The sequence below is a fragment of the Bos indicus x Bos taurus genome, chromosome 3, assembly GCF_003369695.1.
Source record: "Bos indicus x Bos taurus breed Angus x Brahman F1 hybrid chromosome 3, Bos_hybrid_MaternalHap_v2.0, whole genome shotgun sequence".
NCBI classification, from domain to species: Eukaryota; Metazoa; Chordata; class Mammalia; order Artiodactyla; family Bovidae; genus Bos; species Bos indicus x Bos taurus.
Window position 1 is genome coordinate 99880673 of NC_040078.1, and position 121301 is coordinate 100001973.

Below are 121301 nucleotides of genomic sequence, written 5' to 3' on the forward strand. Positions count from 1 at the left end.
CTGCTGTTCATCCAGTTCTATCTTTACCTCTGAATCCATGCTTTTTCCTTAAAAAGGAGGAATGCCTATAATGTAAGATTGTTAGGAGGAGTCTGTGAGATCCTGGCTGTGAACTGGGGAACTTGAGGACGTACCAGATCTTCAGTCCGGCCTCAGGGAGCTCAAGATCTGGTTGAGAAGGAAAAAAACATGCATAGAAACAACAAAAGCCATGCTTTAGTGGAAATGCAGAAATCATGTGACATGAATCCAAACAGCAGTAAATGCTGGGCCCTTGGACTGAATAGTCTTTGGGAAAGCCAGATAGCACAGTGATTTAAAGTTTGCCTCTGGAGCTGGAGTGTCTGGTAACCCATCCTTGTTGCATGACTATCCCCGTTTCCTTACCTGTAAAATGAGGATAATAGTACTCCCTCCACTGGCCAATTCTCTAGTACCATTGTAAGACTCAAATGAGCTAATACTTGAAATGCAGCCAGAACAAGGCCTAGCCTACAGTAAGCAATCCATGCATATTAATTATTACTGTTGTTGTTATTATTAGAATAGAGCCCAGTGCACTGGAGTCCATGGGGCCTGCAAAGAGTTGGACACTACTTAGCAAATGAACAACAACAAACAGAGACCTACAGAGAGGGTTTTTCTGGCCTGAGAAGCCCAAGTTCAGGAACCAGACTATCTGAGTTTAAATCCTAACTTTGACACTGTGGAACTTTCAGTAAGTCACTCTAACCTCTTGTGCCTCAGTTTCCTTATCTGCAAAATGGGAGCTAATAATAGTGACTCCTTCATAGAATTGTGAAGATTAAATGAGTTAATTCAAGAGAAGAGCTTAGAACACTACCTGGCCCGTTGTAAGGGCTCAATAAATGTTGATTCATTGTTATTTTAAGCAGAGTCATGATGCAAGTGTTTTGGAAAGGCAATATGGAGGAGGACTGGGAGAGGCAAGCTGGAGGCAGAGATGTGGAATGGGAGAGCGGGGAGACTTGAGAACACAGCAGGGAAAGGTTTCCAGGGCTCCACCTGTATTATTAGAAAAGCATCTGTAACTCAACACCACACCATTCCAGGAGCCAAAACAGCATGTCCCTGCACTCAGATGTGTGTTCATATTTGCAGTCACTCAAGCAGGCCCTGATGGGTTTCCTGAGCAGGATCTGGGTCTTCACCCACTAACTGGTGACCTTGAGCAAGTCATCCTTCTGTATCCTCAGTTGTTGAGTGGGAAGACAGGTGAGTATCCTGCCAAGTGCAGTTGGAGGTGGGGGCAGGGCAGAAAGGATGAGGGGGAGAGCTTGCTGAAGGCAAGGAAGCTTCTCAGATTCCAGAGGGTTTGAAGCCTGTCTTTGTTCTAGGGTGAGAAGAGGGAGTGTGGTCTGGTTCTCAGCAACTGCTCCGCTTTGTTTCCCTTCATTTCTGTGAGGCTTTCCTCAATACAGAAGGGGCAGACAGGAGTAGGGCACGGCTTGCTCTCAGGAGCTCACAGGCCCACAGGTGACACAAGATTACCACACTCAGAAGCACTACCTGTGGAGCATTTTATAATTTTTAAAGCACGGCCAGGTCTTTGGCCTCAGTTGCCTGAGCCCCTCACCACCTCAGAGGTGGTTCTATTATACTATTATACTCTCCTCAGAGGTAGGGGAGAGTTTGTCTTCTCTGGTAAATTCCTTCAATCCCACACCTTTCTGTATCTCTGCTCTGTGCAAAGGGCTCCTCCGTCCCTTCAGAAGGGAGCTATTTCCCCACCCCTGCAAATCTGAGCTGAACTTTGTGACTTGTTTTAACGAACAGAATGCAGTGCACAGGATGTTGTGCTAGTTCTGAGCCTAGGCTATGTCAGCTACAAATTGGCACTTGCCTTTGGCACTTGCCATCTGTCTCTACAAAGATTAAATTGTGAGCCACTGCAGCTGCAGACTTTCAACACCCCTTGAAAGGAATTCAGAGGGGAGAGCAGAACTGAGGTGCTCCGGGGAAAACTGGCAGAACAGGTCTTCAGATAGTTATTTTCAGGAGCCAACTTTATGAGCCCAATTCTTGTATTTCCTCACATCTGTTCTTTTTCAATCACTAAGTCATGTCCAACTCTTTGCGACCCCATGGATTAACAGCATGCCAAGCTTGAGTCGATGATGTCATCCAACCATCTCAACCTCTGTCACTCCCTTCATCTCCTGCCCTCAATCTTTCCCAGCATCAGAGTCTTTTCCAGTGAGTTGACTCTCCGCATCAGGTGGCCAAAGGATTGGAGCTAGTTTCAGCATCAGTCCTTCCAATGAACATTCAGGCCTGATTTCCTTTAGGATTGACTGGTTTGATCTCCTTGCTGTCCAAGGGACTCTCAAGAGTCTTCTCCATCACCTCAAAAGTATCAATCCTTTGGCACTCAGTTGTGTTTATGATCCAACTTTCAAATCTGTACATGACTACTAGAAAAACCATAGCTGTGACCATATGGACCTTTGTTGGCAAAGTGATATCTCTGTTTTTTGATATGCTGTCTAGGTTTGTCATAGCTTTCCTTCCAAGGAGCAAGCGTCTTCTAATTTCATGGCTGCAGTCACTGTCTGCAGTGATTTTGGAGCACAAGAAAATAAAAGATGTCACTGCTTCCACTTTTCCCCCTTCTATTTGCCAAGAAGTGATGGGACCAGATGCCATGATCTTAGATTCTTTAATGTTGTTCCAAGCCAGCTTTTTCACTCTCCTCTTTCACCTTCATCAAAAAGCTCTTTAGTTCCTCTTCAGTTTCTTCTCATATCTAGAAAAGCACTAAAATTCTTCACGGTGACTGCTCCCTGTGACTAGCAGAAACTTTATGCAAAAATAATATGTACCTGATTGCATATACTCCCCCTTCACTAAAATCACATATATACTGACCTTCCCCCTCTGCCTCTTTGGAGCAGTTTTTCAGAGCTATCTGAAATGCTGTTTCCTGGGCTATAATCTTCATTTTGCCCCAAAGAAAACTTAGCTCACAAAAATCTCCCACTGTGCTATTTTTCAGGCCAGCCGCTGCAAGAGAACTGTTACCTTTCTCTCTCCTGGAACCCTACCACTGCCATAAGCAGCAGCCCAAGCTTGCCTTCCAGAAGATAAAGCCATGTAGCATAGAGCTTGCTCAGCCCAGTGTTCCTGCTCAGGCCCTTACACAGGTTCCAAGCATAAGAACAGCCAGCCACTTGAATGCAGATACGTAAGTGAGCCTAGCCAACCAACAGACTCAGAATCATAAATAGTTGCTTAACTTGCCAGTTTGGGGATTGGTTTATTACAAAGCAATAGCTAACTAATCTACCTTCCAATCTCCTTTGCCCAGATGAGTAACTGAGCCCCACAGACAAGCAGGGACTTGCTCAATACTCCATAGTAAATGGGAGCCCACTGAAAAGTCAAAACTGGATCTTTGAGACTCACTGCTGCCTCTGTAATAGGGATACAGACACCTAGACTCCAAAACTGTTATCAGACTTCCCTGGTAGTCCAGTGGTTAAGAAAACACCTTTCAGTGCAGGGGACAAGAGTTCAATCCCTGGTCAGGGAACTAAGATCCCACATGCCACAGGCAACTAAGCCCATGTGCCACAACTAGAGAAACCTACGAACTTCAATGAAGAGCCGATGCAGCCAAAACAAAAACAAAAATCTGTTATCAAAAGTTCCTAGTCGTTAACCTAGAAACACACCAACCATGTCTTACCCTTCATCTGTTTTCCTCAACCTGTTTTAACCCATGCCATCCTTCAAATATACACAAAATGCTTTCTCCCTCCTAAATTTATTTGAAACTGGGAGGTAAGTTTCTTTGCCATTCTGCCCCTGAGTTTCTTCATCTGTAAAATGGAGGTACTGTACTACCTCATTGGTTATTGAGAATTAAATGAGTTCATTTTAGTAAAGTGTTTAGAACAGTGCCCAAAGTATAGCAAGGGCTAAAAAATAAAATAGAGTAAAATAATGTGACTAAACATGAGCTATAGCAATAGCAATTTTATTAGAGAAATGTTTTATTTTGATCCTGAGAGCTACATATTTTTCACTTGGCTCTGGGGACATCAGTATGAGTATTGAGTCAGCTTGTATGCCCTAAGTTTGTATCCAAGACAGTGTGGAAGAAAACATCTCATGGGTGGCAAACCAATTTTTGAAAACCAGACATGGAGAAAAGCACATGCCTCCCTTCTTGAGAAGCATCAGTAGGACATAATATATTTACCTCATATTTCACAGAGGGCTTATTCTTGATAGGTTGTATATAAATCAAATCTTAACACATAAATCTATCTTAAAGAACTTACCTGGGGAATCATTCTACAAAGTGAGGATGGCTTTTTATAAAATCAGTATACCTTTGAGGGACATTCAGAATTTTGACCAGAGATGGGCAGAATTTTTGCCTAAAACAAACCTGCGCACCCAAGGTTCCCCCAAGTGACTCCGGTCTTTCTCTCTAGGGCTGCCTGTTACTAAACCCTGGTACAACCCAAAGAGGGCTCTTGCCCTTGGTTCTCTTGGGCTGGAATCTTGGCAATTCCTGGCTCTACCAAGGTGAATCCCTTTGAAACCAGAAGGTGTGGGGCTGTTGTCCTCAGTGACTCTGATGTCACTGTAGTGAAAGTCTGGATATTCAGCTACCAAGCTCTTTGGCTTCTGCTCAAGCTGGCGACAACCTGCTTACAACTTCCGTCACAAATGGGGTCCCCTAAGAGAGACAGAGCCCACAGTTCCAGCTGGTGCCCTCATCTGCTTCTGTGAGTTGGGTAAACATACTGGTAGAGTTAAAACTCGGTATCCAATGACTGGCAGGCTGTCAGGATGGTAACAGGTACAAAGAACTGTACTCATTTCTCAGCCTTCCTCAAACACTTTAGGAAGTGTTTTTCTCCTTTGAATACCCTTCCTTTGATCTCTAATGACCGATGTTGCCCCATAATTTTCACCCCCATCCTGCAGCACACACTGCCTGGCAAACTTCTATTCATTCTTTAAGACCCAATTTAGGGGCCTTTAGGTTCCAGATGGCAGATGAAGTACATGCATTTACCTTCTTCATTAAAATAACAGAAAAGCATATTTTTAAAATAATAACAGAAGTATTACTGGTAAGCAAACAAAAAGAAGTAAAATTTTTAAAAGATAGAAAGCAAGCAGGTGATATCAAACTGAAGGAAAAGGAAACAGTCTAAGACACCAGAGGGAGCCAGGGTCATCCCCCCAAGAAAGACCTGGGGAAGGTCCAAGCAGGAACGGACCATGAGGACAGTCTTGGAATATACAGAGTACTGTTTGGGACTGCTGTGACTTTGGGGATGTTCCCTGCCCCCTTCAATAAATAAACAATCCAGGTTCAAGTCTGAAGAAATACTCTCTAAACGAAGTGCCCCTGTCTGAGAAGAGCAGCCACTAAGGGCATCAGGGCTTGTGAGGAACAAAACAAAGAGGAACTAAGTGACTCTGTCCCCTAGAACAGACAAAGCAGGGAAAAAGGGAAAGGGACAGTGATTTTGTAGGAGTCTCAGTCAACCTGCCCACTTCTTGGTCACATTCCCTCTCCTGATCAGTCAGCCCTCTGGGTCAGGGAAAAAGCCTCCTGGGAGGTAAGAATGAAACAACTCAGGAAGAAAGGCATACAACCAGTCACTTTCCTAATAGTTCATTCATCCATTCATCTCATCAGGTGCAGAGGGCTGAGTTCATTTCTGTTCACAGGACAATATCATCATTGATGCATCCAAGTCCCTCTTATATCTTATCTATTTACTCTTTTTGTTCCCCAATCTTATCTTCCCTCCACCCATAAAGCAACTCTTATAATTTAATGCCTATTTTTTGATTGTATATGATATTTTAAAATTTTGTTTTGGGTGCATATATTTAATAGCTTTATTGAGATATAATTGGTGTACAATAAACTGCACATATTTAAAGTATACAGTTTTATGACTTTTTTACATATGTATAGACTTGTATACATTACTACTGGCCACTCCTTCAGAGTTAGCCAGCATTCATGCCTTGGAGGTGTACTATCTTTTGTTTACCAAATAAAATTCTGAGCCATAACTGATATCTTTACACTATAAAGATAGCCATCACCCCCAAGTTTCCTCATGATCCTGTGTAATCTAGCTTTCTCCAGGCAACCACTGTCTGTTGTCACTATAGATTGGCTTGTGTCTGATATTTTCTATTCTTTTGTTAAAAATATACATAAAATAGATAAGTAACAAAGATTTACTGTATACTATAGGAAACTATATTCAATATTTCAGTATCTTGTAATAACCTATAATGGAAAATAATTTTTTCAAGTATCATATATATGTGTATATATGTTTCTGAATCATTTTTTGCTGCACACCTGAATCTAACATGATATCGTAAATCAACTATACTTCGATTTTTAAAATATCAGTGAGAAAATAAGGAGCTGGTCCATGCCTGCTCTATCAGTGAAAAAAGACCACGTTAGGGGCTTCCCTGGTGGTCCAGTGGTTAGGACTCCATGCTTTCACTGTTAAAGGCCCAGGTTCAATCCTAAGTCAGGGAACTAAGATCTTGCAAGCTACACAGCCAGAAGAAGAAAAAAGGAGACCAAGTTATACTTCAGTAACCACACAAACTCTCAGAGGCTGAACACAGCATTTCTCACTCTCACTACATGTCTAATGCAGGTCCACAGGGGGTTCTGCTCAACAGTCACTTAAGTACTCAAGTTGATGTAGGTTCCATCGTAACATATGTTTCCATGATCACTGTGGTGGGAATGACAAGGCAAACCCAAGGTTCACTCCCAACGCTTCCATCCAGAAATATAGAAGACAATGCTTCCACTAATACTTCATAAACCAAGTCACATAGCTAACCACAGAGGTAGAGGAGAGGCAACCCTTCTGAGGAAGAGGAGTAACCTTTCCTTCAGGAAGAGGAGTAACTATTTATGAAAAGTCCTCGTGCCTCCCATACCCACAAAATTAACTCCAAGACCACAAATAAATCATGGTTGTGAACCACAGTTCAGAAAGCACTAGCTTAAAGGGAGACTGGTGGCTCAGCTGGTAAAGCATCTGCTTGCAATGCAGGAGACCCAGGTTCGATCCCTGGGTCGGGAAGATCCCCTGGAGAAGGAAATGGCAACCCACTCCAGTATTCTTGCCTGAAAAATTCCATGGACAGAGGAGCCGGGGGCGGGGGGGCTACACCCCATGGGGTCACAGAGTCGGGAAGGACTGAGCAATTTTACTTAACTTTCACTTTCTTCCCCCCAGTGGCAGAGACATCCTTGACTCAACGGATAGAGGGAGTTTACACGCCTCAAGCAAGATCCTGGAGCAATACTCCACCACGGTCGTCCAGGACTTGACTGCAGTCTTTGCTGCCAGGGGTGTGTGCTCAGCCGCTCAGTCATGTCTCACTCTTTGCGACCGCATGGAGCCAGGCTCCTCTGTCCATGGGATTTTCCAGGCAAGAATACTAGAGTGGGTTGCTATTTCAAGGAGAATCGAAGTGAGTCTGGCTCACTGATTACAGGGAAACTAGCAGAAGGGCAGGCTCCTCAGCACCCCTTTGATAAGCTGTCACAGGGTCTAAAGTTAGAATATGGCCTGGGGCAAGTATGTAGGAAGGTCAGGTGAGTAGGGTGCAGGTGAAGCAGGTACGGGTCAAGCAGGGGAGGTACAAAGAGCAAGAGAACAGCCATCTCCTGGCTTAATGCTCCAGTTGTTCTTTCCAGGATGACACCTTCAGTTGCCTCTCCGTCCTGGTCACCCTTCTGGGTACATCTGACTTTGCCAGCGTGCCTCCTGGTGTGGCACCTCAAACTTCAGTACGAGCAGCAGGGAGTTCCACAGCTCTGTTTACTCACAGAGGGGAGGGCTAAGGAAGCTTAAGTACTGGACTGACCTTCAGAAACATTTTCTGTTATGTCATTATTTAACTTCCTCATTCAGCAACTACTATTGATAATTATATTCCCAGTGGGAGGCCCTTGGAAATCTGATCAGGTCACTTCCCAGCTTAAAACTCCTACAATGGCTTTCAATTACTCCAAGTATTCACTGCTTCAGAGCCCACTGGCTTCTGCCTGTTCTCTAACCTCATATTTCACAAGCATCCCCTTCTCTCCATGTTGCAACACACTAGACCTTTCAGGTTCCAGAATGTAGTCTCCTGTTTCAGAAGCTTCAGTCACATGGCCCCTTATCTCTGCTGGAAGGTACCTCTCATATACACACATCCCTCTCCTCCTCACCCCCAGGTCTGTCTGAACACATCTTCCTCCCGGCCACCCAGGTGGCTCAGTGGTAAAAGAATCCATCTGCCACCCTCCCTCCTGTGAGGGAGACACAGGAGACGTGCGTTTGATCCCTGGGTCGGGAAGATCCCCTGGAGTAGCAAATGGCAACCCGCTCCAGTATTCTTGCCTGGAAAATTCTATGGACAGAGAAGCCTGGTGGGCTACAATCCATGAGGTCACAGAGTTGGATACGACTGAGCACGCACGCACTCCACCACACTACATTAGGTCTCCCAGGTAATAAGCACTCTATACTTCTCTCAATACTTTGCTCCCTTGTAATTTACTTGTAATTCACTTGCAATTTCTTTTCCATCTTGCCCACTAGGTTGTACATCCCTTGAGAAAAACGACTTGTCTGTTCTGTTCACCCCTCTCTCTAGTATCTAGGATTAGGTCTACCACATGATAGTCTGTACTTATACCTTATATGTACCAAACATATTGGTGTTGGGCGATTAGAGATACAAAAATGAATACACGCTTCCTGCCCTGAATAACTCTCAGTTCAGGGTTGTGGTGAGGAGAGAAACCACACAAGGGAAGCGTTATATTCATAACATATACAAAGGGCAGGGGAAGCACAGAAAAAGAACAACTTAGTCTTCTTTAAAGGAATCAGAGAAGGCTTCCTGGAGGAGATGGAAATCTGGGCTAGCAAGAACAGAGAAAAGGGCATTTAGACAGAAAAGACAATGTATCATGACACAGAGGTCATAGGGGATAGGTTACACTTGGGATACACAAATGACTAGTGAGAGAAGGGTGCATTGGGGGATAGGGAGATGCAACACCATCAACAACCAGGGGCCAGGGCAGAGTTTGAACTTGCCCCTGCAGGCAATGCAGAAAGAACAAAGAATTAGAAGCAGGTAAGTAAACGACAGATCTGGGTTTTCCACGTGTCAATCTTTGCTGCTGTGTAACAAATCATCCCCAAACTCAGTGGTTTACAAACAACCATTTTGTTTGCTAATGATTCTAAGCATCAGCAAGTTATATTGGTCTTGACTGGGTTCACTCATGCGGTTTGGGTTATTTAACCACTTAGCTGAGGTTAGAAGGTCTTAGCTTAGTGTCCATCACGTGTCACCTGCCGCTGGCCTGGGCTTCTTCACATAGCAGTAAAAAAGAGCCAAGGTAACAGTGAAAGCTGCAAGGTCTCTTGAGGCCTAAACTTAGAACTTACACAGCATTCATTCCACCAAGCTTAACTGGTCCAAGCAAATCATACAGTTAGCCCAGATTAAAGGGGTGAGGAAACAGACTGTGTCTTAGGGAAGGAAATGGCAAAGTCATATTGCATTGGGATAGTATGTGACATTTAAAACTTAAAATACCAAGTATTAGCAAGGCTGTGAAGCAAAGTACTCTGTATTTGGATTGAATCACCATGATCTATGTGAAGAATCTCGGCTGTGAGAGAGCTCAAAACAGTTCTTAGCAGTTCTTAACAAGTTCCAGTCATGTAGTCAAGTCACATGTATATAACCAGTTATACCAGTTGTAAACAGTCAGTAAATAAAATAACCCTAGGAGTCACCAGGGGAAGTTCAGATTTAAATAGCACAACAGAAATACCAATGCCTTTATCTGGGCCAACAGTGAAAAACCAGACATCCAGATAGATAGACAGAGCTTTTCCAATCCAGCTGTAAATCAACTCTTTTCCATAATGTGAAATTCTAAAATAGGCAAAACTACAGTGACAAAAAGCAGATCAGTGATTACCTGGAACCAGGGATTAGGGAAAGGAATTAAGTGCAAAGGAGCACAAGAAAACATTTTAGGAGATGGAATTGTTTTCTATATTTTTATGGTGATGATGGTTATACTATTATAAGGAATTATCAAACACATTTAAATGGTACATTTAGTACTGATAAATTATACTCTGTGTAAATAATAACAAAAAAAGAAATTTTTTTTAAGTATCATGCTACATTTAATCTTTGGGACTAAACATTTAATATTTTATTGCTAAGAATCATTCATATTGTTATGTGTCACTGTAGTTCACTTGTTTCGAAACCAGTATAATATTCCACTGTGTGAACATTCCAGTTTATTTGTCCACTCTCTTGCTCATGGTATTTGGGTTTGCTTTTGTGACCAGGGCTGCTACGAAAACATTCTTGTATGTATCTCCTGATGTACATGTAAGAGTTTCTCTTGGATTTATCCCTAATATTGGAATAAGTGAGTTGTAGGTAAACGTTCAATTATAGGAGATAAACTATTTTCCAAAGCAGATCTCTGCTTTTCTTATCTGCGTCTCTCTGTCCCCAAATAGACTTCGACCCCAAGTGCAGGAGATGCTATCCCCTTGAATTATCACTGCTTAGCATTTAATTAGCACCAGACTGGCTACCCAGGAGGCCAAGGGAAGAAACCCAGGCACCTAAGGCCTCCAAGCCTCAGCAAGTACTGAATGTTGAGTAAACAGCAGGCAGGAACCAAACAGCACACATGGAAGCTAATTAGAGTCCTACTTCCTGGAGCTCCATCTTCCTAGCTTTACTTGATTCTGAGTCTGAAAGATCTTTCAGGGCCCTCAGTTACGATGCAAATTCCAAGAAGGGAGAAGGCTTAACCTCATCTAAAATCCTTCTCAGCTGACACCTCTAATACCCAAACAAGGATTAGCAGGAAAGGCTTAAAGAACAAAAGGAGAGACAGAAAGAGGAAGAGAAGGGTTAAGGAAAGTAGGAAGAATCCTCTTCCATGCAAGAATCAGTTTTTCAGAAAAAAAATTTAATAAAAAAAGTAGTATCTGCAAGTGACCATAAGCAATTTTTAATATCCCTACCTTTAAAGAACTGCCTTCTTTTGCTAAAGTTACAAAAACAACACAACTAACAGTCAGGCATTACATGATGTAATATTGCTCCAAACACACACTGTGTGAGGTGAGAGCCTGTGATGCTGGGAGAATAGCTCTGAGGGATTTGGGGTTAGCCAGAGAACTAGCACCAGAGCTCAGTCGTGGACCAGGAACAACAACAGCAAAAAAAACCTGAAGATAACAAAATAAGACATTAGGCAATTCCTAGGTGCTCAGAGAGCTGCCATTCTGAAGAATGAAGGGGCCTCATTTTCTCCCACAGTCCCAAGCATACATCCCCAGCAGTTCCCTGGCCACCTGTCATACAGGAGCTCAAGGAATACTTACTAGAGGAGTGAACAAGGGAAGAAACACACAAGAGAGTATCACAGCCTGAGGCAGAAGCAGCTTCCCAGCCAGATTTGGGCAACAGTGCTGTTGATAGTAGGAGGATGCCTGAATTATTCGGCTCTGGAGAGCCTTCTTGATGTTAAGTAAGCAGATTATAATGCACTGGCTTAACATTTTCAGTTACTTGTTCCTGAAATCAGATCATGGGCCATATGGAGAAACTTGGCAGGCTTGTGTAGGTACTTCAACTGCTCAAGACTTATCATGCAAAACTCATCTCAAGTGTGAGAGGGGTTCTGTAACCAGAGGCCTATAACCAGGCTGAGGTCCTGGACTCTGGGTACCTGAGAGCTAGTGCTCAGTAGCAGCACCTGGTACAAGAGGTACTAACAAAACTTGGACTGACATGAGACCCCCCCAACTTTAGCCCCAGCTCGATGGAGCTTCAACAATTTTATTGGCTAAATGCTTCTTCCCAAGTTTACAACATACTGGTTCCTCCTCCGAAACCCCTAATGGGGCAGGAACCTTTAGTACAGGCTCAAAGATGGGGCGTAGGGATTGGAAGTGGGTTGTAATAAGTGAGTTAGAAACCTGCTGATGCTCCACAATTGGACAGCAGGACAGAAAAACTCCTCCTTCCTACTGCTGAAAACCATCTATAGAAAGACTTGAATGGGATGGAGATTTACCACTGGTCTCCACAAGAGTACACCCAGTCTTCCTACACCAGGACTTCAGGAACAGGGCGATGCTAAGTCATTCTACACATTTTGCAAAAGTACATAGGCCCAAAATTGGCCATGAGGTTTGGGATTACCAGCTCCCCAACCTGGCAGGATGGGAAGAAAGAAAACGTGTTCATGAAAAGCTTTCGGAAGTGAGTCAAGTCTTCCACCTGAACCTTGATGCTGTATTGATTGTCCAGGAGCTCGATGGCGCCTTGCACCACATACTCATTCTGTAAATGTGAAAGTGAGCAGGTAGAATAGACAATGTGGCCTCCTGGTTTGGTGGCAAGGAGTCCAGCCCTGTAAAAAGAGAGAGAGAGAGTGGCAGTGACTAATGAGCTTTCCAGAAGCAGAAGGGCAACAGAAGATGGAAGGATGGGGAGCCAGCTGTGGGATGGGTGACTGTGTTAGCCTCTGTGTGCCTTCCACAATGACATTATCTGAAAAGCTGTTCTCAAAGCAGAGAGTAACCTAACCTTACTCCATGGGCTCTCCTCCAAAAGCTGTCTTCAAACAGTCACCTGATCTTTGACTCCAGTTATAGACCAAACTCTGATACTGGCTATGAACCAAGTTCTTATCCCAGCTGTACAGAGCCTTGACCTCAGTACATATTTCAAAATTGTGTTAATCATTGACATGGGGTTAGGGGTTAGCCTGGAGGTAAAAGTCAATCTGTGCAGTCCATCCTGCTATGTATTTCTACCACATAGAGTTTTTATGTCCCAGAGGAAGACCATCCTGTGATGCTTGTCTCCTTCAGGCAGATTCCCAAACAGAAAACCCTTCTATGGGTGATGGTCTTGGCAACAGCTTCCAGCACCCCAGACTCCCAGATCACTCTTTCCCAAAGCTCCGGGTTTTTGTAAATCTGTTACTCACGCAAGAAGCTGCACCTGCAACACAGGCAACATCTGCCGCTCCTTCTTCCTCGAACGCTGGAAGATGCTGTTTTCCTCCTCATGAAGGGAGTGGCGATCTGTGGTACAGGGCACATCCACTAGCACCTGCCCAGGAGTGTAAAAGGGCGAGAATTAGAGCTCCTTACAGGCTCCTCTTCCTTAGGTCAGGGCTAGTTTAGTCCCTTGACCTGGAGGATTCAGCAGAGTGCTCCCCTGGCCCATCCCCCAACTGCAGAGTATCTGACAAAGCTTCTCACTTTAACCTGGTGGACAACTCTGAAATAAAGAGTGGGGAAATAGTACATCTAGGTATACTTATGGCTGGTCAAAAAACCAAAACCAACATATAAATAATTGTAATTAAATAATTGATATCAACCTAAAAAGAAGTCTTCCGTGTTTCAGAGCTCTGTCCTTAACTCTGTCCCTAGCTATTTGAATAAAAACATCCAACTTACAGATGATATAATGCCCAAAGGGTACCTAATACACTGAGTAACAGGATCAGGATTCAAAATTATCTTATTCTAAAACAATGTCATATTCAACATGGAAAAGTTTTAAAGTGAGAGATGCAAAGTCATTCACTTATTGGGGAATTCTCCAGCGGTCCAGTGGTTAGGACTCCCCACTTTCTCTGCTCAGGGCCTGGGTTTGATCCCCAGTCAGGGAACCAAGACCCCACAAGTCACACAGCACAGCCAAAAATAAACAAAGTCATGCATTTATTTATTAAAAGCCTACTCTGATGGGCAGCAAAACAAAACAAAAAGAGCCCCTGACCTCCCCCCAAAAACTAGTCCTATATTTACATTTCAAAAAAGTAAAAATCATCTATGGAAAAGATCTGTAAATTTTCAGTTAAGCAGAAATTCCATGTAAATTAGTAATGACCCAGAGTTCAATATTCTGATGCATTCTTTGGCTACATGAATTGATATAGCACACACAGAGTAAGATAAATGATTACCTTGTACTCTGGTCAGGTCATATCTCAAGAAATGTGATGGGACTAGCGTTTAGAAAAAGAGATGTTAATTAAATAAGAATGCTCAGAGAAGGGATAGGAAAGCTCAGAGAAGGGTCACTGGGATGTTTAGAAACCACATGACAATACCCTCTGTTTCCTGAAACCCTTGTAATACAAAATACCTAAAAAGGATAGATAAAATAATTTTAAAAAGTCAATATTTTTAAATGCATAGCTCAAAGAAAATTAGAGAAATCCGTAGAAGCCAAAGAAAAACCAGGAGTACAAATCCAAGGAGGCATTCCAGAGCTGAAGCTGATGGCTTCTTTTTTTTTTTTCCAATTTGAAGTATAGTTGACCTATGACGTTGTGTTAGTTTCTGGTATACAGCAAAGAGATTCAGTAAAAAAACCAAACAAACACATATATATTATTTTTCAGATTCTTTTCTATTATAAGATATTGAATATAGTTCCCTGTGCTATGCAGTAGGACCTTGTTCCTTTTTCTTTTGGCTGTGCTGTGTGGCTTGTGGGCACTCAGTTCCCTGACCAGGGATTCAACCCAGGCCACAGCAGTGAAAGCCCGGAATTCTAACTGTTAGGCCACCAGGGAACTCCCAGGACCCTGTTTATCTATTCCACATACAGTAGTTTGCATCCACTAATCCAAAACCCCTAACTTATCCCATCCCTCTTTCTCCTTTGGTAACCATAACTTTGTTTTCTATTCCTGTGAATCTGTTTCCATCTTGTAAATAAGCTCATTTGTATCTTTTTTTTAAGATTCTACTTACAAGTGATTTGTGTTTCTCTGAGTTACTTCACTTAGTATGATAATCTCTAGATTCATCCATGTTGCTGCAAATGGCACTATTTCATTCTTTTTTATGGCTGAGGCATATTCCATTTAATATATGTATCACATCATCTTTATCCACTCATCTGTCAATAGACATTTAGGTTGCTTCCAAGTCTTCGCTCTTGTAAATAATGCTGCTAATTATAGTTTTGTCTGGACATATGTCCAGGAGTGGGATAGCTGGATCCCATGGCAACTCTACTTTTAGTTTTTTAAGGAACCTCCATACTGTTTTCTATAATGGCTGCACCAATTTATATTCCCACCAACCATGTAAGAAGGTTCTCTTCTCCACAACCTCTCCAGCATTTATTATTTGTAGACAATTTTTTTTTTTAATCTTTTTGGCCATGCCACACAGCATGTGGGATCTTAGTTCCCTGATCAGGGATCAAATCTGCACTCCGTGCATTGGCAGCATGGAGTCTTAACCACTGGACCACCAGGAAAGTCTCAATTATTTGTAGACTTTTTGATAATGGCCATTCTGACCAGTGTGAAGTCACACTGTATTTTTGATTTGCATTTTCTAAAAATTAGCAATGTTGAGCATTTTTTCACATGCCCGTTGGCAGGATTAAAAAGACTGTGTGGATCATAATAAACTGTGGAAAATTCTGAAAGAGATGGGAATACCAGACCACCTGACCTGCCTCTTGAGAAATCTGTATGCAGGTCAGGAAGCAACAGTTAGAACTGGACAGGGAACAACAGACTGGTTCCAAATAGGAAAAGGAGTACGTCAAGGCTGTATATTGTCACCCTGCTAATTTAACTTATATGCAGCGTACATCATGAGAAACGCTGGACTGGATGAAGCACAAGCTGGAATCAAGATTGCTGGGAGAAATATCAATAACCTCAGATATGCAGATGACACCACCCTTATGGCAGAAAGTGAAAAGGAACTAAAAAGCCTCTTGATGAAAGTGAAAGTGGAGAGTAAAAAAGTTGGCTTAAAGCTCAACATTCAGAAAACGAAGATCATGGCATCCGGTCCTATCACTTCATGGGAAATAGATGGGGAAACAGTAGAAACAGTGTCAGACTTAATTTTTTGGGCTCCAAAATCACTGCAGATGGTGACTGCAGCCATGAAATTAAAAGACGCTTACTCCTGGGAAGGAAAGTTATGACCAACCTAGATAGCATATTCAAAAGCAGAGACATTACTTTGCCAACAAAGGTCTGTCTAGTCAAGGCTATGGTTTTTCCTGTGGTCATGTATGGATGTGAGAGTTGGACTGTGAAGAAGACTGAGCACTGATGAATCGATGTTTTTGAAGTGTGGTGTTGGAGAAGACTCTTGAGAGTCCCTTGGACTGCAAGGAGATCCAACCAGTCCATTCTGAAGGAGATCAGCCCTGGGATTTCTTTGGAAGGAATGATGCTAAAGCTGAAACTCCAGTACTTTGGCCACCTCATGCAAAGAGTTGACTCATTGGAAAAGACTCTGATGCTGGGAGGGATTGGGGGCAGGAGGAGAAGGGGACGACAGAGGATGAGATGGCTGGATGGCATCACTGACTCAATGGATGTGAGTCTGAGTGAACTCCAGGAGTTGGTGATGGACAGGGAAGCCTGGCGTGCTGCGATTCATGGGGTCACAAAGAGTCGGACACGACTGAGCAACTGAACTGAACTGAACTGAACTGAACTGAATGTAGAATTAAAATATAAACCTTCCTAAATAAAAAAAAAATTTAAGAGATTACACAGTGAAAGAAACAGTAAGTAAAACAAACTCAGTAAATACTTTGACAGAGCCAAAACCAAATATATCAGGGACATTAATTGTTTTGAAAGAGAAAAATTTTCAGATTGGTTCAAAAAGCAAAACCCAATTCTAGGGAGTATATGAGAGACATATCTAAAGGGTAGTTATTTAATAAGGCTAAATATAAAGAGATTGGAAAAGGTATAAATGCGGCATATATAAAAGGGAAGCTGTTAAGTGGGAAGACAGGTAGGTCTATCTTGCCATGAAAATAAGGAGCTCTGGCACTCCAGCTGATGGCCAGGTAGAGCTGGGGTAGAAACGAAATTACCAAGAGTGTATGGAGTCCTGAGATAGTATTCTTCTTTGAATCTGAAGTGCTTAACACTTGCCTAACACAGTATGTGGTACACAACTATTTGTTCAATGAATAAATTAACAAAGACATCTTCAGGACATTAAAGCTGTTTTCAAACATCTGAAATGCTTCAGACAAACATCTGAAATGTTTGTCTGAAATGTTCCATTTCACATGAAATGGGAGGCAGCGCATTGTTACAGAAGGCATAGCTAGAATTAATGAATGGAAATAATAAAAATAAAAGGGACTGTGATGATGACAATATTATTAAATGCTTTCTATATGCCAGGAGCATTCTACATGCATTCTATTTAATCTCCACCTATGGGATAGGCATTAATATTATCCTTACTTTACAGAGGAAGAAACTGAAGTTTAAACTGAAAGGTTAACTTCTCTGGCTGGTAAGTGATGGAGCCAGGATTCCAAACCAAGCAGTCTGACTCTAGAATCCTTGAACTCAGCCATATACCATAAAATCTAGAGATTTTAATTCAGTAAGAGAAAGAATTTTTCTAATAGCAGAGGTGTTCAACACAAAACCTGAGTGAGCCCCTGTCACCAAAAGTATGCAAACACAAGCTGAATAATGATGATGGCTACTACCTGTTTAATCTTCATAGCCAGTTGATGTACTGAGCACTTTCCCTGGATATGCTCATTATTAATCCTCATAATAATCATTTTCTATTTTATAAACAAAGAGGCTGAAGTTCACGGAGATCAAGCAGCTGTCTCAAAGTCAATAAGTGGCACCTCTGTGATACAAAAACAAGTTAGGTCGACAGCAGAGGTCATGCTCCCTCTACTCTGCTGCCTGTATGCCAAAAAGGTTGAATAGGGGATTCCTACACAGATGGGAAGCAGGTCTCTCAAGCTATCCAAGATTCTATAAGCCTTGGTCTTTCTTTCCATGTCTTAGAGTGGCTGAGGCAAGATGGTAAGAACTGAACAGAAGGGAAAAATGCGTCAGATGACAACACAGAGGCAATAGCTGTATACATATATTTTATATTTTTAGAAGTATATATTTTAAATAAATAATTTTAGAATGTGCCGATTAGAAAATACAGGGAACTCTCCTCCACTGTTAGTGGGAATGTAAATTGGTGCAGCCACTATGGAGGATAGTATAGAGGTTCATCAAAAAACTAAAAACAGAACTACTCTGTGTGTGTGTGTGTGTACTCAGTCGCATCCGACTCTTTGTGACCCCATGGATTGTAGCCTGCCAGGCTCCACTATCCATGAGATTTTCCAGGCTAGAATACTGGAGTGGGTTGCCATTTCCTTCTCCAGGGGAACTTCCCGACCCAGGGATTGAACCCACCTCTCCTGTATCTCCGACACTGGCAGGCAGATTATTTACCACTGAGCCACCTGGGAAGCAGAACTACCATATGACCCAGCAATCCCATTCCTGGGCATATAACCAGAGAAAACCATAATTCAAAAGACACATGCATCCCAATATTCATTTAGCACTATTTACAATAGGCAAGACACTGAAGCAACCTAAATGTCTATCAACGAAGGAATAAAGATGTTGTACATATATACTGTTATTGTTGTTTAATTGCTAAGTCATGTCAGATTCTCTTGCAACCCCATGGACTATGGCCTGCCAGGCTCCTCTGTCCATGGGATTTCCCAGACAACACTACTGGAGTGGGTTGCCATTTCCTTCTCCAGGGGATCTTCCCTACCCAGGGATCAAACCCTCCTCTCCTGCAGTGGCAGGCAGATTCTTTACTACTGAGCCACCTGGGAAGCCTACAGGAAAACTAGAGTGGGTTGCCATGCCCTTCTCCAGGGGAATCTTCCCATATATATATTCATACAATGGAACATCATTCAGCCATAAAAAGGAACAAAACTGTGCCATTTGCAGAGGCAAGGATAGACCTAGAGACTGTCATATAGAGTGTCGTAAGTCAGAAAGAGAAAAACAAATAAAATATCACTTACATGTAGAATCTAGAAAAATTATATGGATGAACTTACCTGCAAAGCAGAGAGACACAGGTGCAGAGAATAAACTTACGGATACCAAGGAGGGAAGGGAAAGTGAAAGTGAAAGTTGCTCAGTCATGTCTGACTCTTTGCAACCCCATATACAGTCCATGGAATTCTCTAGGCTAGAATACTGGAGTGGGTAGCCTTTCCCTTCTCCAGGAGGTCTTCCCAACCTAAGAAAAGAACTGAGGTCTCCCGCATTGCAGGCAGACTCTTTACCAGCTGAGCCACAAGGGATGCCCAAGAATACTGAAGTGGGTAGCCTATCCTTTCTCCAGTGGATCTTCCCGACCCAGGATTCGAACTGGGGTCTCCTGCATTGCAGGCAGATTCTTTACCAACTGACTATCAGGGAGGCCCAGGAGGGAAGAGGGGGTGGGATAAACTGGGAGACTGGGATTGACATATATATACTACTATGTATAAAACACATAACTAATAAGAACCTGCTGTAGAGCACATGAAACTCTACTTAATGGTATGTGGTGACCTAAATGGGAAGGAAATCTAAAAAAAGAGGGGATACATACAACTGATTCACCATGCTATAATTGATTCACCATGCTATAAAGCAGAAGCTAACACAATACTGTAAAGCAACTATACTCTAATAAAAATAAGAATTTAAAAAATAATAAATAAAAGAAAATATAAATAACTTAAAGATGTAAAATGACTTTCCGCAAAAACCAAAAAGTTGGATAACTCCAATGGTGGCAGGATATGAGGAAATAGTGCCCTTATTCATTACCAGTAGAAGTGAAACTGATTTAGCCTTCACAGGGAGTGATTCAGTAACCTCTGTCAATATCCTAAGTACATATAAACTGTTATCCAGCAATCATACTCCAAAAACAAAACCAAAAGTTTGACTTCAGGGCATATTATTAACTAAAAAAAAATACAAAGTTCAGAATAGTAAGCATGATACACTACCATTCCTATTATTTTTTATATACACATTTATATTTGTATATACACAAAGAAAATATTTTAAGGGGATACAGAAGAAAATACAGACAATATGTAGGGAGAGGAAATAGACAGCTGTGAGACAGGATTAAGAAGAAAACACACTTTTCTCCAGATACCATATTGAGCCTTCTGCATTTTACATCATGTACTGTATAAATATTCAAAACTAAATAAAATGAGCTTAATCATACTTACTTTAATGAGGGTTACTGTGCAGCCAAGTGAGTAGTGAAATAAAATAAGCCTAATTAATTTTTTTCCAGCCAGACAGGTTCAAACTCTTTTTGTTCCCTCTAATCAAGATAGCAGGCAGTCATCTAAGCTGAACTGACAGTTCTGCAGATGGCTGTTTTCATCACATCACCTAAGGAGAGAGTTGGCCAGGTCCACAATCAGCCCTACATCTTCCAATACATATGGCTAGATCCTACCCGATCAGGGCCTAGCACCAGGAGGGAATGCCAGGTTTGGCTAGCTGGATGTCCCAGGTAAGGAATCACTCACCCGGTCATAGGTGTCCCCCTCCAATTCTCCCCATTTCCTGCCATCCCATGATGTGACTCGAACTCGATTCTTATCCCTGACATCTTGAGGCACATAGCTGTGAAGGACCCTCTGTAGCCTGCTCGTTCGTGACGTGGAGAGATCATTGGCAGCGAGATTGCCTGTGGGAGTATAAATTTTAGGATTGTTTTTTTCTACCTCTGTAAAAAAACGCCCTTGGACTCTTAACAGGAATTGCACTGCATCTATAAACATTCTGGGTAGTAGGAACATCTTATGCCTGCAGGTATAAAGAAACTTCAGAGGCCATTGCACAACAAAGCATCCCACCAGCAACGGTGCCGATGGAGAGTCAGACAAATTCTCAGGCACAGCCAATCAACGCAGACCCCCAAGGCAGGGGCAAGTGGAGGAGAAACATTTATTATATGCAAAGCACAGTACTAGACACTCTGGAGTGGGGGCTGCAAAGGCAAACACCAACTTAGTCCAGAAAGGTTATATAAATAAACAAAGCAGACTAGGCTAAAACATTTATTTCTTTAAAAAATATGCTCTCTCACCTTTCTTGAAATATACATTTCTCTTCATCTTTGGTAGATACTACATATTATTTACCCGCAATTTAAATTCTACTCTTATTCCTTAGTATGGGCTTCCCCAGCGGCTCAGCTGTAAAGAATCCACCTGCAATCCAGGACACGTAGAGACATGGGTTCAATCCTTGGGTCAGGAAGATCCCTTGGAGAAAAAAATGGCAACCTACTTCAGTATTCTGGCCTCGAAAATTCCATGGACAGAGGAGCCTGAAGGGCTATAGTCCATGAGGAAAAAAAGAGTCAGACATGACTGAGCAACTAAACAACAATTCCTTAGTTTCAGAACTCCAATTTTATTTGAGAGAGAGGGGAGCAATATCCCCCAAAAGACTACATTTCCCAGCCTCCTTTTACAACTAAGTAAAACTATAAGACTAAGTTCTGGTCAGTGAGTTGTAGGCAGAATTACTGTGTGGGACTTCTGGTAAGATGTTTAAAAGAAGCTGATACAGGGCTTCCCTTGTGGCTCAGTGGTAAAGAATCCACCTGCCATGCAGGAGACATGGGTTTAATCCCTGGTCCAGGAAGATCCCACATGCCATGGAGAAGCTAAGCCCCAGCTCCACAACTACTGAACCTATGCTCTAGAGTCCAGAAGCCGCAACTACTAATACCACAGGTTGCACCTACTGACGCTTGTGTGCCCTAGAGCCCGTGCTGTGCAACAGGAGAAGCCACCGCAATGAGAAGCCCACGTACCACAACTGGACAGTAGCCCCTGCTCATTGCAATTAGAGAAAAGCCCACGCAGCAACAAAGACCCAGCACAGCCAAAAATAAATAAAAATTATATATAAAAAACACAAGCTGATACAGGGACTTTCCTGGTGATCCAGTAGTTAGGATTCTACCCGCCAATGCAGGGGACACGGGTTTGATCCCTCATCTGAGAGGATTCCACATGCCAAGGGGCAACTAAGCCCATGTGCCACAATTACCGAAGCTCATACGCCCCAGAGCCTGTGCTCAACGAGAGAAGCCACTGCAGTAAGAAGCCCGTGCACCACAACTAGGGAGTAGCCCCCTGCTTGTGGCAATGAGAGAAAACCCACCAAGCAACAAAGACCCAGTACAGTCAAAATTAAATTTAAAAAATTAAAAATAAATAAATAAAAAGAAGCTGATACAATCAGGAGATGTGCCCCTTTTGTCCAGACTTTTCTTCCTGCCTGGAATTTGAATGTAATGATTGGAATTCCAGTAGTCAAGCAGTCATGTTGGAGGCATGAGGCAATCCTGAGGATGGAAGACAGCAATAAAATAGGTTGCAAAAAGAAAGAAGAAACCCTGATAACTGTGGAGCCTCCATGCCAGTCCTGGACTGCCTATATTCCAGCTCTCATACGTAAGAGAAGAATAAACATTTCTTCTTTAAGTCAGTTAGTTGAGTTTTCTATTGTATACAACCAAGCCTAAACCTGAATGATTCACCATCTACCTTTCACTTTCCCTTCTGTGATAGACACGAGTTTGAGAAATATTTCACTTCACTCTTGGCTCTAAGAAAAATATTACTGTGAGCTTAATAATAAATGGCAATTGATACCTGGCCTCGGAGTCAAGGAATGAAAGAGAGCAGTGGGTACTGTGGTGAAGAACTAGAGAGTACATACTTTTATCTAGTGAGTGAACCACTTTAGTCTCCCCACAAAGAAATATGTCCTAATTTTTGAGGGCACTCAAAGAAGTCAAAATTGGATTCTCTGCTCAAGAAGAATTTGCAGCAGGATATCAATTGAGAAGAGAAAATCTGGGTTCCAGTTCTGGGCCTATCTCTAACTCCTTTAGAAAAGCAACTCTAAATTACTTCTTTGGCCCTTCTTCCTCTTCTGAGTTCTAGTTCCTCCTCATCCAAGAAACTCCACCTTATCCATTCCCCCTTCTGATGAATTTTCACAGCAGTCAGTCAGATCAGCATAGCCCAGCCTAGGGTGATTGGACCCATTAAGCCATATCAACATTTCTTCATTCCCTCTGGACTTCCAGAATGTGGAAATCAAATGTAGTACCTCTCTGAATCACCTGTAGGGCCTACCTTGAGGCTGGAAGCTAATTCAAACTGTGCAAGTTGGCTGATAAGAACTGGAAAAGAAGGGTCCAGGCCCAATAAAAAAGGCTATGGCAAGAGAAGCCTGGCTGAGCTCCAGGATCAGTGTCACAGCCATCTCCTCCCTTCTGGCTTCCCTGGTGGTCCAGTGGTTAAGAATGTGCCTGCCAACGCAGGGGTCATGGGGTGAAGATTCCAATGCCACGGGGCAACTATGCCCGTGTACCATAACTACTGAGCCCATGAACCCAAGAGCCTATGCTCTGTGACCAGAAAAGTCACGGCAACGAAAATCTTGAGCACAGCAGCTAGACAGTAGACCCCAACTGCCACAACTGGAAAAAGTCCATGCACAGCAACAAAGACCCAGCACAGCCAAGAAATGAATGAATGAATAAATAAAAATCACAGCCTCCTTGTGAATCTTTCTCAAGATAAAAGTACTGTTTATATTAAGGCAGGATGTCAGCAAATGGATGGCTGAAATGAACATTTACAATGAACAAGGCCCAGGCTGAGCTATACTACTGAGTAAGTCTTAGACCTGTCCTCAAGGAACTCCTTATCTTGGGGAGAAAGAACATGTACACCCATTATCCTCTGATGCAAGGCTAATGTACTGTTTCAAGGGTGATGCCCAGAGTGTGAGAGCACAGGAGACAGAGGACACACTTCGCAGCTGGCCAGCAGAGATCATGAGAGAAGACTTCCTGGAGATGGCACACTTGAGCTGAGGCTTGAGAGTTAAGAGGGTGATAGGATGGGGCTATTCCACAGAGAATCTGTAACATGAGCAAAGGTAGAGCCTTATTCAGGCAACAAAGAGTAGCAGGATATGGCTGAAGCACATAAAGCCTGGGGAATAATGACATATTAAAGCTCTAAAGGACTGCTGTGGCCAGATCTTATCATTTTAGCTGTCAGGCTAAGAAAATGGAACTTATAGACAAAGGGAAAAGATGCAGAGGGGTGAAAAGTGTCATGTGGTAGATTAATCAGGGCTTTGCTTTAATCTGCTTTCAAAGACCTTGCTCTGCTTGGCAGTCTTCCTTGGCCACCTGACAGAGAAAGAGAGGAAGTCACTGCAAACAGAAAAAACAAACCAGCTTAGCAAGTACTCCCCTACCTCTGACCTGGACCAGAGAGCTCATCATATTCAATGAGCCCCTGACTGGGGGAGGGAGGGGAGGGGAGCCCTCCCTGCTCAAGACACAGCCCTCTAACTTACGGCAACAGCCAGTCTGAAGCAATGCTAGTGTCTTCCCCCCAGGGGCTGCACACAGGTCAAGCACGGTGTCACCAGGTTGCAGGCCAAGGGCTAGGACAGGCAGCAAGGATGCAGCATCCATCAGGTAGTAGTCCATGAGACCCAGGCTGCCAAGCCTAGAAGAGAAGAGACCACCTTAGAATGAAAGGCCAAGTCAGGAGACCCACTGGAAGCCAAGGTCTCAAGTCCATACCCTCAGGGATTACTGAGCTCTATGCAGCAAAAACTCATTTCTCCAACCCACCCTCAGTTGTGTACTCACTCACTCATTCATCTACATAGCAGCCAGCCTTTTAAAACAGAAATCAACTCACCCAATTCCAGCCACACTACTCATCTTGCTATTCCTTAATTAAGCTACGCATACTCCTGTTTTGTAGTTGTTCTGCTTTCTGCACGCAGCATATTTCCTCCAAACATACCTCATTTGCTTCCTCACTTCTTTCAGGTCCTCCGCGAAAGTTACCTCACCAAAAAAGCACTGGTATGCCCTAACCACTCTATCTGAAAATAGCAGCCCCTAATAGTTGGGGAAACAGTGTCAGACTTTATTTTTGGGGGCTCCAAAATCACTGCAGATGATGACTGCAGCCATGAAATTAAAAGACGCTTACTCCTTGGAAGGAAAGTTATGACCAACCTAGACAGCATATTCAAAAGCAGAGATATTACTTTGCCAACAAAGGTCTGTCTAGTCAAGGCTATGGTTTTTCCTGTGGTCATGTATGGATGTGAGAGTTGGACTGTGAAGAAAGCTGAGTGCTGAAGAACTGATGCTTTTGAACTGTGGTGTTGGAAAAGACTCTTGAGAGTCCCTTGGACTGCAAGGAGATCCAACCAGTCCATCCTAAAGGAGATCAGCCCTGGGTGTTCTTTGGAAGGAATGATGCTAAAGCTGAAACTCCAATACTTTGGCCACCTCATGCAAAGAGTTGACTCACTGGAAAAGACCCTGATCCTGGGAGGGATTGGGGGCAGGGGGAAAAGGGGACAACAGAGGATGAGATGGCTGGATGGCATCACCGACTCGATGGATGTGAGTTTGAGTGAACTCCGGGAGTTGGTGTTGGACAGAGAGGCCTGGCATGCTGTGATTCATGGGGTCGCAGAGTCGGACACGACTGAGCGACTGAACTGAACTCCCATCTATCTTTAAAGTATTTATTATTCACTTTGTAAGTATAGGGGTGTGTGTGTGTGTGTGTGTGTGTGTGTGTGTGTGTGTATTTTTCTCCTTCTCTCTCTCCGTATTAGAGTGAAGGTAGAGACTTCGTCTTGTTTTGTTCATTATAACATCTCCAACACCTGAAACAGTGAATGGCGTGTGGTAGGAACTCAGTTTTATTAGGTTACATATTGAGATACAAAGTTCTTTCTGGGTTCAGAAAAGAATGCCATCCATTGTGCCTGTCAGAGTTAAAATTATCTGACTTAAGTTTGGACGAAGCAATGGACTTTCATTAGGTTAAAAAAAGGGAGTCGGGTGGGGAAGAGGTGCATTCTAAGCAGAAGAAAACAAAAAAACCAAAGGCACAGAACCAAACTCATAGCTTCTTTCAGACACGGTGAGAAATGTGGTGTGTAGATATACAAGGAGATCCAACTGGTCCATCCTAAAGGAGATCAGTCCTGGGTGTTCATTGGAAGGACTGGGGTTGAAGCTGAAACTCCAATACTTCGGCCACCTGATGCGAAGAGCTGACTCACTGGAAAAGACCCTGATGCTGGGAAAGATTGAGGGCAGGAGGAGAAGAGGACGACAGAGGATGAGATGGTTAGATGGCATCACCAACTCAATGGACATGAACTTGGGTAAACTCCGGGAGTTGGTGATGGACAGGGAGGCCTGGCGTGCTGCGGTTCACGGGGTCGCAAAGAATTGGACACGACTGAGCGACTGAACTGAACTGAGAAATACAAGGTACATGAGATTGAAGTTGGAAAGCAAATAGAGGCCAAGGTTGTAACAGATATTAAGTTTGGACTATAACCTGTAGGCAGTTACCAAAGTTTTTTAAAGAAAATCACACGATCGGCTAGTGAGAGTTTTAGAAAGCTAGGTAGGCTAGAAAGAACAAATTAGAAACAGAGACACCAGTGAGAAGGCTGTTAGGAGAGTCCAAGTGAGAGCTAATGACACACAGATAGAGGCAGCAATCATTAGGGTAGAGGGGATGACAACAACATGATAGTCACAGAAGGACTCCTCACCCACAGTTGTCATAAGGGCAACTGCGGTGCAGTCATTCAGCCTGAGACACAGTTCAGCATGGACAGCCTTTGGGGACAGTCTCAAGGAGACAGAAAACTTGGTCCTTGCTGCCCTGACAGGAAAGCTCTGGGAGAAAGATGTGACAACACACGAGACAGTACCACTAAGGATCAGCTACAAGAGCTACAATCCTTTCACACTTGAATTGTCTGTGAAACTGTGTGTCTTGTACCTCACAAAGGAGAAAGACAAGAAATCAGAGAAAAATATAGAATTGCTATCATAGCTGTACTGGCTCACAAAACCCATTCTTATCAAGTTCCTTCCTTTTATTAATTTATTTTAATTCCTTTCTTTAAGAAGCATTACTCAACCTTTTTTTTGGGGGGGGGGTGGTTCATAGTTTTAAGAATCGGTTAAAAGCTACAATATCTGTTTTCAAAAAAAAGGCACAGTATACTTATGGCTGATTCACATTGTTGTATGACAGCAACCAACACAACATCGTAAAGCGATTATCCTGCAATTAAAATTTTAAAAAGAAAAGCAAAAAAACTTTTCAATTTCAGGAGGTTCCTGGACTCCATGAATACATTTTTGAACTTCCCAGAAGTTAAGATCCCCTTGATTTACAGGGAATCCATCAAGACAAGAAGGAAAAAATTCAAATACAGAGATCTGCTTTCCCCCTGTTCTCAGAGTGTCCTCAGGCAACTTAGAAAACAACATGGTCTTACTCCATGGATCTGCCTAAAGCCAGGGCCTTCAAATCGGCCTCTAACCCTGCTCCAATCTATGCCCTCCTCACTGTGACTAAAACAATTTCCTGAAACACAACTTTGATGGCAATAACATCAATAGTAAGAGATACTATGTATAAGTGTTATATTGCAGGGACTATACTTGGTTTTTAATACACATCATTTGATTTAATTCTTACCACAACCCTATGAGGCAGGAGAACTCAGATTCTAGAGCCAGACTACCTGGATCTCAAATGCAGCCCACCTGCTCATCAGTTGTGTGACCTTCAGCAAATCAGTCAACTTCTCTGTACCTCAGTTTCCTCATCTGTAATGAGTATGTACCAGATAGGATTAGTGTGAGGATGAAATAATTAACAGAAGTCAAATGCTTATTACAGTATCTGGCACATAGTGAGCTATACTTGTCAGCTATTACTATCATTACTTTCCAAGTTATCTTCCTGATAAGGAAACCAAGGCTCAGGTATCCAATGCCACATGTCTTATTTTTTTTTTTGGTTGCACTTCGTGGCATGAGAAACTTCTCCAACCAGGGATCCAAGGATCAACATGGTGGCCCCTGCAATGCAAGCTTGGAGCCTTAACAATTGGACCAACAGCGAAGCCCTGTATATCTAATATCAGTAAGTGGTGAAGACAGGATTCAAACCTAGGTTTTCTTAACTCCAAAGCCCATGCTTATAATCACTCTATGTTATTCCTTTCCTCTGCTCTGAACCCCTCTTTAGTGGTTCTCTAGAACACATATTGGCCATTTACAGCAATAAATAATAAAAGGCACACGGTATAAAGCTACCCAGCTCTGGTAGCTGGGTCATTTATAAGCAACCATTTATAAGCAACCAGTCATTTATAAGCAACCACCAAGAAACTCCCCTTTCCCCAACCTGCAAGCTCCTGGAATTCAAGATTCCCATACATGGCTTCCCATGTACTTTTCCAGCCTCATCTCTTACTTCTCTTAAGCATACAGCCTTCCTTCAAACCAGCCGCTAAGACTACTGCAAAGACTCCTAATTTACAATCCCATTTCTGCCTTGCCTCTCTCCAACCTATTTTCCACACAGCAGCCAGAATGATATTTTTAAAATTCAAAGCTGATTACATCATTCTCCAGCTTAAAACCTTTATGGCTGGGACTTCCCTGGTGGCCAGTGGTTAAGACTCTGTACTTCCACTGCAGGGGGCACGAGTTCAATCTCTGGTCAAGGAACTAAGATCCCAGATGCCAAATAAAAACAACAACAAAACAAACAAACAAAAAACCCTTTCATGCCTCTCTCTTCCTTTTAGAGAAAAAGTCCATAATCCCATATAGCCTGTAAAACCTTCCTTATTTGGTTCAGATGGTAAAGAACCTGCCTGCAAGGTGGGAGACCTGGCTTTGATCCCTGGGTTGGCAAGATCCCACTCCAGTATTCTTGCTTGGAGACTCCCCATGGATAGAGGAACCTGGCAACCTACAGTCACTGGGGTCGCAAAGAGCCGGACATGACTGAACGACTAAGCAGAGCACAGACTTCTTCTGTAGCCTCACACTCCCATCCCCAACCCCATGCCACCTATTAATTCCTATTCATTTTCAGGTCTTAGCTTAAATTTCACTTCCTCAGCACTAGATCTTCTAACTATAAGACTTCATGGAAAAAAAAAAAAGACTTCATGGCATCTTGTACTTTTCTTCTGTAGCACTTATCACAACCATAAATAGTCAACAGTTATCTCCCTCACTACACTGCAAGTTCCATGGTGACTTGTGCAATTTAGCGTGCCTGGCATTTGGTAGACAATATTTGCTGAATGAAAGAAACACTCCTTCAAATATCAACTCCCACATCCTACAACTACCACTGAGCTCTCCTTTTCTCAATTTCTAAAACACAATTTAGCATTACAGAATCTTTTTTCATTCAAATTCATATACATCTGAGCATTGGATAAGATGTCTGGAAGGTCTCCTTTCTTTTCCCCAGTCTAGTACTAACTTTGTGTTCCTAAGCAAGCCCTATTTCCTAGACAAGGCCCACTTCTTTGGTATCATGAGGTTACCTGTCCTACTCTCTCTGATGGGGGCAAAATAAGAAAGCAATTGTAAATAACACATTTTAACTAGAGAGGGTGCAGTAAGTGCTCATATAAGAAGTGTAAGTTTTTTTCCTTTCTTAGGCAGTAGCACAGACCAGGCTCAAAGTGAAGGTACTTTGACCCCTCAAAGTGCAGGGGTCAGACTGCCTCGGTCTAAATACTAGCTATACCACTTACTACCTAAAGGACCTACAGAAGTAAGAACCTTAACTTCTCTGCACCTCAGTTTCCTCAAAGATGAAAGAAAAACAGTAATATTACCCACCTCAGAGGACTGCTGACAGAACAAAAGGAGGTAAGGCCCAACATGTATAAGCACTTAGTAAATATTAGCAATATTAGGATTCCTATTAAACAGGACAAGAGCTGCATCTCTTCCTGTATACTTCTGGCAGACACTCAGCACAGCCCCAGCCTCGATCCAGATCCTACCTGGCAGGAGGGAAACGGCTGACATCCCCTCTGGTGAAAGTAAAACAACGAAGATTTGGACTGCAAGCCCAGGACGCAGGGGATGGAGCAGCAGTTTGGCTATTCTCAGGCTCTGGTTCCCTGTGGAAGACAGCTTCATTCACAAAGTCCCTGGCCTTCAGCTGCTCCAGCTCAGCACTCACACGATCCCCAGCAGCGAAGTTATTCACCAGTGCACCATACTTCTGCTCTGAGAGGAGACTGACCCGGATTGATGGCCAGAGATCTCCAAATTGCACACTGTAGGTCATGTCAAAATTCTGCAGAGCCAGTCGAGTAGCAGGAAATTTGGGCTCTGTGGAAGCCTGGAAGAAAGAGAACAGGCCTGTAAGTCTTCTAGGCCTCACTATCCCATTACTGCCTGAGCCCACCACCACCTTAGAGTGCTGGGGCAAACATGGGTCCAGCTAAGTGCCCACTCCTGCCTTTGCATCGTGCCTCTGCCTGCCAGAGCAAAAGCGTATGAGAAAAGTAGTGGGAAACCGGCCTTTCTAACTCCATGTTGTGAAAGTAAACTTTAGCTCTCACAATAGCATGTGGGGTTCACCAAAAATGAGGGCATTCCTTGAGACCTAGGAGAGGACTCTTGAGTAGAGTCTATAGAACGTTGGTAGCAACTATAGAGGCCCTGGGCAAAGAACAGATTTAAAGATGGGAGACATTTTTTTTCTTTCTGAACAGTCCTTCCATTTTCTAAAGCACTTTCACATCTCCTAGATTAGATGAGCACCACAAGAGACAGTGCAGTGGGATACAAAAAATATCAACCTTCTACATTTGGTGGAGAGGTGAGGGTAACTTACCTAAAGGTCATGCAGTGACTGACACCACAATGTTCAGTATCACAGGGCTGAGGGTCATCTGGGGAAAGTCCCCAGATTCCAGGAAGGTGGGATGAGAAGAGCTCACAGAAACCTTGAAGTGTGAATCAAAGTGGGGACTTACAGAACGACTGCTACGGGGGCCGCAGAGAGGGGCGTGAGTCAGGCTTGAAGAGTACAGAAATAGGTCGAAAGAGGAAAAAGATCTCAGCTGAGGAGTCCACAAGTTGGCCCTGGATGCCACAGCTGGAATATACTTACTATGGCTGGCAGCCCTGTTACCGTCTATGAGTTTTGTGTTGGCTTAGATTTTTGGGTTGCTTGGAACTCCTTCTCTGCCCTCATTTCTTGTTACGGCGGGGGCTCTTGCTGCGACCCTGACCTCTGCTACGGTGGGGACTCTTGCTCCGCCCCGGACTTTTGCCACAGTGGGGACGAGTCTTGCTCCGGCTCCTGCTGTGGCCCTGCCTTCTGCTACGGTGAGGACTCTTGCTTGGGCTCCGACTTCTGTTACGAAGGGCACTCTTGATTGGGCCCTGACTTTTGCTAGGTCTGGTACTTTCACTCTGGCACTGATCTTCAAAACGTAGAGGACTCTCTCTCCGGTTTTTATTTGTGCTTTCTTGGGTACTATTGCTCCCACTCCGACTTCTGCTAAGATGGAAAGTCTTTCTTTGAGTCCAAGTTGTGCTAGGGCAATGGGCACTCTCACTCTGGCTCCCACTTGCGCTTTGGTGGATGTTCTTGCTGTCACTACTTTGGCATTCACTAATAACCAAAAGTGAACTACAGCTGGCACTAGTGCTACAGCTGGAACTCTTGGTTGAAGGCACAGGACAGCTGTAGGGAATCTGGGAGGACTCCTTGTGGGAGTCTCGAGAAGCCATGGAGTAGACGTGGAGGCCACATGGCATAGCATCAAGGTGACCCCGGGCTCTGGGGGCAATGGGTAAATTTTGGGGGTCAAAGGGTGTTCTCAAAGGGATAAAAGAATAGATGTGGGTAGAACAAGGAGGCACCACAGGCTGGCGATGAGGTTGGAGTGGGCCCCGGGGAGTGCCGTAAGTGCCACCAGGGGGCACCACAGGCTGGTTATGACACTGAAGGGGACCTGTGCATTGATTGAGGGGACCAGAGAGTAGGCCGGGATCGAGAGTGGGGGTAACCATGGAATATACATGGGTACTACAGGGGGGTCCTCGGGGGCTGGTCTGAGCATAACTACTGGGTAAGATAGGATCACAAGGAAGGCGAAGGGGAAGGGAAGCAGGGATAACTGTTTTGAGGGTTCTAGGAACCACAGCAGGTGCAGTAGTCCCTTGGGGAAGTTCTTTGGGGCAGGAATTTGAGCAAGTTGTGATGGTTGTCACCATACAAGAAGGACCAGAGACGCCAGAAGGGCGGGAGGGAGGTGGAGGAGAGGAGCTGGGCTTGGGGGCGCTGAGCTGGTCAGGACTGTGCTCGGTGACCAGGGAGTGACATCTGTGGGGAGAATGTGGTTGTTTTACCTCTGAGGATTTGGGAGACTTTGCTTGGGGACAAATGGGCACAGGGAGAGGGGATTCCTTACAGCTTCTGCAGGGGGGTGACTGGGGTGGATTCATAAACTGGTTGCCTGGAGGTGAAGGGAAGAAGGCAGAACAAGGACAGTGGGAGGACAGGGGAAGAGGTGGTTCCTGGGGACAGGTGGGACCAGAAATCATAGCACCTGGGGTTATTCGGAGGTAAGAGCTCCCACCAGTCTCCCAGGAATAAATGGACTCAAAGCAAGACTTACTGGAATCCTGTAACTGGGGGTTGCCAGTACTCCCAGGGGATAGGTGGATGGCATAGTAAGGGTTCCCAGGGGCAGGTATGTGGGCCTCTGGGGGAAGATGGGAATAGTGATAAGAGCCCTCCTGAGGTGAGCTGGGACAACTAGATGTGCCTGGTTGGGAGGAAAGTGGGGAGCCACAATAATTTCTCCCAAAAGTCGGGTCAAGCTGTGGTTTAGGTTCATGAGAGTCTGGACGCTTAACATGGCCATGGTAAAAGTTGTCAGTGGGTGGGGAAGATGCTGAGGAAAGAGGAGGATCATTGTAACTTCTCCCTGAGGACCAGGAAGAAAGCAGAGTAGAGGTCATGGGCCCAGTATCCAAAATCCTCTGAGGAGGTGGAGAAATTATAGGTCTAGTTTCCATGTGCCGATGGGCAAGGGGAGGTGAAATTACAAGCCCAGTTCCCAAGGACCTGTGAGTAAGAGGCGGTGAAATCACGGGGCCAGTTTCCAAAGGCACATGAGTAAGGGGTGGGGAGGTCACCGGGTTGGCTACCAGGGCTGGAGGGTATCCACCATAGTAATAGAGGTAACTGTGCTGGTCTATGTAAGGGCCTCGGGGACAGGGACGTGGTGTTCTCGGAGGGCTGATCCAGCTGCAATGAGGGCTCCGCTGACGGGCAGGAGGTGATCCCACAAGGCGGAACCGCTCAACACAAGGACTTGGAGGGGACGAACCCGACAGGATAGGCTCCCGGCAGGAGGGCCTTCCTAGGTGTGGAGAACTGGGTTCAAAACATCCCCCTGGGCGCGGAAGAGCCTGCGGGGTTGGGGAGGAGGGCGGTGGCGGCCGGGAAAGAATCGGTCGGGGCAGGGAGGAGGGCTGGCCGGTTAGGGAAGAAATTTCAGGGCTACAAGTGAGGCCAGAGAAAGGGGCTCTGGACAAGTGGGGAGAGCCCATAAGGTGGGAGGAGTCGCTGAACCTTTTGCCTGGTTTGGGGGAAAGGTCTGGAGGTGGTCGCTATAACCTTTCCTGGGAGCCAGAGGCAGCTCGAGGGTGAGGAATGGGGTTGAATCCTCTCCCGGAGGGCAGCAGAAACCCGGGAGGGAAAGGTAAGTCACTACGTCACTTTCCTAGCGGAGAGGACGGCGGGGCAGGAAGGTCTAGGAGGAAAGGAAGAGAAGAAGTCATGGGGGGAGGGGGAAGGGGAGGTAGGGTGGGAAAAAAGGGGAGGGAGGGGGAAAGGGAGGAAGGGAAGTGGAAAGGTTAGTGGGGGTCCAGGGGAAGGTAACCAAGTGCCGGAAACAAGAGGCGTGACAGAACTGAAAAAATGAGGGCGGAGGTGATGACGTAACTTAGAGGGGCGGAGTCTGGAGTCCGCAGACCTAACTAGAGGGGCAGCCGAAGACTTGTGACGAAATAAAAAGGCGGCGAGAGGCGAAGACTACAGAGGTGAGAAGGCACCTAGTCACGCCGCCTGAAGGGTGGGGGAAAGGTGACCCAAAGCGTTCCAGCGGCGCTGGAGTAGCGAACGAACTGAGGGTGCGAGATGTGACAGGGCTGGATAAGTTTCCCGAGGGGCGGCGGTAAAAGGCTGCCGTCACTGGACCTTACCCATTTCTTCTTATGTCGTTGTCTCCGCGGGACCGTCGCGAAGTCCGCACGCTTCAGCATGTCCCGAACACCTCTCACTACCAGCGCAGCCATGTCGTCGTGCGCCGCTTTGTAATTCCGACCGGAACCTCAAAAGCAGACGCTCAGGTTCCGGAGAGGTGGTGTGCCCCACTGTGGACGAAAAGGGGAGAGCGTTACGGCTGACTCTCTTGGGGCTCCGCCCTCCGATACGACGCGAGTGCAAACCCCGCCCAGCTAGGGATCTTTTGTTGTTCTTGCTGTTGTTGTTTTTAGTCGCTCAGTCATGTTCGACTCTTTGCGACCCTCTAAACTGTAGCCCTTGACGTACTCCTTTTCCTATTTGGAACCAGTCTGTTGTTCCATGTCCAGTTCTAACTGTTGCTTCCTGACCTGCATACAGGTTTCTCAAGAGGCAGGTCAAGTGGTCTGGCATGCCCATCTCTTTCAGAATTTTCCACAGTTTATTGTGATCCACACAGTAAAAGGCTTTGGCATGGTCAATAAAGCAGAAATAGATGTTTTTCTGGAACTCTCTTGCTTTTTCCATAATCCAGCAGATGTTGGCAATTTGATCTCTGGTTCCTCTGCCTTTTCTAAAACCAGCTTGAACATCTGGAAGTTCACGGTTCACGTATTGCTGAAGCCTGGCTTGAGAATTTTGAGCATTACTCTACTAGCGTGTGAGATGAGTACAATTAAGACTCCGAGCTGCCAATGCAGGGGATATGTGTTTGATGCCTGGTTTCGGAACTAACATTCCCAACATGCTGCACTCAGTTCAGTTCAGTTGCTCAGTCGTGTCCAACTCTTTGCGACCCCATGAATCACAGCACGCCAGGCCTCCCTGTCCATCACCAACTCCCGGAGTTCACTCAGACTCATGTCCATCAAGTCAGTGATGCCATCCAGCCATCTCATACTCTATCGTCCCCTTCACCTCCTGCCCCCAATCCCTCCCAGCATCATTCTTTTCCAATGAGTCAACTCTTCGCATGAAGTGGCCAAAGTACTGGAGTTTCAGCTTTAGCATCATTCCTTCCAAACAACACCCAGGGCTGATCTCCTTTAGAATGGACTGGTTGGATCTCCTTGCAGTCCAAGGGACTCTCAAGAGTCTTTTCCAACACCACAGTTCAAAAGCATCAATTCTTCGGTGCTCAGCCTTCTTCACAGTCGAACTCTCACATCCATACATGACCACAGGAACACCCATAGCCCTGACTAGACGGACCTTTGTTGGCAAAGTAATGTCTCTGCATGGCCAAAAAAGAAAAAAAAAAAAAATGTAACAATGTATACTTAAAAGAGACTGCTCAAACCCTGAGATGCAGAGAACAAAGGTAGAGATATTGAAATAAATTATAAATTTTTAATTAATTACCTTAACCGAAATATCTAGCCTGCCATAATTCATCTGAGCGTCCCCCATTTAAAGCCTGCCTGCATGTGTATCGGAAAGCATCCTTGGATTGAGTCCAAACTAGATAGATCCCCCACCATTTATCATAAAATTTGAGTCCTCCCTCTAGCATTTCCTGCTCTGATCCATATATACACGTATGACTATGAAACTTTTCTAAATTGGAGAATGGCCATATGAACTCCCACAAAAAACTCTCCAGTGACTTCCTTTTCCCTGTGGAAAAGCCACAGTCTTTACTTTGGCATATGTATGAGTTCCCTTGGGCTTCCATAACAAAGTTCCATAAACTTAGTGGCTTAAACAACAGAAGTTTACAGTCTCACATATGGGGAGTCTAGAAACCCTTAATCAAGGTTGGTTCCATCTGACAGCTCTGAGGGAAAACCTGTTCTGTGCCCCCTCCTAACTTCTGGTAGCTTGAGCATCCTTAGCTTGTGAATGGGAGAAGGCAATGGCAACCCACTCCAGTACTCGTGCCTGGAATATCCCATGGACGGAGGTGCCTGGTAGGCTACAGTCCCTGGGATCCCGAAGAGTCAAATGCAACTGAGCAACTTCACTTTCACTTTTCACTTTCATGCACTGGAGAAGGAAATGGCAACCCACTCCAGTATTCTTGCCTGGAGAATCCCAGGGATGGAGGAGCCTGGTGGGCTGCCATCTGTGGGGTCGCACAGAGTCAGAAACGACTGACACAACTTAGCAGCAGTTAGCGGCAGTAGTGCTAAGTGCTAAGTAGTTTGTTTGAGCATTCTTCGGCATTGCCTTTCTTTGGGATTGGAATGAAAACTGACCTTTTCCAGTCCTGTGGCCACTGCTGAGTTTTCCAAATTTGCTGGCATATTTAGTGCAGCACTTTCACAGCATCATCTTTCAGGATTTGAAATAGCTCAACTGGAATTCCATCACCTCCACTAGTTTTGTTCGTAGTGATGCTTCCTAAGGCCCACTTGACTTCACATTCCAGGATGTCTGGCTCTAGGTCAGTGATCACACCATCGTGATTAGCTGGGTCATGAAGCTCTCTTTTGTACAGTTCTTCTGTGTATTCTTGCCACCTCTTCTTAGTATCTTCTGCTTCTGTTAGGTCCCTACCATTTCTGTCCTTTATCGAGCCCATCTTTGCATGAAATGTTCCCTTGGTATCTCTACTTTTCTTGAAGAGATCCCTAGTCTTTCCCATTCTGTTGTTTTCCTCTATTTCTTTGCACTGATTGCTGAGGAAGGCTTTCTTATCTCTCCTTGCTATTCTTAGGAACTCTGCATTCAGATGCTTATATCTTTCCTTTGCTTTTCGCTTCTCTTCTTTTCACAGCCATTTGTAAGGCCTCCTCAGACAGCCATTTTGCTTTTTTGCATTTCTTTTCCATGGAGATGGTCTTGATCCCTGTCTCCTGTACAATGTCACAAACCTCTGTCCATAGTTCATCAGGTACTCACTCTATCAGATCTAGTCCCTTAAATCTATTTCTCACTTCCACTGTATAATCATAAGGGAGTTGATTTAGGTCATATCTGAATGGTCTAGTGGTTTTCCCTACTTTCATCAATTTAAGTCTGAATTTGGCAATAAGGAGTTCAGGATCTGAGCCACAGTCAGCTCCCGGTCTTGTTTTTGCTGACTATATAGAGCTACAAGGCTGTATATTGTCACCCTGCTTATTTAACTTATATGCAGAGTACATCTTCCAGATGGGCTGGAAGAAGCACAAGCTGGAATCAAGATTGCCGGGAGAAATATCAATAACCTCAGATATGCAGATGACACCACCCTTATGGCAGAAAGTGAAGAGGAACTAAAAAGCCTCTTGATGAAAGTGAAAGAGGAGAGTGGGGAAGTTGACGTAAAGCTCAGCATTCTGAAAACTAAGATCATGGCATCTGTTCCCATCACTTCATGGGAAATAGATGGGGAAACAGTGGAAACAGTGTCAGACTTAATTTTTTGGGCTCCAAAATCACTGCAGATGGTGATTGCAGCCATGACATTAAAAGACGCTTACTTCTTGGAAGGAAAGTTATGACCAACCTAGATAGCATATTCAAAAGCAGAGACATTACTTTGCCAACAAAGGTCTGTCTAGTCAAGGCTATGGTTTTTCCAGTGGTCATGTATGGATGTGAGAGTTGGACTGTGAAGAAAGCTGAGCACCGAAGAATCGATGCTTTTGAACTGTGGTGTTGGAGAAGACTCTTGAGAGTCCCTTGGACTGCAAGGAGATCCAACCAGTCCATTCTAAAGGAGATCAGTCCTGGGTGTTCATTGGAAGGACTGATACTGAAGCTGAAACTCCAATACTTTGGCCACCTCATGCGAAGAGTTGACTCATTGGAAAAGACCCTGATGCTGGGAGGGATTGGGGGCAGGAGGAGAAGGGGACGACAGAGGATGAGATGGCTGGATGGCATCACCGACTCGATGGACATGGGTTTGGGTGAACTCTGGGAGTTGGTGATGGACAGGGAGGCCTGGCGTGCTGCAATTCATGGGGTCACAAAGAGTCGTACATGACTGAGCTACTGTACTGAAACTGTAGCTCACCAGGCACCTCAGTCCACAGGAATCTCCAGGCCAAAATACTGGAGTTGGTTGCCATTTCCTTCTCCAGGGATCTTTTGAGAGTCTGAAAAAAGAGCAATCATTTGTGGAGAATGGTGGCTCCGTCTGAATGCTTGTAGCTTTAGGAGAGACTCTGTAAATTCCCCTAACCCAGTTGAGGGATAAAGGAGGACTACGAACTGATTGTTGAGTACAGAAAGAGTTAGGTAGGCAAAATGAAGCAAGAAGAGCCTTCTAGGAAGAACTTGTATGGAGAGAGATCCAGAGGTAGTGAAAAACGAGGCTACTGAGGTTTTGCAATGAAGCTGAAGCTTCAGGACATGTCATTTGTACTCCCCCGTTCAAGGCGTGTACCTAATTTTTGTATTTTTTTAAAAGACGGTCTCCCGAATTTTGTAAGCTTCAGGCCACGTTACTTTTCCAACAAAGGTCCGTCTAGTCAAGGCTATGGTTTTTCCAGTAGTCATGTATGGATGTGAGAGTTGGACTATAAAGAAAGCTGAGCGCCTAAAAATTGATGCTTTTGAACTGTGGTGCTGGAGAAGACTCTGAGAGTCCCTTGGACTGCAAGGAGATCCAACCAATCCATCCTAAAAGAAATCAGTCCTGAATATTCATTGGAAGGGCTGATGCTGAAGCTAAAACTTCAATACTTTGGCCACCTGATGCAAAGAACTGACTCCTTGGAAAAGACCCTGATGCTGGGAAAGATGGAAGGCAGGAGGAGAAGGGGACAACAGAGGATGAGATGGTTGGATGGCATCACCAATTTGATGGACATAAGTTTGAGCAAGCTCTGGGAGTTGGTGATGGACAGGGAAGCCTGGCGTGCTGCAGTCCATGGGGTCGCAAAGAGTCCGACATGACTGAGCCACTGAACTGAGACCCCACAGAACTTGACTCCACCATAGGAGCCAGTGAAAAGGAGGGACATGATCAGATAATTGTTTTTAAAAATGATTATCTGATAGCCAATGTTCAGAGTAGATGGGAGGAAGGTAGAGAGATCAGATGAGAGAAGACCATGGTCTGGATTGTGTGGTGGCTGTGAAGATAGAGAGAAGAGGATGAATTCCACTTACAGTGGAGAGAGAAGTACAGAACTTATTGACTGATTGGCCGTATCTAAAATAGTACAGATGACACCACCAGTTAATAGCCTTCCTCTTACCCTGGTTTTATTCTTATGACTTGTCATCTGATATATATTTATTTTCTTACAGTCTGCTAAATAATTTTCAAAAGGTTAAAAACATAACTTATAAAAATATAAAATGAACACATGCCAAAGATTTTATTCATCATCATAAACTGCTTAACCATTATTATCTTAAATAATGAGGGAACCAGTGAGATGGTAAGACTTGTTCAAATGAGAATTTGAGTTTCAGAGATTTGTATTATCAGCCAGAGGAATACTGAAATGAATTTGCTAATAGTTGCAGAAACACTAATATTCCTATTAAGCAATAAACTATAATGTTAGAGATTATCTCTTTTACCAGAGGGAATTAAATTCCATCTCTACTGGACAAAAATTCATTTCCATTTCTACATATAGGAATTATTTGCATTGCTTGCAGACAAGATTTGCATTGCCATCAGTTTTTTACAAGTTAACCTCTATTAGTACAAAGTTGTAAGATTACTTAGTAATGTGAAATCAATCAAGGTATGCATGCATGCTAAGTTGCTTCAGTCGTGTCCAACTCTTTGCGATCCTATGGACCTGTAGCCTGCCAGGTTCCTCTGTCCGTGGGATTCTCCAGGCAAGAATATTGGAGTGGTTTGCCATGCCCTTCTCCAGATCTCAAGCCAGGGATTGAACCCACATCTCTTATGTCTCCTGCATTGGCAGGTGGGTTCTTTTCCACTAGCGCCACCTGGAAAGTCCCTTAATCAAAGGTAAACCACAGCACTACAATAAAATATCACCCAGTAATCTTCTTCTGGGATTTACAAGCCCATTTACAAGCTCTGGACAATTTTTATGGATGTCTCCCATCAATAGGATGTATATTTTTAAAAGCAAGGATTTTGTTTAATTCATTGTTGAATTATCAGCCCCCAGTACTGTATATGGTACATAGTTAGCTCTCAAATATTTATTGAATGAGTGAGTGAAAAATGAGAAACAGGGATGTGAGAGTAAACAATTTCCCCAAGAAGTCTGTTACAGGGACCTAGCAATCATAAAGTAGAGGGAGGTATGTGTATAGAGAAAGACCTTTTTTTAAAAGCTCATAGTAATACCCTATATGGGAAAAGAATCTGCAAAATAATGGATATATGTATATCTGTAACTGAATCACTTTGCTATATACCTTAAACCAAATATGGAGTGTCAGGACCACAGCCACAATCTCCCTGGGAAGGGACCCTTCCCACTCCAAACTGGGGGAGGGTCTTCCTTCCTGTCTAGAAACTGGGGGAACAAGGGGAGAGGGTTGGACTAGATCAGTGATTCTCAAACATTTTGGTCTCGGGACCCCTTTAAAATGTTAATGAGTATTGAGCATTATTGAGATTTTGTTTACTTTGTCTATCAATATTTGCCAGCTTAGAAATTAAAACAAATTTTTGAAAATATTCATTAAAAAAATAATAAGCCCATTACATGTTAACATAAATATTTATATGAAAAATAACTATATTTTCCTAAAAGAAATTTAGTCAAAATATTGGCATTGTTTTAAAAATCTCTTGCAAAGGGACTTCTCTGGTGGTCCAGTGGCTAAAACTCTGCATTTGCAGTCCAAGGGGCCCAGGTTTGATCCTTGGTCAGGAAACTAGATCCCACATGCTACAACTAAGACCCAGTGCAGCCAAATAAATTTTTTAAATATATTAAAAAACAAATCTCTTGCAAATTAATGTCTGGCTTAGTAAAGCTGGATTCTTAGATATTCTTCCTCAGTTCAGTTCAGTTCAGTCACTCAGTCATGTCCGACTCTCTGCAACCCCATGGACTGCAGCATACCAGGCTTCCCTGTCCATCACCAACTCCCGGAGTTTATTCAAACTCACTGCCCACTGAGTCAGTGATGCCATCCAACCATCTCATCCTCTGTCGTCCCCTTCTTCTCCCACCTTCAGTCTTTCCCAGCATCAGGGTCTTTTCAAATGAGTCAGCTCTTCACATCAGGTGGCCAAAATTCTTCCTTGGTGTGTTGTAATATGTTGTTTTAGTTGAAGTATACATTAAAAAATCCAGTCTCACACAAATATGTAGTTAGAAAAGAGAGGTACATTTTTATAGCCTTTCAAGATAACTATGAATATTCTTTGATACTATACCAAAATTTGACAAGTGGTAGTTTTCTTTAAGGTCAGTAGCAATGTGAAATCTGAAACCATATCAACGAACTTTTCATAGTCAGTTACATTAAAATTTGTTTAGTTCAGTCGCTCAGTCGTGTCTTACTCTTTGTGACCCCATGAACCACAGCACGCCACGCCTCCCTGTCCATCACCAACTCCCAGAGTTCACCCAAACCCATGTCCAGGTAGGTGATGCCATCCAACCATCTCATCCTCTGTCATCCCCTTCTCCTCCTGCCCTCAATCTTTCCCAGCATCAGGGTCTTTTCCAATGAGCCAGCACTTCGCATCAAGTAGCCAAAGTATTGGAGTTTCAGCTTCAACATCAGTCCTTCCAATGAACACCCAAGACTGATCTCCTTTAGGATGGACTGGTTGGATCTCCTTGCAGTCTAAGGGACTCTCAAGAGTCTTCTCCAACACCACAGTTCAAAAGCATCAATTCTTCAGTGCTCAGCATTCTTCACAGTCCAACTCACATCCATACATGACCACTGGAAAAACCGTAGCCTTGACTAGACAGACCTTTGTTGGCAAAGTAATATCTCTGCTTTTCAATATGCTATCTAGGTTGGTCATAACTTTCCTTCCAAGGAGTAAGCATCTTTTAATTTCATGGCTGCAATCACCATCTGCAGTGATTTTGGAGCCCAAAAAATAAAGTCTGACACTGTTTCCACTGTTGCCCCATCTATTTCCCATGAAGTGATGGGAACAGATGCCATGATCTTAGTGTTCTGAATGTTGAGCTTTACGCCAACTTTCCCACTCTCCTCTTTCACTTTCATCAAGAGGCTTTTTAGTTCTTCACTTTCTGCCATACGGGTGGTGTCATCTGCATATCTGAGGTTATTGATATTTCTCCCGGCAATCTTGATGTTGCTGCAAATGGCATTATTTCATTCTTTGTTTTGTGGCTGAGTAATATTGTGTTGTGTATACATACCACATCTTTATCCATTTATCTGTAGATGGACATTTAGGTTGCTCCCATGTTTTGGGTATTGAAAATAGTGCTGCAATGGGCATCGAGGTATATGTATCTTTTTGAATTATAGTTTTCTCCAGATACATGCTCAAGAATCTGTTTACTATTTTTCTCCTGGTCACATTTACCTGCTTCTTTGTATGTCTGTCTGGCAGTTTTTAATTTTTTTTACTGAGCACTTGGTATTGTGAAATTTACATTGCTGAAGGCTGGATTTAGCTGTCTTCTTTAAAATGTCTTAGAATTTGTTCTGGCAGGCACTCAGGGTTTTTGTGTGTTTGTGAATCAGCTTGATCCTTTCAAGGTTCCTTTTTTAAAGATTTGTTATAGCCTATCTTGTGTAGCTTCTCTCTATGGCTAGTTTTAGCCCTGGAGAGGTATCCCTTTCTGGAGTTCAAGTTGAATGGGAATTCTCCACAATAGCTGGTCAAAACTCAAACATCTCCTAGCCCTCTGCATACAGCTTTGGGAATTACTTAGTTTACAGTTACCCAGTAGTTCTTTGTCTGGGTATGTGAAGTTTCATTCTACTCTTTTGCAGCTTAGTATTCAGCAACACACTTAAGCATCCTCAGAGGCAGAGGAACTAGAGATCAAATTGCCAACATCTGCTGGATTATGGAAAAAGCAAGAGAGTTCCAGAAAAACATCTATTTCTGCTTTATTGACTATGCCAAAGCCTTTGACTGTGTGGATCACAATAAACTGTGGAAAATTCTGAAAGAGATGGGAATACCAGACCACCTGATCTGCCTCTTGAGAAACCTATATGCAGGTTCAGGAAGCAACAGTTAGAACTGGACATGGAACAACAGACTGGTTCCAAATAGGAAACGGAGTACGTCAAGGCTGTATATTGTCACCCTGTTTATTTAACTTATATGCAGAGTACATCATGAGAAACGCTGGACTGGAAGAAACACAAGCTGGAATCAAGATTGCCGGGAGAAATATCAATAACCTCAGATATGCAGATGACACCACCCTTATGGCAGAAAGTGAAGAAGAACTAAAAATCGTCTTGATGAAAGTGAAAGAGGAGAGTGGGAAAGTTGGTGTAAAGCTCAACATTCAGAACACTAAGATCATGGCATCTGTTCCCATCACTTCATGGGAAATAGATGGGGAAACAGTGGAAACAGTGTCAGACTTTATTTTTGGGGCTCCAAAATCACTGCAGATGGTGACTGCAGCCATGAAATTAAAAGACGCTTACTCCTTGGAAGGAAAGTTATGACCAACCTAGATAGCATATTGAAAAGCAGAGACATTACTTTGCCAACAAAGGTTTGTCTAGTCAAGGCTATGGTTTTTCCAGTGGTCATGTATGTATGTGAGAGTTGGACTGTGAAGAAGGCTGAGCGCCAAAGAATTGATGCTTTTGAACTGTGGTGTTGGAGAAGACTCTTGAGAGTCCCTTGGACTGCAAGGAGATTCAACCAGTCCATTCTAAAGGAGATCAGCCCTGGGATTTCTTTGGAAGGAATGATGCTAAAGCTGAAACTCCAGTACTTTGGCCACCTCATGCAAAGAGTTGACTCATTGGAAAAGACTCTGATGCTGGGAGGGATTGGGGGTAAGAGGAGAAGGGGACGACAGAGGATGAGATGGCTGGATGGCATCACTGACTCGATGGACATGAGTCTGAGTGAACTCCGGGAGTTGGTGATGGACAGGGAGGCCTGGCGTGCTGCGATTCATGGGGTCGCAAAGAGTCGGACACAACTGAGCGACTGATCTGATCTGAAGCTGAATTCAGAGCTCTCTCTCTCTGGTTAACTCCTTCCTTTTTATGATAAAACAAGTATAGTAACACTGCTAAATATTCACTAAAATCTGAGTAATGAGTTTAGGGCTGTTCACTGTAAAATTTCAGCTTTGTTGTTTGTTTGAAAACTTAATAAATGTTTGAAAATGATTGGATTACATACAAAAAATATAATACTACCATGTACAGTAAGTCCTCTACATATGAACAAGTTCTGTTCCATGAGCACATGCAAAAGTCCAATTTGTAAGTTCAACAAAGTTAGCCTAGGCAACCAACTAACACAATCGGCTATATAGTACTATACTAATAGGGTTAGAATAGTTTATATACAAATAATATATTAAAAAACAAAAAATAAAACAGTTTTAATCTTACAGTATAGTATCTTGAAAAGTATAGTAGTACAGTACATATATACAGGGGCATACATGGGCTGGCATCAAGTGAACAGACAAAAAGTTACTGACTGGACGAGGGAGAGGAGATAGCAGAGCTGAAGGACCATCAGCAACAGGAGGAAATGAAATGGAGGGCAAGCTGCAATTTCATTCACGCATGATGTTGATGGCACAAGTTCTGGTTCTTTGCTGGATTCAATTCTATCTGCCGTCTTGAAAAAATGATCCAGTGATGTCTGGGTAGTAGCTCTTTTTTCTTATCATAGATGACACCGTGGCACTAGACTGCATTCTGAACAGCTATTGTAGGCTTCATGTACTGTTCTATGTTTGGGCCAAAAATTCACCTCAAAAACTAACAGTGCCTCAAAGAAAATCCCCCCCCCCCCATTTCCTGTGTCATAATTCTCTTCAGTTCTTCACTTAGTTCTTTTAACTCTTTCCTGTCTTTGTCCATTCTCTGGGCCTCCAATTCTATCAGATTTCCTTCTTGTGTTGCACAAGAGCTTAATGAAATCATCCCCTTACAGATCTAGCTCCAGCTTCTCACTCAGGGTCACTGAGTTGCTGAAGACCTCTTTGGACTCTTCATCCACCTTCTCAAATCCATGAAAATCATGAACAAACTGTGGGCAAAGGTTCTTCCAAACCCCATTCATGGTGACAGCAGTAACTTCATACCAAGCCAAGTCAGTTTTTGTTTTTTTTTTAATGTCCTTGTAGATGTTATAGTCCTTTAAAAATTAACACAAGGTTGTTCCTGATTCATCATTCACCTTTATATCTGATGAAAAATGTGATGGAAAGTCACTCTAACTCCCTTGTCCATGGGTTGGATGAGCAATGTAGTATTTGGTGGCAGGTGCACTGCTTTGACGTTGGGATGAGAGCCATCCATGAATGGGGTGACCCAGGGTATTGTCAAGCAGCAGAAGACTATTGAATGGGACATACCTTCCAAGCAAGATTTCTCTACCTCTGGGATAAAGTGGTGGAAAAATCAGTTCTGAAAAATGGTCTGTGAAACCCAGGCTTTGGAGTTACTATTTCACACAAGGAGAGTCTTTGGCCATGTTTTTAAGGGCTTTTGGGTTCTCTGAATGATAAACGAGGAGAAGCTTCAGCTTCAAATCACTGGAAACATTGCCACTAAACAACGGAGTTAGCCTGTCCTTTGCTGCTTTATAGCCTGGCATCAACTTTTCCTCCTTACTGATGTAACTTTGATCTGGAATCCTCTTCCAGTACAGTCCTGTCTCATCCACATTAAAAACCTCCTCAGGTAAATAAGTGACTTCACCAGTAATTTCTTGAAGCATTTCAGTAAATTCCCAGGCAGCTACCATATCTGCACTTGCTGCCTCACCACGTACGTTTACATTGTAAAGACTGGTTCTAGCCTTGGACCGATGAAACCTGCCACATATAGTATTAAAAGATGTGCCTTCTGATTCTTCGCTGTGTTTCTTCTTCAAGTCTTTATAAAGGCTTTTAGCTTTCTCTTAAATCAGCATTAAGCTAAGCAGAACTTGACAGTGTTGTTGATCCTGCATCCACACACCGAAAAGTTTCTTTATCACTTTTCTACATTTCTTTGATATTATTGTTGGCATCATTAAAACAGCAGGGAGAAGGCAATGGCACCCCACTCCAGTACTCTTGCCTGGAGAATCCCATGGATGGAGGAGCCTGGTGGGCTGCAGTCCATGGGGTCGATAGAGTCGGACACGACTGAGTGACTTCACTTTCACTTTTCACTTTCATGCATTGGAGAAGGAAATGGCAACCCACTCCAGTGTTCTTGCCTGGAGAATCCCAGGGACAGGGGAGTCTGGTGGGCTGCCATCTATGGTGTCACACAGAGTCGGACACGACTGAAGCGACTTAGCAGCAGCAGCACAGCAGACTTCACATGTTCCATGATCTTGTTCTTTCAGTTCAGTTCAGTCGTTCAGTTGTGTCCAGCTCTTTGCAACCCCATGAATTGCAGCACGCCAGGCCTCCTTGTCCATCACCAACTCCTGGAGTTCGCCCAAATTCATGTCCGTTGAGTCAGTGATACCATCCAGCCATCTCATCCTCTGTCGTCCCCTTCTCCTCCTGCCCCCAATCCCTCCCAGCATCAGAGTCTTTTCCAATGAGTCAACTCTTCACATGAGGGGGCCAAAGTATTGGAGTTTCAGCTTCAACATTAGTCCTTCCAAAGAACACCCAGGACTGATCTCCTTCAGAATGGACTGGTTGGATCTCCTTGCAGTCCAAGGGACTCTCAAGAGTCTTCTCCAACACCACAGTTCAAAAGCATCAATTCTTCGGCGCTCAGCCTTCTTCACAGTCCAACTCACATCCATACATGACCACTGGAAAAACCGTAGCCTTGACTAGACAGACCTTTGTTGGCAAAGTAGTATCTCTGCTTTTCAATATGCTATCTAGGTTGGACATAACTTTCCTTCCAAGGAGTAAGCGTCTTTTAATTTCATGGCTGCAGTCACCATCTGCAGTGATTTTGGAGCCCCAAAAATAAAGTCTGACACTGTTTCCACTGTTGCCCCATCTATTTCCCATGAAGTAATGGGACTGGATGCCATGATCTTAGTTTTCTGAATGTTGAGCTTTACGTCAACTTTCCCACTCTCCTCTTTCACTTTCATCAAGAGGCTTTTGAGTTCCTCTTCACTTTCTGCCATAAGGCTGGTGCCATCTGCATATTGGAGGTTATTGATATTTCTCCCAGCAATCTTGATTCCATCCTGTGCTTCTTACAGCCCAGTGTTTCTCATGATATACTCTGCATAAGTTAAATAAGCAGGGTGACAATATATAGCATTGACATACTTCTTTTCCTATTTGGAACCAGTCTGTTGTTCCATGTCCAGTTCTAACTGTTGCTTCCTGACCTGCATATAGGTTTCTCAAGAGGCAGATCAGATGGTCTGGTATTCCCATCGCTTTCAGAGTTTTCCACAGTTTATTGTGATCCACACAGTCAAAGGCTTTGGCATAGTCAATAAAGCAGAAATAGATGTTTTTCTGGAACTCTCTTGCTTTTTCGATGATCCAGCAGATGTTGGCAATTTGATCTCTGGTTCCTCTGCCTTTTCTAAAGCCAGCTTGAACATCTGGAAGTTCTTGGTTCACTTATTGCTGAAGCCTGGCTTGGAGAATTTTGAGCATTACTTTACTAGCGTGTGAGATGAGTGCAACTGTGTGGTAGTTTGAGCATTCTTTGGCATTGCCTTTCTTTGGGATTGGAATGAAAACTGACCTTTTCCAGTCCTGTGGCCACTGCTGAGTTTTCCACATTTCCTGGCATATTGAGTGCAGCACTTTCACAGCATTATCTTTCAGGATTTGAAATAGCTCAACTGGGATTCCATCACCTCCACTACTTTGTTCGTAGTGATGCTTCCTAAGGCCCACTTGACTTCACATTCCAGGATGTCTGGCTCTAGATGAGTGATCACACCATCGTGATTATCTTGGTCATGAAGATCTTTTTGTTCTGTGTTCTTTAGAAGGGAAGGCAATGGCACCCCACCCCAGTACTCTTGCCTGGAAAATCCCATGGAGGGAGGACCCTGGTGGGCCGCAGTCCATGGGGTCGCTAAGAGTCGGACACGACTGAGTGACTTCACTTTCACTTTTCACTTTTATACATTGAAGGAAATGGCAACCCACTCCAGTGTTCTTGCCTGGAGAATCCCAGGGACGGGGGAGCCCGGTAGGCTGCCGTCTATGGGGTCGCACAGAGTCAGACATGACTGAAGCGACTTAGCAGTAGCAGTAGCAGTAGCAGTTTTCTTTAGAATAGTGCAATTCATGTTATAAGAACAAGTGACATCTACCATCTTTTCATCTCACCCCACTCTCAATTATTTTCACTTTTGTTTCCATTGTTATTGTTTGGTGCTTCTTAGCAGTACCAGCTACATCACTGCTGCTTTTATACTTGCTTCTGGACATCCTGTGCTTGAAATAGATTCTGTACTGCTGTGCTCTATACAGTACTATACAGTACACAGAAACACCACCACTTGTAGAGGATGCATGCATGTGACAATGTGTGCCAGACATGTGAACTTACATACAAACACATGTTTACATCTTTGAAAGTTCAAAACTTGAAGGTTCATATGTACGGAACTTATTATATATGGGTATTTGGGAGGATTATACATAACTGTTGAAGTGGGTTCTAAGTCAGAAGTGGCTGGAAGATGCTGGCCATCCCTGTAGCTAGGATAATAGGCTCAAAGAGCTTCTAGATTAAAGTAGCCCTTTGCCCCATATTTCCAAACACAATCCTTCAGATTCTCAGAAGCTCCATTACCATGTATGCCTGTGAAGCCTGAGTCTTGCAGGCTATATTGAAGATCAGTCTGCTGATTATTTCTGAAGCACAAAGCACTGATTTCTGGCATGGCTCACTTTCTGTGTATGACTGTTTACTACTATATAGGTCTTTCTCATGTGCAAACTAAAGGTTGCAAACAAGTGAGCTAAAGCCCCAGCCCATAGGTGTGTTTTATTTAGCCTAATGCTTTGAAAAGTTAGTTGTTCACATTTAACAACAGAGAGATTTCACATAAAACAAGTGATCTGGCAACACTGCTTGTGCCTTTCTACAAAGCAACAGTTGACTGCAGTATAAAGGCAATTTCCCAGGACCTGGAGGGCCTGCTTCCCTCATTTATCACTCAGATGCAACTTCTAGTCCTCTGCTGTCTAACATAGTAACCACACAGGACTATTGAATATAAATTAATTCAAAGTTCAGTTTAGTTCAGTTCAATCACTCAGTCGTGTCCAACTCTTTGTGACCCCATGAATCGCAGCACACCAGGCCTCCCTGTCTATCACCATCTCCTGGAGTTCACTCAAACTCACATCCATTGAGTCGGTGATGCCATCCAGCCATCTCATCCTCTGTCGTCCCCTTCTCCTCCTGCCCCCAATCCCTCCCAGGATCAGAGTCTTTTCCAATGAGTCAGCTCTTCGCATGAGGTGGCCAAAGTACTGGAGTTTCAGCTTTAGCATCATTCCTTCCAAAGAACACCCAGGACTGATCCCCTTTAGAATGGACTGGTTGGATCTCCTTGCAGTCCAAGGGACTCTCGAGTCTTCAATTCTTCGGTGCTCAGCTTTCTTCACAGTCCAACTCTCACATCCATACATGACTACTGGAAAAACCATAGCCTTGACTAGACGGACCTTTGTTGACAAAGTAATGTCTCTGCTTTTCAATATGCTATCTAGGTTGGTCATAACTTTCCTTCCAAGGAGTAAGCGTCTTTTAATTTCAGGGCTGCAGTCACCATCTGCAGTGATTTTGGAGCCCAAAAAAATAGTCTGACACTGTTTCCACTGTTTCCCCATCTATTTCCCATGAAGTGATGGGACCAGATGACATGATCTTTTCAAAGTTAATTATAATTAAATAAAATTTAAAACTCAGTACCTCAGTCACATTAGCCACATTAGCATATTGGACAATACAGAAGAGAACTTTGTCGTCACTGCACACTGCTGTATTGAACAGTGCTGACCTAGCCTGTCTCCCCAATTGGAACAGGGAACATTTTTGCCTATCCCTTAGGCTACATAGCTTATTAGTGATAACTGTGGAGCCTTATCACAATTTACTGTTTTTATGGGGAAATGTGCCAAGTTCTAACTCTAGACATAGGCTTATGGATGGTTCACAGGACTACAAGTTGGCCTCTATTCCACATGCTTGGAACTTATTACAATGTTTTTGTTTTTAATAATTCTAAGCTTTAACATTGATTAAGTCACTGACATCTAATTCAGACTCCATTTAAGTTTTACCAACTGTCCCAGTAATACCCTTAACAAAAGAATCCAGGTTAGAGTCACATGTTGCATGTGTTGTCTCTCTAGTCTCCTGTGTGAAATGGTTCAGCCATCTTGACTATCACACCCTTGACACAATTAAGGATTATTTTGTACAATGTACTATTTTATAGAATGTTCCTCAATTTACCTGGTTGGATTTATCTTACCTGTATCTTACAGGAATCTGTGATGCTGTGTTCTTCTCATTGCTGCCTGTAAGAGGTCCATTTATCTGTCCCATTATTGGTGATGTCAGCTTTCATCCGTCTGCTAGACTTCTCCAGTGTACTTTCTCTAATAAAATAATTAATATATATCCCCTTCTCACCAAGCTTTCAATTGATTTACTTTATATAATTAGTATGATTCATGGATTTCTGCTTTATTCAGTGTTATAATCCAGTACTTTCATGTTTTTGATGCTCAAGTTGTCCCAGATTTGGCTAGCGGTTTTTATGTACTCTTGATATGTCCCTATCATTCTTTGAGCACTTCCTTCTCTCTGAATCAAATGTTCAGGTTTATCTTATACTTTCCCCACCCCAGGCTTGGAATCACCCATTTCTCCAAGAAGCCCTGGATCCTTTGACTGGATAATAAAGCCCTCTTTATGGGTCAAGGTGAAGAATGTATATATTCCCTACATATACACATTGGCATCTGTATTTACTTACATTGAAATTTGTGTTTATTTAGTTCATACCAATAAGAACACTGCAGGCTTCATTCTGGTTTTTTCCTCTTCTATATTCGTAACTCCATTCTCTGCTAGATCTCATTATCTTTAATATATCTACTTACTGGATCAATTCCCCCTGTATCTATGTACTCAATCTCCCATTGCCAGCACTGCCTGGCCAGATCCTCTTTCCTCACCCTGTTTAGACTCCACTACCCCTCTCCACTCTCCCTTAAAAACAGTATTTTTAAAGAAAAGCAATCTTGTTGGACACTGAGACCAAAAACTGTTTGCTGTTATTTTTTTGGCTGTGCTGCATGGCTTGCAGGATCTTAGTTCCCTGACCAGACACTGAACCTGTGCCCAACTGCAGGGGAAACTCAGAGCCCTAACCACTGGACTGCCAAGGGAATTCCCAAGACACTTTTGAGATTAAAAAAACTTTGATATGAACTGAGTATTTAATGATGTTAAGCAATTAGTGTTACAAATGCCATCAAAGTAAAAATTTTAAAAGTCCTTATTATTGCTAGGTAATGAGTACATGGGAGTTGATTATTATTCTATCTATCCTCATGCTTAAAATTTTTCAATTAAAAAAAAAAGACAGAAGGCAAGACTGCTGATCACTAGACTTTATTAAGATGAAATCACTGATAATTACACAGAAATTACTTGCCTAAGCCAAAATCCTTGAGATTCACATGAACTTAGTTACACAAATAAACATCATGTTCAAAACTGAGGAAATATCCCAATGCCCAGGTGATGAAGGCTGGGGTGAACAAATATGCACACTTATTTCAAGCTGTTAAACAGTTTGTGGGCCACCTAGATGGGGGAAAGAAAAGAATGTCATCAACTGGCATGTTTAATGTCATGAATTACAATGCTTTTCGTAACCTGGAGCAGCACTGCCTCTTCCCTTACCACTCACCTTCTCACACTCTTCTTGAGCCCTAGTGAACTCCCCTCAATTACCGGAATACTATCTTCTTAACTGGGAATCTTTTTCCCACTTTTTCATCTTTTAATTTTCCTTTAAAACCTAACATTACATATTTAGGTTTTAACAAGCTCCTGTCCTTCCTGTCTTTCCCAAAGAAACTTAGGACTCCCAATCACAGTGCTTACTAATTCAACAAATATTTATAAAACATCTACTATGTGCCAGATACCGTTCTAGATGCTGAGTCACTACGGTAAACAAGACAATATCTGTGTCCTATAGAACTTAAGAGAACAATGAGAGAAATATACATATAACTTCTGGTAGTGATAAATGCTGAGGAAAATAAAATGGTGGGGGGAAGGAACAGCAACTTTAAATAGAAGGTTCAGTAAAGGGCATCCTGAAGTTATACCCAGGAGATTTACCAGTTTACTAATCATTCTACTTCTGTCTCCTGTGCTGGCTTATAATTCAGTGAAGGGGACCACGCCCATCTCATTCCCCGATCTTAAGCCAGTTTTGACTCAAAGTATTTAAATAACATTCACCATTTTAATAATTTTAAGCAATTCATTTGTGTAGCCTTAAGTAATTATGGTGTTGGAGAAGACTCTTGAGAGTCCCTTGGACTGCAAGGAGATCCAACCAGTCCATTGTAAAGGAGATCAGTCCTGGGTGTTCATTGGAAGGACTGATACTGAAGCTGAAACTCCAATACTTTGGCCACCTCATGCAAAGAGTTGACTCACTGGAAAAGACCCTGATCCTGGGAGGGATTGGGGGCAGGAGGAGAAGGGGACGACAGAGGATGAGATGACTGGATGGCATTACCGACTCGATGGACATGAGTTTGAGTAAACTCCGGGAGTTGGTGATGGACAAGGAGGCCTGGCGTGCTGCAATTCATGGGGTCGCAGAGAGTCGGACACAACTGAGCGACTGAACTGAAGTAACTCACATTCTACAACCATCAACCTCCAGAACTTTTTCATTTTCCCAAACTAAAACTCTATACCCATTAAATAAAGGCAACTACCATTCAATTTTCTACCTCAATAAATCGGACTACTCTAGGTTCCTCATATAAGTGGAATATTTGTTCGTTTTTGATTGATTTCACTTAGCATGTTTTCAAGGTTCACCTATGCTGTAGTATGTGTCAGTTTCCTTCCATTTTAAGGCTCAATAATATTCCATTGTATGTACATACATTTTGTTTATCCACTCCACCAACAGACATGTTTTTTGAGTAAAGTACTTATTTCTTTTTTTTGCCAAATAATATTCCTTTATGTGGATACATGAAGTTTTATTTATCAGCTGATGGACATTTATATTGTTTCCAACTGTGCCTGTTACGAATAATGCTTCTATGAATATTTGTGTACAAATTTGTGTAGAGATGTTTTCATTTGTCTTGGGTGTACACCTAGGAGAACTGCTGGGTCATATGTTAACTCTAAGTTTAACCTTTTGAAGAACTGCCAGACCTTTCAATAAGGCTATACCAACATACATTCCCATAGGCAGTATATATGAGGTTTCTAGTTTTTCCACATCACCAACACTTATTTCTTAAGATATAAAAAGCAATATATAAGTGTTTTGTATATAAACTTTCCCTCTTTCCACTAAAATCATGGGAAAAAAGCTATATGAATAATTATAAACTAGAGGATGGATAAAATATGAATATACATAAATGGAAAGGAATATAATGCTCCTTCATATTTTATATGTAAATGTGTTGTTATAATTTCATTTTGTTTAAAAATGTTAGTTTATATAAGAAAACATGTTTATCTCTAGATAGTATGACTTCAGTTGGATTTTTGTTCTTATATATATAAAAAAAATTCCAGGCAATTCCTTCGCAGTGGGTCCAATGGTTGTTTAGAATTCCATACAGCACACACAGGATCGATCCTTGGTCAGGAAACCCTACAAAATGTGCAGCACAGCATGGCCAAACAAATTTTCTTTTAACTGTTAGAATGTGTTTATAGGAGCTGTGTACGAATGTGTGTGCATATGCATTTCTGTGTTTGCACTGTATGTTATAGAATTAAAAAACCTAAGTTGGGATTGCTGAAGCATAAATTATGATAGTGGAGGTCATTAACTATTTTGTGGGGAGTTATTTATCGACCCCTTCACCCATTTCTCCCCATATTTTTTTATTATAGCCATCTTGAGGTGTGAAGGGGTATCTCATTGTGATTTTGATTTGCATTTCCCTGAGAACTAATGGTGTTAGGCATCTTTTCATATGCTTATTAGCCACCGGGTCAAATCAAACTTTGCCTACCCTGTACTTTATTAAAATACCTTACTGTTACATATGTAAGGGAGTCAAAAACAAGTTTAAAAAAATTTTTTTTTACCAACTATTATGTACAAGACACACTGGAGGATATATACTGAAGAATAGCCTTTTGTACTTAACATACAGAATCCAGTTTCCCTACTGCTTAGCAGTTTAAACTGGAACATCACATCTCTTTTCTGAGCCTCAGTTTTTTATCTGTAAAATGGGAATAGTTATCTTCAGTGAATCAGAGGATTATGTAAGATTATGTATGTAAAATGCTCAGCACTGTCCTGCCCCTAGGATGGAAAGAAAGGTGGTCATCACCAAGTCTTCCCTGGCCACTGTAAGCTTTCCCCTTCTGGACTTTAAGCTGACTTACACAATGGTCCCTTGCATGCAAGAAATCCAAGAGCTCCTCTGTGCAGTCCTCCTCTGTCTGTGACCTGGAGGATACACGCTCATCACAGAGCTCGAGCCGCTCCCGAGCCTTTACACATTTCTCCAGCTGCTCGCATTGCTCTCTCACTGTTGTTAGGGGATCCTAAGAGAGAAACACACACCCACACAAAAACAAAATGGGGATTTTAGGAGACCCACAAACCACATGCTTTAATACAACCACCAAACCAAGGTGCTGTCTCTGAATTACCGTGCAGAAGGCCACCTGGCAGAGCCACACTGCCGCCAGAAAGAGCAGAATGGGGTCTCCCATTTAATTCTGATGCTAAGTAGAAGGGGAAAGTTTCACATTCCTGCCTTCCAGAGTTGCCAGTATGCACTGAAAGCCTCAGTCCTATCTGAAAAACAAGGTGATAAAGGAAACCTGGCCAAACTTGAAGGACATCTAGAGGAGGCCTGCCTTGTTTATTATCACATCATTTTGGGATATATAATGTCTGTGAATTTTAATTCCCCTCAATAGACAACTGGCCTATGCACCCCAGCTGACCACCTACAAAGGCAATGTTAACATGGAGAAGGATCATTTAAGATTCCTTCTAGAATTCCTTATTAGACCACAAAGAGCACATGGTTGAGTACCAGGCCTTCAAGATGCTACTCTGCTTTCTGATACCATGATTGTAGAAGCCCCAAACCCAGAAAAGTGTCAGCCTCCCAGGCCCACATGCCAGAAAAACTGAACAGGAGTATTAAAGGATTTTTCCATTCCCATTCTCTCCAAGGTGTTGAGTATCCTTAAAATGCTCTTAAGAGTTTCATGAAACTCAAAACTTTCTTTTACTGAGATGGTTCCAAACCTGAGATAGCTCTTACCACTAATTCCTCCTCCTCCTCTTCCTCCTACAAAATAAGAACAAAAATAATGTCAGCAGCAATTTTATGACATATATATTCACAATCATAGTGATGTTGTAATTACTGAGCATAGACGGTATTAATCATGTTTTAAATTTTTCTATATTTTATGGTGTTTTGACACTTTAGGGGCCTTGTTAATCCTGGAGACAGCCCCTCCCAGGGCTGCCTAATTTCTAGAGTTGGCAAACAACTTGCCAGGGGGCACAAATTTCAAAGAAACCAATCCAAAACCCTTCTTACCATCTACCTTTATCTAACTTTCCTACACTAAACCAATTATTGCCCCTGTACTAATCACATCAGGGCTAAGTACCAAACAAAAAGGGACCAGCCCAAAGTCAACAGCCTATTAAATTATCCAGTCTTAAACTTGCCAGTATGTCCAGGCTGGATATTGTCACCCTGCTTATTTAACTTATATTCAGAGTACACCATGCGAAATGCCAGGCTGGATGAAGCACAAGCTGGAATCAAGACTACCAGGATTAATATCAATAATCTCAGATATGCAGATAACATCACCCTTATGGCAGAAAGTGAAGAGGAACTAAAAAGCCTCTTGATGAAGGTGAAAGAGGAGAGTGAGAAAGCTGGCTTAAAACTCAACATTCAAAAATGGAAGATCATGGCATCCAGTCCCATCACTTCATGGCAAATAGATGGGGAAACAATGCAACCAGTGACAGATTTTATTTTCCTGGGCTCCAAAATCACTGAACATGGTGACAGCAGCCATGAAATTAAAAGACGCTTGGTCTTTGGCAGAAAAGCTATGACAAACCCAGATAGCGCATTTAAAAGCAGAGACCTTACTTTGCCGACTTAAGTCCATATAGTCAAAGCTATAGTTTTTCCAATAGTCATGTATGGATGTGAGAGTCAGACCATAAAGAAGGCTGAGAGCCAAAGAATTGTTGCTTTTGAACTGTGGTGTTGGAGAAACTCTTTAGAGTCCCTTGGACTGCAAGGAAATGGACTACAAGAAGATCAAACCAGTCAATCCTAAAGGAAATCAAGCCTGAATATTCATTGGAAGGTCCGTTGTTGAAGCTGACGTTCCAATACTTTGCGCATCTGATGGGAAGAAGAGACCCATTGGAAAAGACCCTGATACTGGCAAAGATCGAAGGCAGGAGAAGGGGACAACAGAGGACAAGATGGCATCACCAACTCAATGGACATGAGTTTGAACAAGCTCAGGAAGACAGTGAAGAACAAGGAAGCCTGGCATGCTGCAGTCCATGGGGTTGTAAAGAGTCAGACACAACTGAGTGACCGAACGACAACAAAACTTGCCAGAACATGGCTATCCTGCCTCACCTAGTCCTTCTTCTGCTCCTGATAGGGCCTTGGCACCTCCCCATGTGGCCCTGGTGGTATGGCCTGCCCTCTTCTCTTGGGAACTATAGTCAGTCAGCTCAGTCGCTATATATATAGTCAGAAACTATAGTAATAAACTTCATTCAAAAACAGTTGTCTTATCTTGATTATGCTTTGAAGAAGGGTAATCGATATCATACTAGACAGGGTCACTGATATAAACAACTTTACAGGTTATACAATTTAAATAATTTTAAAATAAATTATAAAGTAGTTTAAATTAAAAAAAGTTGTCTCCATGCTTGTAACCTTATCTTACCTGATTAAAACAAGTCCTGAGTATGTTTAAACAAGGACACACAATCTCATGTTCATTAGCAACAAACTTAAGTGTGTACAACACTCTAAAAGTTTATGCACTTTATATCTGTAATGATTTGACTAATTACAATAGACCCTTAAGGGGCTCCCAGTTTAGTAATAACAAGCACTAATCAAACATTTTCTGATATAGATTCAAGCTGTCACAGTAAAATTGCCGTATCAATTTTAATGTATAGATTTTGCAAATACCATACTATATGTAATACCTAACCGTATCTATAATATCTGTCATATATTTATGCTCATTAAATGTTTTAATTATGGGGGGGAAAAAAAAAGATTCAGGGACTTCCCTGGTGGTCCAGTGGTTAAGAATACATCTTGCAATGCAGGGGATCCAGGTTCAACCCCTGATTGAGGAAATAAGATCCCACGTGGCTCAACCTGCGTGCTCTGGAACCCACATGCAATGAATATCCCAGCAACTAAGACCCAGTGCAACCAAATTAATCAGTCATTCAAGTTGTCAACTGTTCATATGGGATCAACGTGTGTGTGTGCGTGTTTGTGTGTGTGTGTGTGTTAGCTGCTTAGTTGTGTCCAACTCTTTGCGATCCCATGGACTATAGCCTGCCTGGCTCCTCTGTCCAGGGAATTCTCCAGCCAAGAATAGTGGAGTGGGTTGCCATTTCCTTTTCCAGGGGATCTTCCTGACCCAGGGATCGAACCTGGGTCACTTGCATTGCAGGCAGATTCTTTACTATCTGAGCTACAGGAAAGTCCCCAACTTAAATATATTTTCTTCTAAATTCTGAGACATACCAGTAGTGCCAGAAATAGCTAAATTTAATCCTTTCATTCCCAAACCAAATTAGGTAGAAAGCTAACATTTTTTCCTATGTTCTGAATTTGAATTGGGTATATGAAAATAGCCAAACCTAAATTCTCCTTTAGCCAGAATTAAAGATAATTTCAGTCACTGCTTTTGGCTTGCTGAACTTTCAAGACTCTAAGTACACTGTCAATATAAGTGCACCAAAGCTCTACACAACTCCACTCACAAGCTTAAAAAACATCAGGCCCTACCTATTACTTGCTGCTACTGCTAAGTCGCTTCAGTCGTGTCCGACTCTGTGCGACCCCATAGACGGCAGCCCACCAAGCTCCCCCGTCCCTGGGATTCTCCAGGCAAGAACACTGGAGTTCTTTGCCATTTCCTTCTCCAATGCATGAAAATGAAAAGTGAAATTGAAGTTGCTCAGTTGTGTCCGACTCTAGGTGACCCCATGGACTGCAGCCTACCAGGCTCCTCCATCCATGGGATTTTCCAGGCAAGAGTACTGGAGTGGGGTGCCATTGCCTTCTCCGACCTATTACTTCAACCTCAGTTTCTTTTCTTCCAAGGGGTGTGGGGAAACAAATCTCTTTGGGAGAAAAAGCAGAGTCTTAAAACTGTGGCACAGTAGAGCCTGATCAGTAACTCAACCTGTCAAAAGTAAAGCATCTACCCGCCAGTGCACGTACATGTCCACGTTTGCAGGAAGGGAAGGAAAAGGTGATATAGAGAGGAAAAAAAAAACTAGTTCAACAATCCCTCACTGTGTTTTCAAAACTCCATACAATCTGCCCCATTGTATGATCTTCAAGGAAGGGACCAAAGCTTATGAAAACTGGAGTGAGGGACAGGGCAGGTTCCACTGTAATCCAGGCTATTTATTCTCAAATTAACAAAGGTGTCTTCTAAATGTGAAGTTATTACTTAGAATGTACAATTCTAGTTTTCCATTAAACAAGATTTCTTAACCTTGCTCTTAGGAAAACAAAATTCATCCTGAAAACAGTTATTCAAAAAAACTGAAATCCCATTCTGCCTGAGTTAGAAACCAGAAATTAGTATCCTAGAAGCAAGACCTTTATATCCTTTCCCTATTAGCAGTGTTACTACACTGATTATTTTATTGATCATTTTGATAATTTTGTGTCAAAAGTATCATGGCATATTTTGAGAAAACAAATCCAAATACAAATCTGAATATGGACTATTTCAGGTAAACTTCATATCAATGATAAAAACCAAGGTCATACTAAATAAAAAGATTCAATCTCCAAGATGTACAGGTTCTTCATAACAAACCTCAGATTTCTTCATTTTAAAACAGACTACTTGTTTACTTTCTGTTTTCTCATCTACTGCTGTGATGAGCCCTACTGAACTTTCTGGTATACTTCCAGTTGAACATCCTGAGACTGGCTCCATTTCTTTCTTGTCCTTCTTCTGAAAATAAGACTAGAAAAAATTATGGGATTAACTAGTTCCCAATTATTCTTAACCCATAAGCCCAGAACAACTGCAGGTAAGTGACCAGAGAACGAAAGATAGGAAATGTGATGGGAAACAAAAACTAGCTGGCTTCTGTAAAACCATGTAACACTGTGGCTAAGCCTCCTCTGGAACCATGCTGCCTGAGTTCAATTCCTGTCTCCATGATTTATTAGCTGTGTGTCCTCAGATTAGGCATTTAACCTCTCTATGCTTGTTTCCTCATCTGTAAAATGGCAATACTATGACTACCTAATACCTCACAGGACTATTGTGTGGCTTAAATGAATTAGTACATATAAAGCACTTGGAATCGAAAGCAGCCAATAAATGATTATTATTAAATTGGCATTCTAAGTCTGGAAAGGAGCTCCCTCTCTCATCACAGAATTATACCGCACATCCCCACACTGTCCCCAAAGACACTTTTCCCTTTCCTCCACCCAAGGAAAACTAAATCACGTTTTCACAGAAACTAGCCTAAGGCCTGATGCCCGGAATCTCCACAGAAGATATACCAGGATCCCTGACCCTAGCTGAGGCAGCTTGCTCCCCAAATTAGTCAAACTAGAGGCTCTGAACAGCTAATTGACTAAAAACATAAGCAGGCCTCATTTTTACAAAAATTTAGTCCACAAAGCATTTTCCCTCTCGTTAAACCTTAATCACATTCACAGACTGGGAAAGCCGAAGCCCAGAGAAAGCCTAGTCACCTACTTGACCAAGGTCACCCGACGAACTCTGGGGAAGAGTATGGGGAACCAGCTCTCCCGACCCTGCAAACTCTAGTGGGAAAGGGGGGCCCAGAGGGTCCCGTGCTTTGGGTCAGGTCCTGAGCCTCAGGGCTGTGAAAAGAGGTCGAGCCGCCCGAGATTCTTACCTCCTTGGGATCTCCGGATCCGGTCAGCATCCTTTGCTCGTCCTCTAGCCCCATGTCCGGAGGCGGCTCTGGACTCAACACAAGCAGCAACAGCGGCACCTATTCCACTTCAGGATCAAAAAGGACTTGTAAGGGTCACTCAGCGGATATCCGGCGATCTGGCCGGAAGTGCGGCAGACTAGTCGTAGTGGCGAACACACGCTCCGATTGGCATGTACTACCGTCCAGAGGCAGGGGACAGGGATAGCTGGTATTTGCACCAGAGAAGGATTTGCTAAGGAATATCCCCTTAGCCACACCAGGCCCAAATATGTTGACTTGGGGGGTTATTTGAATTATTGCTTTCTAAGAAACTTGGGAAGTATGCAGAAATACTTGATATTCTTTTAGCGCAGTTCCCAGTCTTCCCCACATCGTCGATGGAACCGTCCTAACTGCTGACCTTTTCAAGATGGCGGCCCGAGACTGCTACTCGCGGACTCGCGCACCTCCCCAAGATGGCGGCGCCCGAGGCCTGGCGCGCCCGGAGTTGCTGGTTCTGTGAGGTAGCGGCAGCAACGACCATGGAGGCCACGTCCCGGGAGGCGGCGCCAGCGAAGAGCTCGGCCTCGGGCCCCAGCGCTCCCCCCGCCCTGTTCGAGCTGTGCGGGCGGGCGGTGAGCGCCCATATGGGGGTTCTGGAAAGCGGGGTGTGGGGTAAGTCGCGGGATGAGGGGCTACCACTGGCAACGAACGGAGGCGGCCCAGCGGCCGGGGGGCGCGGGGGGCGAGGCCAGGAGGCCTGGGGCAAGGCCCAGCTCTGGGCACTGGAAGTCAGACCTTCGGGATGGAGCAAGAATTCTGTGACTGGCAGGACTGTGCACAGTAAAGACGGAGACCAAACTGGCAGGTGGACCCGCACCGCGGCCTGGCTGGGGGGCTCGGGGGGCGAGGCCAGGAGGCCCAGTCTGGGGTGAAGCGGGCAGAGCCCGGGCGACAAGAGGCAGGAGTGACTAGCCGGGCCTTGGTCACCGAAGTGACACTCGGACTGGGTCGGGCTGCAGAACCTCGGATGTCGAACGGACGGGCAGGGATGGCACTGCTACTTGGGGGCGGGGGCCGAGGCCTGGAGGCCCGGCCTAAGGCCAGGAGGCCAGGCCCAGGGCAACGTAACCAGACTGACGGCGCGCGGCCTCCGCTGTCTGCCTGACAGACCGTGGGGGCTGTGGAGGCCAAGCCGCTGGGCGAGGGCAGCCAGTGGACTGGAGAGTGAAGGGATGGGGCTGCGGGAGAGGCCGAAAGGCTCGGGGCGCCGAGGCCTTTCTGACGGCCCGGGGCTGGAGGGAGCTGACTGACTGACGGCCAGGGCCTCGGGTACCAAACTGAGTGAGCGACTGACTGACGGGCAGGACTCGGAGCGCCGGAGGCCGCTCGGATTGGCCGGAGCGGCGAGGAAGGGCCAGAGAGCGGGTGAAGGGAGGCCCGGAGCGGGTCAATCGACTGAGGCGCGAATGACGGACAGGCGGGAAGGGCCACGGAGGCCCCAGGCGCGGCGAGGGCCTGGGGAACCCGAACTGGGAGGGGGCGCGGCGCCGCTTGGAGGACTGGGTCCGGGTGGAGTGAAAGAAGGCCCGGGGCCTGAAAGCGGCCGGGACCGCCAGGCCCGGCCTGGGTTGAGGGCGCCCAGGCTGAGTAGCAAAGGCGGGTGGCCGGGGGCACTGGGATGAGGGCCTGGGACGGTGAGCCGACTAGCCTGTCGGGGGGCCTGGCAGTACAGCGGCGGCGGGGCAAGCGAAGTAACGGAGGGAGGCCTGCAGGCGGATGGGCGCGAGGAGGCCGGGCCATGGATTGGGTACTGCTGGTGGCAGCCAGGCGGCTGAGGAGGAAAACGCGAGTGGACGACCTGGGCACGATAGTGAGTGTGAAAGAGGAAAGTGAGAGCTCTGGGGGTAGGCCTGCCTGCCTGGGCCTAGGAGGCCTTGGGCCTGACAGACTGCTGGAGCGAGGGGGTGGGGCCGGAGGCCTGGGCTGAAGTTGGGTGAGGAGATCTCAGGCCAGGCCAGGCCGGAGGCCCCGGGACGGGGGAGCGGATGGCAGGAGAGGAGGCCCTAGGCCCTGGCGGTAAGAGGGTCTAGTGTAGGCCTCAGAGAGTGTGGTGGTGTTTTTGCCTGGAGGAAGGCCTGAGGAAGGCCTCCCGTAAGGTCAGGAGTCGGGGCTTAAGGTCCTGGGATGGGGGATTTGGATTACACCCTGAGGAGGCCGATGTGGAGAAAAGACCCTGAAATGTGGGGAGCTGGACCTTCAGGAATAAGCCCCAAAGCTGTGGAGTGGTTAAGGAGGTCCAAGGATGTAGGAAGGCCCTTGGTGAAGTGGGGGTGGGGCACCCTTCCTGAAGAGGCCCAAGTGTCTTGTCTGGTGAGGGAAGGCTGTTAGCAGTCCTCAGGCCTGGTGAGGGGGAGGGGATTGTGGAGGCCCTGGACCAACAACTAAAAAGAATAGGGTCAAGCTGACCCAGAGGGAATGGGAGAAAAGTCTCAGTGAATCTGGGCAGGAGACTCAGAAAAGTCCTGGGGAATTTGGAAGAAGATACAGTGGATCTGGCTTTGTCAGCCCGGAGCATCTAGAATGCTAAACCTAACTAAGAGGGACTAGGACTGAGGGTGAAGTTCCCAAGTTGGGAAAGCAAAGCATTAAAGATACGAGCTAAAAAGAAGAGACTCCGGTTTGATCTCTGGGTCAGGAAGATCGCCTGGAGGAGGAAATGGCAACTGACTCCAGTATTCTTGTCTGGAAAATTCCGCGGACAGAGGACCCTGGCGGGCTACAGTCCATGGGGTTGCAGGGTTGGACACAACTGACACACACACACGAAAAGAAGCGAGGAAGAGCCTGGCTTAAGAAGATTGAGGAAAGGTAGAGAAGAGTTTGTGAATAATAGGGGATGAGAATGTCTGTGAAAGGGGATGGCTCTACAGAGAGGAGCATATTGGAGGGACAGAGGAGGAAGAGCTCCTATGGGCCTTGCCCAGGTGGACAGTCACACAGAAAGAGCTGAATCAAGTTAGGCCTCTTAGAAGGGCCAAGTAAGAGGCCTGCTAGCAGTGCTATTTTGGAGCAAGGTCTCAGTGTGGGCTAACAGCCAAGAAAGCCTTCCTGGAAGTAGTGCACTAGCATTTCTTTGTGTAGGGAGAGAGAAGGGGAAAATGAGTAGAGCCAGCAGGAAAGGATATAATGAGGAATAGAACAGGTATGTTATACCTTGAATGCCAGGATATGGAACTTGGACTTTATCTTGAATGCAGTAAAGAGATTTCATTAGTATATTAGCAAACGGAATTAATGCTCTTCTTCAGTGGGTACATTGAGTACCTACTATGTACAAAGAACTGTACTAAGCTCTTGGATATCAGGATTCAGTTACTGCACAAGTAAGGATAAAAGGTCCTGGAATGTAAGTTTTAAAAGAATTTCCTTAGGTATCAAGATCTTAAAACTTGTTCTTGGCAGAACAGAGAAGCTTTTGACAGAATAGGAATAATAATAGCTAAAGTTTAGTGAAATTATGGCCAGCAACAGTCTTCAAGTCTGGTCTCTTCAAGTCTACAAATATGGTCTTCTTTAATTTTCACAACAATCTTAAGAGGTAGTTATTATTATCTCCATTTTAAAATTAAGGAAATTGAGGCTCAAAGACATTAATTTGTCCATGAATTCATAATTAACTAAGTGATACAATCAGCATTTCACCCAGTTTTGTCCCAACTCTAGAGACTATACCATTTAGCCACAATATTATAATGCCTCTCAGATCTAGGGAAGTTAGCAAGAGCGAGTTTTGTTTTTAAGATATATTGAATTAAGAGTATAGAACCTAATTATTTCTATTCTTCATAGGAAAGTACTAGTTCAGGGTACAGTGGGAGCCCAAAGGATGGAAGTGGCCAGTCTGGAAGAGTGAGAAGGGAATCCAGAGAAGGCTTAGTAAAGGGCATGTGATACATGAAAGATGAGTAGTTGATATGCTGAAAATGGCAAGAGCATTCCTGATGGAGAGAACAGCATAACAAAGGCAGAGGCAGAAAGCAGGGAGGTAGGTAAATGAAAAAAGGTAGTTTAGTATGACTGAAGTATAGGGGGCAAAGCAGGGAGCTGGAGAAGTTAGTAGGGCTCAGATTATAAAAGACTTTTTTTAATCACACATATTCAATAGGACCTTTTAAGTGCAGAATGGTTCATTATGCTCGGGCAGAAGTGAGCTGCCAGCTCCTAAATGAGCCCATCTGCTTGCTTTGTGGGATTATCTCACCCTTGAAGATGTGCATGCCTCTGAAATTCCCACTGCAAACTAAGTGTCTGAAGATAAGTGGACCAGAGTTTGAATTAGACTTAGGTTAGCGTCTAAAGATTTCTACTTGTCAAGTGAGAAGTCTTTCTGTTTTCCTTTCCAGTAGAATGAATAATGCTTGTAACCCTGGGAGAAAAAAGTAAATTTTGTGTTTGGTTTTTGTAGCCCTCCCAGGCCCAATACTTCAAAGCATCTTACCTCTGCTCAATATATATTACTTGGAGAGGATTGAGGAAACTGCCCTCAAGAAAGGTGAGTGTTTTTCTGTCTCTTTCTCAGTGATTGTAAGCAAGGCACCATGATGTTCTTCAGGTAAATATGACACTTGATACCTGCATAGAACTTCATGCTTTTCAAAAAGTACCCTCACACCTATTTTCTTATCTGATTTCTCAATGTCCTGTGAAACACAAAACAAGTATTTAATCCCCATTATACTAATAAAAATGAAACCACAAGCACACCACAATTAAGAGCAAAGCCAGGTAGAACACAGATCTTTTGTTTTGGGCATTTTTGGTCTTGCCTCATGGCTTGAGGATCTTAGTTTCCCAATAAGAGATTGAACTCGGCCCCTGGCAGTGAAAGCACCTAGTCCTAACCACTCCACCGCCAAGGAGTTCCCAAGCCCAGATCTTTTGAAATTTTAGTTTTTCTATTTTTTCAGACTACCTCCTAAGCTCCTCATTAAATACATGTTAACAGCTAACATTCATCCTTGTCTCAAGCATTGTCTTAGGCACTCTATCTGGAGAAACTTATTTAATATTTTCATCAATTTTGCAAAATCACTATTATTAACTACATTTTGTAGATAATGAAACTGAGGTACAGAAAAATTAAGTAACTTGCTCAAAGTCACACAGCTAGACTGTTCTGGTATTTAAACCTAAACAGTCTGTCTTTAGAGCCAGTGCTCTTTACCAGTCTGCCATATTGCTCCTGTGAACCTAGAAAAGGACATTAAAAGGCTGATGTACTTCAGTCATGGAGACCAAGGAGCAGCTAAGTAAATGTGTTATTTCTCTCTACAGGCCTCTCCACTCAGGCCATTTGGCGCCGACTATGGGATGAGCTGATGAAGACAAGGCCTTCCAGTTTGGAAGTAAGTTAAGGCACCAGGTAGAGCTCTGGCCTCATTACATGGTGAAAGCAGGAATAGAACACACACACAAGCTGGGTACTGGTAAAGTGCAGGGGCAGGCATGGGATGAATTTGAGAAGACGGCTGTAAGGGCTTGTCACAAAGTTCTTTCCTGTTTAACATTTGTCACTGACTGACTTGTTCACCATGTTTGCAGGTGACATAAAACAGGGAAAGATAGTGATCATATTGGATGGCAGAACCTGGATTCAGGTCTTGATAGGGCTGGAACAATGGTCACACCTAACAGGATGAAATTGAACAGAATAAACCAACTCTTGAGTCTAAAAAATTCCAATTTCATGACCTCAGGGTAGTGGGTGGAGGGGTCTGGCTTAGCAGCAGCTAGTATAAAAAAGATTAAGGGGGTTTAGTCTGCAGTGTGCTGAAACCACTCATATAATGACTGTATCCTGAACTGTGTGAACTAATGTAACTGTAATGTAGACTGAAGGACATGGGGGATGATAGACCTGCTTGACTCTGCAGTGGTCAGGCTATCCCTGGAGTATGGAGAAAGAAGTCAAAGCCACATCTTGTGAGTCACATTTGGAAGACTGGAGATATTTGTCCTGAAAAAAAGAAGACTTGAGCAATATGAACTGTCTTGAAATATCTGAAAGAGGGATTAATAGGTTTGTTCTGAGTGGAAGCTAAAGGAAGATAACTTTTTGCTAAGCTGAATGTAGAATTTTTAAACTGTGTGCTTATTGGTGATGAAACAAGCTAATTCCAAAGGTAATAAGCTTCCCATCACTAAGTGTTTATAGAGTCTAGATAACCACCTGACACAAGGGTATTGTAAAAGAAATTCAGCATTGTTGGAGATGTTGGACAAGATGACTTTTAGGACTCCTCTTAGCCCTAAGATTCTATTATTCATTGGTTCAGCTATAACTCAATGGAGCTCTCATCTCTGTTGCTGCTGCATAATCAGGTGACAGGACAGACTAATTTCAATAAACATTTACTCCAGCTTACCACATACCATGTATTATGCTAAATATTTTAAGTACAGCCATAATCCCTAGTCTTGAAAAACTATCAGTTTACTGGGGAAATCTGCAAACAAATACATCATGTATGCCAGGGCAAGTCGTATGACTGAGTGTAGCAAGGAGATTGAAAGAAAAGAGAACAAGTCTTTCCTAGGAAGTAATCATTTGAATTGGGTGTTACATGGTGAATGAGGCCAGATGACAAGATAACAAGCTCTTATCAGGAACTGCAGATTTATTTTGTGAGTATACACTAGGTTCAGTAACATTCAGCTCCTTTAGCTTCCCACTTCCAGATCTAGATGCAATCCCTGCCGTTCAGCACAGACACTGAGGCCCAACGAAATCATCAGGCATTATGTACAGGATTTAGGCCTTAAGAGGAAGAGAAGTGGACACAAGGATGTTAGAAAGTGGAAATAGCTTTCTGCAGTCTTTAAAGAAACATGATTCACTTTGTCACAGTGTTTCCCAGGTAGTATGGTTGACTAGGAAGTGATGGAGATTGTAGTATCTTTCTCTTTGAGAAAGCTTTTTCCACCATTATCTCAAGCTTCCTGGAAAGAAATGTCTGTTTGTTAGCTGTTTCCTTGTCTCAGAGTATTTCAGAATATTTAGGAAGCCCCAGGCCTGATGGCCTCACAGTCACCTACACAAAGGTCTTAACTTGGAACATATCCATTTCAGAGGGTATCTTCTTCCACTTCCCACTTTTGCGTAATAGTAACCTTCACTTCATTCATAATTAAACAGTTATTAAGTGATTGTACAGTTCCAGGCACTATGCTAGGTTCTAAGTATACAGTGGTGAGCAAGATAGACATAGCCCTATTATAAAGCAGTAATATTTCAAACTATGTAGTACTAATGTATGTGTATATTAAGAGATCTGTAGAATAAAAGAGATATTCTGGAAACAAAGCAATGAGGAAATAAAGGATTATTCAATAAATGGTTCTCTAGTGATTGGTTAACCATTTGGAAAAAATAGTTAAGAGTCTTGTTTGGCAGAAACCAACACAATTCTGTAAAGCAATTGTTCTTCAATTAAAAGATAAATGTAAAATTTAAAAAAAGAGCTTCACTTTACAGTATATTCAGTTTCTATATGCAAAACCAATACAATATTGTAATTAGCCTCCAATTATAATAAATAAATTTATACTAAAGATTACTTTGTAAAAAGTAAAAGCACAAAACAATTTTAAAAATAAAGGTGACTGGTTATCTAGTCTCAGAGTAGACAGCACTAGTAAATGGGTAGAACAATAAGAAAAAAATATACAGACACATTTGGCCACATAAAATGCCAACACTGTAAATACAATTTAGTGAAAGATTCTTCCAGGCCAAGAATACTGGAGTGGGTTGCCATTTCTTTCTCCAGAGGATCTTCCCAACCCAGGGGGATGGAACCCAGGTCTTTGCAGGCAGATTCTTTATTGGTCTGAGCCACCAGGGAAGCCCAAACACAATTTAAAAGGTGCATAAACTAGGAAATTATGAATGTTTGCACCAATATTTGCAAAATAAAAGGATACAGAGAATAAGACAAAAAAGCAAACAGTAAAATGAATAAAGATTTGGATAAGTCACAAAGTATACAAAAATTTCCAATAAATTTAAAAAATGTTCAATTTCACTAATAATAGAAAATGGGAAAGTAAAATTCTACCTCTTTAAAAGATAATTCCAGGGGTGGGCAGAACTTGCATTTTAATATGTTGTTGGCAGGAGCAGAAATGCTACAACTTTCTTGGTGGGTAATCTGGTGCTAACTGTCAAGATTCTTTAAAAAATGCTCAAATTCTTCAACTAAAATTATATTTTATGGTATATAAAAACTGAGATACTCATGAAGATTTATTTCCAGATGTTCATTATAGCAAAGTTATAAACAATTTAAGTATTCAATAATATAGAAATTATTAAATATAGCACATCCATATTTTCAAAATTATTAATAAAGTCATTCTAGAAATACTTAAATATTTCTAAAATTTAAATAGTGGTAAAAATGTTTAATGATGTGGTGGTATAGTCTTTTTTATTTTTTAAGCCCAGAATTTGAAACTGTTCAGAATTGTCTCAGTGTTATAAACACAAATACCTATGGCTTGTCACATATACACTCCAGAAAGTTTTACACGATTTTTGATTTGCTTCCATAAACTATTCCTGTTATCAGAAAAACAATGGACAATATATAGTTGAGTATGGCTCTAAAAGTTTAGTATAAGAAAATATTTAGCTCTCCCTGGTTTGTACACACATTTCTTCCTGACCAGTACCTGAGCTACCAGCCCATTGTGGATGGGCCAAGGATTAGTTGTGTTGGTAAGCAAATGCCACTTCACCTCTTTGATGGTGTGTCATTTCCCAAGAGAAAATATTCAAATTACTTTGCATTGTCTGAACTATAGTGTACAAGTCCACAAAATGAGTGGCTTGGACTACTAGATCTCTCAGGTTATTTTTCAGCTTTGAAATTTTAGCACAGAATCTTGTACAGGCTGGTGATGGAATAAAGTGCCAGTGAGTTGCTGTCTGTCTATGCATTAATAAAAGTGACAGTGAGTTGCTATCTACGCATTAGTTGTCAGCTAATTTTTTTACACATTTGATTCTCATAATTCTGTCATGTAGATATAGTTATCTTCCTCAGTTTATATATGATGAAACACACAGAAAGAGTAAAAGTGATTTGCCTAAGTTTCAGTTTGTGAATGGCAGACCTACCCAGTTGTGGCAGCCTGGCCCTGGAGCAAATGCTCTTAATCACTGTCATGTTGCTTTCATTGGTTATCACAGGTCTGAGGTGTTCCAATTTCAAGTATTCTCTCCCATTGTCTTCATGAACCAATAAAATGTCTGAAAAACCCAAGTATTTAGTTATCTACAGTTCATATTCCACATGCCTTATAGTTGGAAACTTACACCTTAATTTTCACATTTGTCTGTAATCTTAGCCCCAGATCTCATAGTAACCATCTACTTCACTTGTGAAGTTAAAGCCTTGCTGGGGTTACCTGCAAGTATCTTTCAAGATTGTGTGGGCCAGCAATGTGTGAAAAATGTGTTGAGTGAGGATGGATTGAAGGATTCAGGAATACCTTCTTTACTTCTATTAAGGCTAAGTAGAGATTTGGTTACCAGGTATTTTTTCCTGCTCCCCTCATGCCCCCACATTGCTGCTGGAGGGGTCTGTCTTATTGGTGCCATCCAGTTAGCTCAAACATGAAGTCATTCATGATTATTACAGCGTTCTCAGGGAACAACAGCTCAAGCAAAGGGAATGACACTTTTGCCCGAGAATAGGAGCCTAGCTCCTGACAAGAACCTCTTTTGAGGGTCAGTCTGATAGGAGGAATGCATGGAGGTAGGGTAGAAGCCAAAAGAAGTGTCTTATTTTTAGATTTGAGGAACCTCAGGCCCCTACTACCTTTGCTTCAGGCTGAATAAGCACCCTGCTTAACAGGCTTTGTCTCCATTAAGTCCATTTCCCATGTAGGGTAATTATCATTAACAGTAAAGTTACATTTTATATTTTACAGTTTATAAAGTGCTTGAATTTACATTTACAGTCTCCAGTTCGATCTTTACAACAAACCTGTGAAGGTGATATTATCCATATTTTACAAATGAAGAGGTTGAGTATGTCGCAGAGCTGGCACTTTTCAGTCATCAGACTTTCCGTGCACCTTAGGAGAGAATGGGGATTTAGAGAAGTATTTGCCTTTTGAGGTAGGCAGATCCTTTTGAGGTAGGTAGCTGTAGTTCCTAATCTCTGATATATGTATCAGAATCATTTGGGGGTAGATTTGAAAATAAAGATGCTTGCATCTTACCTCAGATGTAATCACCAAGTCTGGGTACATGGCATATGAATTTTGGAGAAAAAGTCCACAGTAAATTTGATGTATTCCAAAGGTTAAAAATCACTTGTGTTTAGAGTTCTCCTGAATGTATCAGAGTAGACTGGTGAAACCTCATATCCAAGTATGGCCTTGGAGAAAACTAAGACTTGGTCCCTCCTCTCCAGGAATTTATCTGGTTGGGATGAGACATGATGTACACAGGGAGAGTGACAATACCATGAGACATATTTACCATTGTCTAAAGACATGAATAGTCGAGTATGAGTTCCAAAAGGAGGAGGTTGCGGGGGGGGGGGGGGGGGGGCAGTCAGTGAGATCTACAATTTTAGGGAGAAATGAACAGCCTCAAAGAGCAAAATGTTGATAGGTCCTTTCAGGAAGTCTGTTTGGGCAGTGGAGAGCATTTCTGGCAGATGTAGGAAGGAACAAAGGCAGGTTTGGGTCCCTGAGGTGACCAGTTTTGCCAAAGCAGAGCTTTCCTGAGCAAGTGGGAGATACAGCTTCTCCAGTAGGCAGAGCCCATATTGTGGACAGCTTTCCCTGCCAGGCTGAGGAACTTTAAATATGCTGCTGCCCTGATCCCCTTGGCAGTGGGGACTCAATAGGGGTATTGGAGAATAGTGTAATCAGAGTTGTTTTTGAATACAAAGATTAAACCCAGTGGACTTGTGTAAAAGTTTGGGAAGGGAAACAAGGAGAGCAGTCAGGAAGCTAATGAAGTACCAGGTGTTAGGTAATAAGGGGCTGAACAAAGGTGGCAGCAATAAGAATGAAAAGGTAGGATCAGATTCTAAAAACAAACGTGATAGAACAAGTATTTCACTTGAGGGACATTTTGGCAAAATTGTCTCTGGAACCAAATTTCCTGGGTTCAGGTTTTGGTTTTTGCTGTACCACACAGCTTGTGGAATTCTTACTCCCCAACCAGGTACTGAACCTGGGCCATAGGCAGTGAAAGCTCAGAGTCCTAACCACTGGACTGCCAAGGAATTCCCTCTTGAGTTTCAAATCTTAATCCTACCACTTAATTATGTAACCACAGGCAATGACATTTGTGCCTTGTTTTTCTTACCTGTAAATTGGATCTAATAGTAATATATACCTCAAAGATAAGAGGATTAAATGAACTTGCATGTTATTTAGAACATTTACTGGCTTAGTAAATAGCTAGCTATTGGAAGGAAACTATCCCGTGGGTAGCACTTAGTATCACAGCTGTCTGGAATGTTCTCTGCTTTTCAGAGCGTGACCTGTTGGCGAGCCAAGTTTATGGAGGCCTTTTTTTCCCATGTTCTACGTGGAACCATTGATGTGTCTTCTGACAGGCGTCTTTGTGACCAGCGCTTCTCACCTCTCCTGCATAGCTCCCGCCACGTCCGGCAACTCACCATCTGCAACATGCTGCAGGGTGCAACTGAGCTGGTGGCCGAGCCCAACCGCAGGGTTCTGGAGACCCTGGCCAGTTCCCTGCACACCCTTAAGTTCCGCCACTTGCTGTTCTCCGATGTGGCTGCTCAGCAGTCACTTCGGCAGCTGTTACATCAGCTTATTCACCATGGGGCTGTCAGCCAGGTGTCGCTGTACTCCTGGCCTGTGCCCGAGTCAGCCCTTTTCATTCTTATCCTCACCATGAGTGCTGGCTTCTGGCAGCCAGGCCCTGGTGGTCCGCCCTGTCGCCTCTGTGGAGAGGCCTCCCGAGGCCGGGCCCCATCCCGAGATGAAGGGTCCCTTTTGCTGGGCTCACGCCGGCCTCGCAGAGATGCTGCTGAGCGATGTGCTGCAGCTCTGATGGCCTCCCGGCGAAAGAGTGAAGCCAAGCAGACGGCCAGAGCTGCACCTGCCACTCGGGTAACACGCCGGAGCACACAGGAGAGCCTGACAGCAGGCGGCACAGACTCTAAGAGGGAGCCCCTCCCTCCAGCCACCTCCCATGAGGCTCCTGGCACCAAACGCCCACCTTCTGCTCCAGCCACCACCTCCTCTGCCTCTGCTTCCTCTTCCACATCCTCATCTAAACGGGCTCCAGCCAGCTCAGCCCCACAGCCTAAGCCCCTAAAGCGTTTTAAGCGAGCTGCAGGGAAGAAGGGTGCTCGCACCCGTCAGGGGTGTGGCGCAGAATCTGAAGACCTGTATGACTTTGTTTTCATTGTGGCGGGTGAGAAAGAGGATGGGGAAGAGATGGAGATCGGAGAAGTGGCTTGTGGAGCTTTGGATGGATCAGATCCCAGCTGCCTGGGGCTTCCAGCACTGGAAGCCTCCCAACGATTCCGCAGCATTTCCACCTTGGAGCTTTTCACAGTTCCACTCTCCACAGAGGCGGCTCTGACACTGTGCCACCTGCTGAGCTCCTGGGTGTCTCTGGAGAGCCTCACACTCTCCTATAATGGTGAGTGCCCTGGAGGGCTGAGATTTGGTTTCCCAGCACACCAGCTGTGCCCGTCAGGGGGAATAGGGGATATGATCAGGAAGCCAGAGATGTGGCCCTACCCACCTCAGGGAAGAGACTTAGTGGCAGACTCAGTGCTACAGAAGATGGATATATGGTCTATGGCTTGATCTAGTTGGAAGCAGGGGTTCCTGAGGAGCAGTGAGAATCTGAAGAGTCTACTTTGGATATGGTAGGCTAACCAAGGGCAGGTGGGAGAGTATAATGTATATAGGCCCAAGGAGAGGGCTGAGGTTGTCTCTTACCTATCATATCAAAGGAGCTGTACAAAAAGGTGTGGGACACTTGTTTAAAAAAAAAGATCAGACCAGCAACCTGCCAAACAGTCCTTAGGTCTTGCCCACCTTGTTGTGCCCAACTAGCCAAACTTCAGTTCTGACTGAACCCAGGAATCTACCTATGTTGCTGAATGCTGCTAAAGTCACACAATTGCAGATTAGTGTACTGTATACATTCCTGGTCATCAATCTCATATGAACCCTGTTTGCAATGTCAGGTCCATTCCTAACTCTACTACTTCCAAATCCTTTCTTCTTTTCCTTTCCTAGTAAATCTCACCTGCTTCACAGAGAAAATAGAAGCCATCACACATGAACTCCCTTCAATTTGTTAACCAGCCTATAAACTTCTGCATTTGCACTCTTTTCATCACAGTGGGATAAATGGCTGTCCTGTCTAAGGCTAACTCATCTGCTTGTGCTCTGGATCCATACACTCACCTCCCTAGGAAAACTTGTTTTTCAAATGCCTTAATAAGAACTTTTATATACTGCCTATTATGTGCCTGACATACTTTAAATATTCTTAAAACTGGTTTAATCCTTAAAATTGTGAAGCCAAGTGACTTGCCCAGGATAAGTCGATAGATTATAGACCTAGAATTCAAACCCAGGTGACCTGGCTCCAGAACTCATGCTTTTAAAGCACTAACTACTTAATGCTGCCTCTGTTCTCTGGATCAGGTATCCACCCAAAACTACCACCATATCTCCTCCATATATTCTACTTATGAACTACTGTCCTATTCTCTCCTGCCCTTCATAGACAACCTTAAGAGTTATCTGTGCTTTCTTCTTCTCACAGCCACTTCAGCCTTGCTTACACTCCCTCTACTGCATTGGGGACCTAGAGGTGACCAAGGCTATCTGTGTTGCGAAGTCCAGTATATACTTCTTAGTCCTCATATTCTTGACATCTACTATTCTGCATTTTCTTCATGTAATAGTCTCACTTCTAACCTCAAAAATTTCTGACTTTTTCTCCCTTTCTGGACATTATTTGCCCTAATATTCAGAGTTTCTCAAAGCTCTCCCACTTTACATTTCCTGGACAATTTTGTCCATTTCCTTGATTTCAAAGGCCAGCCATGCTCAAGACACCCCCATTTTGACATTAGCACATTATCTTAACTCCAGACCAGTTTTTCCATCTGACAACTAGGAATCACAGTATTGATAAACTGCATTCCCCAAGCTGAATTCATTTTCTTCCTTCTGTTCTCAGTGACATCACAGATGATTCAGTTGCCCAAAAGAAACCTGGATTCTTACTCCACATACATTAAAGATATCTCTCTTATTCCACATATATTAAAGATACAAATTGTATCTTTACAATCTCTCAGAATCACTTATCTCCACATCCTTAATTCAGATTATCATTACTTCTCACCTGGATTCATCATTTCAGCAGTTTGTCCATACTCACCATAGTTGTTTATGCCACAATCAAAGTAATTTCAAAGTGCAAATCTGTAACTCATTCATTTAAAAATTCAGTGGCTTCTTGTCACCTACTTTTAAGTTTTACTTACAGGGTCATTCATGTTCTTATCCCTGCTCACCTTTATAGTTGAATACTTCCCTCCCTTATACTTCACACACCAGCCAAATTGAGAATTTTTCAGTTCTTGGAACCTGCTACTTTCTCCTTCAGGTCTTGATATATGCAAAGTTCACTCTGCCAGTCACTCTTCTTCCACCTTTTAGCTTGTTTAGGACCTGCCTGCAAAGTCTTTACTGATGTAAGCTAGCCTGGGTGCTAAGTAGCCATCCTTTTATTTTCACAATACTCTTATTTCCCCAGTTCTCATCCCATGCTTTTGTTATCAGGTAGGAACAAGATCTGCTGCCCATGACTTATCTAGCAAAAAAAACAAAACAAAACTATTTACTAGGGCTGGTTGAGGTTTAAATGAATCAACAGGAGCCTGCTCAGTCCAGAGATATAGGTGTGTAGCTTCCACAGAATTATTTGCTTTGTGGCATTAATTACCCTAACCTTTCTGGATTCTACTTCCTTCTGTGGGATATGGTTTTCTGCCCCATTCCCACCCAATGACCCTTTTAAAGTATTCCCTGTTGGATCACTGTCATTCTCCAGCTTAGTTTTAGATGTTACCCATGACCTACAGGAAAAGTCCAGAGGTCTGTACTGTTTAGGTCCATCATTCAGCTAGCAACCACATGCTGCCCCACATTCTATCATGTTTTGTGACTCTGGCCTGACTGATGCTTGAGGGTATGACCCAGTAGAATAGACACCAGTCGGCTGGTTACCTGAGGAAAAAGCAAGACAATGGATGAATAATTGAGAATCATTGAAAATAATCTGATCCAGAGCTCAGATTTGGTAGTTTAATCAATATCTGAAGTTGTCTCTGAATGTTATCCCTGATGTAACTCCCACGATTGACCTAATGTCTTTCCTGCCATAGGCCTGGGCTCTAATATCTTCCGTCTACTGGACAGCCTGCGGGCCCTGTCAGTCCAGGCTGGATGCCGCCTCCGTGCCCTGCATCTCAGTGACCTGTTCTCACCACTGCCCATCCTGGAGCTGACACGTGCCATTGTGCGAGCCCTGCCCCTGCTGCGGGTCCTCTCTATCCGTGTGGACCACCCCAGCCAGAGGGACAACCCAGCTGTGCCTGGGAATGCAGGGCCCCCTAGCAACGTAATTGGGGATGAGGAGATACCAGGTGAAGCTTTGTGTGCGTGTATTTCCTCACAAATGTGCAGGTGTATTTGTGTGGGCCAGGCAAAAGATTTCTAATCCAGGTCTCTTAAACCACCACATTCCTGGCTATCTATAATTTGTTCCCTTTAGAGCCTGCTAATCTTAAAGATGGGCTTACCTGGTGGTTCAGATGGTAAAGAATCCTCCTGCAATGTGGGAGACCTGGGTTTGATCCCTGGGTTGGGAAGATCCCCTGGAGAAGGGAAGGCTACCCACTCCAGTGTTCTGGCCTGGAGAATTCTATGGACTGTAGAGTCCATGGGGTCACAGAGACTTGGGACACAACTGAGTGAACTTCAGTTTTCAAGATAACCATGGGTTGGATAGATCTCAGACCAACACTAGCCTAGTAGGGAGTCACTGGCACATCCACTCCAGAAAGGAGTCTGAACCAAGAAACGAACTGATGGGTCCCCATGTTATATGTTCTCTTAGTTCCTACGTGTCTCATATCCCACCATTCTGCATATGCTAAGTTGCTTCAGTCATGTCTGATTCTTTGTGACTCCCATGGACTGCAGCCCACCAGGCTCCTGTGTCCATGGGATTCTCCAGGCAAAAATATTGGAGTAGGTAGCCATTTCCTTCTCCAGGGCATCTTCCCGATCCTGGGATCAAACCCACGTCTCTTATGTCTCCTGTATTGGCAGGCAGGTTCTCTACCACTGGTGTCACTTGAGCCCACCATTGTGCATACTCTTTTACTATACTTGTGTCTGAGTAGTCTTCTTGGATTAAAAGCACCGTTAAGGGCAAGGACTAAACTGTATTAGCATCCTGCCAGCACATATAGGCACTCAAGGACAAGTAGATGAATAAATGATTTTTCAGTGAATCCCTTAAGTACAGGATGAGACCTGCAATGGGAGTGAAGTAGATATAACCAGTTGGAATCTTCTCTTCCTACCATATCCAGAAAACTGCCTGGAACAGCTGGAGATGGGATTTCCACGGGGAGCCCAGCCAGCCCCACTGCTCTGCTCTGTACTGAAGGCCTCAGGTTCTCTGCAGCAATTGTCCCTGGATAGTGCCACCTTTGCATCTCCCCAAGATTTTGGGCTTGTGTTGCAGACACTCAAAGGTATGATCCAGCTAGAATGATAAAGGGAAGAGAATAGAAGGGGACTTTGTTCTTTGGGAAAGCTAAGGTCCATGAACTTTCTCCCAATCCAGAGTATAACCTAACCCTAAAGAGGCTGAGCTTCCACGACATGAATCTGGCTGACTGTCAGAGTGAGGTGCTCTTTTTGCTACAGAATCTGACTCTTCAGGGTAAGTTCTTCATCTAGAACCCAGGGACTCATTGGTCCTCACTGCAGAACTGCCATGGTCTCACTGAATCAACAAGCCATAGTTCTTTTCTTAGTCTTACGTCCTCATAACTAAAATTATAGAACCTGCATCACCTTCCTTCTAGATAGTCCCCAACCTAACCATTCCTATACTAAACATGGGAAATTATTCACTTGTAAATTACCTCACCTGAAAGTATTCTTACCTTCCACTAGCTGACAGAAATGATGGTGGTGGGAAGGGATAAATGTGCTATCAGGCCCCCCTCATAGACTTGTCACTAATGTCCACCCCTGCATAAAAGGAAGTGAATGGAGAACTGTCCATCTAGAGAGTCTCCACATAGGCTCAGTCTCTGGTTTGAATCCTGACTTAGCTGCAACCTTGCTTGAGGGTTTGGACAAACTATTTTCTCCTGGGACTCTATAAAATGCTTATAACCCTTTTTAAGGCCCTGGGGACAGGTGGGACAGCACCAGTTCTCAGGCTGCCACCAGAACTTGTTCCAATTTTTCTTTACAGAGATTACCTTCTCCTTCTGCCGTCTGTTTGAGAAGCGCCCAGCCCAATTTCTGCCCGAGATGGTTGCTGCTATGAAGGGCAACTCCACATTGAAGGGCCTCCGGCTGCCAGGGAACCGCCTGGGTGGGGACAGGGCCCTGAGGAGGGAGAGGGGGAAGGAGCCAGTCCTCTGACCTAGAAACTCAGTGGGTGAAGGCACATACCTCTCCACTGGGAAGACAGGGGTTGGGATACAGTTGTGCTGGGGCTTTAGGAGACTGGGCTTCTCTCCAGCCAGAATTGGGTTGGGATACCTTTGTTTCCTATTCTGGGGTAAAGGTCATGAGCATTTCTCCCCATCTCCCCAGGGAATGCTGGCCTACTGGCCCTGGCAGATGTTTTCTCGGAAGATTCATCCTCCTCTCTCTGTCAGCTGGATATCAGGTACCCGTGGGGGTGGGGAATGACAAGGGATAAAGCTGCAGGGACACAGACCAGGGATTGATTCCTGGGTTTCTGATCCTCACCCCTACCAGTTCCAACTGCATCAAGCCAGATGGGCTTCTGGAGTTCGCCAAGCGGCTGGAGCGCTGGGGCCGTGGGGCCTTTGGTCACCTGCGCCTCTTCCAGAACTGGCTGGACCAGGATGCAGTCACAGCCAGGGAAGCCATCCGGCGGCTCCGGGCCACCTGCCATGTGGTTAGCGACTCGTGGGACTCATCGCAAGCCTTCGCAGATTATGTCAGCACCATGTGATGGGCCCAGGCCTCACAGGCCCATGCTCAGTACCATCAGCTTGCAGGGGCTGAGGCATGGGCTGCCCAGAACTCCCAGCACCAATTCTGTCTTTCTCTTTCTGCTATCTTTTTTCTCTTTTTTCCTTTTTCCCTTGCACTGAGGTCCTGGAGGCCTTGACGGGGCCCAGCAAAGGCATTCCCACACCTGGGTTTGGAGCCTTTGGGTTCCTTACCCAGTACTGGGCCGGGAGGTTTCAGTGGTCATCAATCACTGAGGACAGCCCCCGTCCCCTTCCCTGCCCCAGGGTTCTTGCTTTCCTTTCTCAAGCAGGTACCCAGGCTTTAGTGAAGGATAGGAGTGCCCATTACCAGGCCTCTCCTCTCTGCTGGGCTTACCATGCTGCTTCCAGGCCTCAGTCCCTTTCATACCTTTATTCCTTTCTTTTTTTTAACCAAAATTTTTCTTATAAAATAAATTTTGGGCAAACATCATGCAGCCCTTCTTGATTTTTCTCTCAGAGAACAAAATCCAACAGTGCCCTATTGGGCAGGGAGTCCCCTTTTCCCATCTCTTTCCTCTAACAGCTACACACCAGACCAGCTGGTTAAAGGTGGAGGCCCCGCTGCTCCTCATGGGAACGCTGGTGGAAAACAAAGGTGATGGCAGTGGAGGCAGCATCCCAAGCAGCCTGGAGTACCTCATCCTTGAGCCCCCGCTTATCAGTGCTGTGGTTCCACTGAGCCAGGTCTGAGGTGCAGTCAGAACCGTCAGGGGGTGGCCAGACCTGGTGGTTGTTGACACAGCGCCGGCAGCGCAACCTGGGGGCAGAGGACAGAAGTGTGGTTACTGTGGGTCCCAGCTCCATGCTGTGCAGGGTGTTCAGAGATAATGGCCAGCAGAGGCACCCCACCCACCTGTCATGTGTGTCACTGAGCTTAGCCTCATCCAAGGTAAACAGCTCCTTCAATTCGCCAAGAGAAAAGTGTCGCTCCACATCCTGCTCCTCATCCACCACACAGCTGCTCAGTGCTTTCTTATGGCTCTGACGCTGAAAGATCTTCTCCTCGATGGTTCCTGCCTGCGGGGTGGGGGCAGAGGTGGAGCCCAGGGCTAAGTCACCTCCACACATAGGGGGCAGGAAAACCCAGGGGTTGAAACTGTAGCTGCGCAGAAGGGGAGATGAATGAGAAGAGTCTTGCCTCAATATGGCTCAAAATGGGCTGATCACCTCAGCCCATTTTCCTAGTCTATCTTTTAGGAATATAATTTGGACATGTCTGCCCACCCAGGATATTTTCTGTACCGATGGAGGGTTTCAGGGCCTGGCTAAATTTCTTTAGGATGAGCTGAGGTTTATCTGCAGCAGCGTTATCTGACCTCCACACCAAGCCCAAGTCTCACTCACTCAAGTAAATATCATTTGGGTATGACATGCCAGGCCCTATGCTAACACCAGATACAAAGAAGAATCAATATGATCCCTATCCTTCAACTCATAGACTAGTCAGAGAGACAGACAGACATATAAACTAACTGGTACATGACAGAATTCTATAGGATACCCAGCGACCCACAGGAGGGACAGTAGCATGAAATAATGTTGAAGAGCTTGAAAGTAAAAATTATCTTTAAGCTGAATCTTGAAAAATGAATAGATGGTTTACAAAGAAAGAAGAGAAGCCATTCCAGACATAATAACAAAATCAATAAGCCTGGCCTACTGGAGGCCTGTCTAGAGAATGGTAGGAGCAGGGAAAGAGCTGGGACTGAGAAAGTCCCATACTGTAGAAACTTGGATGCTAGGCTAAAGAGCTTGGCCTTGTCCTGAAAGTGCAAAGCAAAACTAGAATTTTTGGAAGGCTCATTCTGGAAGTAGTTGTGAAGAATGGATTATGATAAGGCCAAAGGTAAAGAATTAGGATGCTGCTTCAAAATCCAAGTGGGAGATGACTGACTTTAGCATGGGATGGTGAGGAAGATTAGAGTAAGGACAGGATGGTGGGACACATGTACACCCAATGGAATCAACTGCCATTGATTCATGCCAATGTATGGCAAAACCACCACAATATTGTAAAGTAATTAGCCTCCAATTAAATTAATTTTTTAAAAATAAAATGCATGCCCTTTCAAAAAAAAAAAGGGGGGGGACACATTTTGAGAAAGTAAAATCAATGATAATTGGAATCTGGTTAGGAAGCAGAGAATGGTCCACAGGATGATACTCATATTTGGGTTGGGTGGATAACAGTCATTAAGTGACAAAATTCAGAAGGGTATACTCAAGACATTCAAGTAGAAATATATAGTAGGTGATAGAATTTTAAAATCTGCAGCCAGTAAACAGTGTCAGACACACAAAGAAGAAAAATCAAGAGTCTCTTGTTTTAGTAATTAGGAAGTCAACAGTACCCTGAAAGCAGATTCAGTGGCAAAACTGGTGAGTTTAGTGAGTAGGAGATGAGATGAATTAAATCTCTAGGCTTTGGGAAAATCTGACAGTGAATGAATGGAAAATAACCCTAGGTAGTCACTACAATGTAAGAGAGGGTTGAGAAACATTTTTAAGGTGGGAGCTACTTGACCATGCTCATAGACATCAGGGAAATAAAGGAGAAACTGATCAACTAAGAAAGGAAAGAATGGGGAAAGGGTCTAGAGCAGAGCTGGAATGGTAAGTCTCAAGTAGAAAGGAAGGAAATGATTCTCGTTTGAGAATGGAAAAAAAAGAGAAGATGTGAGACGGACAGAACAGAGGAAGGTAGGCGAGAGAATTTAAGTTTGGTAGCCTACATTTTCTCTGTGAGGTAGAAGACAAAGTCTCTGCAGAAAGAAGGAAAGACAGGATTAGGAGGAAACTTGAGGGAAAAACTTGAAGTGGCTATTGAAGGAAATGAGATACAATCCAGTTCAAAATGGAGAATGTGAACTTATGGTAGTGCCAATCTAAAAATGCCAAGTTTTATCTGGTGCAGAAGCTGCAAACAGCTGTAATGATCCAAGACTAGGTATTAGGGGAAGAGTGGCAGAAAGGATGCACAGGGAGGATCGGGCTGAATAGTAAGGCAAGTCAAGCCTGATTGGGAGGAACTGGGGCAGGTAGTAACTAAGGACATTAGGTTGAAACAGATGTAGAGGTCAAGGAAACATGAAGGCTAGAGTGCTGGCAAACTGCATGGCCCCTGAAGTCAACCAGGAAGATAGCTGGAGTTGAAGTAATGAAGACTGAGCTGGTGTCCAAACTTATTAACGAATTAGGTAAACAGCAGAAGGTAGATAACTGTAGCAAGGAAGAAAAGAGGGTAGTTAAGGCAACATGAGCTTCAAAAGAGGTACTATAGGATAGATGGTCTGAGTGATCACTGAGAACCTGGAGAATGCCAATACCACCACTTAGACCCACAAGATGGAATGTGAGAAGACTACAAGGCAAGCAGCACAGAAGAAATCAGGTTTAAAAGAAAGCAAGTGTCCTGTGAAAATCATGAAGGCATAGGGGAGTTTATTATCTACAGGCATCCAGAGCACAGCAAAAAGGATCTGAGGAACAGGGTAGAGAGGGGGGAGAGAGCAGAAGAATGAAGGGCTCCAGGCTACGTCCATACCTTGCTCACCACTACAGGCAGAGGGGCCACAGAGGCAATGAGAAACACCCAAGGTGATCCTGAAGGTCTTATTCCATGACCCACCACTACTCTGAACATTACCACTATCCTTACAGACAGTAGGCGATAGATATAGCAGGTCTTCTTTTGACCATCACGCCAGACCCGGGCCATGGCTTGTTCATCATTGGCTGGGTTCCAGTCAGGGTCAAACATGACCAGTCGGTTAGCCCCGATGAGATTGAGGCCACAGCCCCCAGCTTTGCTGCTTAGCATGAAGACAAAGTCAGGACTCTGGAAAAAGAAGAAAAAGAACTGCTTATACCCCAAATTAAGAATCTTACTCAGACCAACCAACTGTTCTCTCACGTGTGGACTGCCAGTTTGCCTGCCTACCAGCCAATTTATTAGCCCGCAAGCTCAGTTCCCAGCACAGCCTTCATAAACCAATTAGCCTAACCCTACCATATCCACCAGAAAAAAAAAAGAGAGGCCCAAAAGCAGAGGCCCCAAAGCAGAGGCCCCTTATAAATTAACAACCCTTAGTTCTCATGTTATTGCACTGGTAGCATGGGGACAGTGGCCGTGCATTTACCGATGGGTTGTTGAAGCGCTCCACAACCTTGGCTCGCTTCTTAATGGACATCGTGCCATCTAAGCGAACATATAAGTACCTAAAGGGGGATCCAAAGATCAAATCAAGAAGTAAACAGAACACAGTGGGAGAAGGGGAGGGTTGGACAAACTGACTGACATATATACACATAGCTAGTGGGAAGCTGTTCTATAGCACAGGGAGCTCAGCCCGGTGCTATGATGACCTAAAGGGGTGAGATGAGGGAGAGGGAGGTTTAAGAGGGAATGTATACTTATGGTTGATTCACATTGTTGTTCAGCAGAAACTAACATGACATTGTAAAACAGTTATCCTCCAATTAAAAAAAAAGAAGTAAGTACAGTGTCCTTGGAGCCAGAGCTACTGAAGAGATAGAACCAACCACTCTTGAAGGTTGTTCATATATAACCTGAAACCCTAAATTCCCAAAGGGATTGGCAAGGAGCTAAGGGGCGAGGACCGTCCTGTGGAGTACCTGAAGGAACAGGGGCTATTCTGTTTGGACATGGAGCAAAAAAGGAACAAACATCTGGAAAGTCCTTCCTGTGCCTGCATTTTGGCCCACATCCACCAACCCAAACACCTGTTTTTCCTATGAATACAGTAGGTGAGGTATCCCTATGACAGCTCTTCCCTACCTTCGGGCTCGGCAGAGTTTCTCAAAGAGGTCCAATGTCTGAGTGTAATTGGACACCAGCACTACTTTGTCACTGCTGCGGCTTCGGGTCACCGCCAGAATGTAATCAAGGACCAGCATCTTACCTAGGAGATCAACAACTATCAGCCCCCAATGCGCTATCCCAGTGGCCAGGATTCTTACTCTTGAGATGGAATAGATTGAGCACAAAGAGACAACCTCCTGTCTCTCTTCCCAGAGGGGCCCAAAGACTGGCAGGAAAGGACTCACCTGACAGCTGAGGCTCTAGAGCCTTGGAGTTATAACCGGGGGGAAATATGTCCAAGGTACCTTCAAAGCCATCTTCCTCTTCCACACACTTGTCATAGATTAAAGCTGGATCTGAAAGAAAAAAAAAACCTCCAAAATGCCAGCTACACTGTGTTTAGAAGTTTCATTTCAGTGTTCATTAGAACATCCTCTAGAAACTTAACCTTCCTCAGCACCAGACTTGTTTCCAAAGCCCAGGGTGTGGGCAGTGCCACCTGGGATCATGAGTAGACAATTCTGCTCACTAGTGTGTTCTGTGTTTTCCCAACAAGAGGGGAGTTATACCAGAGAGGGCAAAGTTTGTTATTTTTCCCCCACCCAACATTCTATAGGCACACTTGTGCACACACACTCTCATGCACAGTCTTGTATACTCCAAGTATCAAACACGGGTCAAGCAAGGATAAGCTAAATTTTCCAAAACAAAGGGTCTGATCTAGTGCATGAGTTTATGCCTTGGGAAGGGTTAGAATCACATGTGGCCTCCGTGAAGACTACAGACAAGTTTCAGTAAAGGTGGCTGAACTACCTTCCTTGCTCACTTTGACAGAGGACCCCAGGGCATGGATCTAACTCACGATTACACAGTTTCTTCAGTGAGGTGATGGAAGAAAGAGAAGACACACTCATCTTGCCCTCACGCAACTCTTCTGCTGGCTTGGCCTGTCTCAAAAACCTCTTGTATAATTCAATCTGAAGGGGTGTCAGCCTTTAAAAAAAACAAAAAGAAGGGTAGCTGGGTCAGCAGGAATTGCAGGACCACACTTCTGCCTTCTGAGGACACCTTGAGAGCCCAACAATACATCAGGGGCTGAGCTTTTACCCACTCACTCCACACCCCTCAGTTGTTCAGTACCTACAACAAACCACCTGCTCGATCTTCACAGGCAGATATTTAGAAAGGATATCAGATGTCCTCCGTATCAGGCACCTGGAAGAACAAGATAAAAAGGCAAGAGGCTGATAAAATTGCCACACTAACTACTGGAATAAAAGCTGACACCCGAAGGACCAAGGCTCTTTGTAGTATCAAATGTCAGACACTCAATCAGCTCTATGGCAAAGATGTCTATATCAGGGTCTCAGCCATGGGAACAGAGACGCTTTCTTAGGGTCTAGCTTGACGGACAACTCTTTCTCTACTCCTTCAGAATGTTAGCTTATCTTCAAAGGAAGGCAGAGGTCTTCTACTAAGCCTGGTGCTCTGACGGAAATGAAGCTGTAAACCATTGAGTCTTCATGGGAGTTTCTCCTTGTATTTGCCCAAATGCCTGCTGCCAAATGGCCCGAGGTTCAATTAAATTCTGCCCCTACGACCTGGCAGACCAGGAAGGACAGAGATCAGGCACCTGAGCAGCAGCTCCTAAGAGCACATGGACTCTCTTTCCTGTTATCTTAACCTGAGAGGGAGGTGGCAGTTGGCAAAAGCAAGACTCTTCAGGATATAAAAATCATCAAGTATATATAACTACAACAGAGGAGTGCAGAATATACCTGCCCCTTGAGCAATGTGGCCCCCATCGAAAAAGCCCCATCAGCTGGCGAGGCACCACCACCCATCCTTCAGATCTACTACTACCTGTCACAGAAAGCTATGGGATGTAGGAAGAGAAGCTTGGTGCTTTAGATCTGAGACAGACAAAGGAAGCTTCTAAAGTACTAACAATGCTCCAAGGGATACCAAAACCTCCTCAGCAGGATGCTAAGTGGCACCAAACCAGACCACAGGGGCCAAGGCCAGGAAGAAAGCAGGAAATCAGCCTGCCAGACCCCTTCATTTACTCAGTGGCTATTATTATCAGGGCACCATCCCACTCTCTTCATAGAATCCCACCCCCAAAGGCCAAGGTCCCAAAGGACTGGCCTTGGATGGCTAAGGAGGCGATTCTGATGACCTAAAGTGGGGGGACCCCATAAGAGATGCTACTGCCACCCCCACCCTCATTACCTATTCACAATGCTGGTGAGCTCCCGCAGGCGCTCCTCTCCTACACGCCTATCTTCCTCACTGGCAGCTGCATCTCGACCCTTCAGAATTGGCAATTCAAAATGCTTCTTGAACTCCTGGGCGGTTCCTAAGCACAGGAGAAAAGGCATTAAAGAATGCAGAAAGTAATGACTTTTCCACTGCCAGGAATGGCAGACTATGTTATCACAGACCAACTTTCCCGCCAAGAACAACAATGCTGAACAAATTATAGGCAATTTCTGTTTGAATAGATCAGAGAGCTACCAAAGCAGTAAAGACTTGAAAGGCCAAATATTAAGATAGCAAATAGATCAAAACTCAAATACATGCCTAATTACATTAAATGTAAATGGACCAGGGACTTCCCTGGTCATCCAGTGGTTAAGACCCCACAGTCCCAATGCAGGGGACACACGTTCAACCCCTGGTCTGGAAGATTCCACAAGCTGCAGGGCAATTAAGCCTGTGGGTCTTAACTACTGAGCCCATGCCCTAGAGCCCTGTGAGCTGCAGTGATCACAAGAGTTAAAAACTGATATAACCATTCTATGCCCATACATTCTGGTTTTCACTTTCAGTAGAGTATTCGATGAATTACATGAGATACTCAATACTTCATTATAAAATAGACTGTGTGAACTGCTTTTACCTAATTGTTGGCTAACTTAAGTGTTCTGAGCACATTGCAGGTAGGCTAGGCTAAGTTTTAATGGTTGGCATTAAATGCATTTTTTTAAGGTATATGATTTTTTACGCTGCATACCATTTTATTTTTTATTTATTTTTTTGGCTGCACTGCATGGCGTGCATGATCTTAGCTCCCCAGCCAGGGGTTGAACCTACATCCCCTGCGGTGGAAATGCAGTCTTAACCACTGGACCACCAAGGACATCCCTTAAATGCATTTTTGACTTAAGACATTTTCAACTTTTAATGGGTTTAGTGGCACAGAACCCCATCATAAGCTGTGGAAAATCTGTATTGATATATGCTACAATACTGATGAACCTCGAAAACATTATGCTAAGTATGAAAAGCCAAACACAAAAGGTCTCATATGATTCCATTTACAGGAAATATCCAGAACAGGCAAGTACACAGAGACAGAAAATAGACTGGTAGTTGATAGGGGCTGGGCTAAGTGGGGTTGGGAGTGACCGTTAATGAGTATAGGATTTTGTTTTAGTCAGGAATTTAAAAGATCAGGTACCTCACAAAAGTGGATCTCCAAATGGCCAATGAATATATAAAAAGGGGTTCCACTTTTACTCAAAATTAAATAAATGCAAAGAAATATCACTAAGCACCCAGCAGAATGACCAAAAAAAAAAATTTAATGTCTTCTAAAGATAAATACTGGTGAAAAAAAGCAGATGTCAGCAAACTACAGCCATGGACCAGTCACCTGTTTCTGTAAAGCTCTATTAGAACGCGTCTGTGCTCGTGCGTTTACATGTTATGGATGCTTTCACGGTACAGCAGCAGAGCTGAGTACCTGTGACAGAGACATTATGGCCTTCGAGCCTGCAATACTTACCATCTAGCCTTTTAAGAAAAAAGCTGCTGGCCCCTGATGTAGAAACACTGAAATTCTCATATACTGCTGGTACAATCACTCTGGAAAACTGGATTATTTACTAGGGCTAAACTCATACATAACATATGACCCAGCAATTCCATTTTTATGACAGAGAAATGCATACTATTCTCAGTTAAGGTACAAGAATGTTCATGGGATCATTATTCAAAATAATAAAAAATGGAAACTCAATTGTCTATCAACAGTAGAACTGATCAATTCTGGTATATTTTAAAAAATGGAATAGTATACTAAAATGAAAAACAAACTGCCATAGACAACAACATGAATTACTCTCAAACATTATATTGAACAAAACAATCCAGATGCAAAGGAAAATATATTATATGATTCTTTTTACATGAAGCTCAAAAATGGGCACTAACAAATCCTTCCACAGATATCTATGTATAAGAACTGTCCAACCTATGATTTTTAGGGGCTGGGGGGCAATGAGGAGTTGCTGCTTAATGGGAAGAGTTCCAGTGTTGCAAGATGAAAAAGTTCTGGAGGTAGATGGTGGTGATGGTTGCACAACAATGTGAACGTATTTAATGACACTAAGTTGTGCACTAAATAACGGTTAAAAACAAAACCGCCCAAGACAGTCTTCTCTGAGGCAAGAGCTCTTGTGAGGCTGCTAGGATGTGATGAGCAAAAATGCCTGGGGGTAGTAGTTCCATCTCTAGCTCACGGAGACCATGCCCTGCACAGCCCCTGCCACCTCTACAGTGGGAAAAAGGGCCAGGGTGGGCCTTGCTAAGATGCCCAGCAGAGCCAAGGTCTCCCCACGGTTCTGGTACTCCTTGACAAGAGAAGTCTTCCTAAAAGAGCGTCTAGTAACCCACATTTAACCGTGGTCTCCTCTCTCCTCAGCTAGTGTTAGACTCGCAAGGTTAAATCAAGGCTCCTCTCCAGCGCAGCAGAAAAGGCCAGATTCTTACCCAGGATTCCCGAGTTGACAAAGTGTACCAAGCTGAAATACTCAAGGAGATCATTCTGGATGGGGGTCCCGGAGATGAGCACCCGTCGGCTGGTGTTCAAGCTGTCCAGGGCCTGATAAGTCTGATTCTCAGAGTTCTTGAGCCTGTGTCCCTGCAAGGAAATTAATTCTCACTGAGGCCTGGGCACAAGGTGGCCTCCCTAACAGCAGCAAAGTCTTGTGTAGACAGGAAAAGAGGAATCAAAAGCATTACAGGTCCTGAGGCCTTGGGAACTGGGCAGGGGCACCAAGACTGAGAGTTTATCTACTCTCTTGGGGAGAAACGGGCCAAGCCCAGGGACAGACCTTCAGCTTCTAGATCAATGCAACATCCATAAAACAAGGATTCCTTGTTTCTTCCTCTGCCCCCATCTCCAAAGTCACAGCAGCCTGCCTATCCTCTTCAGGGATCATCTGGACATGTTAGAGACCCAGGCTTTCAGGGAATTCTTCCTCCCCCACCAGCCCAACCATCCTAGAACCTCCTGAGTCAGATGCCTTCTGTATTAGACTCCTGGCTGTGTCTGGACTGTCAGTGGTACGGAAACTTAGTCCAGGTTCCTCCTCCCCTCTTTCCTCAGAAGCCATCCAGTTCAGATCTAAAGAAAGAGCCTCTCTCTGCATCCCTTCTCAATCCCTATATCACCGCCACCACCCCCAGCCCTCCCGTCCGGGACTTTATCTCACCAAGGCAGAAACTTTAAAGCAGAGACCATGTCAGATTTGCTTTTTAACTTAATGCACAAGACAGAGTTCTCTACTCAATGAATGTTTGCTGAAGAATGAAATGAATAACCAACATTGTTATTGAAGAATTAGACACAGAATTTTATTTAACAAAATGACTGAATGTTGTATACCTAAAACAAAAACATTTTATGTCAATTGTATCTCAAAAAAAACTTAAAGACATCCTAAACAAAATTAAGTTTTAAAGTGACTGAAAGCTCAAGCACCAGTCCTGAAACAAAAGGCTGAGACTTCTGAGCTGAAGAGGGAAAAGAAACTTTAAACCTGTGAAGAAATTACCCAAAAGGCCCTGGGGAAATGCACATCAACAACTGGAACCCTCTAAACGGAAGCCCCCTGAGGGCAGGCAATCATGGATTCCCCACGGCCTGACTCCGTCTAACAGGTACTTAATAACTCAATTTAATGAACTGAGCTGATATACTACCTTTGTGGGTCTCTGTGGAAGAGAAGTCCAACCCCAGCTCCTATGGAGCCACTCTGACTCCAGACCCAGCTCCTGACACCACTGGCCACAAATTTAAAACCCAAACCCTGGCATCTCAGCAAATCAAATATTCTGCTAGATAAAAAGTTGTCAAAGTTCTGGCTGAATTTCTATTCTGGCAGAATTCTCAGCTTACCCTTTTAAAAGCAAAAAAATGATACCAAGATTAAATACCACCACTTTTCTCTCATGAGCCCCATGAATAGATTCTTATATTTAACACATTTCCCCAGCATCTGACTGGCTTTGTGTTCTAGAACTTGTAAAGAAACGTACATGGAACTGGGTGAAGCGTACAGGGACAGATAGTCCTTCCATAGCCAAGCCAAGAGGCAGGAGTGGAGAAGAGCCAGGCCTTAAAATCTCAGACCTGGATTCCAGTCCCAGCACTCCCCTAAGCTTCAGTTTCCTAACCTCTAAAACTGAGGTGAAGATGATGTCAGTCCCTCCCATTTATAACACCTTACAAAATGGTTCCATATACCCTCTTTCTTGATCTGGATCATGTCCCTTTCAGGTAGACAATGTACCATCTACTCTATAGTCTGAGAGCAGTCTCATCAGACTGCTTCTAAGCAGCGAAGCCAACACTGATCCCAAGTGTTCTCACTTGCTCTGCCTAACTCAGATTACTATGTGGATCAAGATTTTGTACACAGTTATCATGCTATTATCTTTTATTATTTCTGTGTGTTTCAGAGAAAAGCATCAGCCGGGAGGAAGCTGGGAACATGAAAGCTTGGGGAAAAGACTTTCCAGGATCTGAACAGGACAAACTCCTCCTAGAGTAGGCTGACCACCTCTTCAGGACGCTGGCTTCCTCAGGTCTCTGACAATCAACACAATAGGGAATAGCAAGACACTACAGTATTCTTGCTTGGAGAATTTCATGGACAGAGGAGCCTAGTGGGCTACAGTCCATGGGGTCACAAAGAGTAGGACACGACTTTCACTCTCTTACTCTGATAAATAAAAGGTAGATGAGGGGCTTCCAAGGTGGTCTAGTGGTTAAGACTCTGCACTCCCAATGCAGAAGGCCCAAATTGAATCCCTGGTCAGGGAACTAGATCTCACATCCCCCAACTAAGAGCCACAATGAAGATCCCATGTGCTGCAACTAAGACCCAGCACAGCCAAATAAATAATTTTTTTAAAAAAAGGTAGATGAGTATAAGGGAAGGCCAGGATGCTGCAGTGAACAAAGAAGCAGCTTGGAACCCAGTGCCAGTCAGCTCAGAAAACAGGAGAGAATGAGGAAAAAAATGAAACACTATAGAGCAAAAGAAAATCTAGATGCCCTCAGTCCTCAAGGGCTCAGATGCCATCAGCCTGCCTTCCCTTCCCCTCCCCAACATCTTGGCCTCTAGACCAGGCTCCTGGCACAGTCCCTTTCCATGATGAAGCAAATGCCAGGGTGCTGTGCAGTGGTCACGTGCACACCCCACCTCAATCTGCTAAATCCCTTACTCCTACCAAGGAATGGCCCATCAGGGTATCAGAAGTTGGCAGGCATGCCAGATAATGACTTCATATGGACAAAAGTTCAACTGGGAAACAGCTCAGGGCTAGCAAGCATGGTTACCCTAAGTAAGCTTTTCTTCATCCCCTCCCAAAAGACCCTCAGATACTAGGGTAATCTATAGTCCCTAAAGCAGTCAAGCCTGCCATCAGTTGAAAGATGGGGCCAAGTCTTCCAGCCACCCCTCCACGAAAGCCCCAGGGAATGCTCTGACTTTCCCCAAGATGTAAACAAGGTCAGCAGGCTCAGGGCAGGCAAGCCCCTGAAGACCTGGAAAATTCTTTATACCAGGAAGCTCCCAGCCACCCTCACTCCTTTCTAAGTAGTAACATCCCTACCACCCTTCATGCACAGTGCTGGAAAAGGCCAGAAAGCAACAACTGCTATATTTCCCTCAGTCCCAGAGAGTCAACACAGGCTCACAATGTGTATGGACTATCCGCATCGGACTTCCCTATCGCTGTGCACCTGTTCACGGGAGCCCTCTCAGCCTACACAAAAATCAGAGCTGACATTTACCAAGGTGTTATGACATACCAGGCACTGTGATAAAAGCTTTCCTTCATTTAATCCTCACAATAATCCCATGAGGCAGATATTATCACCCCATTTTACTGACACAGAGAGGCTTGGGTAGTTAAGTAATTTGTCCAAGGTCATATTACTGGTATGCAGCAGACAGCCAGGATTTGAATAAAGATCTCTCTGACCCTAGAACCTGTTCCCCTAAACCCTGTGCCGTGTCTCTCCACCCATCCACATCTCTCCCAGCCTTCAAAGTCCTTCAGTCTAGGAAAACTGTAGAGAACAAAACTGTAGAACAAAACTGGTGAGCCCCAGCACCGCACTCTCCTTGGCATCCCAAGCACTACTCAACCCCTCTTTTGGCAGATTGGTACCCTGGGCTCTCCCTCTCATCTGCTGACTCTGAGGCGTATGTTCTGTCCTCAGCATCTCCCAGTAACTAGCACAGCCCTTGGACGGCACTTTTCAGTGACAAGACGCTGACAGACTTTTCTCCCACCACCCAAACAGCAGTACGTCAAGTACCTCATCACATATGACCAGTCCAACACTCCCTTTCTGGAGGACTCCAACGTGAAGGCGGAAAGTCTCATAGGAAATGATGAGGATGGGAGAAGGCACTCTGGCACCACGCTGGTTCATAAATCCTTCTATGACAGAAAAGGTGTCAGGAGAGCAAGTCTGAGAATATGCTAAAGAAAAAACCAGTTTGATGATTCTGTAATTTAGCCTGGAAACAACTCAACTCTTTTTCATGCTAATTCTCTTATTTTCTACCCACTCCCTTCCCTGGTTATCAGTGAGGATACACTTAAGAAAGGAGCAGGTTGTATGGAGGAGTGCAGTCATGTTTGTTAAGGCTCCTACCCAGCTTTTGGTCTATCTCGTCCTTAGAGCCTCCATCGATGGCCAGAGGTTGGATCCTCCCTCCAAGCCATTTCCCAACTTCATTGTACCAGTTCCTCACTAGGCTGGAGGGCGACACCACCACTGCCTTGTCGATCTCTGGCTTGCAGTCTGGACTCTGGCGCAGAAGCGTCCACATCAGTGTGATGCACTGTAGCGTCTTGCCCAGGCCCATCTCATCAGCCATGATGCAGCCATGGCTCCCAGGGATGCGCCGACTGGTGACGCACTCCCACAGGAACTTTACTCCCTGTGGAATAGTAACAGCACTCAGCCCCCTTTGGCACCCCACTGCTGCTGCCCCGGGGATGACAGCCTCTCAGGCCCAGCCACTGCCCCAGCCCAAACCTCACCCTCACCCCCATTTACCTCTCTCTGATGAGGCCTCAAGACCTTACTCAGAATAGGATCAACAACCACATGGACAGGAAGTTTTTCCCTGAGAAAACACAACACAGAAAACAGAGCTCAGACACGGCAAGGCCACACCCTCAGAAAGCTCTGTCCTGTTGTTCCAGAGGCAGTTGCCTAAGAGAGGACCTCTCTGGCCCATGCAATCAAACCATAGCAAATTCCTCTCCAGGTTTGAAAAAGCGAGGAGATGGGGATGGGTTTCCTATGTCATCACCTCAACATCCCCTGCTCCTCTGAGCCTGGTGGGAAAGGATGAGGAAACCCACCAACTGGACATATCTACACACTCTTCCCCAGGCACTCTCCTCCCCATCTACTCACTCTCTGGATGGTACCATCGTCATGACAGCACTCTGAAAACACATGCAGGTCCCAGGGTGAAACCACACCAAAATGCTCTCTGCCCTCCAGGCTCTGTGCACTTACAGAGGACACAGAAACACCAATGCACGTACTTGTCAAACTTCAGCTGGTCATGGGCGCTCAGTGGGGGAGGCTCATACAAAACCAAGGCACCTTCTTCCAGGGGGTCATGGAGGGCTCGGCGGACCCCAGCCCGTTTGAGGCCCAATGCCCGAGAGCCCAGAGGACCTAGAAACCAACAATTTGTCACTTAAGCCTCTAAGCTGAGGAGCTCCAGCCTGCCCAGGTTAAATGCCTATCCTTCACATAACTTTCCTAAGCTTCCACATGACCCCTCTCCCCAGTACCTCTCCAGATGCAATTTGGGCACCTCTGCCTAACCATTAACCAGTCTGCCTCAGACATTACTTCTCCCACTCAACTACAAACTTCTGGCGGGGCCAGGTCTCTTTCATCTTAAATCAAAACAATCCTGGAAAGGTCTGAAACCCTAACGGGGCCTTTCAAGACTGCAAGCTCAAGAGTTTGCCTCCTCCCGGCAGCCCGAGTTAGCACAATGCTCTGTTCTTTGTACAGAGGGGGAAACCTGCAGAACCTAGACCTCCAACAGAGTCAACCTTATAAAGGAAATGCTACTGGACTCACTTGGACTGAACGGAGCCTGGGTCCATCAGCCGCCCTGGCCCACCAGAAACCTCCTGCACACTGGCACATCCCCACCAAGATGAGGGGCACTTAGTCTTAGTAGCCCTTGCTGAACTTATCAAACACAGACCTCATGCAGGCCCCGGGAGAGTCACCCCACACATAGTCATCACTGGATTGGCATCTTTAATTCCAAGGTAAGCTTGTACTTACAAAAGTAGGTGTTTTGATCTATTTGGGCATATTCACACATGACTAATTTAAGAAACAGAAGAGTCTCCACTTTTACCTTGATAATTTGGAATGGGGATTTTGAAAGGCTTTGACAAAATGCTTCGAATAAATGCTTCCTAAAAAGAGAAGAAACAAGGATTCAGGACTGCTTGGAGATGTTATGGGATATTTTTATAAACACAGTCAAAAATGCCCACGTAAGTATCATAATATATTTAGAGCACTGTAGTTTGACTCCATCTCATTCAGATGCATCTAGAACAGAAGATGTGCTCCATATTAAATTATTAGGTTTTGTACAATGGCTTTCATTTTTGAGGCTTTGCACGAGGTTCCACAAATCTCCAGGGACAGGACAGTGCCAAAGCAAGTAGCTGGCCTTGGTCAACCACAAGACTCAGAACCTTTAGCTCATGAAAGATCATGCCAAGCAAGCATACCTAACTATTCCCTAGGCTGCAGTGCCTTAAGAAGGCACCACAAACTGACCTGATCCCAGTACTAACGTAACTCTCAAGTCTAGATTCAACCACTGTCCTACAGGGCTCCATCTTTCCAACCATAGCTCACACTTCTTTTGTAATCTCTGATCAATCCTGCTTACTGCATCTAATTCCCATATCAATTTTTACATCAGCCTCCTTGGGAACTAAACAGCCCTTCTAAGAGTAGTGGTCACAGGAGAAAAAGGAACAGTAGTATCAGTAAAATAATGTTGATAACAACAAAAATGACAGCAATGATGACTAATAATGTATGTCAGATGCAGTGCTAAGTTCTTGCATTCACGTTACCAATCCTCATTAATAGCTCTTTGAGGTCTGTATATTGGCACCCCTATTTTACAGATGAGCAAATTGAGGCTGAGTGGTTTCAAGTCACACAACCATGACATCTGTAGGACTTTCCTGATTCCAGGGCCTTTATTTGTAACAGATGGGCAATATGGCTTCCTAACCCAACCTGTGAGTATAGCATGTGGATCAGCCCAGAGTCAACAGCTTCCTGCATGGAACAGTACAAGAGAAGGGAAAACATGAGCCAAGAAGACATGAGAGAGAGGGCAAGCCAATCACCAAAAAAAGCCAGGGACAAGGATGACAGGAAGTCTCTGTGCCATCACTTCAGCCTGGAATCAGCACTAGGCTACTGGGCTGGGGCAGAAGAAGTCCACAGTGTCAGCTCCTGAGCTAACTGACAACTCCCATCTAAGTTCTCATGTATATACACCTGAGCCCTCTAGGGAATTACAATAGCCTGTGAACCTCAACAAAATAAGAGTTAGCCAAGAGAGCAAGGAGAAAACAAGAGCAGAAACGTTGAAGGCAGTCTTAATGGAATACATTAGTAGGAAAGTAATGAAAAATACTCCCTTCTAGCAAAAACACAGTTTAATGGGGGGGGGGGGGGGGGGCAATTGCCCTGAAATTTTTATATTTTTATTCTGATCCACCTGTATAGATTATAAATTAAATTCTAGAAACTCAATGTACTTTAAAGAAGAAGAATGTAATGAATATATATGGCAATGTATGGCAAGATAGAAAAGAAACGTGGAGAACTGAACTTCATCACCATGCTTAAATAACACAAGGCCAGGGTTGGACAAAGGCTCCAATTCTTTATTTGCATATTTCTTTGCAGCTGAATAAAATTTTTTGATTATTTTTAATTATCAAAGAAAGGATAATGAGAAACTTAAACATGAAAGATGCTAAAAGCTACCATTAAGTCAAAGAAGAGGAAAAGGACAAAGATGGACTCAATTTCTTCCCTAATTTGGCATCAATTTTGCTTATAATTCCAAAACTGAGATATTATGTTCAAGATTATCAATGTAAGAGGCTAGTATTAAAGCTCTAAGTAGCCAAGAATTTATGCTCCAAATTTAAAAAGACTTTCAGTAAAACCCAGGAGCCACAAGTGCTGCAGGTAGAAGTTCAGGCTTGTGGAACTACTGTGGAAGGAGGCGAGGACCCCTGGCTAAAACCATCTGAGGGCACAGCCTGCAAGACTTGCAATACAGCTTCCAAGAATCTGGTCTGGGAATAGTCATTGGACTCTGACAGAGGCAGGAGAGAAAGCATGCTCTCACTCAGTTCATTTAGTTACTGAAAATCCACACCACCCTTTGCTCCTGATGATAGAAGAGGGAGAAGAACATTCCTCCTCCCTACCAAGGTCAAAGCTTCCCTCTTCCACAGACAGTATCAGGCCTGCCTGATCTTTCTCTATCTCAAGCTTCTCCCTCTACCAGCTCTTTCTCACCAGGATTTAAGACATGCTTAACTCTCCCCTATCTTAAAAACAAAATGTCCTTTGACCTCATATCTCCTCCCCTTCAAACTTCTAGAAAAAGTAGTCTGTTTCCCCCTTATCTCCCACTCCTCCTATCTTCTGAAATGATTCTGCCCAAGGTCACCAATGGCCTATAAGACCTTAACTCCAAGAGATATTTTTCTACCCTATCTTACTAGACAAAGCTGGTCACTCTTTCCTCTCAAATAGTCTCTGCTTTTGACTTCCATGACACCATTCTCCCACTATTTTATCTTTCTGGGACTTTACACTCAGTCGCCTAACGGGTTCCTCTTCTTCTGCCCAATCCCTTTAAAAGTCAGTGTTTCTCAGGGTTTGACCTTAAGTTCTTCTGACTATACATTCACATGGACACACCAATACACTTTTTGGAGGTGTCAAACTCTATGCCAATCACCTCAAATCTATTTCCAGTCCATAACACTCTCCTAGGTACCACATCCACATGTGCCAACCTAGACAACCTACAGGACTTAAACTCATTGTGTCTAAGTCTAAAGTCTGTCCCCAGGGCTGCACTGACTTCTGTAGTCCTAAAGCATTTTTTTCCTTTGAGGATCCTTCCTCCACAGCTTTCACACAGGCTGTTCCCTTTACCTGGACATTTCCTACTCTCTTCACCTGGCAAACTCCTCACAGTCTTCAGGACCCGACCTAATCAGCATGTCCCTCAGATTCCAGTCTCCACCAGCCTCCAGACTGTTAGGCCTACTGTTTGCAAACTCTCACCACCCTCACACTTATCTCCTAAGATAAATCCTGAATTAAAACAGTTTCAGAGGACTAATACTACTTTTTTAAGCTCAAGAAACAAACAATATTACTTTAGTGAATTATATACATATGGTAAAACTATCACAAAAAGCAAGGGATGATGAACATAGTTAGGATGGTGGTACCTCTGGGAATGGGAAAAGAATTATGACTGATGATATTCTAGCCCTGGGTGGTGGGTTCACAGGAGTTATTTTGGTTTATATCTTATATACATTATACATATGTTTCTGTATTCATCAAATAGTACGTAAAATGTTTTCTGAATGTATATAATAACCGTGCATGTGTAACCTCCATTACACATTCCTATCATCATATTCCCATTTTTCCTTCAAAATGTCCCTATAAAGGAAAAACACAGTCCTGTGTCTCTACCATTGCAACAGAACAATAAAACACCTAGGAATAAACCTTGCTACAGGACAGCCTTGGTGGTCCAGTGGTTAAGAATCCACCTGCCAATGCAGGGGACATGGATTTGATCCCTGATCTGGGAAGATTCCACTCGCTGAAGAATCAGTACTTGTAGCCTGCGCCACAACTACTGAAGCCCTTGCGCCCTAGAGCCCATGCTCCACAAGAGAAGCCACTGCAATGAGAAGCCCACTCATAGCAACTACAGAGCAGCACCTGCTTACCACAACTAGAGAAAGCCTGTGGGCAGCAACAAAGATCCAGCACAGGCAAAAAAAAAAAAAAATCCTACATACAGAGGCAAAGGCCCTAAGGCCCTGCTTATTTAACTTATATGCAAAGTACATCATGCGAAATGCCCGGCTGGATGAAGCACAAGCTGGAATCAAGATTGCCAGGAGAAACAGCAATAACCTCAGATACGCAGATGACACCACCCTTATGGCAGAAAGTGAAGAGGAACTAAAAAGCCTCTTGATGAAAGTGAAAGAGGAGAGTGAAAAAGTTGGCTTAAAGCTCAACATTCAGAAAACTAAGATCATGGCAGCTCCCATCACTTCATGAAAAATAGATGGGGAAACAATGGAAACGGTGACAGATTTTATTTTCTTGGGCTCCAAAATCACTGCAGATGGTGATTGCAGCCATGAACTAAAAGACACATGCTCCTTAGAAGAAAAGCTATGACAAACCTAGGCAGCATATTAAAAAGCAGAGGCATTACTTTGCCAATAAAGGCCCATCTAGTCAAAGCTATGGTTTTTCCAGTAGTCATGTATGGATGTGAGAGTTGAGACTATAAAGAAAGCTGAGTGCTAAAGAATTGATGCTTCTGAACTGTGGCGTTGGAGAAGACTCTTGAGAGTCCCTGGGACCGCAAGGAGATCAAACCAATCAATTCTAAGGAAATCAGTCCGGAATACTCATTGGAAGGACTGATGCTAAAGCTGAAGCTCTAATACTTTGGCCACCTGATAAAAAGAAGCAACTCATTAGAAAAGACCCTAATACTGGGAAAGATTGAAGGCAGGAGAAGGAGACAACAGAGGATGAGATGGCTGGATGGCATCACCGACTCGATGAACATGAGTCTGAGTAAACTCTGGGAGTTGGTGATGGACAGGGAGGCCTGGAGTGCTGCAGTCCATGGGGTCACAAAGAGTTGGACACGACTGAGCAACTGAACTGACTGACAGAGGCAAAAGGCCTGTATGCAGAAAAGTATAAGATACTGATGAAAGAAATCAAAGATACAAACAGATGGAGATATCCCATGTTCTTGGATTGGAAGAATCAATACTGTGTAAATGTAAATGAATATACTACCCAAAGCAATCTATAGATTCAATGCAATTCCTATCAAATTAACAATGGTATTTTCCATAGAACTAGAAAAGAAAATTTTACAATTTATATGGAAGCAGAAAAGACCTTGAATAAACAAAGCAATCTGGAGAAACAAAAATGAAGCTAGAAGAATCAGGCTCCCTGACTTCAGACTATACTACAAAGCAACAGTAATCAAGACACTGGCTCAAAAACAAAAATATAGACCAATGGAAAAGGACAGACAATCCAGAGATAAACCCACACACCTATGGTCATCTTATCTATGACAAAAGAAGCAAGAAAATACAATGGAGAAAAGACTTCAGTAAATGGTGCTGTGAAAACTGGACAGCTACATGTAGAAGAATGAAATTAGAACACTTCCTAACACCATACACAAAAATAAACTCAAAATGGGTTAAACACCTGAATGTAAGGCTATACACAATAAAATTCTTAGAGGAAAACAGGCAAAACACTCAGATCTTTTTCATGCACCTCCTAATGAAAATAAACAAATGAGACCTAATTAAACGTAAAACCTTTTGCACAGTAAAGGAAACCATAAACAAAACAAAAAGACAACCCTCAGAATAGGAGGAAATATTTCATATGAACAAACTGAAAAAGGATTAATCTCCAAAATATACAAACAGCTCATGCAGCTTAATATCAAATCAAAAAATGGACAGAAGACGTAAACAGACATTTCTCCAAAGAAACCGTACAGAAGGCCAAACAAACACGTGAAAAGATGCTCAACATAACTAATTATTGGGAGAAGGCAATGGCACCCCACTCCAGTACTTTTGCCTGGAAAATCCCATGGACGGAGGAGCCTGGTAGGGCTGCAGTCCATGGGGTCGCTAGAGTCGGACACGACTGAGTGACTTCACTTTCACTTTTCACTTTCATGCATTGGAGAAGGAAATGGCAATCCACTCCAGTGTTCTTGTCTGGAGAATCCCAGGGACGGGGAAGCCTGGTGGGCTGCTGTCTACAGGATCGCACAGAGTCGGACACGACTGAAACTAATTATTAGAGGAATGCAAATCAAAACTACAATGAGGTATCAACTCACACCCATCAAAATGGCCATCATTAATAAAATCTACAAACAATAAATGCTAGAGACTGAGTGAAGACAAGGAAGTCCTCTTGCACTGTTGTTGGGAATATAAACTGGTACAAACACTATGGAGAACAGTATGGAGGTTTCTTAAAAAAACTCAGAACTAGCATATGAACAGCAATCTCACTACTGGACATATACTCAGAGAAAACCATAATTTAAAAAGACACATGTAGTGGTCAGTGTCTGACTCTTTGTGAACCCATGGACCATAGCCTGCCAGGTTCCTGTGTCCATGGGATTTCCCAGCCAAGAATACTGGAGTGGGTTGCCATTTCCTTCTCCAGGGGATCTTCCCGACCCAGAGATCAAACTCGCATCTCCTGCATTGGTAGGCAGACTGCTTACCACTGAGCCACCTGGGAAGCTCACACCTGAAACACACAACACTGTAAATCAACTATACTCCAATAAAAATTTTAAAAATGAAATATCAACTCTCTAAAGCAAAAAAATAAAGTTATTACAAAATAATGACTATACTTCCTTGTGTTGCATGTCCTTGTTGCTTATTTTATAAAAAAAAAAAAAGACTGATGTATCCCAATGTTCATAGCCAGAACATGGAAGTAACCTAAATGTTCACCAACAGAGGAATGGATAAAGAATAGAGTGTGTGTGTGTGTGTCCACAATGGAATTAGCCATAAGAAGGAATGAAATTGGGTCATTTGTAGACACATGGATGGACCTGGAGATTGTTATAAATGAGTGTAGTAAGCCAGAAAGAGAAAAACAAGTATCATGCATTAACGTATATATGTGGAATCTAGAAAAATGGTATAGATGATCTTATCTGCAAAACAGAAATAGAGACACAGAAGTAGAGAACAAATGCATGGACACCAAAGGGGAAGGGAGAGGGTGGGATGAACTGGGATTGACATATATACACTCTTGATACTATGTATAAAATAAATAACTAATGAGAATCAACTGTATAGCTCAGGGAACTCTATTCAGTGATCTGTGGTGACCTAAATGGGAAGGAAATCCAAAAAGAGGGGAGATATATATACATATATATACACACACACACACACACGTATGGCTGATTCACTTTGCTACACAGCAGAAATTAATACAACATTGTAAAGCAACTATACTCCAATAAAAATTAATTTAAAAAACAATCTTGCGTCTCCTCTATTCTCAATACTACACTATTTCTGACACCTGACGTGGGTTTTCCACACGTCAAGCAAATCTTCGGTTCCACTTGGGTTCCCTACACCTTAATTCCAACACTATCTTCCAGGAGAAAGCATCAGAAGCAAATCTCAAGTCTAGGTGCTTCTAACCACAAAGTGAAAGTCGCTCAATCAGCTCTTTGCAACCCCATGGACTGTAGCCTGCCAGGCTCCTCTGTCCATGGGATTTTCCAGATAATACTGGGAGGGATTGCCATTTCCTTCTCCAGGGGATATTCCCAACCCTGGGATCCAACCCAAGTTTCCTGCATTGCAGGCAGTCTTGAAAGGCTCTGACCCCAAGCTACAAATCAAATGTTACCACAACCCCTTCCTTAGATTAATTCACTAGCTGGTTCAGAGAACTCAGATAAAGTTTACTTACTAGATTACTGGTTTATCACAAAGGATATTAAAAGATATGAATGAATAGCCAGATGAACAGACACACAGAGGGAGGAAGTCTGGAAGAGCGGTGAACACTGGAGCTTCTGGCCCAGAGGAGCTTCGAGTGTGCCTCTTCCTGACTTCCTGCTCACTAACCAGGAAGTTCTCCAAACCCTCCCAAACCTTTTGTGTTTCTAAGGAGGCTTTTGACACAGGTAGGACTGATTAAACATTGGCCATTGGTGGGTTGGTTCCCCTGGCAACCAGTCCCAAAGTTAAGTGCTTTCCAAAGTCATCTCATTAGCAAACTCAGGTGTGGCTGAAAGGGGTTCATTAGGAATAACAGAAGACATCTTGATCCCTCTTATCATTTAAATTCCAAAGGTTTTTGGAGCTGTGTCTTGGTGTCCTTCAGAAGGTTTAGAGGAAAAAGCTTTGGATGGAGCTAGGCAGATCTGACAATTTTGTAACTTTAAGCAAATTATTTAACCCCTCTAGGATTCATCTTCCTTATCTTAAAAAAATGAGTTACATGAGATAATGCACATAACCTGCCCTGGTGATGATTACTTTTGATTTTACTAAAGGATACGGTGAAAGCTATAGGGCTCTGGTACTTCTTAGACGCCATTATGCAGAATCAGACAGTTCTCTGCTGGGTTCCAACACCCTGTCTAAATGGGAAGGTCTTCACTGTCTGCACCTTGTTGTCATCAGCCAGTCCCAGCCACCTGAGAGTTGGTGCCCAAGTAGCTATAACAAGGGGAATTCCAAGTCAGGTACACTAAGGAAATCTCTAAGAAAAGAGGTCAGGCCTTTTCCAGGCCCCGGGAGCTGTGGCCAGGCCCAAATCTCCCACTAAAGCATCTGATGGCTACTGTGAGAGGATTCAGGGAGCCTCCCTAAACAAAAGAGGGCACACACAGACACCGACAGGTTATAGCTCAGGCTTACATGTTGACTGCTGTCCAGACAGGGTGGTCGATTCGTTAGTTGAGTCAAAGGTTTCCGAAAAGGAGACAGGAAACACTCCTGGCTCTGGGTCTCACAGCTGGATTTCTTAGGTTTCTTAGAAGTCTAAGAGAGAGAATTGGGGAAGGTGAAGTCTGGATGATACAGAGTTAGCCACAATGACAACTAATATTTAAAATCTCATTAAGCGTAAAGCACTGTGCTAAACTCTTCACATGTGTTATCATATATCATCTTCATAGTAATCCTAGAATACATGTTTACATCCTGATGTAACAGGTGAGAACACTGGAGCTTAGTGAAGTTAAAGAACTTGCCTAATTTGAGGAGCAGTGAAAAGTAAAAGTCGCTCAGTCCTGTCCAACTCTGCCTGCCCGTGGACTATACAATCCATGGAATTCTCCAGGCCAGAATACTGGAGTGGGTAGCCATTCCCTTCCCCAGGGGATCTTCCCGACCCAAGAATAGAACTAGCACTGCAGGCAGATTCTTTCCAACTGAGCTATCAGGGAAGCCCCAAGGGGCAATGGAAGAAGCGAATGAAGTGAGCCTGTGACGGGCAAGTCCATCAGTAGCATAGTCAAGCTGCCCACAAATCTTCACTCCAAAAGCCCCAAGGAATGACTGAGTGACTCTTTGCTTTCCTCCCAGGGTTTACCAATGGAGGGCAAGAGTAGCTGCTGCTGCTGCTGCTGCTTAGTCACTTCAGTCGTGTCCGACTCCAGCGACCCCATAGACGGCAGCCCACCAGGCTTCCCCATCCCTGGGATTCTGCAGGCAAGAACACTGGAGTGGGTTGCCATTTCCTTCTCCAACGCATGAAAGTAAAAAGTGAAAGTAAAGTCGCTCAGTCATGTCCGACTCTTAGCAACCCCATGGACTGCAGTCTACCAGGCTCCTCTGTCCATGGATTTTCCAGGCAAAAGTACTGGAGTGGGGTGCCATTGCCTTCTCCGGGGCAAGAGTAGAGCTGCTCCCAACTCCCAGGCCGCTCTCGCCAGTCCCCACCATGTCTGTGGTGAAAGCATTTTCTGGAGCAACCAGGAGCAGACAACACCAAGTGCTGCCCCAAGTTCAAGTCTGAGACCCATGTAAGTGGCAAGGGGCAGCCAAGACAGCCTGCACACCAGCAATGCAGCTACAGAACGAGCCCCACTGAGCCATCAGGCAAGAATCCACCTGTAGCAGCTTGCCAAGGTATCCGAAGCTACAAGGCACACCTGAAACAAACACCAGACCCCTTCCACTCTCTCTATGGGCTTTTACTCACATGTTGCAACCGCCCCAAATTGCCTTCTAGATATTTCTTAGCTAATCCCTTCTTCAAACCACTGCTTCCTGAATTGCTTTCTCTGAAGTGCATGCTACATCATCATCCTACTGATTTAGGTTACATAGGTCCTACCCACAGCTAGTCCCAAAAAGCCTCCAAGGCAGGGCCCAGTCCAAAGTCAAACGTGGTGCCCTTGATTATCTGCAGGGACAGGAGGGGCAGCACCACCCCTCCAATCAAGGCCCAAGGAAGCTCAGATTCTACCACAGGCCCAGTACACCCTACTGTTCTGTGACACGGGCAGGTGACAAAGAGAAAAAGAGCTGCTAGTTGCTGCTGGGGCCTCCTCCCCACTTTTTTCCCAAGGGAACCAAAGGGTCCAACCCAATCAGCTCTTTGCTTTGGAACAGCAAATTTTCCTATCAGGAAAACTGAGGCATACTAGCTTTTAGTGAGCACCTTGAGGACAAAGATTTTTATCCAGTTCGATGCCTGACACATAGTAAACACTGAAAGGTTTCTGGAGGTGACAGGGTACATTTCATGTAACCCCAGAAACCAAGTCTAGGATTCCTCTCTGCCTAAACAGCCCTGCAACCCCACGTTCCCTATCCCCTTGAGGGCAGAGTACTCACCACTGCTCCAGGCTGCCAGTCTTCATCATCAGAGGGTCCGTCTTCCGGTTTTCTCTTGGCCAGCTGGCTGGGAGCTAAGCTCCTCCTCTGTAAGAAGAGGACGGAAACAGTCCATTAGACCCAGCCATAGTGCTAGCCACAGTCTCCCATAGGCCCATACTTACCATCCTGGACCCAGTAACATAAAATGTCAAGTACCCATTAGGCAAAGGTCAAAGGCACACAGCAGCTGAGAATGTAGAACCAGCCTACTAAAGAGCGGGCTGCTACTCTTTTGAGAGCATGGGCTAATTAAAGGAGCAGGAATGGAGGGAATACAGCCAGGGGCTGAGCTTTGGGCCCGAAGTATGAAGAGTGTCGGTCTCCAGGTAGCCGAGGCGGGAGAGAAGGGCAAAAAGGAAGTACCCAATCAGAAATGGGTAGAGGTCTAGGATGGGGGGAAGAGGCAGGGGAAGAGACTGCCAGACTGGGCAGAGGGGAGTCGGAATAACGGCCCCAGATGGACCTGAAGGCAGGGGGTAGCAGCGGGGTGGGGGGAGGGGAGGAAGGGTGAAAATCTGAGGCCTGGGGAGGGCGAGTCCGGAGAAGGGATTTCCCAGGTCGGAGTGCGGATGCGGGCCTGAGGGAGGCCGAGCAGGGGTCCAGGCAGGACACGTAGAAAACCCGGGTTTGGGAGGGGAATCCCAGGCAAGGCTGGAAAGAGCCGCACAGCTGAATCCCAAGCACTGCCGCTAAACCTTCCTCTACCCAAAGCGCGCGTTAACAGCCGCCAGGACTCCCGGGACCCGCCAGGCCCGGTCAATCGAACCTCCCGCGGTGCAGCCACCGCACCACCCATTGGCTGCGTTCTATGCGTTCGGCGCTCGCGCCCCAAGGATGGGGGCGGGCCTAGCCCTGCGGTCGCGGAGAGGCCGGGGAAGTAGAGCTGAGTTGGCTAAGGGGATCAGCGAGGAGGTGGGACTTAGGGGGGAGGGCGGGGTCCGTGGTGGCGGGAGCGGTTAGGCGAGGTGGGCGGGGCAAGAGGGCCAGCAAGGTTTTTGTGCTTGGGGGCAGGGCTTGCGCTTGGGGGCAGGGCTTGCGTTCGGGTCCACTGGCCTGTTGTGCTGCCTGGGAAGCAACTGAAGTGATGGTTTACTTTAGATGGGGCTGCGAAGGACTTGCACCTGTGTGCAGAAGGCTGGGAAAGGGGGCATAGTATGTGACAGAGCTGGAGAGGAGGTCGGGGTTGGAGTTAGATGTCGCTCCTTTTCCCCATCCCCAGCCGCCGAGGGTGGGGGCAGTTTTTCCGTCTGGACTCCCTACCACGTGGTCGGCTTAGGCAGTGAAAGCTCCCAGGGGACTTGATTTTTAGATCTGGGGTGTCTCAAAGAAAGCTACCTTCCTTTCCTAGGCAAAACCGTGCTGGCGGCAATGTGGCTTTGGAGTCAGACCTAATCCTATACACGCAGTCTTCCTGTAGGCTCAGTTTCTTAAAACGTCAATTACTTCATAACGAAACTGTGTATTATGTTAGTATTTTGGCAATTCTGAGAATTAGATAATGTGCTCAAATTTCTCGATATAATGCCAAGCACAACCTAGGTACTCACTAGTAAGGGGTATACACATAGCATTTATTGTCAGGTACCTCTAAGTTTCTTAGTTATAATCATTTAATAAAGAAAGCTGGTACGGTGTGAGGAACACGTGTATACCTGTGGCGGATTCATGTTGATATATGGCAAAATCAATACAATATTGTAAAGTTAAAAAATAAAATTAAAAATAAAGAAAAACAAAAAAGATATAAAAATAAGCAAACATTTTAAAAATTTAAAAAAATGAAAGAAAGCTGAGCGCCGAAGAATTGATGCTTTTGAACTGTGGTGTTGGAGAAGACTCTTGAGAGTCCCTTGGACTGCAGGGAGATCCAACCAATCCATCCTAAAGGAGATCAGTCCTGAATATTCATTGGAAGGACTGATGCTGAAGCTCCAACTCCGGTATTTTGGCCACCTGATATGAAGAACGGACTCATTTGAAAAGACCCTGATGCTGGGAAAGATTGAAGGCAGGAGGAGAAGGGGATGACAGAGGATGAGATGGTTGGATGGCATCACTGACCCAATGGACATGAGTTTGAGTAAACTCTGGGAGATGGTGATGGACAGGGAGGCCTGGCATGCTGCAGTCCGTGGGGTCGCAAAGAGTCAGACACGACTGACCAACTGAACTGAACTGAATGCTCACAACTGTGAGGCAGGTTTATTATTGTCCCTGTAGACTAAAAAAATTGCTCACAACCTAAAAGTTGAGAGTTAAGTTTTGTTTGGTGGGAATTTTTAGGACGTCAAGCCCAGGAAGCAGAATCTCAAGTAACCCTAAGAGAACTCCTCAGAGGAGGCAAGGGGGAACTTCCATATATAGAAGTTTTGCAACACAGGGCAAGTAATCAGAAATATCTAAAGTGAAAGTGTTGGTCATTCGGTCGTGTCCGACTCTCTGTGACTCCTTGGACTGTAGCCTGCCAGGCTCCTCTGTCCATGGGATTTCTCAGGCAAGAGTACTGGAGTGGGTTGCCATTTCCTTCTCCAGGGTATCTTCCCAACCCAGTGTTTGAACCTGGGTCTCCCACATTGCAGGCAAAGTCTTTACAGTCTGAGCCACAGGGAAGCCCTAAAAATTATTGTAGAAATAATTGAAGAAAGCTAGAAATCAAAAATTAAGGAATTAAGTGCTTTTCTGTGTATGGGAAAATGCAAGATTCTGGGCTCAGTGAAATTATTCCTTTGATCTGCACCTCAGCTCTCTGGGGCCAGTATCCTGTGCTTTCGGGCTTCCTTGGTGGTTCAGACAGTAAAGAATCAGCCTGCAGTGCAGGATACCTGAGTTGGATCCCTGGGTTGGGATGATCCCTTGGAGAATGGAATGGCAGCCGACTCCAGTATTCTTGCCTGGGAAATCCCATGGACAGAGGCACCTGGCGGACTACAACTCATGGGGTCACAAAGAGTCAGACAAGACTGAGCAACTTTCACTCACATCCTGTGCTTTTACATCCTGAGTTTCCTCAGGGTTCGCCTTACAGAGTGGCTGCAGTCTGATGGCTGCTGGATGGCAGACATTCTTTGTTTCCTCTATGAGTTCCCCCAGGGCTCACTACTTTCTGTGGTGGCTGCAAGTCTCCAATCGCTGATGACTGTGACATCTTTTGAAAAGACCCTGATGCTGGGAAAGATTGAGGGCAGGAGGAGAAGGGGGTGACAGAGAATGAGATGGTTAGATGGTGTCAGCAACTCAATAGACATGAGTTTGAGCAAACTCCAGGAGATAGTGAAGGACAGGAAAGCCTGGTGAGCTGCAGTCCAAATGAACAACAATGGCAGGCAGTATTCCATTTGTCATCCCTATTTTACAGATGAAGAAACTGCTTAGAGAAACTAAGTTTACACACCTTGAGAATGACCAGGATTTGAATTTAGAATCATTGTTTTTCAGTCACCATGCTGTGGTAAGGAGGGGCTGAGCTAAGTTTTGTGGGGCCTGAAGCTTTTTTAAGTACTTGTTTAGACCTTCTAAAGTTGCTGCTGCTGCTGCTGCTAAGTCGCTTCAGTCGTGTCTGACTCTGTGTGACCTCATAGATGGCAGCCCACCAGGCTCCCCCGTCCCTGGGATTCTCCAGGCAAGAACACTGGAGTGGGTTGCCATTTCCTTCTCTAATACATGAAAGTGAAAAATGAAAGTGAAGTCGCTCAGTCGTGTCTGACTCTTAACAACCCCGTGGACTGCAGCCTACCAGGCTCCTCCGTCCATAGGATTTTCCAGGCAAGAGTACTGGAGTAGGGTGCCATCACCGTCTCCGCTTCTAAAGTTAGGTACACATTAAAATTAGGTACTCAGGGCTTCCCTGGTGGCTCAGTGGTAATGAATCTGCCTGCCAGTGCAGGAGACACAGGTTCACTCCCTGGTCCAGGAAGATCCCATATGCTGCAGAACAACTAAGCCCAGGCTTCACAACTGCTGGGCCCACACTATGCAGCCTTAGAGCTGCAACCACTGAGCCTCTGTGCAGCAACTACTGAAGCCCAAGTGCTCTAGAGCCCATGCTCTGCAACAAGTCACCGCAATGAGAAGCCCACATACAACTAGAGAGTAGTCCACTCTCACTGCAACTAGAGAAAGCCACAGACCAAAGAAGACCCAGCAGAGCCAAAAAATAAATAAATAAAATTACGTTCTCAATGTTTGTTTTTAATGAAAAACAATGATAGAATCTTGGAAATGTAGGTCCCTTTCTTCTGAAACCTCTAGGCAATTTATCAGAAAGCCTTCTTTATGCAGTCTGGCTTCTCCCCAATTAGAACACTCTGATCCCTAATAACTTCCAGGACTCCAGGGTCTGTGCAGATGGTCCCTGAAGCTTACCTTTAGCTTTATGGTAAATCTGCCTCTGATGTTTGCCTGGAGTGGGACAGGGTATACTTGCTTATTGACTTTTTAATCATGTATTTTAATTTAAAGATAATTACCAAAAAAAGCTAAAAAGAAAGAAAGATAATTGCAGATTCATATGCAATTGTAAGAAATAATACTGAGATACTATGTACCCTTTATCCCATTTCCCTAATGGTAACATGTTGCAGAAGTGTAGTATGACATCGGGACCGGGATATTGACATAATGCAGTCACCATACAGAACATTTCCATCACCTGAGAATCCCTCATGTTGCCCTTTTATAGCCACTTCCCCTTCTCACTTCTACCCCTTCTTTAATCCCTGGTAACTAGTAATTTATTCTCCATTTCTATAGTTTTGTCATTTCAAAAATGTTATCTAAATGGAATCATATAATAGTAACTTTCTAAAATTGGATTTTTCACTCAGCATGATTCTCTAGAGATTTATCTAGATTGTTGAGCATATGCATATCATATCAATATTTCTTACTATTGCTGAGTAGGATTCTGTGATGCGGATGTACCTCAGTTTATTTAACTAGTCACATGTTAAGGACACCCAGGTTGTTTCCAGTGTTGGCTATTATAAACTGCCACAAGCATTCATTTGCAGATTTTTGTGTGAAAATGTCTTAATTCTCTGGGATAAATGCTCAGGGGTACAATTGCTAGGTTATAGAGTATTTGTATGTTTAGCTTTTTAAAAAACTCACAAATTGTTTTCCAGAATGACTGTAACATTTCACATTCCCAGCAGCAATGTATGAATGATCCAGTTTTTCCACATCCTTATACTTTTGGAGAAGGCAATGGCACCCCACTCCAGTACTCTTGCCTGGAAAATCCCATGGATAGAGGAGCCTGATAGGCTGCAATCCACGGGGTCTCGAAGTGTGACTGAGCGACTTCACTTTCATTTTTCACTTTCATTCATTGGAGAAGGAAATGGCAACCCACTCCAGTGTTCTTGCCTGGAGAATCCCAGGGGCGGGGAAGCCTGGTGGGCTGCCGTCTGTGGGGTCGCACAGAGTTGGACACGACTGAAGCGACTTAGCAGCATAAATTTGATGTTATCATTGTTTTTAACTTTAGCTGTTCTGGTAAGTGTCGAGTAATATCTTGTGATTTTAATTTGCATTTTCCTAATTGCTAATGACATTGAACATCTTTGCATGGATTTATTTGACATCTGTATATCTTAGTGAAATGTCTCTTCAATGTATTTTGTCCACTTTCTAATCAGATTGTTTTTTACTGCTGTTTTGAACATGCTTTATGTATTCTAAATAGTAGTTGTTTGTCAGATATGTGGTTTGCCAATATTTTTGTCCATTTTGTAGCTTATTTTTTCATCCTCTTAACAGAGTCTTTCACCAAACAAGCCTCCTTAATTTTGATGAAGTACAGTCTATCAGTTTTTCCTTTTTATGGATCATGATCTTGATGTCAACTCTAAGAACACTTGACCTGGGAACTCCTTGGTGGTTCAATGGTTAGAACTTGGCACTCTTACAGCCAGAGCCCAGGTTTGATCCCAGTCAGGGGAACTAAGATCCAGCAAGCTGCATGGCACTGTTCCCCCCAAAATGGTTAAAAACAGTAAGAAGAGGGGCTTCCCTGGCGGTTCAGTGGTTGAGACTTTGCCTTCCTATGTGGGGGGTGTGGGTAACACTTGATATAACCCTAGATCCCAAAGATTTTCTCTTAAGTTTTTTCATAAAACTTTTGAGCTTTATGTTTTGCATTCAAATATGTGATCCATTTTGAGTTAATTTTGTATATAATGTGTGATATATAAGTGGAGAGGCTAATTTCCTATCGATATTCAATTGCTCTAGAACCATGTTAAGAAGTGATGAAATGGGTCTTCCCTGGTGGTCCAGTGGTTAAGAATCCACCTTGCAATGCAGTGGACATGGGTTTGATCCATGGCTGGAGAACTAAGATCCCACATGCCACATGGCCTAAAAAATAAATAAACAAAAAGATTAAAGAAGATAATTTAGGTGATACAAACTTCATTTAACACTTCATGATCAGACAGTAGCCATCCATAAAACTGTTAATGGAGTAAAAGACAGATAAAGAGTAATAAACAGGAAGAGAAAAATAGAAAATACCTGATCGACTGGGACAACATAGTCAATCCTGCTTGGAGTGAGAAGGAGCAGAAATTAAGTATAGAGCCCAGAGTTGGCTTGGCATTTGGGGATGGCTGAGGATATAGAGATGTATGTTTCTGCTGAAGCAGAGTAATTACAGGGACGTGAAGGTTGTATAAATTTCCATGTCACCACAAGCAGAAGTGGCTCCTGCTTGTTGAATAGGCTATCTTTCCTTCTCTGAATTGTTTTTGTACTTCTGTCAAAATTTAGTTGGGTGTATTTGTGTGGATGCATTTCTGGGATTTCTATACTGTTCTGCTGATCTATTCCTTCATCAGTACTATACAGTCTTGGTAACTGTAGGTATATGTCTTGAAACTGGATAGACTGAACCACTTTATTTTCTTTTTCAAAGTTGTTTTACCTATTCTAATTTCTTTGCCTTTCTGTATAAATTTGAGGATAATCTTGTCTGTATTTACAAAAAAGTTGCTGTGATTTGGATAGAAATTTCATTAAACCTATTTACCAATTTGGAAAGAATTGATATGTTTACTGTATTGAACTTACTAATCCATGAACATAATATGTCTCTCCATTTGTTTAGATTTTCTTTTATTTCATTCATCAGCATTGGGTAGTTTTCAGTATACAAATCCTATACATTTTTTTTTTTCAAATTGACACCTAAGTTTTTTCTTTTAATGATTATTAATGATACTGTATTTTTATTTTTTATTTCCTCATGTTCATTGCTAGTATATTGAACTGAAATTGATTTTTGTATGTTTAGTGTGTATTCTGAGACCTTAAAGAACTAACTTATTAGTTCTAAGAGGCTTTTTGGTAGATTCCTTGGGATTTTCTATATAGGCAATCATGTCATCTGCATATAGGGACACTTTTATTTCTCTTTCTAATGTATTTGCCTTTTATTTACTTTTTCTACTTTATTGCACTGGCTAGAACGTCCCATAAAATGTTGAACAAGAGTGATAAAGGGAGATATTCTGTCTTGTTCCCTATCATGGGGGAAAATTATTATCCTTCACCATTATGTATAATGTTAGCTGTAAGTTTTTTGTTGATGTTCTTTAACAAATTGAGGAGCTCCCCATTTTTCTGGGAAGTTTTATCATAAACAGTTGTATTTTGTTAAAAGTTTTTTTCTGTATCAAATGATGTGATCATGTGATTTTGCTTCTTTAGCCTACGAATATGATAGGTTACATTAACTGATTTTTTTAAGTATATTTTCTAAAAATTAATTAATTTTTTATTTTTGGCTATGCTGAGTCTTTATTGCTGCACACGGGCCTTCTCTAGTTGCAGCAAGCAGTCTACTCCCTGGTTGTGGTTCGCAGGCTTCTCATTGTGGGAGCTTCTCTTGTTGCACATCATGAGCTCTCCAGCGCCAGCTCAGTAATTGTGGCCCATGGGCTCAGTAGTTGCGGCCCATGGGCTTAATTGCCCTGCAGCATGTGGAATCTTCTCTCACCAGGAATCGAACCCATGTCCCTTGCATTGGCAGGTTGATTCTTAACCACTGGGCCACCAGGGAAGTCCCATATCATTCTTAATATCCAGTATCTAACAAAAAATTGTTACTCAATTTTGAAATGTTACTCATAAGTCAGACAATAAAATCCTGCCCTACTGTGACACAGATGTTAAAATTAGCAGACAAGAATTTTAATGCACCTGTTATTAATAGTTTCAAAGACATAAAAATATGTGCAAATAAAATACCACTACATAGCTACTAAAATAGCTAAAATTAAAAAGAGTGACACTATATTAAAGTATTGGTGAGGATGTAGAGCCTTTTCATACTGTTCATGGGGTTCTCAAGGCAAGAATACTGAAGTGGTTTGCCATTCCCTTCTCCGGTGGACCAAGTTTTGTCAAAACTCTCCACCATGACCTGTCCTTCTTGAGACTTTATTTTTTTGTGCTCTAAAATCACTGCAGATGGTGACTGCCTATGAAACTAAAAGATGCTTGCTCCTTGGAAGAAAAGCTATGACCAACCTAGACAGCATATTAAAAAGCAGAGACATTACTTTGCCAACAAAGGTGGGTCTAGTCCAGTAGTTAGATATGGATATGAGAGTTGGACTATAAAGAAAGCTGAGCGCCAAAGAACTGATGCTTTTGAACTGTGGTGTTGGAGAAGACTCTTAAGAGTCCCTTGGACTGCAAGGAGATACAACCAGTCCATCCCAAAGGAGATCAGTCCTGGGTGTTCATTGGAAGGACTGATGTTGAAGCTGAGACTCCAATATTTTGGCTGCCTGATGCAAAGAAGTGACTCATTTGAAAAGATCCTGATGCTGGGAAAGATTGAAGACAGGAGGAGAAGGGGACAACAGAGGATGAGATGGTTGGATGGCATCACCGATTCAATGGACATGAGTTTGAGCAAGCTCTGGGAGTTAGTGATGGACAGGGAAGCCTGGCATGCTGCAGTCCATGGGGTTGCAAAGAGTCAGACATGACTAAGCAACTGAACTGACTGACTAAGGAAGCAGAGCAACCGGCACTCATATACTTTACTGATCGGAGTATAAAATGGTAAAAGCATTTTCAGAAAAGTGTTAGTGTTTCTTTTATAAAGTTACATACTTGCCTTATGACCCATTCATTCCACTCCTGTATTTATCCAAGAGAGGTATTTATTTGCGAAACAAATGTTTACAGAAAAGCTTGTACATGAATGTTCACAGAATCTTAATGAATAAGAGCTCCAAACTGGAAACAACACAAATGTCCATCAATAGGTGAATGGATTAACAAATTATGGTATATTCATATAATAGAAAACTACTCAGTAATAATAAGTAACAAACTTTGATACATAAAATACGTATGAATCTCAACACATATGATTCTGAACATAAAAAAAAGCTGCACATAAAAAAGTAGATGTTGTGTTATCCTACTTACATGAAATTCTAAAGCAGAAAATACTAATGTTTCTTGATACAAAGCAGATCAATGGTTGCTTGGGGCCAGGGCAGTAGAGACTGACTGCAAAGGAGGATCGGAGAAGGCAATGGCAACCCACTCCAGTACTCTTGCCTGGAGAATCCCACGGGCAAAGGAGCCTGGTAGGCTGTGGTCCATTGGCTTGCAAAGAGTCAGACACGACTGAGCGACTTCACTTTCACTTTTCACTTTCATGCATTGGAGAAGGAAATGGCAACCCACTCCAGTGTTCTTGCCTGGAGAATCCCAGGGATGGGGGAGCCTGGTGGGCTGCCGTCTATGGGGTCGCACAGAGTCGGACACGACTGAAGTGACTTAGCAGCAGCAGCAGCAAAGAAGCATGAAATAAATTTTTGAGGTGATGAAAATGTCCTATGTATTGATTGTAACAGTGATTATATGAGTGTATACATTTTCAAAACCCATCAGATTGTAACTTAAAATGCATTAATTTTCTATATGCAAATTATACTTCAATAAAGTTTATTTTCATTAAAAAGAGCAAAATAAATACAATTTCAGATAAATAAAAAGAATCATCACCATGAGATGTGTACTACAAGAAATGTTAGGCAAACTTCTTCAGACTAAAGAAAAATGACACCACATAATCCACAGAAAGGGAGATCACCAGAAATAATAAACATGTCTGTGTGGCAGGTAGAATAATGGCCCATCAAAGATGTCCCTGAGCTAAACTCCAGAGTCTATGAATATGATTACATGGCGGAGGAAAATTAAGACTGCAGACTGAATTAAGGTTGCTAATCAACTGACCTTGAGATGGTGAGATTATCCTGGATTATGTGACCCAATATAATCACAGATATCCTTGCAAGTGGAGGAGGGAGGCAGCAGAGTCAGCGTCAGAAAGCAGATGGCTTCTAGAACCTGGAAAAGGCAAGGAAACAGATTCTCCCCTAGATCCTCCAGAAAAGAATGCAACCCTTCCAGCACCTTGACTTTAGCTTAAGGAGACCCATTTCAAACCTCTGACCTCCAGAACTGTAAAGTAAGAAGTTTGCACTGTTTCACACCACCAAGTTTGGTGATAAATTTGTGTTGTTTTACAAACACTAAATTTGGTAATTTGTTACAGTGGCCACAAGAAAATAATACTGTGGTTTATTATAAAAGTCTGGCTTAAATTTTTTTTTCTTCTCTTAATCTCTTTAAAACTCATATAACATATTGAAGCAAACATTATAAACTATATTCTGGAATGTATAACTTATGTAGGTAAAGTACACCTGACTACAGTAATTCAAGGATCGGGCCAGAGGGGAAAAATGAAACTATCCTGTTGTAAGATTCCTGTTTTATATGAAGTAGTACAATAATTGTCTTATCACCCATGAAAGAAATGTGGTAAAATCTCCAATTATGATTATAGACTTTTTTTCCTTTAGTTCTACCAATTATTTTATTCATGTAATCTGAAAGCTCTTTTATTAGGTGCAAACATTTAAAATTTTTAAGTCTCTATGTATTGATCCTTTTAGCATTATAAAATGTCCCTCTTTTTCTCTGGCAATACTCCTTATCTTGACATTTATTTTGTCTGGTATTAATTTCCAACATTCCTTGGATCAGTGTTTGCATGCTATATTTTCCCCAACCTTTTAATTCCAATTTATTTTTATCTTTGTATTTAATTACATCTCTTGTAAAGAGCAATAGTTGAATCTTGCTTTTTTATTCAGTCTAGACAGTCTCTGTTTTTTAATTGCAGTTTAATTCACTTACATTTAATGTAATTATTAATAAGTTTGAACTTAAGACTGCCATTTGCTATTTGTTTTCTATTTGTCTCATCTGTTGATAGAACAAGTGGATAGAAATTCACCAGGGAGGTAGAAGACTTGACTAATACTATCAACCACCTAACCTAATTGACATTTATAGAACATTATATCTAACACTTGCAGAATGCATGTTATTTTCGAGGAGATATGGAACATTCACTTAGATAGGGCATCTTTTGGGCCATAAAAGAAGTCTCAATAAAATTTTAATTCATACAGAATATATTGTCTGGAATTTAATTATTGTTTAGTCACTAAGTCATGTCTGACTCTTTGAGACCCCATGAGCTGCAGCATACCAGGCTTCCCTGTCCTTCATGATCTCCCAGAGTTTGCTCACACCCATATGAATTGAATCAATGAAGCCATCCAACCATCTCATCCTCTGTTGACCCCTTCTTCTCCGGCCCTCAATCCTTCCCAGCATTAGGGTCTTTTCCAACGAGTTAGCTCTTCACATCAGGTGGCCAAACTAGTGGAGCTTCAGCATCAGTCCTGTCAATGAATATTCAGGGCTGATTTTCTTTAGGATTGACTGGTTTGATCTCCTTTCTGTCCAGGGGTCTTTCAAGTCTTTTCCAGCACCACAATTAGAAAGCATCAATTTTTCAGTGTTCAGCCTTCTTTATGGTCCAACTCTCACATCTGTATATAACTACTGAAAAAAACACAGCTTTGACTAGATGGACCTTTGTTGGCAAAGTTATATCTCTGCTTTTTAATATGCTATCTGGGTTTGTCATAGGTTTTCTTCCAAGGAGCAAGTGACTTTTACTTTCGTGGCTACAGTCACGTCCACAGTGATTTTGGAGTCCAATAAAATAAAGTCTGTCACTGTTTCCACTATTTCCCCATCTACTTGCCATGAAGTGATGGGACCGGATGCCATGATCCTAGATTTTTGAATATTGAATTTTAAGCCAGCTTTTTCACTCACCTCTTTCACCTTCATCAAGAGGCTCTTTTAATGAAGTTCCTTTTCACTTTCTGCCATTAGAGTGGTATCATCTGCATATTTGAGGTTGTTGATATTTCTTCTGGCAGTCTTGATTCCAGCTTGTGATTCATCCAGCTGGGCATTTCACATGATGTACTCTGCATATCGGAGAAGGCACTGGCGACCCACTCCAGTACTCTTGCCTAGAAAATCCCATGGATGGAGGAGCCTGGCAGGCTACAGTCCATGGGGTCGCTAAGAGAGTCGGACATGACTGGGCGACTTCACTTTCACTTTTCACTTTCATGCATTGGAGAAGGAGATGGCAACCCACTCCAGTGTTCTTGCCTGGAGAATCCCAGGGACGGAGGAGCCTGGAGGGCTGCCATCTCTGGGGTCGCACAGAGTCGGACATGACTGAAGCAACTTAGCAGCAGCAGCGGCACTCTGCATAAAAGTTAAATAAGCAGGGTGACAATACACAGACTTATGTACTCCTTTCCCAATTTTGAACCAGTCCGTTGTTCCATGTTCAGTTCTAACTATTATTTCTTGACCAGCATATAGGTTTCTCAGGAGACAGGTAAGGTGGTCTGATATTCTGATCCCCTTAAGAATTTTCCACAGTTTGTTGTGATCCACATAGTCAAAGGCTTTAGCATAGTCAATGAAGTAGAAGTATAAAAATAAACTTTCTAAAAAGCCCCCAAGTATTTTTGTAGTTAAGCAATATACTTCTAGTTAACTTATATAACTTAACTTCTGAACCAAAGAAGAAATAGCAAAGGAAATCAAAAAACAATTTTAACTGAATAATAATAAAATACAAGATATAAAAAATGTATGAGATGTAATAAGTAAAGCAGTGCTTAAAGAGAAATGTATAGCTATTTTTTAAAAAATAGAGGCTTACAATCAAGAATATAAGTTTCCATCCAAGAAGCTATAGAAAGATAAGCAAATTAAATGCAAATCAGAAGAAAAAAATAGTAAAAATTAGAGTTAAATTTGATGAAGAAGAAAACAAACAATAGAGAAAATTAATAAGGCCAAAATTTGGTGCTTTAGAAACATTAATAAAATGGATAAACTCTGAGCAAGAGTCTATTAATCAATAATAAAATGGAGCATCACAGACTATACATAGGAACAAAAGAGAAGTTGTCACTACAAATCCTAAGACGTCAAAGGATAAACAGTAAAGAACTTCTGGGAAGATGATGATTATGATGGCACGTATGTTTTCTTTTTCTTAATTAATCTATTTCTTTTTTACTGCATGGGGTCTTCATTGCTGCGCTCGGGCTTTCTCTGGTTGCAGTGAGCACAGGCTACTCTTTGTTGTGGTGCACAGGCTTCTAATTGTGGTGGCTTCTCTTGTGGAGCACAGGTTCCAGGATCATGGGCTTCGGTAGTTGCAGCACTTAGGCTCAGTAGTTGTGGCACCTGAGCTTAGTTGCTCAGTGGCATGAGGTATCTTTCCCAGACCAGGGATCGAACCCGGGTCCCCTGTGTTGGCAGGTGTGCTCCTAGCCAGGGAAATCCTGGCACATCATTTTTCAATCTCTTCAGATCCCCACATAAAAACTGACATGGCAGCTGGAGACTCAAAATTGTAAAAACATGCGCAACATTTACAACAAAATTTGGTGACAATTTATCTCCACAACCCTAAATTACAAGCAAGTGGGGACAAACCACCAAGAGCCACCAGACTATATGAGTTCAGCATCTGTACAGAAGAAAGAAGGAACCAAAGGGATGGTATCTGAGAGAATAAGAATATAGACTCCCTAAAGTGTCAAGAGGTGCTCACTGGAATCAAGAAAGGCCAATGAGAACAGTAAATGAAACTTAGGAGGGATCTGCAGTCTAAAATAGCAAGTGAAGGGACTTCCCTGGAGGTCCAGTGGCTAAGACTCCATGCTCCCAACGCAGGGGGCCCAGATTAAACCCTCGGTCAGGGAACTAGATCCTGCATGCCACAACTAAGACCTGGTGTATCCAAATAAATACATATTTTTAAAATTTACAAATAAAATAAAGTATCAGGTGAGTGCAAGGGGCCCACAGTGAGAAGGACTAAGTGGCTGGAGCAGGTCAGACACCTGTGAACCGTCAAAACCAGTCCATCTGGAGAAACTGCTGCTGCTGCTGCTGCTGCTGCTAAGTCGCTTCAGTCATGTCCAACTCTGTGCGACCCCATAGACGGCAGCCCACCAGGCTCCCCCGTCCCTGGGATTCTCCAGGCAAGAACACTGGAGTGGGTTGCCATTTCCTTCTCCAATGCATGAAAGTGAAAAGCGAAAGGGAAGTCACTCAGTTGTGTCCAACCCTCAGCGACCCCATGGACTGCAGCCCACCAGGCTCCGAGAAACTGCTAGGAGTAGAATAAAAATATAATAGGATAGGGACATCAGAGATGAAGAAATCAAAGATGGATACCAATCTAGAGCCAGGAAATCCCAGGAAACAAGTCAGACAAAACTAACAGAAGACGGAGTTCTCTGATGCTATAAAAGCTTTTCTGAATCCTGACTTATTCCTTAAGTTCAAGAAAACTAATTTCACAGAAAATGAATAGGAAAGTATCAAGGTCAAATGTCATATAAAGTTATTACCAAAAAACTGTAAGCATTACATTAGACACTGTGAAAGCACATCACAGAGATGTGCCACAAAGCAGATCAAAACTGCAACCTACTGTTTGAAAACAAACTAAAAGACACTAAGAAAACGATATGTGAAAGAACAACAAAAATCCCGATTAGAAAAACTCAGCTTTATTTCAGGCAAATAGCATTCAAATCCTTTGACCCAAATCTCTTGTCTCAACCTGTGTGCTAAAAAATTGACAGTGGTCCTAGTACCTTTCCATTTCCTTCTCTAGGGGATCTTCCCAACCCAGGGATCGAACCCAGGTCTCCCGCATTGTGGGCAGACGCTTTAACCTTTGAGCCACCAGGGAAGCCCTATAAAATCTAAACCCCAGCTAAAACTGGATTTTCCTTCTATCTTAAAATCTCTTTTAATTTTTTAATTTGGTGCCCCTACATTAAGCAAGCCAACACGCTTTTTTTTTTTAATCCAACCATTCTTGTCTGCTTCCAAGGCCATTTTGTATATCTTATGATGTTCCTACCTTCTTGGCCAATTATACCTACCCAAAGGCCCAAATTAGGTCTTCCTGAGAAATTCTTTCCAAACTTAACCTCTATCTCATTAAGGTGATATATTTATGTTTATGTATCTTGTTTTCAGCACCAAACTGTACAGTACTAAAATATATTGGCATCTGCTCACCAGCTCTCTATGCTGGACTCAAGAAAAAAATCAATTATTATCTAAGCCAGGGGATTCCAATCAACTGGTCAAGATTAAGATCTGATTAGTTGAAGCTACTGCTGTTCACACTGTTGAAAATTCATCTCTCTTTAAATACCTTTCCCAGGACTTCCCTGGTGATCCAGTGGCCAAGACTTTGTGCTGCCAACGCAGGGGGCCCAGGTTTGAATTCTTGTCGGGGAACTAGATCCCATATGCCGCAACTATAAGATCCCACATACTGCATCTACGACCCCATGCAGACATATAAACAAATATATATTTTTTAAAAAGATTACTTGTAGAACTAAAATTACATAAGGGCTAAGAAGAAAAGAGTATAGTATACCATGACTATATGCCCTCACAACGTAGATTCATTATAAATTTGTTTAATGAGGGGGTGAATGGCAAGTGCATTTGTAAAATACTTTAATGTTTTCAGTAATCATATTGGTGGTAGTATGTTGTGATTGAGATAGAAGAAAGGAGTAATTATGGAATATTCTAAATCTGTCATCTCCTGTGTCTTTTTTGTTTTGGCCACACCCCATTGTGGGATTTAGCTTCCTGGGCAGGGACTGAACCCAGGCCCTCAGCAGTGAGAGTGTGAAGTACTAACCAATGGACCACCTGGGAATTCCCTCCTGTGTCCTTGAAAACTAGGATTCTTAAGAAAGGAACTAGAGAAGAGATTAAGTAAAAGTTCTTTAATCTTTAATTTGAATTGAAAGTATTACTATGTACTTATGAATTATTTTAGTGTGTGTATGTACATGTGTGTGTATATATATAT

The 121301-nt window shown here is 43.6% G+C and overlaps 4 protein-coding genes and 1 long non-coding RNA gene across 9 annotated transcripts; 1 reads left to right on the plus strand and 4 right to left on the minus strand.

The window, feature by feature from the left end:
* Positions 1–10342: 10342 nt before the first annotated feature.
* Positions 10343–34493, minus strand: NSUN4 (NOP2/Sun RNA methyltransferase family member 4). The gene is made up of 6 exons (XM_027537381.1): positions 34158–34493; positions 29927–30270; positions 24392–24546; positions 20518–20678; positions 13094–13218; positions 10343–12511 (listed from the first exon to the last, which is right to left on the minus strand). The coding sequence occupies exons 1-6, from the start codon at positions 34248–34250 to the stop codon at positions 12235–12237; spliced, it is 1155 nt and encodes a 384-aa protein (XP_027393182.1). The 5' UTR covers positions 34251–34493; the 3' UTR covers positions 10343–12234.
* Positions 34494–51797: 17304 nt separating this feature from the next.
* LOC113889946 (cytochrome b-c1 complex subunit 6, mitochondrial) lies at positions 51798–61085 on the minus strand. Of its 2 annotated transcripts, XM_027537389.1 has the most exons (5): positions 60605–60670; positions 55716–55742; positions 55090–55237; positions 54820–54981; positions 51798–52008 (listed from the first exon to the last, which is right to left on the minus strand). In XM_027537389.1, exons 3-5 carry the CDS (start codon positions 55150–55152, stop codon positions 51976–51978), a joined length of 258 nt encoding a protein of 85 aa, XP_027393190.1. In that variant the 5' UTR covers positions 55153–55237; positions 55716–55742; positions 60605–60670; the 3' UTR covers positions 51798–51975. The 2 variants fall into 2 exon arrangements, with proteins under 2 accessions (XP_027393190.1, XP_027393189.1); XM_027537388.1 differs by lacking the exon at positions 55090–55237 and having other exon boundaries at positions 60605–61085.
* On the plus strand, positions 61058–79432 carry LRRC41 (leucine rich repeat containing 41). 3 transcript variants are annotated; one of them, XM_027537383.1, is made up of 10 exons: positions 61058–61300; positions 65094–65180; positions 65963–66033; positions 72191–73334; positions 76111–76371; positions 77326–77490; positions 77583–77681; positions 78225–78347; positions 78572–78647; positions 78740–79432. In XM_027537383.1, the coding sequence occupies exons 1-10, from the start codon at positions 61102–61104 to the stop codon at positions 78957–78959; spliced, it is 2445 nt and encodes an 814-aa protein (XP_027393184.1). In that variant the 5' UTR covers positions 61058–61101; the 3' UTR covers positions 78960–79432. The 3 variants fall into 3 exon arrangements, with proteins under 3 accessions (XP_027393184.1, XP_027393185.1, XP_027393186.1); XM_027537384.1 differs by lacking the exon at positions 61058–61300 and adding an exon at positions 61359–61493; XM_027537385.1 differs by lacking the exon at positions 61058–61300 and adding an exon at positions 61528–63496.
* LOC113889947 lies at positions 67286–72194 on the minus strand. Its single transcript, XR_003510378.1, has 3 exons — positions 70681–72194; positions 69810–69941; positions 67286–67445 (listed from the first exon to the last, which is right to left on the minus strand). It is a non-coding gene; the product is annotated as an uncharacterized LOC113889947 (long non-coding RNA).
* Positions 79413–105710, minus strand: RAD54L (RAD54 like). Of its 2 annotated transcripts, none has more exons than XM_027537387.1 (18): positions 105073–105710; positions 104909–104995; positions 102983–103105; positions 94537–94597; positions 93695–93830; positions 93195–93264; positions 92787–93075; positions 92445–92566; positions 88601–88751; positions 86057–86183; positions 84965–85039; positions 84687–84817; positions 84070–84180; positions 83801–83924; positions 83142–83220; positions 82661–82840; positions 79856–80019; positions 79413–79759 (listed from the first exon to the last, which is right to left on the minus strand). In XM_027537387.1, the coding sequence occupies exons 1-18, from the start codon at positions 105073–105075 to the stop codon at positions 79546–79548; spliced, it is 2247 nt and encodes a 748-aa protein (XP_027393188.1). In that variant the 5' UTR covers positions 105076–105710; the 3' UTR covers positions 79413–79545. The 2 variants fall into 2 exon arrangements, with proteins under 2 accessions (XP_027393188.1, XP_027393187.1); XM_027537386.1 differs by having other exon boundaries at positions 92445–92569; positions 105073–105709.
* Positions 105711–121301: the final 15591 nt, after the last annotated feature.

Bases quoted from the DNA above. Each gene is read 5' to 3' on its own strand.
- NSUN4 (XM_027537381.1), bottom strand. From the start codon at position 34,250: ATGGCTGCGCTGGTAGTGAGAGGTGTTCGGGACATGCTGAAGCGTGCG. The intron at 30,271-34,157 runs GTAAGGTCCAGT...TCTTTCTTCCAG, and splicing joins AACGACATAAGAAGAAATGG to GCTTCCACAGAGCCCAAATT. The intron at 24,547-29,926 runs GTAGGATCTGGA...CTTCTCTTCTAG, and splicing joins AGCCGTTTCCCTCCTGCCAG to GCTTGGCAGCCTGGGTCTCA.
- LOC113889946 (XM_027537388.1), bottom strand. From the start codon at position 60,658: ATGGGGCTAGAGGACGAGCAAAGGATGCTGACCGGATCCGGAGATCCC. The intron at 55,743-60,604 runs GTAAGAATCTCG...CTTATTTTGTAG, and splicing joins GATCCGGAGATCCCAAGGAG to GAGGAAGAGGAGGAGGAGGA. The intron at 54,982-55,715 runs GTAAGAGCTATC...TTTCTCTCTTAG, and splicing joins AGGAGGAGGAGGAATTAGTG to GATCCCCTAACAACAGTGAG.
- LRRC41 (XM_027537383.1), top strand. From the start codon at position 61,102: ATGGCGGCGCCCGAGGCCTGGCGCGCCCGGAGTTGCTGGTTCTGTGAG. The intron at 66,034-72,190 runs GTAAGTTAAGGC...TCTGCTTTTCAG, and splicing joins CAAGGCCTTCCAGTTTGGAA to AGCGTGACCTGTTGGCGAGC. The intron at 77,682-78,224 runs GTAAGTTCTTCA...TTTTCTTTACAG, and splicing joins ACAGAATCTGACTCTTCAGG to AGATTACCTTCTCCTTCTGC.
- RAD54L (XM_027537386.1), bottom strand. The intron at 86,184-88,600 runs GTAAGAATCTGG...TCCTGTGCTTAG, and splicing joins TGTCAACTCGGGAATCCTGG to GAACCGCCCAGGAGTTCAAG. The intron at 80,020-82,660 runs GTAAGGATAGTG...CCCACCCCGCAG, and splicing joins ATATCTATCGCCTACTGTCT to GCAGGAACCATCGAGGAGAA.